We start from the raw sequence: 144179 nt of genomic DNA on the forward strand, positions 1-144179 counted from the left end.
GACCAGCCGTGGACCAGAACTACATCCAGCAAAACTTAGAGCAGCCTTTCTTTGGCTACAGCCAGCTGCTGCACTAGCCCAGAGTCTGGCAGAGGGCCATGCACTTAACCCAACCATCCCCTGACGTGCCCTGTTCTTTTTCCCTCACTATTTGGAGCTTTGCAGGGTGGCACAGAGCTGCCTATGCTGGCTTTGTGTCATTCAAGGCTTCCCCAGTATCAAGGGGAATAGTTGGCTGCCTTGTTTGGGCAGCTTTCTGGCTGCTCTTCCCTATACGAGCCCCACAGAGCAGCTGAAAGAGGGGCCAGGGATTCAGCCCTTCACCTATAACCTTGGGTCAGACAGAATCTTCAGATCTGGGTGCCTCAAGGCCAGGCACTTCAATCCATATTTAGACCCCTAAATACAAAGAACTAAACTAGAGAGGCGCTATTCACCAAAGGCTGGGCTGCTCTCCAAGGCCCCAGTCCTGGAAATGTTTATTGACTTGGTTATTACTTCCTGCACGAGTTCACTTCAGTACATGCGTTAGGGTCTGCAGGATCAGGAACACATTGTGGAAAAAGGTGGAGGAGAGAGTATCCGAAACATCTGGACATGACAAGTAGGGATCCAACGTAAATGTCACAGCTGGAGAAAGACAGAATGTACAGCATGAACTTGTCACTGGTAGGGAAGTTGATACTGGAAGACATGCTCTAGTTCCACCACAAGTTGTTGGGCTAGATGCGGGAATTGCTGGGGGACATGCTATGGCAAGTGTTACGTCAAAGGTCAGGCTGGATGATCATTATGATTCCTTCTGGCCTCAAAGCCTATGAGTCTTCCATAATAGCCCCTCCACCACTTTCAGCCACACATGGCGTGTATTAAGTGGAGAAAGAAGACATTCTGGAATGTTTTCATACTATTATAAGGTGTCTGGTGCATTTTAGAAATATCCATAAGGTAGCATGTTATATGTGCAAAAATGTTCTTGTTTCAAAGAACTTTTTAATAATGTAACAGCACGCAGTATTCTAATAGTATTAAGCAATCCAGGTGTATTTCTTTCTCTATTAATATATGCCTTAGGGTGGTTAAGGCCTCAATCTAGCAAAGCTTTTCAGCACATGTTTTACTTTGAATAAGAGTCTACTCCCGTGCTTACTCCAATGGGATTATCCATGTGCTTAAAGTAAAGTGTGTTCTTAAAACCTATGGTGGACAGAGGCCAAAAATGTCTACTACTGTTTGTGTCTCCTCATACAACTAAGACATGTATCAACCAAGAAAAAAGCACGCCCTGGGATGTGTTAAAGGCATGTTTTGTTTTTTTTAATCTTGCCAACGTTTTTTTTTTTAAAACAAAGTTTGTTTTGAATAGTTCCACAACCTTGGAGCAAGTCGTATTCAAATGATTATTTCCTTTCATTCATAAGTTACAATTTGCAAACTAATTTTTTCTTAAATGTTATAGTCATCTTCTGTCTTTGCACCTGAAACAGCCCATAGTTCCAGAACCATGAATGCAGCAGTGGATGTGTGAAGTGCTGACACAAGTCTTCGCTCCAGCTATATGAAAGCACCATTATAATTCATAATAATTATAGCCAGGATTCTCTTTCTTACCCTTCAATTCTGATTGATTTCCCCCCCCTACATCCTGAAAGAGGCTCCAGGGTTTAGCTGTTGCCCCAAACTTTATATTCCATCCCAAGTGAGCTACAAATAAAGATAGTTTAAAGATATCCTTTGATCCTCTGCCAAAACTTGTATAAATAGCAGTTCATAAAATAACATGTTCCTGCTGGTTTGTGAGAAGGGGAGGGAAAACAAACAATACAAATCTGTAAATGTTTGTTCTCTGGCTGTGACATGCCCATGAAAAGAAATCTAGAGATCACCGAACCTTCCTTTATAGCTTAAAAGCACAGATTTGCCAACTTGCGAAAGTTTGCCTGACAAGTTATTTAAAAGTAAAATGAAAAAAAAATTAAAGTTACTTGAAAGTTAATCAGGCTCATGAGTCTAGGGTGAGCATTAGAAAAGCTCCTGATGAAGATCTGAATTGACAGTATGCAGAGACCCCAGTTTCCTTAAAAAAAAAAAAGAAAAGAAAAAAAACCCCCACACACACAAGCTGTCAAAATGTCAGGCACATGCTACAGTCTAAAAGGTTACTAATAACTGCTCGCATTTCTAATGGAAAAAATATAAATTATGAAACTAGATGGTAAATTGTGCTCACATGAGGTGGAAAGGGGCCTGATCTGCAGTCAGAGCAAGTCTTCTTCTTGACTTCATGTGGCTTGGATCAGGCGCCAGAGTACAAGGAGCTCTGTGCAGCAATCATGCCCATGTGTAAGGCCTTGGCTACACTTACCCGCTAGTTCGGCGGCTGGCAATCGAACTTCTGGGTTCGACTTATCGCGTCTAGTCTGGACGCGATAAGTCGAACCCGGAAGTGCTCGCCGTCGACTGCGGTACTCCAGCTCGGCGAGAGGAGTACCGCGGAGTCGACGGGGGAGCCTGCCTGCCGAGTGTGGACCAAGGTAAGTTCGAACTAAGGTACTTCGAACTTCAGCTACGTTATTCACGTAGCTGAAGTTGCGTACCTTAGTTCGAATTAGGGGGGTAGTGTAGACCTGGCCTAAGGAACATTCCTGATTACTTACAGAAGTTTTCAGAGGATGCTTTAATAGACAAGGCATTGGATTAGGATTTAAGAGAGCTGGAGTCCATTCCTGACTCTGCTACAAACTTCTTGTGAGACCTTAGGCAAGTCACTTAATTTACCATGTGTAACATTTCCCCATCTGCAAATTAAGGATAATACTTCCCTTCTTCAATTAAATCCATTCATAATGAAGAGGTGCTTGGATACTATGGGGATGAGGACTTTATAAGTATATAGATAGATAAATGTTACAGAAGGATTGTAATGGCAAGGTAATTGAGACTAGATTGTGTTGACAGCCAAATGGTAGTGCAGAGTAAACAACTCCCTCTTTAGATGGCCCTTAATGCATCACATTCTCTTCAGTAGCAGCTATAGCCCCTTCATGTCTACCATTTATACAGAAATGTAAGAAAATAAACATGAAACAGTGTCCAAAGGTGAGCTCCAGAATGTCCTTAAGGAGCAAGTATATCTGTACATTTGCCCGCCCTACACCCAAAATACATGTGTTTGCATTGCATGGAATAACAGTTTGCGAGTCATTTTAATGGAGTCAGCAGCTAAGCGGTGACATTCTGCCATCCCCAGGGGATTTGCCACTTGCTATAGTGCACGTTATTGAATGACAAACTACAGGATTGCATAAAACATCTGAAGAATGTCACTGTCTAGGTTACTGTTCACCTGTGTTTCAGCTCACTCCTTCTGTTTGGAGTGCATGCTTTGGTGCAAACTGTACATAAGAAACCTACTTATACACAGGGACCGAGGGGCCTGAGGAACTGCAAACAGATATAATTTATATGGACGTAACATGAGAAATTGCACTGCAAACTTTCCCCGATAAATAATGGGCCTTTTAATGGGTTGTTGTATATCAAACTGTTGTGCTGAAGCATCTTGCGGAAAAATTCCTTACCGTGTCACCTTGGCTATGGACTTACAGCAGTAAAGGAAATACGGCCTGGTGCAATGTCATCTTAAATAATTAGGGACTGCAATTCCTTAAGTTGTAAGTTAATTCTCTCTCAAAATTTGATTTTCAATGGGGGAGAAAAAAACAGCTACAGAACTGGCTGAAAACTTTCAATGATCAAAATCTTGAAAAAACAAACAGCTCATTGTTCAAGATTCATTGGAATTCATTGCGTGGAAAGAAGACCAGGGCATCCACAGTGATCAATCCTGCAACTTTTGAGAGGGCTAAACATTTGCTGGGCTAGCTAGCACTTAAGTAACTGTCTTCTCAAGTCTAAATTAAATTCTGTTTTGAGATACTTGTTTTGTCTGACCCAAATTAATAGCCCAGTTTTAATTAGCTGTGTGGGTTCGAGTGCCAGAGAGAATGTAATGCTTGTGGACGTTGCTAGACGCACTGCAATGGAAATAGAGACCTGTCTTGCCATCAAACAACTACAGCATGGACAACAGCAATGTAAGCTTCCCCTCACTCAGTTGCCGGCCTGAGCTGGAAGGGCCATCTCTGCCGTGCTAATTCAGGCCTCTGCCTCTCTGCTAAAGCTGCCAGCAATGGCTATAAACTTGATTCTAGTGCCTGTAATGTGGACACAAAAAGGAATGAAAAGAAAAATTCAATATTAATCTCAGTCTAAATAATATTTAGAGTGCAGTTCTATTCTGCCCTATGTACTCTGAACAATGCAAGCAACTATGGAAACCGGCACCTCCTTTCTCTACAGAGCCACACCCTCTGCGTTCAGAGTCAGATCTCACTGCTATGGGGACGTTTTACTGCTCTTTACCCCTGCTCACCCTACAGAACCAAGAGAGCTATAGAAAAGGGAGCGGATTTTATTCCTTCTTTAGCATCATCTGTGCGGTGATCATTGCTTATCATGCTGACTGAATGTATTTTCTCACTGTTTCCTTGCGTCCCCCCCGGCTGTTGTCTCTATACGTAGATTGTGAGCTGTTTGGGGCAGGAGACATCTTTGGGTTCTGTGTTTGTACAGTGCCTCGCACAATGGGGAGAGACAAAGAGAGACACTATCACTGTCAGTTGGCTTCATTGAGTATGACAAGCCTACGGTTCTGATTTTTTTAAAATCTAGGAAGCGTTCTATGAGATGGCCAGATGTACAAACCCTCTGGGCCACTGTGACTGGTGCCTTTAAACACTTGACCTCAACTTCAAACATTTGCTCCTGGAGCATTTTAATATTTACACTGATGCTGTAGTGGGCAATCATCTTGTCAATCGGCCTCCTGCTTCCAGCTTGTCACTCTCGGAGCAGTCTTTGCTTCTGGATTATACGAGTGCAGTAGTCCTGCCACTGTATTCTTCGCACTAGTCATGTACAGGTTATCAAAACCCTCCTACACCCAGTCAGCTGGACCTGTGGGAGTTCCAAGCAAACACCAGGCCCCTACAGAACAAAACAAGGAAGAACCCAATCAGAAGAAAAAAGTCAAATATGAAAAAAATCTGATCTCTGCAGATTCACCTCAGCCCTACTCTGGCAATCCAGCTACTAAAAGATGGGATCCTTTTCCCCTCTTTACTATCTTCCCCTTCCACCAGACTTCTGTGTACTGGGCCCTACCATAGCCCACTACTCTATTGACACATAAACAGTGCGATCATTTGGAACTGCTGTTTACCTGGGCTCTGCTGTTCTAATTATGGGAATTCATAAAAAATTGAGAGCAGGCCAGTTCTGACCCATACTGTGAGTCAGAGGAGTTTCCACCAGTCTATAATGAAGGTGACCTATCTGACTTTTGCGTAGTCATTCACCTAATTGGCACTGATATAAAACATTTAAAATGAGAGACTTCTCCAATCCAAAGGAAAGTCTGCTCTGCCTCTATCGCTAAACTTCATTTCTATTTCTCTGTAAGGCTCATCATCTGTAATAGTAGGTCTCACACTGTGGTCTGCAGACACTGGTGATCCACTTGCTGGTGGGTCACCTGGTGTTGGTCCATCATCTTGTTTCCATCTGCTAAATCTCATTAAAGGACAGCTCAAAATATGTTAAATTCTGTCCTAGGGTTACTCATCCATGTAAGGAATTGTTCTAGTTTCCAGAAGGATGTTACATGGGAGGCGGGGCAGCCCGCGCAGTCTTGAATAAGAGGGAGGTGTCCACAAAGTCTACCTACTAAAATTTGGTTCATGTGCTGAAAAAGTTTGAGAACCCTGATCTGCAACAATAGGCAGGGAGCTTCACTAGCTTTTGAAACCTCAGGCCAGAACCTCAGCTGGTTTAAATGAGTATAGCTCTTTTAGAGTTTAGTGGAGCTATAGAGAGACAAGATGGCTGAGGTAATATCTTTGATTGAACCAACTTCTGTGGGTGAGGTCACATCTACATTTAAAATGCTGCATTGGCACAGCTGCACCGATGCAGCTGCGCCACTGTAGTCCTTTATTGAAGACGCTTTATGCCAATAGGAGAGAGCTCTCCTGTCGGTGTAGTTAATCCACCTACCTGAGAGGTGGTAACTACGTTGGCGGGAAAGTTTCTCCCCCCGACATACCGCTGTCTACACGGGGGCTTAGGTCAGTATACCTACATCATTCGGGGATGTGGATTTCTCATACCCCAGAGTGACACAGTGATACTGATATAGGTCTGTAATGTAGACCAGACCAGAGAGAGACAACAGAGATCTTCTTCGGGTCTGAGAAAGGTACTCCGAACATCACAACTAAATGCAAAGTGGAACAGATTGTTTAGCATAAGTAGTTAGAACATCTTGTAAGGGACCATTCAAGGTAGAGTGGCCCGTTAACACCAGTGCAGTCATAGGACAAAGAAGGGGGTTGGTGGATTATAGATTGTTGTAATAAGCCATAAATCCAGTGTCTCTGTTCAGTCCATGTTTTTTAGTGTCTAGCAGAGTTATGAATTTCAGCTTCCAGGACCATCTTTTGAAAGTGTTGTGCAGGTTTGTTACCTTCCAGACCTGAATAAAATCTCTGTGTGCCTCCAAAACTTGTCTATCTCACCAACAGAAGTTGGTCCAATAAAAGCTATTACCTCACTTACCTTGTCCTCTAATAGCCTGAGACTGACACAGCTACAACTACACTGCATACATCAATGGAGCTGTATCAATTTAACCAGATGACAATCTGGCCCTGCATTTCCTCCTATTATCGAAGACTATTTGGGTGGATTCTCTATTGCATCCCTTTCTGAGAAGAAGACTTTTACCCCAGGTGGATCAGAAAAAGGAACCAGTTAAATCTCTCTCTTTATGAACCTCATCATTGCAGTACTGGAGTGCCTTATGGAAAGCTAGTGTATGAATGCTATATAAAGCTACTCCCATCTCTATTAGATCTCTTGTGTAGCCGGGATACATAGCTGAGTCTTTATAGCATGGTATCAAACAAATATCTGAACTTAACCCTACCAAGGTGTCACTCTTTTCTATTTTAAGTGCTGTGTGACTATGGCCAGCATACTGTAACTGTTTTCCATGGTGATTTAACACTACAAGACCAAGGGCATCTGCCATGGCCATATGCTAAATACAGTGTGTAAGTCAGGGCCACTCCCCAGTGACTGACTGATTTGGGGGAGAAGTGCAGAAGGCAGGGATGAAGGTAGAGAACACAATTTAGGGAGAGAAAGAAGGAACAGACATATGGGGCTGCAGCAGGAGAGAAAGAAAAGAAGAAACAAATATAGAAAATAATGCAAGAAAAGATACACCGTGTTCAATTGCTGGAAAGGACAGAGAGGATATAGTAGAATAAGCCAGGAAAGAAAGAAGGTATGAAAAAAGCACAGGGAATATGGTCAGTTCTGCTATTAGAGTTGGCTGACAATATGTAGCAGTCAAATCCAGTGCAGAGTAGTTTTATTTCTTTAAATTTCAGGGGGCAGAGCCTTGGGTTGGGAGATGTCATGGGTATTTTTCATCTTAATCCTTGGCACTCTAAAGGTTAAGTGAATTTGTCAAGTTCTGTCCTAAACAGATTAGTGCCTCTGGCTTAGACACAGAAAGAAGTCCTGGCATCATCAGATTCTCTGTTGGTGGAACTTCCATTCCAAAGTCACCAAACCTGCCATACAAATATCAGATAGATCCTTATTCCAGAGACCAGCCAGCCTGCAAACTCATCAGCAATATATGCACAATTTAAAGGGTTGTCCTCTGATTATGCTTCAGAAACAAACTCTTTCCTTATACCAAGTTAGGGATTTTCAAGAATACCCTTAGCATTTTATTCCTTGCATCCATTCTTTACATAGTTATGAAACCATCAGAGTCTACCACTAATACTATTTCCTTGAAGAAAACTTTGTTATAGGGAAGTTAAGATGTGGAGACTGTATAACTAAGGGTTGTCTAATCCTTGGAAGGACGTTGCAGTTGGCCAAAAAAAAAAAATCCCAACCATTAAGAAGTCAGGAAATTCAGAGTAAAGGTTTCAAAACATGGAACTTATATTCACAGCAGTAAAGGAAAACAAATATATAATTTCATCTGATTTACCATGAAGTCCAATAAACAATATTTCTTTGGAGTTCATACATCCTTGATCATGCAAACTATATAGGCATTTATTTGTTAAAGCATGATTGATTAATTAGCAGGAGTAAGCCATCCCTTCATGTAAGGCATGGCAGACTCTCTCAAACTGAATTTGAGGAAGAGGACTATGGAAAGTCACTCATATTTTGGTCCAGACCAGGAGCAATGTTATAGGCTGAATCTGACTCCAAGACTAGCAAGTCACACCAACACCTCCAGAGCTGAGACAGCCTTTCTCACGTATATTTCAGAGATGGAGTTTTGTCTCTCAATAATTCACTGACACAGATGTCCCCAGTGCAGAATTTCTAACATTTGCAATATCACGCTGCACATCTTTGCCTCTCCAGGGGACTGCTTTCTTCTTTGCAATGAAATAAGCCAATCTCTATGGGAAAATTCCCAGCCTTAGGTTATATACCGCAGCTCTTTTTATAAAGATGCAACAGAGAAATAGAGAAGCAACTAATCCCAGCCTGTTTTTTTTTATTATTCAGACAAATGTTAATCACTAATCAGCATCCACCTTAAATCACCATGAACATCCTGACTAGCTTTCTTTCTCTGTTTCTCCAGGCAACCAGCCCAGCTGTTTCCCATTGGTACTAGCAAAATAAATCCCTAAGAGACAGATCCAACATTTCTGTCTCAGAAGAAAAACTTCCTGTATTACAGTCCTATAAAGCATCAATCAGCAATTGGCTATGTTCCTTTCTTCACCTATCTCAGTCTCAAGGCTCTGCATGATCTGCCTTCCCTCCAGCGGTTAATAACTTAATTGAAATATTGATCAAAATAAAAGCCATTCCCCAAAATTTGCACTATTACCACTAACCATAATGTAGTCATGTTTTCTTACGCACAGTGACAGCCTAAACCCAATGCAAATAAAGAATGCAATAAACATATTCAAAAATGGCACATCGCTGTTTCCATCATCTCGTGACAAGTGACTATAGGGCCAGATCCTCAGCTCGTGTAAACTGGCATAGATCCACTGACTTTAATGAAGCTACACCAGTTTACACCCACTGGGCATCCAGCTCATAATGTGTAAGTGACAAAAGAAACAATTATAAATCTGCAGCTTCATTTTCTTTACTTTTTATATTTGGCTGAGAGCCAAGGACTGCCCCAGATTTAGGTTCTGATGAATAAGCCCCTTGCTCTGAAAATCACAGTGGTTTATTAATCGGGCTTTCCAATGGAAAGTGAAGGAAGAGAGTTGCCCAGCTGTTTCACAGAGCTTCAAGGGCAGAAGCCTACAGACAGGGCCAGCTCTGGCTTTTTTGCCGCCCGAGGCAAAAAAGCCTCCCGCCGCCCTCCCCCCCCCCTTCAGAGCGTGGCAGGGGAGGGCACCGAGCCCGGCCGGGGCTCCGCTCTCCCCGGTGGCCAGAGCGCCGGGGGGAGGGTGGCGAGCCCGCCATGGCTCTGCTCTCCCCTGCGGCCAGAGCACCGGGGGGAGAGCGGAGAGCCCACTGTGGCTCAGCTCTCTCCGGCGGCCAGAGCGCCGTGGGGAGGGCGGCGAGCCCAGTCGTGGTCCCGCTCTCGGGCCGGAGCGCCGCGCCGCCCCCCTCCAGGTGCCGCCCCAAGCACATGCTTGGTGGGCTGGTGCCTGGAGCCGGCCCTGCCTACAGAGCAGCCGAACCCATCATGCTCAAAACCAAGGTATAGTGTGTTAAATCGATGTTATATTAATTTTTCACATCTGTGACCAAATGCTCAGAGAGAGAAGAGATTATTGACTGCAGAACTAGATAACACACCAACTATGTTTTGTTCGTGTCGATTTATTTTGAGAGTAAACAGGTCAGCACAGAGAGAGAGACTGAAGGATGATTGACATGCTGAAAGGTAAACAAAGATTTGCCTTGCACAGGAGGCTGCGGCTGTTTTAGATGCTCGAGGAGCATCTAGCAACGCTTTGTGTGCAGTGTCAGCTCCGGGTGAGAGGCTACAACTTAGTGAAATGGCAGCCTCTAAACTGGAATCCCATGGCAAAAAATAAATAAAAGAGCAGACCTGATATTCCTGACTGGGAGGAAGCAGCTGTTTTCTTTACACCCGGACTAGGAACAAAAGGGATGTGGAGGGGGAAGTCTCCGCAGTGTTTTTGACATTCTACTCAACAGCATATAAGCAGCCAGAGCGAACCCCGTGCGAGGTCTAAGCACTTATTAGGTGTCACTGAAGCAAGCGGTGTACTGGCCATCTGCCTAGGGTGAATGTCATCCTAGACAACAGGGCACTGAAACAATTTGTACAGTGGGGGTGCTGAGAGCCCCTGAACCAAGCTGTAAAACTAAATATGATTGAAACCTCTTCAAGCCAGGGGGTGCGGCAGCACCCCCAGCACCCCTAAATTCCAGCACCCATGCCAGACAATCAGCTGCAGGCTACATTAATGCACTGCTCTTTGTAGGTGAGGAGGTATCCATATTGCCTTATGGTCATTCCCTCAGGGCGCCATAGGATTTCTATTCAATACCATTCTACCACGAGGAACCTGGTTTCTATATTATTTCCTTAGTTTTAAGTTATTTCTTGACAAATCCTCCCAGGCTTGAAGCTAGTACTGGATCTTCCCTCCCTTCAGACACACTGAAATGTTTTCTCCACGTCTTTGCTTGGCCAGACTGCCCAGCCATTTTTACTATTATGTTTTTTGTGATTCATTCTTAAATGTGATGTACAAGGACAGGCAGAAAGAAATACAAATAGATGAATATGGACACTCATGCCATTCTGGATAGTAGTTCAAGATTTTACCAATAGTTTTTAGAGATATACATACCTCGATTTCATCCACTGAGTCTGAATATCCATACCAAACATGCTTTGCTTTTGAGTACTAAACCTGCTTTGCTTTAAAAAGAGGCTGTGGGTCTGAGTGGAAAAGGCACCGGACGGGGAGTTACGAGATTTGAGTTTTATCCCCTGTCTTGTCATGTGATCTTGGGCAAATCAGTGAGGCCTTGTCTTCACTGCAAGTCAACACACGGGAGTGACTGAACTCGAGTTAGCCCTGCTTGCCTGAGAGCAGCCACGCTGCCCAGTGACACGGGAGTTATGCAGAGTGATGGGATGAGCAGCGCACAGGGACTGCATTAGCTGTGATGAATTATTGTCACTCAAGTTGTTGCATCCCCCACAGCATTACTAGCTCAAGCATCAGCAGCACACTTCAGCAACCCCTCCCCCCGCCCAAAAAATATAATCCCCCCCCACACACAGGCCAGATGGCTCAAGCTTAAAGCCCCACTTAACTCAAGATTTTTTGGGGGAGGGTGTAATGGGGGGAGGAGTTGAGTTAGGGGTAACTCTCGAGCAAACTGTATGGGGAAGACACTCTTAGCCTCTCTGTACCTGTTTCTCCCTCCCATCTTTATTGCATCTATTTTGAGTAAGCTCTCCAGTGACGTGTTTTATAGTGCCTAGCACAAAGGGACCTGATCTCACTTGTGTGCTACTGCAAAGCAAATAAAGAATTAACTTGAATATTGAAATTGGGGGTTTCCTCCCCCACATTTTTCCATCATCTAACTCTATCTCAATAGCATTTAAAATAAAATGTTCAGTCTTTGGTGCAGGATGTTGAAAATACCTTAAAGTACAAACAACAAATATTTTGCTTTGCACAATTGAGAAAAATCTTTCCCATCCAGTAGCATGGATGTCATTTGGGTTATTTAATTTACAAGTTTGTTTATCAGAATCTAATAAAAGGTTTTTAAGCTAGCAGAGAAACAAATTAGTTAGATTTCTCAGTAATCACTCCTCTTAGCTGCAGGAAAAGAAAAACATGAGATGAAAGAGCCTTCACTCTGTTATTGAAGTTAGAAGGGTGTTGAAAATAGGCCAATGGTCCTCCTTGAAAAGCTAAGAAAGTCTCTAGGAGTCTAATTAGTAGAAAAATCATTGACTTTTCAGTCAGAAGAAATGCAAAAACAAGGGTCTATTCAAGATCACAAACGGGACAGAAGCAATTTTATACACATATTCCTCAGAGCATTCTGGATTATGCACAGTGCTTCAAGACTTTGCCAAGCTACATATTTTTGGCCTTCAGCGAGATAAATTATGAAACAGTGAAAATTATACTTTTTAACCTTAAGTAAAAAAAAATATCCAGTTCTCTTTTTAATAGTTACTTCACATGATACCTGAAAATTAGATTGTGTTCAGTCAGTGCAGAAGGATTCTGTAGGTGGAACCAATTGCTGAAAGGATATTTATATTTTTCAGCTGATGGTGGGTAATACCTAGATAGAGACTTTTTGGAAGTGCAAGAGGCAATATGGGGATTTTGTCTCAAAGCATGACACAGCAATAAAAACTGGCACTTACTAAGTCTTCTTGCTACATGGCATACAATGGATGCTTTATAACCAAGCTGGCTTTGTATGATTAAAACAAAGACACAGAAGCAGCATCATATAGAGTATCACACCCAGGACTGGGAGAACTCACAGGTTTTCACTTTGTCCAATAGCTCATCATAATATGACTTTGCACTTTTATAAAATTCCCAAATGTCAGCTGAGTTGGCTGTACACCCGTACTGTTATGTAGGTAAATAATATTGTCCCTGTTTCACAGATGGCAGAACAGAAGCTCAGAAAGTCTGGGGACCTGATTCTGCAAACCTTACCCACACCAAGTAGTACAATGGGGCTGCTTGTATGAGTACTATTCAGAGTGTAAAATCGGGTTGTAAGGGCCTTGTTAAAGGTCACAGAAGGAGTCAGTGTAAAAACCAGGATTAAAATCTACTTGAAGCATCCCCCAGTGTGTTGTGAAGTGACCCCCCCAGTGTGTTGTGTCTTTTGCTCTTTACATAACATTCATAATATAAAGGAACCACACGGGCACAGAGGGGTCCATATCGCTGTGCTAGGACAGGCCTAGCGATATGTACACACTGCTCCTCTGGCAGGGTTCTGGTGGCTTCTGAAATGTAGCAGACAGTGAGGGCCTCTAAAGGGGACACAAACTATTTAAAGGAACAGTACCCAATTAGTGCCGTGTCGAGTTCACAGTGTTCACCAGGCAAATCATTCAGTGTTTCTATCCATAAAATGGGGGCAATGAGGTTTAACTACCACATAGGGATGTCATGAAGTCTAACTACATGGGCAATGTGTAGGGTTACCATATCTCATAAATAAAAAAAGAGGACCCTCCACGGGCCATGGCCCCGCCCATTTCCCCACCCCTAGCCCCGCCCCAACTCCGCCCCTTCCCCCACCCTAACTCCGCCCCTCCTCCCTCCCACTCCCAGCCAGGGGGAAAGGGCTGCCCCAGTGCTACCAGCTTCACGGTTTGCCGGGCAGCCCCCAGACCCTGCGCCCCCAGCCGGCGCTTCCCCAGCGCAGCTGGAGCCTGGGAGGGGAAGCGCCCAGCCGGGGGCGCAGGGTCTGGAGGCTGCCCAGCAAACCGTGAAGCCGGTAGCGCTCAGGCTTTGGGCAGCCCCTATGCCTCCGGACCCTGTGCCCCCAGCCGGGCACTTCCCCTCCGGGGCTCTGGCGGCTCTGCGTAACTTACACTGTATAAGTTACACAGAGCCGAAGAGGAGCAGAGCCCCCGCAGCTGGAGGCTCTGCTCCTCTTAGGCTCTAAGAGCCGGGCTGCCCCAGCGCTACCGGCTTCGGGCAGCCCCCGTGCCTCCGGACCCTGCGCCGCCGGAGCCCGGGAGGGGAAGTGCCCGGCTGGGGGCGCAGGGTCCGGAGGCAAGGGGGCTGCCCGAAGCCGGTAGCTCTCAGGCAGCCCAGTTCTTAAACAGAGCCTCCAGCGGCTGCGGCTCTGTGTAACTGACACTGTGTCAGTTACACACAGCCCCGGCCGCTGGAGGCTTTTCTCCTCTTTGGCTCTGTGTAACTACACTGGGTCAGTTACACAGAGCCCCGGGGGCTGGAGGCTCCAGCCGCTGGAGGCTCTGTTTAAGAGGCGGGCTGCCCAAGCGCTACCGGCTTCGGGCAGCCCCCGTGCCTCCAGATCCTGCGCCCCCAGCCGGGCACTTCCCCTCCCGGGCTCCGGCGGCGCAGGGTCTGGAGGCACGGGGCTGCCCGAAGCTGGTAGCGCTTGGGCAGCCCGGCTCCTAAATAGAGCGGGGGCGGCTGGAGCCTCCAGCCGCGGGGGCTGTGTGTAACTGACACAGTGTCAGTTACACAGAGCCAGCCCCAGCCGCTGGAGGCTCTGTTTAAGAGCCGGGCTGCCCCAGAGCTACTGGCTTCGGGCAGCCCCGTGCCTCCAGACCCTGCGCTGCTGGAGCCCGGGAGGGGAAGTGCCCGGCTGGGGGCGCAGGGTCTGGAGGCAGGGGGGCTGCCCGAAGCCGGTAGCTCTGGGGCAGCCCGGCTCTTAAACAGAGCCTCCAGCGGCTGGGGCTGGCTCTGTGTAACTGACACTGTGTCAGTTACACACAGCCCCGGCGGCTGGAGGCTCCAGCCGCCCCCGCTCTATTTAGGAGCCGGGCTGCCCGAGCGCTACCAGCTTCGGGCAGCCCCGTGCCTGGAGACCCTGCGCCGCAGGAGCCCGGGAGGTGAAGTGCCCGGCTGGGGGCGCAGGATCTGGAGGCACGGGGGCTGCCCGAAGCCGGTAGCGCTCGGGCAGCCCGGCTCTTAAACAGAGCAGGGGAGGCTGGAGCCTCCAGCCGCTGGGGCTGTGTGTAACTGACACAGTGTCAGTTACACAGAGCCGCAGCCGCTGGAGGCTCTGTTTAAGAACCGGGCTGCCCAAGCGCTACCGGCTTCGGGCAGCCCCCCTGCCTCCAGACCCTGCGCCCCCAGCCGGGCACTTCCCCTCCCGGGCTCCAGCAGCGCAGGGTCTGGAGGCACGGGGCTGCCCGAAGCCGGTAGCGTTCAGGCAGCCCGGCTCTTAAACAGAGCCGCCATTTTCCCGGACATGTTCGGCTTTTTGGCAATTCCCCCCGGACGGGGGTTTGACTGCCGAAAAGCCGGACATGTCCGGGAAAAAGAGGACGTATGGTAACCCTATTGGCAATGTGGCATGTAAGCAGCTGCCATCTCTTCCTGCAAACCACTTCCAGGGCCAAGGCTTGTTTTCCTCCTAGAGATAGAGATTGCAAGCCACCTTGGGGTATGTCAACTCTACAATTAAACACCCGTGGCTGGCCCATGTCATCTGCCTCAGGCTCATTGTATGGCTCAGGCTGGAGTCCATGCTCTGGGACCTCGCGAGGCGGGAGGGTCCTAAAGGCCAGGGTCCAGCCCAAACATCTGCACTGCGATTTTACAGCCCCATAGTCTGAGCTCTGCGAGCCCAAGCCGGCCGACATGGGCCAGCCGCAGGTATTTAATTGGAGTGTAGACATCCCATTAGTGGCCCAACTTTCTGAAAGGGAGATGCTTATTGAGGCTTGTCTGATGTTAAGTGGGAAAAGGGGAATTGTGGGTCATTACGTCCCAGGAAGATGGGGCTATGGACAGGAGAGCAGGGAATGAAATAAGAGAAAGTGTCTCCCTGTCACTCAAAATGGCAACTTCCCTGCAAGATTGTTCCTTTAATGGATTACCTACAATGCTCACTTTAAAAAGCGAGGCCTTCCCATTGATGAAATGAATGTGGGGAAAAAAGACAGTGGAGTTCTTGCCCTCACCACTAGCAAGCGCTGTGCTGTTTCTCAGAGTCTCACGTCTGAATCCCTTCTGCAAACCTCAAGAATCATGAGGCTTATTCCCTTTGTTGATGTTTGACTTGTTTTTAAGGTCAATAAAAGGCAGTGAGCAAGAGCAAGAGAAGTCAGACTCTACAAAGGAGCCCGGCAAAAGGATTTGTGTGTGTTTGTTCTTGTTTCTTCCTGGAATGCCGCAATCCACAAGCCTCTGCCAATGTCCAGAAGCAAGCAACTAAATCGATTCCAACAGCCTAGAAAGTGAAATTACACCTGGATAAATTATTCAAATATTTGTTTCTATTTAAAGGGCTTTTATGGACTTTTCAGTTAAATAAAATATGAAAATGGCATGTTCAAGAGTGGTCATGGGGCACCCCTGGCAGAGCTGGAAGGGGGGGCTGGTTTTAGCAATTGCTCCATGGATATAATTATATAGGCTGAGGGTCCAATACTGCAGTCTTTCCTAAGGCAAAAGGGCAAGGGGTCTTTTGCCCAAGTAAAGATTGCAATGATGTAACTCCCATGTGTGAAAACTGCGGCATAATGCTAGCCAGGGATTTGGGGCTTCATTTCTTTTGAAATGCTTCAAATATTGATAAAGGTATCTCTGTGCAGCAAGATGAAAATGATTAGGGCACTTAAGGCAATTCCTGGAAAGTAAAGGGCAATCCTTTGCAGAGAGCTTGATATTTTTTCCGTTTTCCTCTATCCCTGTTGTTTCTAGAAATGAAGGCCATAATAGAACAGGATGCAGGAGAACAGGACACACGTTTCCCATAAGTTTGCTCAGTTCTTTTGGATGGCAGAGCTGGTTTAGAAATGGCAACGCTCAGCACTTGGAGTGAGGTTGTGAGTTGGACTGTGTGACCGCACAAAGGAGTGAGAACCTCCTCCCCCCACTCACACCCTTCTGTGCACTGTCTGGACCATGGGCTGGGCATGCAGGAGCAAGCAGAGCTACATGGCCACTTATACCCTCTCCAGAGAAGGTGGCCAGGAAGTAGGGTTGCCAACTTTCTAATTGCACAAAACCGAACACTCTAGCCCCGCCCCTTCCACTAGGCGCTCCCCCCCTCCATGGCTTGCTCTCCCCCACCCTCACTCACTTTTACTGGGCTGAGGCAGGGGGTGCGAGAGGGGGTGAGGGCTCTAACTGGGGGTGCGGGCTCTGGGGTGGGTCCAGAAATGAGGGATTCAGGGTGTGGGAGGGGGCTCCAGGCTGTGGCAGGGAGGTGAGGGCTCTGGGATGGGGGTGCGGGCTCTGGGATGTGGCCAGGGATGAAGGATTCAGAGTACAGGAGGAGGCTCCTGGTTTGGGGGGGTCTCAGAGCTGGGGCAGGGGATTGGGGCCCAGGGTTGGGGCATGGGCTTACCTCTGGCGGCTCTCGATCAGCAGAGCAGCAGGGTTGCTAAGGCAAGCTCCCTGCCTGTCCTGGCACTGCTGACCACGCTGCACTCTGGAAGTGGCCAGCAGCAGGTCCGGCTCCTAGGGGGAGGCTTTTGCCCATAACGTCTCTGGTGTAGGAATCTGCCTCACAACTTTTTAGGTAACAAATCTGAGGAACTGTCCCAGATTGATGTGTCAATGGAAGGGTTTGGAACAAATGGGTAAGTTAAACAATAAGAAATCATCAGACCCAGATGGTATTCACCCAAGAGTTCTGAAGGAACTCAAATACAAAATTGCCGAACTACTAAGTGTGGTATGTAACCTTTCACCTGAAGCAGCCTCTGTACCAGATGACTAGAGGATAGCTAAAATAATGCCTATTGTTAGAAAAAGCTCCAGCGGCAATCCTGGCATTTATTTTTTCCCTTTACTTCCTTGCCATGCTGTGTGGATACATCAAGTTGCCTCCTTTACAATTGGCTTTGACCCTCTTGCCTAATTAATCAGCTTTGTGACATCACAATCTGTCACTGTGAACAGGTTTGTGATGTCACAAACACTAGCTTTGCGAATAGAGGGGAAGGATGGTGGATAGGCTGCTAGCCTGGGACCCAGGAGACCTGAGTTCACTTCCTTGCCCTACCTCACATGTGCTGTGAAATTGTCAACAAGTCCCTCGGGGCCAGATCCTCAAAGGTGTGTAAGGACTTAACTCCTCGTCAATGCAACTGACTGCAATCAATGGGAGTGAGGTGCCTAAATACCGTGGAGGATCTGGGCCCTAGCCTCTCTGCGCTAAGTGTAAAATGCTGAGAACAACATTTCCCTACTTTACAGCAGCATTGTGAACATAACAGCATGAATGACTGTGAGGGCCTCGGATAGCTGACTACATGACTCGGGTCCCAAGAGAAGGGTAAAATGAGAACTTCTGTTTATACACAAATGTCCTGGAGCTAGGAACAGGCCTGAACAAATCCAAGACCTAGACAGCTTGGGAAGGGTCAGCTCTTGACTTTGGCCAGTTGTAGAGATGGGAATAGTGATAAACAAACTCTGGGTCTGATCCTCTCAAATCCAGATCCCAGCTCTGCGTAGGGCCATTCTTACCCAGGCAAAACCCCCACAGCTTTCGTGGGAGATTTGCTTGAGAGAGGATGGCAGGATTAGACCCTAGAGGGGTGAGACAGGACAGAGACTATGGTGCTGCAGTAGAAACACTCAGGCCAACAGTGTGAAAAGCAGATTGAAACAAGGCAACTCTGCCAAGAGCATGTGCTGTAATTCAAGTGTGCTAGCAATAAGGGAAGGAGAAAGGAGGACTACGCTGGGATGTTAGTGGTCAGTGGTGGTGGGCAATTACAAATGTCTGGGGAAGAAGACCTTGACGAGAAATCAATTCAACTGCTCTGGCAGGGAAGCTTTAGGAGGCACCCATCCTATACATACTGGCCGAAAGGTTAACATGCAATGGAAGGGGCAGGGAATGTGGCCAGGTAACTAAAATAGAAAGTGAAAATCCAGACAGTTCTGATGCCTCGGGAGGTTCAAGAACATAGCAAAATATCATAAAAAGAACAGGAGTACTTGTGGCATCTTAGAAAATAAGAAATTTATTTGAGCATAAGCAAATTAGATACCATTAACTCTGGCTTGAACAGAGACTGGGAATGGCTGAGTCATTACACTACTTGAATCTTTTCCCTTATATAACTATCCTTACACCTCTTGTCAACTGTCTGTAATTGACCATCTTGATCATCACTACAAAAGTTTTTTTCCTGCTGATAACAGGTCATCTTAATTAATTAGCCTCTTAGAGCTGGTATGGCATCTTCTCTGTATGTATATATATACACACTTATTATATGTTCCATTCTATGCATCTGATGAAGTGGGCTGTAGTCCATGAAAGCTTATGCGCAAATACATTTGTTAGTCTCTAAGGTGCCACAAGTACTCCTGTTCTTTTTACGGATACAGACTAACAATGCTGCTACTCTGACACCTGTCAAAAATATCATAATCACTATTGCTACTCTACAGCTTGAGTACTTTGACCGGTCAAGCCTAAAGCTAAACTGTTTGTTCTCTTTTGTGGAACAAGCAAGCAGATCCAATCAAGGGAAGGAGCATGGATGGGTTCCACACCTTAGTGATTTATCCTTATTGCACCACTCAGAGGTTAGAATAACTGTCTGGGAGCCAAAGAAAAATAACAGCATACCTATCTGTGCCTTTGCTGCAAGCATAATTAATCTATCTGCTTTTCTCGCAGCAGACAGCTAATTAAACCAGGCAGGAGGAGAGAAAAAGAGAGCACAAAATATGTATTTCAGAAGCTTGACGAACAGAGGAATGTATCACAAAAACTTGCAAATAACATCACTAAATTCATCATCACGCTGCTGTAGGCAGCTGTACTATTGTGTGCAGCCTCAATGTGCTGTTTTCTATCTGCCTATTTTCAGCATCCTTTGAATATCCCCCAGAGCCTACACTCATTCTGAACGCTCTTGAAGGAAATTAAGGAACGCCACCTGATTGGACCCTCCGGCCACACCCTCTGGAAATAGCTAGTGCTGGGTCAAAAATGACCAATCCAAGACACGATAAATGGAGCTGGAGTCTTCTTTCATTCTCCTTTTGACTCCTCTCTCTATTCCCTTGCCTTCCTGTTAAAAGGCTTTTTCAATTCTGCCAATCAGGCCAGAAAGTAACAGCATTTCACCATTAACTAAAATACTGTGCAATGCAAACAAGGCGCGCCTCGAGTCCAAATCCCAATGGAGCTCAGTGGTAGCTCTCCCAGACTGAGGCTTTGGCCCTAGGAGAGAGGTCTCCCATCAGCTTAATTCCTCCAGCTCCCACAAGCGGCAGTAGCTGTGTTGGCAGGAGATGCTCTCCCTCTGACATAGCGCTGTTCACACCAGTGCTTAAATTGGCAGAAGTTACGTTGCTCAGTGGGATGGCTAATTCACACCCCTGAGTGACGTAAATTATGTTGATTTGACTTAAGCTATAATGTAGCCAGACCCTTAAGCTACACAACACATTGAAGAACATAGCATGAGGCACAATATTGCATTGACTGTGGAGGGCATGGACAAGGTGACCTCACAGGTTTGGGTTGGTTTTTTTCCTTCCTGATGGTTGTGAGTTTCTTCCAATTCCTCAGGTAACTATATTGAGCCTGATCTAAAGTCAATAGGTTTGTTTCCACTGACTTCAATGGGCTTTGGAACAGGCACATTTGGGGCAACAGCGTCTAAAACCTGGCTGCACACAATGCCCAATATAAGGGCTCAAGCCAGCAAAGAATCAACTCGTGCTTACTTTTAAGAACATAAGTAATTCCACTGGGACTCTTACAATGACCCCCCAGGATGTTTGAGATTTTCAAAGGGCTGGAACTTCTCGCTGCAGATCTGAGCTTTAGCAGCCTTGCTTATCTGATAGATTCTCGTAAGTACAGTATCCAGCTTTTTCTGTTCCAAGCTCCGTGAACTTGTGAGCGAGAAATACGCCCATTAACTTGGTCAGGTATATCATGAGTTAAGGCATTTGGTTGAACAATGAATCGGCACTGAAGTTCATGAAGGTCTTTGGTTTCACTTTTGTCATCAGATTCATAGTCAATTAAAAAGCTGGACATAGAAAGTTTTATGGGAATGCTACAGTGATAAAAATGGGGAGGGAGGGACAGGAAGGAATTGATTTATGATGAAGCCATGGCAGTCGATCTGGAAGAGATAATTATTCTTCTATAACTGGCCAGGGAATGGAGGATCCATTATGTGGATGAATTGAAACAGCAGAGGCAATTTGTCAGTCTGACTTGTTTGAGTGAGTAACTTCAATTTCTAAGTGATTTTTCTTTCATTGTCACACAGGAATGTGTTTTACATTTCAAGCTCTTCTTATGCTGACCTGAATGTAAGAAAGGAGAAGGCAGGACTCACAGTGAGTAAAGGTAACAATATTTTCACAGTGGCGTCCATTGGTACAGCTAAACTACAGAGAAGACACATCAGAATTTCCAGGTTTCAGGGGATTTAGAATTTGGCTGGAAAAGATTCACTCTAGATGAAAATATGGTATTCAAAAGGCACAGCACAAGAGCAATATGTTTTGTCTTTTGAGTGCATTTGTTCATTTTTTTAAAAACATGAGTGCAAGAAAGTGTATGGGTTTCTAATGCTTTTTACCTTAAAAAGCTAAATCCACACGAGTATTTACTGTGCATTATTCTTAATAAGCATTCCAAAATAATGTTTTCAAAGTGAAATTGTGGGAGGGGGTGTTAGTGCACATTATAGAATGCAAAACTCTTCTACATTCTTTTAAAGAAGTTAGAGATTAAGGATGAGATTTTTCAAAAGCATCAAAAGGTAACAAAGTCCGTGGGACTTGTGCTCCTATGATCTCCCCCTGCAATACAGATATGGATGGAAGCAGGCAGGGTTCCTACCTACTCCAAAGAATGTACAAAATGTATGCATGTTTCTGGGGCCTGATTTTCAAAAGACCTTGGCATACTGGGCCCAGAAATGCCAGGTCCTAAGCACTTTTGAAAAATTGGCCCTTATTACACCTAGTTTCAAGCTAACCGAATACACCTCATCTAACCTCAGAGCAGTTTGTCAGTGACCAGAACATAGGTGGTCAGGCCTCATGGTTAGAGCAAGAACCAAGAATCAGAGCCTAGAATCAGGGTCAGAGGCTAGGTGTCAAAGCCAAAGAGCAGAGCCAAAGTTAAAAGATAGGAATCAGAGCCAAGGGGCAGGACCTGGTGACCTGGAGTGAGGTAGGGCTGGGAACAAGCAGACATAGGCACCATCTAGGGTGACCAGAGAGCAAGGGTGAAAAATCAGGACAGGGGGTGGGGGGTAATAGGCACCTATATGAGAAAAAGCCCCAAATATCGGGACTGGCCCTATAATATCGGGACATCTGGTCACCCTAGCACCATCACAGCTGCTGCTGGGTTCAAGAGCCAGTCAGTCTTCCAACTCTCCCAACCAATCAGGCAAGGTAGCCAATCAGGCAGCCTCCTACAGGCCACCTGCACTCAGTGCGTTGCCCAGAGAGTCACTGTTGCAGGCTCTGATTCTGACAGTGTTCAGGCACTGCATGTCAGGGTGATTCAGCAGGAAAGCCTTCCAGCCACATGCAGAGAATCCTAGAATCGGTTCCATACCCCTATTCGTTTTTGTTGCCCTTCTCTGTACCTTTTCCAATTCCAATGCATCTTTTTTGAGATGGGGAGATGAGAACTTAGTATTTAAGGTGTGGATATATCATGGTTTTATATAGTGGCATTACGATATTTTCTGTCTTATCATCTATCCCTTTCCTAATGGTTCCTAACATTCTGTTCGCTTTTTTGACCGCTGCTGCACAATGACTCCAAGATCTCTTTCTTGAGTGGTAATGGCTAAATTAGGCCCCATCTAATTTATGTATGGTTGGGATTATTTTTTCCAGTGTGCATTACTTTGCACGTATCAACAATGAACTATAAAAAAGGCCATGAGTGATGCCAATGCAAACCAAGCTGTTACTGAGGGGGGAGGGGGGCAACAAACCTTCTTTATTCCTCTGAGACACAATTAAAACCTTAAAACAAGATTTTTGAAGAGGACCATGTTACTGCTTTGTTTCATGTATGAAACTGAAAATGAACTATGAATTTCTAACATAAAGGGATCCTTTCATCCCATCTTAGCTACTTGATTCAAAGTTTAAGAATAATGAACTCTCGGGGCCTTGTTCTCCTTTCACACCAGCATAAACCAGCAACACTTCCACTGACAGCAGTGGGGTCACAGTGATGCAAAACCAATGAAAGAGGGAAGATAAATCAGGCCCTCATTTCTTAGTGGTACCTATCTTTGCAAGTTTGGGTTCGGCATGGTTAAACAGGCAAGCCAGCTTGGGCTTAGATGGCTGCAGGAGGAGTTATTGCTACATGCCCGGAGGGAATGCCCTCTCTTTCATAGAGAGGTGATTTATTTTTCATATCAGTTTGGACTCAGCCATTTCCCCTTTCCCCCTCCTCCCCACTCCTGAAACAAAGTCATGCAATGGAACAAAGCTATGTGAGATGACTTCTAAAGACTAAGCAGCTATCTCAGCATAGGATAAGAAATAAGATATTTGGAAATTAAAAGCCAGCTTTATGCTACAGGCTCCTTTCATTCTTCTATCGATAAATGTAAAAGAAAAATGTAGGAGCAAAGCTTGTAAAGATTCAGACAACCCATGAAAAATGGAAAGTGCCTTTTTCATCTGAAAGAGTTTCTTTTTGTCAGGTTAAATACACATTCATTTAATCTGTTTAACCAGATCAGCCCCAGTATAGTTAAGCAATGAAAACACCAAACCTAGGAGCTTAAGTCTGGAAGCCTTAAGACAATCTTCCTTTCCATTTGATAAGACCAAGGCATTCCATCTTGGCTTAAAATAATCATAATTATGTTTCTAAACAGTCAGGGACTGGAGAGTTTAAAATTCTGCAGAGGGAGATGAAGTTTCCTGTTCATTGCATGGGCTAATCTTTTTTATTAAGGGAAGTTAATGTGATATTGATTTGGGGGGCGGGGGATACTCTGCCTTATTGTGATAGAGAAAGGGGGAAAGGGTAGATAGCGACGGGGGATTAATTTTTTTATACATTCTCAGAACTCTCTTTGCGAAGCCTTTTCCATGACATTAAACATCTTCCACTTTACTACTCACCTCTACAAGGCTGTTTCTCTCCCTTTCTGAGCACATATGTAACTCAAAAGTAACGTTATTCCTTGCTACGAAGTGTTAGAGTTTAGTTAGCAGCTGTGATGGTATCAGCCAATATGTTGCTTTTTAATGACATCACTCATACATTATGAATGAGGAATTTGAAGAGCAGAAAAAAAAAGGCAGCGTGCATAATCGTTAACCGTTCAGCTGCTTGAAGAGCTTTGTCTAGAAAGTAATAAATCCTCCAACCTTCTTGTTTATAAGAACAAGTTGGCACTGCACCTGGCTTCTGATCAATGTAAGAAGGAATCACGGTCAAACCACAAATCACATTAATCGGTTTTCATGAGTTTAGAAGAAGTCTGGCCTTTAGAATCCAACAGCTTTCTTCCCCCTAAATAAAATTCACCTGTTTATTCCAAAACCTTCTCTCCCAGATAGCAATTTGACCGGTAAGCTGATGAGCATTTAGGTACATACAGCAGCTCAAACACGTACCGGTATATGTTGGCTCTTAGCAGCAGCAGTGTTCATCTCACCGCCACTTTTGGAGGAGCTAGCAGAGGCGAGCTTCTTGGGGCACTTGTTCTCTACTGTCATGGCCTTTGTATGAAAACACCCTAGAACAGCCTTAGTTGTAGATTTTGTGCCCTCCTTTGTGTCTGACATTTTCCTTCCTACTTTTGTCTCAGGAGCCCTGATATTTCAGTCCTGGTACCCTCAGGCTGAAGATGGGCCTGAACTATGAATTTTTTTAAAGTTCAGGAGTATTTGGGCCCTGGGTTTTCAGTGTGGGCCCAAACTACTTCAGTCAGGATAAGAAAAATAATGTTCTTGTGTTTGTTGGGGAACATGGTTTAATGAGTCTGAAAGTGGAAGTTGATAATTACATGCAGGTCTACATAAGGCACTGACAGCATCTTGGCACATGCCGATGCCATGGTCCCATCCCAACACCATGGCCCTGCTTCTCCTTAGAACAGCTGTAATTATGATCAGTGAGGAAGTTCACATCTCTTGGAGTTATTGTTTCCGGCTCTCAGCAGACTCAGACAGACCTCAGATATGCATAGGCCTCATTTTCAAGCTTGTCTTCGCATCGATAAAGAATGGAAACAAATTTTTTAAAAATGAAAACTGCGATTCTAATCTCATCAAGTGACTAAAGGACCTGGGGCCCCAGGCATGGATTTATAATTCCAATGCCTTAATCTAGCCCTGATTGCTTGATTAGATTTGGGGAAGACAGGGTTGTGAGGATTTTTATTAGGGTCATGTACTGACAACACTACTGAATGGCATGCTTACAGCAGATTGGATGTGATAATTGCACGTTGCAGCAACTACCACAGTTTGCAGATCTGTTTTTTGTTCTGCATTAGAATGAAACAAAACCATTCAAAAATGGAATGGTGTCAACATATCTATCTTCAGATCAAAACCTGAGCTTTCCAATTCAGGAAATGGGTGTGTGTACACAGTTTGTTTAGGGGGGCTGCAGGTTTGTATAATTTTTGGTGGTGCCCAGAATGGGTCCAAGTCCTGCCCCCCCACCCCAGCCTAAGGCTCTGGAAGGGAGTTTGGGTGCTGGGTATAGGCTCTGGGCTGGGGCCGGGGGTTGGGGTGAAGAAAGGGGTGCGGGCTCTGGGAGGGAGTTTGGGTGCGGGAGGGGGTTTGGGGTGAAGGCTCTGGAAGGGAGTTTGGATGCAGGAGGGGGTTCAGGCTATGGGAGGTAGTTTGGGTGTGCGCTCTGGGCTGGGGCAGGAGGTTGGGGTACAGGAGGGAGTGCTGGGGGTGGGCTCTGGGAGTGAGTTTGGGTGTGGGCTCTGGGCTGGGGCAGGAGGTTGGGGTACAGGAGGAGGTGCTGGGGGCAGGCTCTGGGAGGGAGTTTGAGTGCAGGCTCTGGGCTGGGGCAGGAGGTTGGGGTGTGAGAGGGATGAGGGGTGCAGCTCTTACCTCGGGCGGCTCCCGAAAGCAACCCGCACATGCCTCTGGCAGTGGCTCCTACGTGGGGGGGCGGGGGTCTCCACGCGCCGCTGCCCACAGGCACCGCCCCCAAAGCTCCCATTGGACACAGTTCCAATGGCAGATTCGGCGCCTGGGGTGGGGGCAGCGCGCAGAGACACACCTCCCCAAGGGCTACAGGGATGTACCAGCCGCTTCCAGGAGTGGCATGCCATGCAGAGCGAGGGCAGGCAGGAAGCCACTTTAGCCCCGCTGCACTGCCGCTGGTGGTGGCGGGGGGCCCCAGGTCCTTTTAAATCGCCCGGGGGTGGCAGGTGGGGCCGGGAGATGCTCCAGGGAGGTGTGCAGGGCCAGGGGAGAGACCCGGCACCGAACATTGGTGAAACCAGGCTCCTGTGCTCTGAATATCCCTGGAGCACAGGTACCACGGGCCCATACAACTCACCACCCCTAGGGGGCTGGGATGTAGAAGACCCAGGTTCAAGCCCTTAAGCTGTCTAATTCAAAGTGATCTGGGTTGAAAAATTGTTCTGAATCAGGTAGAGCCGGAACGTGACCCTAAGTCTCCCACCCCAGTGTCCTACCCACCCAGCTATAGATTGTGAGAAAGAACCATGTCTGTCTGCCTGTCTCTCTCTCTCTCCCCCTAGAGATTCGATGACATTTCATTTTGTCAGAAACGTTCTGAGCAGGTCTCTGCTTCTTCTGTGGATTTTTCTCCCCATAGGTTCAGTTGTGCTAAAAAGACACCAGCCTGCACAAGCAGTGATGGAGCTGCACTGTTCCAGGAGTGACTGTGGCACTCCCCAGTGGAAGGAGAGCATGCAAGGTGCATGATCCTCATTGAGGCCAGCCAATTCTGCTGCCCAATATAGGGAGAGAGGGGAAGGATTATGTTCTTGTCTTCTCCCGGCTGTTCCCGAGGAACCTCAGAGCGCAGGGACTGGGACTTTCACAGGGTAAGGTGATGCAAGGGCCTGGGACTTTCACAGGGTAAGGTGATGCCTGCACAGGGTCCAGACACAACCTATACCGCTTCTAAGCAGAAGCCCAAAGGACTGGAGACTCTTAGGGTATGTCTACACTACCCGCTAGATTGGAGGGTAGCGATCGATCTATGGGAAATTGATTTATCACGTGTAGTGTAGACATGATCAATCAATCCCCGATCACTCTCCCGTTGACTGCTGAACTCCAGCTTGGCGAGAGGCAGAAGCAAAGTCAACGGGGGAGCCGCGGCCATTGATCCCGCCATGAGGATGCGAAGTAAATAATTCTAAGTCGATCTAAGATACGTCGACTTCAGCTACGCTATTCTCGTAGCTGAAGTTGCGTATCTTAGATCGATACCCCCCAGTGTAGACCAGGCCTTAGTAAATTACCAGTGGATGGCCTCTTTCCTTGGGTGGCTTTGCTAGAATGTGGTAATTTACTTTGTAAAGGAAGGGGGGAGAATTTTCCTCATTTTTTTTTCTTAAAGGGAACAGGGTTTTTAATTGAATTTCTTCTTTGTGGCAGCTCAGGCAATTAATGTTTTCCTTAATAAATTATGAAAAAAATCCTTCCTTTCTATTAAATGATTTGTACAACTACAGTTTGCTTTTCATTCCATCATCCAGGCATATGTCTGTCCTCCCCTAACCTCAGCCTTTTGAACTGAGATTCAGGCATGTGGGGCACACAATACTCTCTCAGAGACACACTCATCTCATGACATTCAGCCAGGGGTGATGCAGTGGGAAGTGATGGTGAACCCAGAAAGAGGGAGATATGGGGCCTGCCTCATTAAGCGACTTCAAGGCTATTTCTTAAGTCCTTGATTCTGAATTCACTTTTGTCTAGATTCATCTAAATTAAATTTGGGAGTCAGAGGGTTAAATTCAGTGGCCTGTGTTATGCAGAAAGGGCAACTGGATGATCATAATGGTCCTTTCTGGTCTTATGAATCCATGAATCTATATGCATTGCTACATTAGATGTGTTTGTAAATAAATAGCACATATTTTAACTGGGAAAATATAATCAGATCTGCACATAGGTATATTATTTCCTCCCTTTAAATAATTTGCTCCATATGGCAGGCGGAATCCTGCAAGGGTTGGGGGGAGCGCAAGAGGGGGAGGAGAGCACTCAAGAGGAAAATCTCAGGCATTTCAATTTCCCATTGTAGGCAAGTATGTAGAGAGGTTCCAGTCTTCTCAAGGCAGCTGGTCTCTGAATGCACCTCAGGCAGTAGAAACTTGATCACTCCACTGCAGGGCTCCTTTTTTCGGGCAGGCAGCACTGTTAAAGACAAAGCATGGCAGAAACAAGATCCAAAGAAGAAACAAATTAGGGCAGCCTTGCTTCTGAGTATTGTACACACCTGCGAAGATTCTAGGGTTGTCATAGACTGCAACCTGCAAAAACATGAGGGCCTGCTCACAAAATGATGAGACAAAAGCCTCCCTGGCTGTTTAGGGGCAGCTGCATCTGTCACAGTCCTTTGCAGAGCACCCAGGAGCAATGGAGAACCCAGTGGCTCCTCTTTCATGTCCTCTGAATTGTTGTTTCTGCCAAGAATGCCGTCACGAGAGGGTTCCTGTTTGCCACCTTAACCCTTTCGTGATGTCATCATTTTCTGTTTAGTTCTTCTTCAGGCACCTCCAGAGATCTGATGCAGTGAAACTACTGTGATAGTCCCTCTTCCCCTTTCTTTTCCTGCTCCCTTACTCATCCCCTACTCCTGTCATTTCCCCCCCCCCCCCCACTTCCCTTATGCCCAATTAAAATGATAAAATCCAAAAACCAACTTACAAAGCTGGGCCAATTCAACAAACTCATCTTGTATGTATTATACCCCCCTCCATTGTATGCATTATACGCCCCTCCTGACTGAGGGCCCAGCTCTGTAGGCAGCAGTACACAAGTAAAGGTGGCAATACCAGGACCCCCCTAAAATAACCTTGCGACCGCCCTGCAACTGGCAGAGGCTCTGCCTTCAGAGCTGGGCTCCTGGCCAGCAGCTGTCGCTCTCCAGCTGCCCAGCTGTGAAGGCAGTGCCGCCACCTGCAGCAGCGCAGAAGTAAGGGTGGCAATACCACAACCCCCTACAATAATCTTGCAACCCCCTCACAACTCCTTTTTGGGTCAGGACCCCTAAAATTACAGCACCGTGAAATTTCAGATTTAAATAGCTGAAATCATGACAGTTACAATTTTTAAAATCCTATGACCGTCAAATTGACCAAAATGGACCACGAATTTGGTAGGTCCCTAATTATTATTACATTTAGGTGCCATAATAAGAACTTAGAGATCTAACTTTAGGCACCAATCCAATCCCTACCTCTCAGGAATACCAGAATACTTAATTCTTCTTTGCAAAATGTTTTGGGATCCCTGAATGAAAGAGCCACTGCAAGTACAAAATATAGTGTCACTACATTGAACATAATGTACATTACAACACTACTCAATGCATATATTTCCTTTACACTAACATATAGCATGTTTGTACTATAAGGATTAAATAACTTAATCACTGGTGTGACAAAGTTCCTCCTCTATCTTGGTGGGTCCTGCGCTTATTGGTGGATTTTCTTGCTTCAGAGATTCACCATGTGGGTTGGGGAACAGCCCAGAGACCTTCCCCTCTGGAAGAACCCACAGTCCAGGTCAATCGGGAAGTTTGGGGGGAACCCAGGCCCACCCTCTATTCCAGGTTCCAGCCCAGGCCCATGGCCTCCTACAAACACCTTCCTTATTCTCACCACAGGACCTTCCTCCTGGTGTCTGATAACACTTGTGCTCCTCAGTCCTCCAGCAGCACACCCTCTCACTCTTAACTCCTTACACCTCTTACTCCCAGCTCCTCACACTCACACCACAAACTGAAGTGAGCTCCTTTTAAAACCCAGGTGCCCTGATTAGCCTGCCTTAATTGATTCTAGCAGCTTCTTCTTAATTGGATCCAGGTGTCCTAATTAGCCTGCCTACCTTAACTGATTCTAGCAGGTTCCTGATTACCCTGGTACAGCCCCTTCTCTGGTCACTCAGGGAACAGAAAACTACTCATCCAGTGACCAGTATATTTGTCCTCTACCAGACTCCTGTACCCCACTGGTCTGGGTCTGTCACACTGGGAAAAAATATTCTGAAGCTTTAGTTTTTCTCATTACTAATGTGTATTTGGAACATTTTTCATAGCTATGGAACATTACAGTTACATCTAATTACACTTACTCTGACGTTTACTGGTGATATTATATTACATACTAATCTTCACAAGAAAAATAATATTTTGTCAGGTTTACAGAAGAGAATTCATGTTCTATTCTTTTCATAATTTTGAAAATGAAAATATAGTGTCTATTTTGTATGTGTATTTTTTAAACAGAGCTCTATTTTATCTTTTCGTATCAGAAGCAAGACAAGTAATGACTTCTGGGATTTTATTTCCAGTGCTGATTTTGTTTCCAGAGTTGGAGGATTATTGGCACAGATTCTCAGTCCCTGCTCCACAAGTGCAAAAAAATCTCTCATCTACTCCCAGTCTGTCCCCTAAAGGAGGTATGTTGGAGGTGAAATGAGGTGTGTCTGGAGCACAGCTGGCAAAACAGCTCTTAGTGGACCATATCTATTGATGTAAATTAGAGCAGCCCTGAAGCTGCTCTAAATTATGCTGGGGAGTGAACATCCCACACCTGCCCAAGGACAGGAGAGTAGAAGCTTGGTTTTAAATCATCTTTACTCTGCATCTCTACCTGCTAGCTGCATTATGCTCCGCACAGGACGAAAGGACCTGGGTTCAGTGCTGCTACTATTATTTTAATTTCTATAGTGCCCCCTGTCATGGCACATCCTATAGCTTTCTGTAAGCATAGATTATACATATACCTTTTTTATTACACTGATTATTTAAACAATATTATGTTATACTTGCTTCCTCACAGGTAACTTAATCATCCCTGGCCACTGATACTATTTACTGGAACTGTGTTATGATCAAATATTTATCAAAAATAATATATTAATAATTTTGTCCTTTTATACTGAGCACTCATCAGTGTGGCATATTGGATATTACTAGTCTGTAATGGTTATTTCCCAAAGTCTACACACTACAAAGTTATTATAAATCAAATCAATTAAATATGAGATTTGTTTCAATATGGTTGTGCAAATTCCATAGGTTTTACTTTATGTGGGTTGGAAAGTACAGATTCATAGCTTTTAAGTCCAGATGTGACAATTATGATCAGCTAAGCTGATTTTCTGCGTAACACGGGCCAAAGAATTTTACCCAATGATTCCTACACCAAGCCCATATCTTGTAGTTGAGCTAAACCATCTTTTAAAAAGATGTCGTGTCTTGATTTAAAGCCTTCAAGTGACTGTGAATCCACCATATCCACCACAGGTAAGTTAATAGTTAATCACCCCCACTGTTTAAAATGTGTGCCTTCTCTCTAGCCTGAATGTATCTAGCTTCTGCTTCCAGTCACGGGGTCTTGTTTATACCTTTGTCTGCTAGATGAAGGAACCCACTGCTGTCAGATATCTTCTCCCCAGGTAGGTACTTGTAGACCATGATTAAGTCATCATTGTTCAGAGGACCAACAGCAGGGCTATGCACCACCAAAGTCCCTTTTAAGACCTATAAGTTATACATGTACAAAATGATATACATCTCCAGCTTTTCAGTCTTTCTATAATAGTTCCTCACCTACAGGAAGTTACATGGAATGTTGATTTTTAAAATTGAGAAAAACCACTAAATTAACATTTCCTTTCTTCATCTGATCTGATTTAGAAATTATTTCTACCTCAGTCATGTAAAAGAATAGATCAGGGTTTTTTCTAAAGGGAGTTCAAAGTCAGGGTTTAACTATGAAGAAATGGGTTAAAATCAATAAGCTTCAACTTTAATTGATTTCCTGTAGGGAAGCATGAGCCCTATAATATCTGAATGCCATTAGGCAATGTCTCTTTGAAGTATTAAATTTATTATGAAAACCCTGAAGATATTCTCTTTTAAATCCACAGAAGCTTATGTGCTTACTGGATTATAGCTGTATATTAATATAACACCTCCATCTAATGGACTGCAGCAGCATTCTCATACCAGTATCATTATCTGAATCGCTCTTCACTTCTGCATGCACACACGCAAATGGTGCCTTTAAAACACCTACCTGGCATTATTCCCACTTAATTATCAGTTGATGGATTATTTTAATAGGACCTGGGAATCTCCTTTAAGGGCGCATGTCATGTAAAATAGCATCTCTTCATCCATTACTGTTTAACGCCCACCCAAGAACTGGGGTCTAACCATTAGATAGTTCTCAGTTTGGACTCTTTGTGAAGCTGATCTGGTTTTTGCCCGGTGGTGGGTTTTCCATTTTTGTGTCGTAAATACTGTCCCCAGGGAGATGAACATTCTGGTAACTCTACTTCAAGATCTTGGTTGCTTAAGGAGTGACCCAATGTAAGTACTTCCAGATCACCTCACCTGTAGGTAGTACACACAGTGCTCCATCTCTAACCCAGAATTGCCGTAGTATAAACTGATACGTCCAAGAAGCAGGGCAAAGGGAATTACTCACTGTCTGTCTGTTCGCTATTTTCTGCCACTGTACAAAGAGAGAAGCTTCTTATTTTATTACCCCAGGCTACACTTATTGATTCAACTCAAGGAGTGTAACTAGTCCAGAAAGCTGTATCATCTGAGTTCCTACAGAGTCTCTGTATGATCTGGTGTGGAAGTGTAATTGCAACTGTAATCACCACTGAGATGAGATCATAGCTACTGAGGGGAAGTGTGTATGTGCTGTGTGTCAGCTCTAGAATGCTACAGCGCAGGTGGGTTTAAGGAGAGGTCAGGCTTCAGAGAAGGATAGCAGGTGTGGAGTGGAAAGTAAGAGGGCTCTACTGCCAGCATCAAGGTTTAGACTGGGAGGAAGCAGAGTGCAGGAAATTGATCCTATCTGAATGTATTAGGCTACAGCTTTGTCTACACCAGTGGTTCTCAACTTATTACACATTGTGGGACGCATATGTAGCCCACAATGTGTTACCTGGGCCACAGGGGCCGGATGGCAGGGCAGCGGCAGCCCAGAACCTGACTGTGGACCCCTGCCGCACAGGGCTGCCTGCCCTGGACCCCATGGGGCATGCCGGCTGCGCTTACCCTGGCTGCCTGCCCCAAACGCCCACCGTGTGGCTGCCCTGGACCAGGGCCATCTGGGCAGCTGTCCCGGACACACGCCATGCGAGGAGGGCCGGCCGGCTGGTCTGGACCTTGGAGCTCATGGGGCAGGCCAACAGGCTGCCCCAGACCTGGACCCCAGAGCTCACAGGGTGTGCCAGCTGGCTGCCCCAGACCCCACCCCTAAATTAAAAATAAAAATAAATTAATGGAGATATCCTATCTCCTAGAACTGGAAGGGACCCCGAAAGGTCATTGAGTCCAGCCCCCTGCCTTCATTAGCAGGACCAAGTACTGATTTTGTCCCAGATCCCTAAGTGGCCCCCTCAAGGATTGAACTCACAACCCTGGGTTTAGCAGGCCAATGCTCAAAACACTGAGCTATCCCTCCCCCTGCTACACTGGTTGGCAGGGCAGCCTGGACCCCTCCGGTCCCCAACACTCCAGCCAGCCTTTAGCATACAGGTGAGCTGGGGGCCGCGCTAATTGGGCCATGGGTTGAGAACTGCTGGTCTAATGGAGCAGTAGTGCATCCTCTGTGTGTGTGTGTGTGTCGGGGGGGTGATTTCTAAAGCACACCAGGGAACTTTCAGGAAGCATGAGCAAGTCTTCATGGAACAATCTGTGCACAATATGTAAGCGTGCTTTAGAAATCACCCCCATAGTGCGCATTGCAGCACCGAGTAGACAAGCCCTAAGAAACAATTAAGGAGGGTAGGTCAGAAAGGTACCGATTCTCAGCAAGAGCGACTCAGCTTATCGGTGCTTCTCCAGAATGTCTGGACATGATCTGACCTAATACAAAGAAATAACAGATCTATAGTTTTAGATTTTCCTGCATCATATATGTACTAGATATACATATAATTCAGGTAACTGCAAACTTCCCTAAATTCAGTGTTCCAAGTCTGGTGGTTTTGCTATGGAGTTCCATGCAGAAGGAGAGCCAGATCTCCAGCGGGTGTAAAACAGCGTAGCTCCATTGAAGTCAGTGGAGCGATGCCAATTTACAGAAGCTGACAATCCAGCCTACCACTGATCAAACACGCATCATTTCAAATTTACTCCTAAAAAATAAAACTGCAGTATGACCAAATATTAGCTTAGGTTATGGCATTCCATGTCAATGATTGTCTTTACTTTTTTGAACAGGAAGCAATGGGATTTTTCTATTTATCCATGTTAAAAATTGTTTAGCAACATCATGATTCTATAATTTAAACCCTTAATTATATTGTAAACAAACCTGGGGATTGCTTTTTAATACTTTGTATTACTTGGACACCTTTAATCAGTCAGAGGTTTTAATGCTGTATCATAGCTAAAAAGTTTCTCAGGAAAAAACATCTTTACATTGTGTGATATGAGGGTGGCTATGTGAGGAAAGAAAACAAGTGTTGATGAAAGTCAAAAGTTTGATGAAAACTGTTGTCAAAAACACAAAATTCAGAAAATGTTGACCAGCTCTAATAACAAAAGGCTTCTTAATAGCGAGCAGGAGATAGGATAATGCAGGGGTAGGCAACCTGTGGCACGCGTGCCGAAGGCGGCACGCAAGCTGATTTTCAGTGACACTCACACTGCCCGGGGGTCCTGGCCACTGGTCTGGGGGGCTCTGCATTTTAATTGAATTTTAAATGAAGCTTCTTAAACATTTTAAAAACCTTATTTACTTTACATACAACAATAGTTTAGTTATATATTATAGACTTATAGAAAGAGACCTTCTAAAAACGTTAAAATGTATTACTGGCACGCGAAACTTTAAATGAGAGTGAATAAATGAAGACTCAGCGCACCACTTCTGAAAGGTTGCTGACCCCTGGGATAATGGTACACAGCTCAGTCCCTGCAAAAGAAATATGCAGGACAAAATATTTATTTTGAGAGACTCTGTGGTCTGCTAGAGAACAGAGCAGCATCTCTCTGATTCTTCAAGCAACTTATGATGCACTTAACTGAGGTTTCACTTGTTTTATCCTTAGCATTTTCTAAAAACTTTAGCTGTATATTTTCTTTTTTGTTAATTGAATCAGAACATCTCTAGCGATCTTCACCTTCAGCTCACATACAAGAACATTTACCAGTTATTAAGGATTTCTTGACTTTACTGTGCAGGGTGCTGCGTTCTGCAGTCATGCAAGAGTTCCAGGTATGATGTACTTGTGCTCTCAATGGATGACTGATTGTGGAACTGAGATGCCTGGACTCAGTAAAGCTGAGACCTCCTTGTTTTAGAGACATAATTGGCTCATGGACACAAGTCCATGAAAATAGAGGTGGTGGATACAGAAGGAAAGAAGTGGATGTGGAGACTTAGCTGGGAGAAAGTGCAAGCTTCCTCAATGGAGGTGAAACAGTTTTCTCTGTGCTTGGATTCTTTGGAAAGAGGGCAAATATCAATAGAATGCAAGAAAATAACATACTGATTTTGCCATTAAGTGTTATAATACATGCAATGTTGTCCCAGGAGAAGTCAGTGGTATTTCCTAAAAGACAAACATGCTGTTATATTCTAACCCAGTCCTGAAAGTGATGAACACACATCTAAAAGGTATTACTCTAGGCCTGAACAGGACCTGAAGGAAGGCTAACTATTAACTTCATATAGAACATAATTATTGGAAACAGACTTTGATTTCTGCTGGTGAGCCAGGCATAACTGAACACTGTTTAAGCAGTTGTGCATTTGCTTATATGCCAAAGGTATCATCATAGCACCTTCTTTAGTCACCCACCTTTGTTTTTCAGAGAATAAAGGAATCCTCTCTGCTTAGCAACTGCCTTAAAGTCAGAATAGCAGCCACGTGGCAGTGAAACAGGAACTTCTGTGTAACTGAGAGCAAGTTTGTAACACATGTAGCCAATGAGAAGCAATGCTGCCTTGCAATCTCTGCCATCTGTCAGACCTAGTTTTGCCGAGGCCTGTGTTAGCAGGGAGTGGCTGCTGCCACTTTTACCTGCTGCCTTGACCCATTGTGGCATCCTTCATCAGCTCAACATTAATGCTTGAGAATGTCACCATTCAATCTCCATCATACTGTGTCCCATGCACACCTTTTGTAAGTTGTTCTGTCAGCAATCCTTGATGGGACTTAGTTAGTTGTACGGGTTTTTGCCCTCATTGTATCTTGTGTAACCATTTACACCAGTTAGGATTGCCAGTGTAACCCTTCTGCCAGGTGGAGCCAGCAGCAACAAGGGCCGGGTTCAGTATCTAGGGGTTCCTTTTCAACAATACAACACAACCGGTGTAAGCCCCCACCCAGTGACCTGGGACAATTACACACCACCCTGGGGCGCCTCTAAGAGGCAATACTTCCCCTCTCGCAAGCACAGAATCTGAGTGTGGCAAAAAAACCTTTTAATAAAAGGAGGGAAGTAACTCAGCATTAATTTGGGAAAACACCGCAACTAGGGTTCATAAACTTAAACCATAAGCAAAAGACCAACCCCCAGGTAAGTTGGGCAGTGTCCTTTTCCCTAAGGTTCTTAATTCCAGCAACCCAGAAGTCCCTTTAACGTGCCCATCCCTTCTCTGCACTCCACTCACAGTTGCTGTCTTTGGCCAGTGCAGCCCCAGAATTCAGAAGTTCATCCGCAGAGTTCACCTCCCACCCTGTGTGGAAGTGGGGGAGAGGGGTAAGAAGGCACCTTACATGTTCTGCTGTTCGGGCACTTGCCTGTCGCCCCAATGGCCAATTGCCATGCCTCTCTGCAGGGCTCTGCTCTGGCCCTTTCCATCAGCCACCCTGCTGGCCGCATCTCTCCACCAGCCGCCCCGCTGGCCGCTTGCCACATGTCTCCACCAGCTGCCCTGCTAGCCACGCCTCTCCCAGCCGCCCCGCTGGCCGCTTGCCACATGTCTCCACCAGCTGCCCTGCTGGCCACGCCTCTCCACCAGCCACCCTGCTGGTCACTCACCAAGATGTCTTCAGGACCCCCCACTTAACACAGCTCTCAGTGAGTGGAGCCTCACTGCTGGTGCATACTGGGCAGTCTCTTGCAATAGAGACACTGTCCTAAAGTAGGTCTACTACTTAGACCTAGGAATCAGTGATAAGACTCACAGTTAAGTCTAAATTAACATTTTTATTATACTACAGGGGGATCAAAGTGTCTAGAACCCTTAACAGGAGCCACAACATCAGGTACAAGCACCTACCCCACTCTCTCTCAACTCATTGGGCTTTGGAACCCATGTCCCCTGTCTAGAGAGTGCCGTTCAGTTGAGGGTGAGTCCCTCCATTGGGGTATGCCACGTACAGTTCTGCTGCCCTCAGTTCACACAACAAGAATAACAACACTTTATTACTCCTGCCCCAATAACAAGGAGACTGGGGATCCAACACCAGCCACAAGTGATCATTTGGGCAAGCAATCCCATCATGCTGAGCACCTACGCAAGGTGGGTGTTTCCATGCAAACGAGATCAGCTCCTGAAGTCTTTTTCCACAGCTCACCACTAGATGTTAGGGGAGAGCTCATTCAGACTCTGCTTACACCAGTTTGGGTTGGATGTATTCTGGGAGGTTTCATCAAATGAGATAATCTTTAAGTAAAGATTAATCTTTAATTCCTGGAGACTCCAGGACATTCCTGGAGGTTAGCAACCCTAACACCAGTGCAAAGTGGCTGTAAAGTTCTGATGATGGAGCCTTTTACACCCATTTTCCCCTTGTAAAAATGGGTATGTCTACACTGCAATCAGAGGTGTGACTGCAGCAAATGTACCCGTACCTTGATTTAGCTAGCTTGAATAAATTACAATAGCAGTGAACGTGCAGCAACAAGGGAGGCATGTATGTAGTCTGCCTGGGAATGTATTTGAGTGGCTATCCCATGCTGCTGTGACTCCACTGTTATCATTATTTAAACTAGCCAGAACTAATCTAGCTCAAGTATGGCTACACATGCTGCAGTCACACCCCTGCTTGCAGTGTACTGTAGACCAACCCAGTGATTACACAAGGCGCAGGGCCACAGATAATTATACTATAGTAAAGTGGATATCAAGGGGTTAACTGGATTACTCAGAGTATTATGGGTTGGAGCCATGCTCTACCGCTGCTACTGCCGGTTACTTTGTGTTTCCCCCACTGTGTTCTGTAGAGGAATAAAGCAGCAAGTTCCTGGCCTGTCGTATTGTAAGCGTGTTCCTGACCACTTTACTACACATGTGCTATGCTCACATGTGCCATTTCATCTGTTACTGCTTTCTTGTCATCACCCACTTTAGGCCCAAACCCCTACCCCCAGATGTACCTATCCGTGGAATTCACTTTTTGGTGCTCTGATCCCTAAATGTTTTCTGTTCCCGGGGCCCTGAAGATGTTTATCAGCTGTCATTTTTCCTCTGAGCCAGCATTCCTCTTTTGATGCAATAAAGCAGTAATTGTACAGACTCTATGATGGTTGCTGTGCTTCACACTTTTTTTGACTCCTGCATCAGCTTTGCCATTAAGTAAAGTTTACCTGAGAGCTGAGCAGGGAAATAACCCCTAAAGACAAAACGGAGCGCACACAAAGCCAGCCCTTGCTGAGACCTGCAATTTTAGTAAAATTGGCGATATGTGAATTTATTTAGGTTTTTAAGTTAAAGTGAACTAGCAGGCAATTAACCATCTTCTGCAAGTGCCTCAAATCCCATCCTACCTCCAAGCAGTATAATGCAACATGGTCTTTATTTCACAGTCAGCACAGCTGTTTCACCCAGCACTGGGTAGGGCTGTACATCCGTGGGGGGGGGGGAGGTGTGGGCGTTTGAGTCTTAGCTTCATTGAAGATAATGGGTGTTTTGCCATTGTCTGCAATGGAGCCGGGATTTCACCTCAGATCTTTACTGCAGATGGCTGTAATTTAAGGGGTGATAAATAAGGGTGGGAGCACTTTGCAGCACTTTGCTGGGAGAAAACAGTCTTTTAAAACCTTTTAAAAATGAAAAGTAATGTACTCATCTGACTTCTACTGTTTATTTTTTCAGGCCACATTAAGATTTCAGGAGCAAGGCAGTTTAGCCTTTTTAAAACAGACTGAGTGCCTGTGAACACGTTTGAGGTGGGTGTTTGCTACTCACATTTTAGTAATTTCTAGTCCATCTCCTCTCTCTAGGCTTTCATTCCTGTGCTGCTTAGTAATCTCCTATTTTTAAAAAAATCTTTTCCTCCATAATTCTTCAAGGATATTTACTCAATGACTCTGGGATTAGCGTTTGTCAATCACAGCTGGAACGTGCTTCTAGAGCAGCTCTGCACAGATGTGGCTTGCTCAAGGACATTTGGGGCTTCTCAGCATTAGAAGCAAGGAAAGCAAATCTTCCTTTTAATTAGAGATGACCCCCCAAAGTGGAACCTTGTATTCTTTTCAATTTCATGAAATATGGTTTCAAATGACTGGAGCAGAGCTCACCCTCTTTCTCATTTGGTTCTGGAATGGATCCAAAAAAACAGAACTAGTCAAAACTATTTCATTGAAACCTTTTTCTTTCTTTTTTTTTTTTGATGAAAAAATGTCATTTCAATGTAATGAAAATTTTCACAAAAATCTATTTTCACCAATTTTTAAAATGTTCTTTTAATAAATGAAAATCAAAAATTTGTGGAATTTCAGTTTTTTCAAGAAAAACTCAAAAAATATGGTTGAAGAAAATGAAAGAACCATTTTAATTTTCATTGAACTCTTTTGCTGTGGAAAAAGTTTGCCAACCAGTTCTCCAGAGACCAACAGGGAGCTATTCTCTTGCTCTGATTCAGATATAGAACTCATGAGAACAGCTGATCCTGATACATTTCTTTCTCACAGCGGCTCTAATTTAGAGGACGTATCATCCATTGGTTAACACACTGGTTTAGGATTTAAGAGATCTGGGTTCAAATGCCTGCTCCACCACAGGCTTCCTCTGTGATCTTGGGCAAATCCCTTAGTGCCAGATTTGTAAAGCATTTACGTGTTTCTGTGACTTAGATGGCTAAGTTCTATTTTCAAAAGTGACTTGGGCTCCTAAGTGCCTAAGTCCGCTTGACACTTAAATACCTTTAAAAATCTGGGGCTTTGTGACTCTGCTCCCAAGTTCCCCATCTGATGAGGTTCAACAAGGACAAGTGCAGAGTCCTGCACTTAGGACGGAAGAATCCCATGCACTGCTACAGACTAGGGACCGAATGGCTAGGTAGCAGTTCTGCAGAAAAGGACCTAGGGGTCACAGTGGACGAGAAGCTGGATATGAATCAATAGTGTGCTCTTGTTGCCAAGAAGGCTAACGGCATTTTGGGCTGTATAAGTAGGGGCATTGCCAGCAGATCGAGGGACGTGATCGTTCCCCTTTATTCGGCATTGGTGAGGCCTCATCTGGAATACTGTGTCCAGTTTTGGGCCCCACACTACAAGAAGGATGTGGAAAAATTGGAAAGAGTCCAACAAAAATGATTAGGGGTCTGGAGCACATGACTTATGAGGAGAGGCTGAGGGAACTGGGATTGTTTAGTCTCCAGAAGAGAAGAATGAGGGGGGATTTGATAGCAGCCTTCAACTACCTGAAGGGGGGTTCCAAAGAGGATGGAGCTCGGCTGTTCTTAGTGGTGGCAGATGACAGAACAAGGAGCAATGGTCTCAAGTTGCAGTGGGGGAGGTCCAGGTTGGATATCAGGAAAAACTATTTCACTAGGAGGGTGGTGAAACACTGGAATGCGTTACCTAGGGAGGTGGTGGAGTCTCCTTCCTTGGAGGTTTTTAAGGCCCGGCTTGACAAAGCCCTGGCTGGGATGATTTAGCTGGGAATTGGTCCTGCTTTGAGCAGGGGGTTGGACTAGATGACCTCTTGAGGTCCCTTCCAACTCTGATATTCTATGATTCTATGATTCCCCATCTGTGAAATAGCACTGCTCTATCTCACACGGGTGTTGTGAGGATAAATAAAATAAAGATTGGGAGGGGCTCAGATACTATGGTAATGGTAAGATTGTGAGCGGCTCAAGTGAGTTTGCTCTAAGGCCAAGATTTCGTATGTAGTTATTTTAAAATGCCTTCATTTTTTGGGTACCCAATTTGATACTTGACCTTAAAGGTGCTTGGTTTTCAGAGGTTGGATGCTCAGAATATCTTGACCAATGCTCTGGATGCTGAACCCTCACCTCAATCATCTTCTTCTTGTCTCCTTTTGTCCAAACTAAAATGGTGGCCTGTAGCTCTGACATCTCCTTGGATGCCTAGCTGTCAGCTTAAGATCAACATGACAAAAATGGAGTTCTTTATCTCCCCCTCTCCCCAACTTCCCCGCTACCTCCGTTCTTGGTCTCTGTGGATCACTCCACCATCTTGCCCATCACTCAGGCCTGTCAACTGGATGTCACCTTGGGCCTCTCTCTAGGTCTTCCCATGTAGGTTATGTCTAAACCTGGATGTTTCTTCCTGCATAACATTTCTTAGACAGAGCTTTACCGATCATCCACACAACTAAAATTTTCATCCAGGCTGTCAGCTCACATCTCGAATAGTGCAACACCTTCCTCTCTTGACAAATGAATATGGCCCTGTTCTTAACCATTCAAAATGCTGCTGCAAAAATCATTTTCATAGCCCGTTGCTGTGACCATGTCACCCCTCTTTACATCCCCTGACTCACTCCCTTGTCTCTAGGGCATCAAACATTAGCTACTTGTCTGTACTTTCAAGGATCCTCTCAGTCTATCTCTGCCCTACCTATCACCTCTCATTCACCACCGAGCTGTCGACTCCCACCTTCAATTGGCCGATGATGCCTGCCTCCTTCGCCCACTTGGTAAATTTTCAAACAAGAACCTTCCTGCTTTCTCCCAAGGTGTCCCTCACACTTGGGAGGAGCTCTCTGCAAAGCTGCCTCATTCTCTTTCTTCAAAATCCTACTTTTCCATGATGCCTGCAAAAAAACTTCATATAGTCATAGAGTCTAGAGCCAGAAGAGACTATTAGATGTAGTCTGAACTGCATACCATAGGCCATTAAATGTCACCGTTATCCCTGTATTGACCCCAATAGTTTGCATTTGACTAAAGCATAACTTGTGTTTGGCTACACGCAGTGGTTCTCATGCTTTTTCTACTCACCCATTTTACACAGCAAGCCTCTGAGTGTGACCCACCCTTATAAATTAAAAATCCATTTTTTATATTTAACCCTATTTAAAGTAATATTTCTATGTCACAGCAAACTTACTAGCTAGCTGGGCGGTATGTACTTGCGACCCCTCATGTAAGAACCTTGTGACCCCCCCTCAGGGGTCGTGACCTCCAATTTGAGAACCCCTGATTACAGTATATTGCCCAGAAAGGCATCCAGTCTTGAGCTGAAGACATCAAGAAATGGAGAATCCACTAGTTCCCATTGGTATGCTGTGTGACCTGGTGTGCCTAGGGCAGCCCTCACTGGAAATGTCAAGGTCAGGACAGGCTGCAAAAAGGAGAGCAGATACTCCCAAGACTGGTTGTATTGTCCAGGACTGGGAATTCTTCTGAGGCAGTGTCTAGGGACACCCCTTTCTGCATAAATTTTGCATAGGGGGTGTGACACTGTATGGAATATGTGGGACACTTTATGATAGTGTTGATACCAATATTATAAAATTGCAAGGAATCTTGCCATGTGAGGTATTTGTGAAAATGTTATAATTTGCTAAGTATGGTAATCTTGTTTATATGTTTGTATCACCTCTGTATTGGAAGTTATAGATCTGTATGATATGTCTGTATTTCCAAACTTGTGCTGTTTCTGGGTGACACCCCCAGACAGATTGGCATCAGCACTGCCTAACCTGATCGATGGCCCATCAAGGGTCAACTGTACAATGAACTCACCGAAAGGAACCAGGGGTACATCTTATGACTCAGCAAGACATGTAGGGACATGGCTACGGACACAGAACTCTAAGGCTTTTTGATGCCATATGCTGTGAAGCTTGTGTTTGGGACACAGGAAGTGCAAGCCACATGGCAAAAGGAATATGAAGGGCAGTGGCATCATCTCCATTTTGTCTTCATTCCTGCTTCTTACCTCTGGAGTAATTTTTCTACAAACTGAAGCTCTGAACAAAGGACTTAATGACCCATCCAAGCTGTGGATGTTTTCCAGAGGTACTTTAAAGCCAGCAAATTTACCACTACTGCTAAGAACCTGATATATGGACTTTGAAGTCTCTGTATATAGCTGAGTGCTTTATCATTTAACAACTCTCATCTTGTTCTTTCTTTTTTCTTTATAATAACCCTTTAGTCTTAGACACTAAAGGAAAGCTGGCAGTGTGGTACTTTGGGTAAGAGCCAACCTAATATTGCCTGGCAATGTGGCAGGCCCTTTGGGGTTCTAAAGAACATTTTGTATAGTGAGCAGAATTTTTTAAATAACTTCTGACTGTACTGGACCTAGGTGCTCATTGGGAGCCAGAGAACTGGAATGCAATAAAGGGGACTCTGTGATTTCCTTTTTCAGCTTCTCGATAACCAGGGTGGGGGATCAGGAGCACCATTTGTGACTGGCTGGGGGAGTTTAACTTCAGTGTTACCCACCAGTCTTGGGAGTATCTGCTCTGGCATTTCCAGTGTGGCCTGCTAGGCACACCGGGTCACAGGTTGTTCTATGGAAGAATCACGCTAATAATTTACGCCTCGAAGGCAGTCTGTAGAAATCTTCAGTTAATGCCTAACGGATGGAAACCAAGCTGTCATTCTCCCTTCCCTTCTCTGCCCCCTTCCTTTCCTTTTTTTGTGGGGGAGGAGGGGTTGTCTTTTTTTATTGTTTTCTCTTTATTTGGGGGGTATCAATAAAATATAAATTGTAAAAAATTGTCCTTACTTCCAATTGGAATTTGTCTGACTGCAGCTTCGAGGCACTAGTCCTTGTTATGCCTTTCTCCCCTAGATTGAAGACCTCTTTAGTACCTGGTATTTTCTCCCCTGCAATCAAGTCAATTCTCAATCTTTTTGATAAGCTAAACAGACCGAGCTCTTTAAGTCTCTCTCTCTGTTAAGCATTTTCTCCAGCCCTTAGATCATTTTTGTGGCTCTTTTCTGCACCCTCTCCAATTTTTCAACAGCCTTTTAAAAATGTAGACACCAGAACTGTATGCAGTATTCCAGTGTCATATACAGAGGGAACATCACCTCCCTATTCCTACTAGCGACTCCCCTGCTTATACATCCAGGAATCGCATGAGCCTTTTTGACTACAGCATTGCATTGGGACCTCATGTTCCGAGTCATATGTCCACCATGACCCCGATTCCTTTTCAGACACTGCTTTCCAGGATACGTTTTCCACTAAACCAGGATGGGCTTTTGGCCGAACTTGTCACCTTCACAGTGGTTAGGCTGCTGATGTGCTAAGACCACTGCCTATCCTGTTGCCCAGTATTGCCTCATTGTGTCCTTGTATTTCCCCCCATCTGTATCTGTCTGCTATCTCTTGTTTTATACTTAGCTCATAAGCTTTTGGGGGCAGTGACCACTTTTTGTTCTATCTTTATTCAGTACTTAGCACATCTGGTCCCTGATTAGACTTACTAGGTGCTACGATAATACTACTAATAATAAACCTAACTTAGACTCAAACACTATCTGTTTGTCCCATGTTCTCTTGCCAAAGAAAAATGGACTGGATAAGAACTCTGTTTTGTTATTCACTAGAAGCCATGCTGGTAATGTGTTTGCATTTCTGTTTCCCTTTCCCTAAATAATGCATCTGAGCTTGTCATTATCAATGGCGTTGACTAGTGTAATTATTATATGCTAAGGTGTACTTGCCTTGTCAAAACAGATCCAATTTATTCTTTTATTAGTCTCAAAACTTTGGGTTTGATAACACATCAGGTACCACTTATTATTCAATTGGTGTGAATGGGATTAAAGAATTTAGAATGAAAGTGGTTTTTTTTTGTTTGTTTGTTATTTTATGCTTTTCCAGCATGTTCACTTAGTTCGCTTGTGGCTTTGAGCCTAAAATTGGATAAGTGAAAGATGGTAGATGGGACCCATCTGCCAGGAAATTGTGAGCATGTGAGCATCTGTTGCTAGCATTAGGATCAGTGGTATAGAGCATGTGCTGATTATTTCAGTCAAATCCATCGGAAGTACACAACCTGCCTAAGAATAAAAATTCAATCCAAATCAGCAAGTCATGATTCACACAAAGATTGAGAGGTACTGTTACTATACCCATCCTGGAACAGAGTGACATTTCCCACCACCTCAGCTAGAATCACCATCGAACAGGATATCAGGAAGACACAGACTTAACACCTGCAAAACAGCAGCTCTGTATCTGACATTGGTGCAACTAGCGGTTGGAATACTGTGTCCAGTTCTGATGTCCACAATTCAAAACAGATGTTGATAAATTGGAGAAGGGTCAGAGAAGAGTCATGAGAATAATTAAAGGATTGGAAAACATGCTTTATAGTGATAGACTCAAGGAGTTCAATTTATTTAGCTTAAGAGAAGGTTAAGGGGGGGACCTTGATTACAGTCCATAAGTACCTACATGGGGAACAAATATTTAATAATGGATTCTTCAATCTAGCAGAGAAAGGTACAACACAATCCAATGGCTGGAAGTTGAAGCTAGACAAACTGAGACTGGAAACAAGGTGTAAATTTTTAACAGTAACCTTGGAATAATTTACTAAGGGTGATGGTGGATTCTCCCTCACTGACAATTTTTAAATCAAGAGGTTTTTCTAAAAGATCTGCTCTAGGAATTATTTTGGAGAAGTTCTATGGCCTGTGTTATACACAGGAGGTCAGACTAGATGACCAGAATGGTCCCTTCTGGCCTTGGAATCTATGAATCCATATGGTGCAAAGGTGTACAAAGATTTGGGCTAGAAATGTTGGGGCGGGGGGAAGATCACCATGGGCAATGGCATCAGCACATCTGCTCAAACTACCCATGGCTGAATAGAAACCCTTTTTTCTTTCTTGGTGCATGCACACTGTAATCCTCCCAGATGTCACATCTACTCAAGCAAAGAAGTGAACATGTTCTTAAATACCATTCACAATTTGAGTCTGCCAAAGATTTAGTGGGTGGCAGGCACTATCTTGGGTAAAAAATGACCGACTGAGACCACTTTGACTCACATCACACCAACAGTTTGAGCTCTAGCTCTGTGGGCAAAAAACACACACATAGAAACTTTTTGGAGGGGGGGGGGGAGGGGGACATATCTCTACAAACCCTGGCTCAAAATGACCCCTAATTTGGGTCACTAACCCTACCCTGCACTCCCATGACGCATAGCAAATTTCAAGAATATCCATAAAAGCATGTGGATTTTAGAGCACTGAAAAATGTGATCCTTTAATCAGGAGGGATAGAGGGATGATGGAAGGAAAGGGCTCCTCTCCACACCCACCTGTAGCATAGGAGGCCCTGAAAGGTGTGAAGCGGTCCAGTCATCTCTGGCTACATGTACATGTGTGCCTATATGCAGTTACATGTGCGCTGTGGTGTGAGGACCTCACCTCTGAAGCACACCACTGAAGGAGAGTACACAGTAAGGAAACTAGCATGCATGAGGGGGTGGGAGTACATAGGCACCTCTGCTACCCGGTGGACTCAGTTGAGGAAGCCCCACAACAAGGAGTCTGAGGAGGACCCAGAGCCTCCACAGGAACCAGAATCTGAGGCTGGAAAGTTTTACCCCAGCCTGCCTCCCGCCCCTCCCTGGAAATATCCCCTCTTACTTCATGATACATGCCTGAAGCCGGCGCCCACCCTCTCCCCTTCCCTCTCCACCACCCCTCCATGACCCCTGAGCAACACACAGCTGTAAATCGGTGATTGTATTAAAATCCATTGAAACATTGTAATGGATGTAGTGGAAGCTGTAACAAAAATCACTAATGATCAATCACTGTGCCCCTGTGTCTGTGCATTTCTCTGCCACCACTTTGGTAGCAATAGTCCCTGGGCTGCATGGACCAGGAGGAAGGGAGCAGATTTGGAAAAGGGCCAGGTAGGGAAAGAACTGTTTTATGACATTTATGGTTGTTATCAAGTGTGAAAAATGGGGACAGGGGGTGGGGGAGTAATAGGAGCCTATATATAAAAAAAGCCCCAAATATCAGGACTGTCCCTATAAAAAAAAAAAAAAAAAATCGGGACATTTGGTCACCCTAATGGTTGTTCAAAGATCCCAAATCACCCTTTCCCCCCCATTCTGTCTTTCCTTCTTAGAAACATGAGTCATACAGAAGGGGGTGGTTGCTGGTTTGGGCGAGGGCCTGCCTAGGCCCAGGAAGGAAGGAACAATTTAGTTGTCTGAGGAATGTCAGAGCAGTCCATTCTCCCATCCCAGTCCCTGGCGTCTGGACTCTCCCTGCACTGCAGAAGCCAGGAGAAGCGGGGATGGGTGAAGGATCTGCTCTGGTGGTTGCAAATACAACTCCATGTGCCTTATCAGTGGAAAGTGACAGGCTTGCAGTGTTAATAGTTCAGGGAAGAAAATGCACTTGCAGTCAGACAGACTGTTTCCCTGCTCCTTTCAATGCTGTTCGCTGGAGTAGCTGGCTATGCAGAGGGGTTTTTAGGAGCTGGGTGAATGTTCATTGTGATTCTCTGTTCCTCTTCCCTGGGAATGCCGCCTGCTGGCTTAGAATGCAGTCAATTTCCTCCCAGATTGCCTCCCAGTCTTGTAAGCACAACTCAGCATATTTTTGGCATTAAGCTGATTGTTCAGGTTTAATGGCTAGGCAAATGTGCTTGGTCCACCTGTGTAACTCACCTGACTCCTCCATTCAGTAATGGGAAGAGCCGTGACCATGAGCAGAAACATCTCTTTGGCATCGGAGGGCAGTTCTCCTCCCCAGAGGACTGGAACGATACTGCTCTCTTCCTGTTATGTAGCCCAGATGATAGCCAGCCTTTAAAGAACAAACAGGTAACTGGTAACATTGCCCTTGAAAGGAACCAAACCCCACCCCAGCCAGCCCCTTTATGCACTGTAAACATTACAACATTTTAACAGGACTGCAGATCTCTTACCCTTATTACCCAGGTCTTTCCTTGTGGGCTGCAAAAGTTGTCTGAGAAGGAAGGATTCTTGAGACGCTGAAAAAAAAAGTATCAATATTGTGGCCTTTGTCAGTTATGTTACATGGAGGTTTGGTTGGGTTCCTTCAAAGAAGAAACGAAACATGGCTCCTTTTTCTTTGTCTCGGCAGGACATTCTGTGGCTGACAGGGAAACTATTCTGCAGGAGGGTAGGAGCAGCACCCCAGGGACAGCAGAGGCAGAAGGAAAGGACCCTGGAGGACCTGCTCAAGGAGCAGTTCAAGTTCCTTAGGGCAAGGGAGGATTGGGCTCCTCAGGCAGGATGAGGGACTCATGAACCGGCTCCTTGAAATGCAGTCATGCCACAGGGAATGGGAATATGCCCAGAGGGAGCAGGACCATGACCAGAAAAGACTGTGAAGAAGGAATGTGTGAAACCCTTCCAAAAACCTTACTGAACTGTTTTTCAAAAGTACTTTAACAGTGACTGAAATGATCTCCCTAGAGCATCCTTACACAGAGCTGTTTATATATACACCTCTACCCCGATATAACGCTGTCCTTGGGAGCCAAAAAATCTTACCTCATTATATTGAACTTGCTTTGATCCACCCGAGTGTGCAGCCCCGCCCCCCCGGAGCGCTGCTTTACCGTGTTATATCCAAATTAGTGTTTATATCGAGGTAGAGGTATATATATAAACTTTGCTCAATGCTGGCATGAAATTGCATATACCCCTCTGCCCCACAAAACCACAGCCCAAAGTGTGAGCCTTGTGGAGGGGCCCTCACACAATTGTCTGCTTTCAGTTAGTACGTTCATGTCAGCTGCCAGGGATCGAAACCCATGCAGGTATGGTGCAACACAACTGTGTAGCAATGGTCTATTGAGCTTTTCAAGCAGCACATAGTGCCTTCAGTCCAGTCCGAAGTCACCTTCTGGATCCCCACTGTTCCACGATGTGCAAGCACATAGCATCACAAATTTCCCTTGCCCACCAGGAACCAGGAGCAGTGTGCACATGGGTGGGACCCAGCTGGCTGTATAGGGTTGGCAAACCAGATCTGTCCAGTGCCCACTCACTCCTGAAGTAGTCCTCTTTAGACTCAGATATTTTGTGCAAAGCACAGCACGCCATGATTACATGAATCCTGCTGGCCACACTGACATCCACATGGGTCCGCAGGCATTTCCAGTGAGGTGCACTCACCACCAAACCGCAGCTACTGAGTCTGTAGTTGAATTCCCTTTTTCTTGGGTTGGCAATATCAGGGTACAACTTCATAAGCCATATTAGGAGTGGGTATCTGGGGGTTCCCCAAAATAACTTAACACAGAAACACCATAAAGTCCATTCTTCCTCCTTCAAGTACAACCCAATCTCTTGAGCACACTGGTATCATGAACCTTTCCTGGCCAACATTGGTGCTCATGAACTGACCTCTGTGGTCCACTAAGCCTTGGAGAACAAATGAATAGTAACTTATCCGCTATTGCACCATGGCACATTTGTCCCACGAACGGTAGCAGGAGCAGAACCATATCACCGTAAACTGGTGAACTGATTTTGGAGAAATAAGAACCCTCTCAAACCTTCCCTCAGCTCCTAAGCAGAACTGAATCCAAACCAAGCTAAAGCTTTGTTTAAGGAGCCCCTTCTTATTCATGCTCCACTTTCCATGCTCTTGCCCCACTGCAACCACCTCGCATGCTCTGTGATCCCCTCTGTTGTCTGACTCCCCTCTCCTTTACAGAATTGCTTTGAGGCGAGCAGAGACCTGGAGCCTGTTGGAATTCTAACAAACTCTGGGATAAGACAAGTTCAAAGCAAGAGAACTTTGCTTTGAGCAAACTTGACACATAAGACAAGAATGGCCATACTGAGTGGATGTTTTCAGAGAACTATCCCCAATGACTCAAATATCTCTTGCTTGAGTAGTAACAGCTAAATTAGACCCATCATTTTGTATGTATAGTTGGGATTATGTTTTCCAATATGCATTTCATCTGCCATTTTATTGCCCCGTCACCCAGTTTTGTGAGACCCAGAAGAGTACCCAGAAGTCACCTACTACAGGACAGGCCCAACAAAGAAAATAACAGAACGCCACTAGCCGTCACCTTCAGCCCCCAACTAAAACCTCTCCAGTGCATCATCAAAGATATACAGTCTATCTTGAAAGATGATCCCTCACTCTCACAGATCTTGGGAGACAGATCTTGCTTACAGACAGCCCCCCAACCTGAAGCAAATACTCACCAGCAACCACACACCATACAACAAAAATACTAACCTAGGAACCTATCCTTGCAACAAAGCCTGATGCCAACTCTGTCCACATATCTATTCAACTTACACCATCATAGGACTTAATCACATCAGCCACGCCATCAGGGGCTTGTTCACCTGCATATCTACCAATGTGATATATGCCATCATATGCCAGCAATGCCCCTCTGCCATGTACATTGGCCAAACCGGACAGTCTACGCAAAAGAATAAACGGACACAAATCTGACATCAGGAATCATAACATTCAAAAACCAGTAGGAGAACACTTCAACCTCTCTAATCACTCAAAGATGTTAAAGTGGCAATTTTGCAACAGAAAAGCTTCAAAAAACAGACTCCAACGAGAAGCTGCTGAACTTGAATTAATATGCAAACTAGATATCATTAACTTAGGTTTGAACAGAGACTGGGAATGGCTCGGTCATTGCACTAATTGAATCTATTTCCCCATGTTAAAATATCCTCACACCTTCGTGTCAACTGTCCGAAATGGGCCATCTTGATTATCACTTCAAAATTTTTCTCTCCTGCTGATAATAGCTCCTCTTAATTAGCCTCTCACAGTTGGTATGGCTACTTTCACCTTTTCATGTTCTCTGTATGTATAAATATCTTCTTACTGTATGTTCCATTCTATGCAACCGATGAAGTGGGCTGTAGCCCACGAAAGCTTATGCTCAAATAAATTTGTTAGTCTCTAAGGTGCCACAAGTACTCCTGTTCTTTTTGCTGATACAGACTAACACGGCTGCTACTCTGAAACCTTTCTAACTCGTCACACTCTGCTATGGACTTAACTATCGTGAGTCATTTTGTATCATCTGCAAACTTTACCACCTCACTCTTTACCCTTTTTTCTAGATCATTTATGAATGTTGAACAACACTGGTCCCAGTGCTAGTTCCCTGTCAAAACTGTCCTACCCCTTGTTTCCTGCCTTTTAACCAGTTACCAATCCATGAGAGGACCTTCCCTCTTAGCCCATGACTGCTTAGTTTGCTTAAGAGCCTTTGGCGAGGGACCTTGTCAAAGGCTTTCTGACAGTCCAATCTCCCCAGAAGCTGCACATGGTAGTTAAACAAGATGCATCCCTGAGGCATACCTCAGGTGAGAATTCTCGAGGTGAAGAGGCACATGCCCACCATGACTCCCTGAGTGAGGTCGGACAGGAACAGTGCAGTCCCTCTAACCCCTGCTATGCCTGTCTCTAATGTCGGAGAGCAGGATTCTCTGGTCAGCAGTATCAAATGTTGCAGAGAGATCCTGCCAGAAGTGAAAGGACTTCTGCAGTATTAAAAAAAGGCCCAGAGCTACCCAGGGCAATTGATATTGCATAGAGAGCTCCAGAGTGTCCCCATGACATGGAGGACGACTGTTCAGCTGGGCCAAACTTGTACAAGGAAGGGAGAACTCTTGGGATTTACATTACATTGAGTAAAAGGGAAGAACTTTGTTTCAATCACCCATATTACTCATTTCTCTTGTATTTCTCTCACCCAAGTTTCTCATGGCCTTATTTTGGGCATAGTCACGTTTCAAATACGTCTGACCTATGAGCCTGATTCTGATCTCAGTTACACCAGCATAAATCAGTAGTAACTCAAGTGAAAAACATGGACTCACCGTAGTGTAAAACTGGTGTGAGAACAGAATCAGACCCTGCCTTTCTTAAATGGAGCCTAGTTACACAAAGTTGAGCAAAAAACATTTTTAAAAGATATACAAATGTTTTCTTGAATCTGAAAATTTGTCCAAATCCAATATAGTTACCAAATTTCAGCTCAGTTCTAATTCAAAGAGATTGGACCAATGATTTATTTATTTACCTATTTATATTGTGGTAGCACCAGCAGGCCCCAATCAAGGCCCCATACAACTAGGCATTGTCCAAATGAGTAAAAAAAAAAAAAAAAAGTCCCTGTTCCTGAGAGCTCAAAGTATAGGACACTGGTTCTCAATGTTTTCCAAACTGGGTCTTCTCCCTCTCCAACCATCTCCTCATTTTGCTAGGTCCCCATTTAGCAATATGGGAAGCAGATAATCATGATTCCCTGACAAGTGTTTGCCGCTCCCTTAGGGAGTCACAGTCTAGGTTGAGAGCCCCATTTTAGGATTATGACAAAGATGGATCAGGATACAAACAGGCTCCAAGACAAGGTCACAACTAAACATGGGTGTATTTACGTCAGCTAGTAGACTCAGTGGACTAGCAACCATACTGAACTACTGGAGTTTCACAGATCACTCTACAAAGTTCACCATACTTTACCAAAACATTCAATAACTTATACTATAAAGCTTGCAAATCCAGACATGATAATCAGGGATGGATTCAAATGCTGTAGTCATCCTCCACCCCTTCTTGGACTGAGTTCTCCCACTTTTTAAGATTTCATCATGACAAAACAGCAACTTGCAAGTTCTCCAAAGGCAAACTCCCTAATTACTTAGGGCTTGTCTTCTACACGCACAGTGCTGCAGCGGTGCAGCCGCACCAGTGTAGCTGCACCGTTGTAGCACTTAGCTATCGCCTCTTGGGGATTTGAAGCACCTACGCCAGTGGAAGAAGCTATGTCAATGGGAGAAGCCCTCCCATCAACACAGCACAGCATAACTGGAGGTTATGTGGACATAACTACATCACTCAGGAGTGTGGATTTTCCACACCCCTGAGCGACATAGTTATACCAACATAAGTTGGGGTTGTAGACCAAGCCTTAGAGACATATCACTGGAATACATCATAGTATTTATTCTCTATAATACATAAATGTTACTTGTTTCCATGTACCCAACAACTGTGCTAAACTCCATAAAGCATCCTTTCTATTCATCCCATCACAGCTTGCTTCTACAGAATCATCATTCTTTTCAGTAGTTTAGTCAAGGATAAACCCATCTGACTGAGTTTACCAACTTCTCCTTTGAGGACTATGGAATTTAATTTAAGTTAATTCACTCTTTTTTTTTTTTTAACCACTACATTGATTCCTTTTAGATCCTTGATGAGACTTGTGATTGTCATAGAACACTGGGCCAAAGTCACTACTGGGGTAACTGAGGCTTACACCAGGGATGTTTAGACTCATTTTGACTATAAATAGCAGTCACACTTTGAAGGCTACATCTATTCAAAATAGGTATGGTGATCACTGGCTTCTCTCTCAGTTAATTGCAAGGATACACTCAAAATGAGCCACGGCACTGAATCAGTTTCCTTGTTAAATTTTTAAAATACCCATTTTTATATGCAGATTCACTCTGTTTCTGTTTGCTTTGAAATTAAGTAGGAGAAATTTCAAATCATTTGTGCTTCCTTTTGTCATGTTTAAATTTAGAGGAGCCAGCAGAGAAGTTCAGCAATGTGAAAAGCTGAATATCATGGGGCTTGACCATTCTCTATGCAGGAAAAAAAGTGTATAGGAGTTGGAAATCCAGTGATTTCCCATGAGTGGAATTTCCATCGAATTCTTCCATTACAGAATGGGAGAATGGGAAGAATGCTGTCTTCTACAAAACAAAATCGTAACTTTAGGTTACTTCCAGGAAGAACTACTTGTTATTCAGCTTCCAGATTAAAAAGCAATTGAATATTCTCCCCTGGCAACCCTGATAGAATATTTAACTGGTGACAAGGAATGAACTGTTTAGATCTATTCTGTGCAATCATCTAAGTCCCTGAACTGCAAAATATGATTCTGTATCATTGCAGAAAGTGAAATTCACTCCTAGAGACTGCCACCATTTTCAGCAACCTCTCGCCTGGAAAAAAAAATCACAAGGAATCTACTCCTTCCTCTCTTCCCAGCTCCTTGGGGGAGCTGCATTGCCATGGAGGGGAAGGGATCCAGAATTTAGGCTCTGATCTCTAGAAATCTTGATGGGATCTGCAGATTTCGGGGCAGAAATGTTTTTGCTCATTCTACATAGGTCAAATTCCCAATTCTGTATGGGAGTATTCGATGGAAATTCCACTCATGGGAAATCACTGGATTTCCAACTCCCATATACTTTTTTTCCTGCATAGAGAATGGTCAAGCCCCATGATATTCTGGTCCAATGTGCATAAGGTTAGAGAAATATTACAATTATAAATATAAAAAGTCTATCTAGATATTTCAAAGATGGATGAGCATTGTCACTGCAGGTACCACAAAGAGATTTTGAGGCATGAAGGAATGTAGATGTTCCAGGGACCCAATTTTAGTCCATGGAGGTAACTGAAGTGGACTCATAAGCACCTGGAATATAAAATGTGAAACATACTGAAATTAATTCATTGTATCCAGAGTTTATATTTGGCATTACAGAGAAATTAGATGTTTCATTTTAATCTTTATGAGCAGAGATGGGGAGAAAAATATTCACAGATCCATCACTTACTATGTCCTGTTGTGTAGAGGTTTTTTAGGGGGGAGGCAGGTTGGGGGGCAGTTATATTTTATAATTTCTAATTAAATCTGTAATGAAGCAACAATATTAGCAGCCATGAATAGGAATACCCAGGGGCCAAATCTGAAAGAAAAAAGGGTAATGGAAGCTCTACCCACAAACCAAGTCCCACCCACTTGAGTATCCAAAAGGAGATGGCCAAATGACACACCACTTACAGCAGATTTTGCTAATGTGATCTTCCCTTGTTTTTCTGTGCGATTTGATCAGCACTGAAATGGTTAATGTTGAAATTCATGCCACCATCATTAGGCTGCAGAGTCAACATCTGATTGAGGTGATGGTTAAGACATTTCAGATGTTTCAGGCTGTCTGCCAATTCAGATAGACATCACTGTATCAGTTAAACTCTGTTCACAACATGAAGGTTATCGTCCCAGCCATAAAGGCTACAGACACTTTTAAAAACGAAAGCTTTGTCATCTTGTGCTACAGAAACTCTCTCACAAAATTATACCAACTTGTGAAGCTGGTTCAATTTAACCCCAAGTTCTACCAATCTCTGGTAAGCATGAGGCACTGGGAGTCACAGAATTCTGTTTGAATGACAGACAGACGAGCAACTGAAAGGTTAGGTAAAGGATGTCACTGAAAAAGTCAGATGCTGCATCTGCATTGGGATGAGTTTGTGTTATGGTGATATTATAAACCAGGAAAAAAAACATCACTCAACATATCCTGATGCATTGATATTAGTATTACAATATTTCTTATCTTTTTGTTTGATACATGGCACTGGCATGGGTAGAAAATAATCTTGATACCCATGAGACGCTGATTTATGGGTGTGGTTTTTTTTTCTATACCAGCTGGGGCTCTATATTATGGAGTATTTGCTGTCAGTACTGACTTGCATTGTCCTCTAGAGCACATTTACTACAGGATGTAAAAACAATGTGGATGTACAAAATCTGTGTTAATTTCAATGTACTCACTGACTGATTGCTGCTCAAATTAAATTTGGGAGCCCAATAACTTCTCCATGGATTGGCTTATAACACAGACCGCAAGTACTTTTTGCAAGATAATGAAATTGTTTATCTGTAGGATATGTTCTCCTGGGTTGCAGAGTTCACACATGGAAAAGGCCTGAGTTTTATTGTTTCAGATCTGGAAGCAAGTTAGTATTATAACTGCTCTGTGGGAATCCCCCCTTTCCCCATTCCTACTGACAGCATAGTGTATTACAGTACAGTGTTGCCTCTCTCATGCTAGAACGTGTTGAAGTTCACTTTAATTTGTGCTTCTGAGACTGTTAGAAGACAACATGATATATTTGTTATCCCTAGTCGGTGCTTTAGTTTCTCTGTAAGCAGAATAAAAAGTCAGTGTATCCCACAGTGCTGAAACTGAGCTAGAGAGCAAAGGAGCTCAGGCTCTGATCCTTCCAGAGCCATGATCAGAACAGCTGTATATTCCTAACATACTCACCAGAAAGCACAGAGTATATGATTATTATTTACTTTATTATTAATTTTGTACTGAGGACCCAACCTGAATCAGGTCACATTTTATAATAAGAGAATCACAATAACAATGCAGTCATGCTGTGTTTTTGCTTTCCAACATGTCATTAGCATTCTTATAACTTGAAGATTAACTGCAGTATTAATATTATCTCCCCTTTGGTGTTCTTCTTACTACATATATTGTTAAATACATTGTATTTACACTGTAATTATTCTCAGTCATGTAGTAAACTTTCTTGTAGTTACTACTAGTTTATATAAACCAGGATCAAAAAGTGTAATTACAAATGTGATTGCAATGTAACTACACTGTAATTACAGTACTCTTGTGATAATACGAAGTGTGGCCTCTTTGTACTAGATGCTGTAAAGACACACAAGAAGGCACCATCCCTGTCCTCAAGAACTTACCATCTAATATAAGGTAAGATGCAACATCAGTGTAACAATAGGAGGGAAGAAATTGTTACTTAGGTTAGCAACCTGCATGTAACCTGAAGATTCTGATACATTTTACATATGGTCTTTTTGAATTATTTTAAAAATTCCTTTCCAACCACAGCTTCCTGGCATTCCTTACACTCTGGGTCTAATCAAAACAGCACAAAAAGTGAATCCGCACAACAAGCTGCTCCTCAACAATCTACAGCCCAAATAATTATTTCTGAATTAGGCCCCAATCCTGCAATCACTTACACACGAGCTTAACTTTCCTACCGTGAGTATTCCCATTGAAATCAGGGTAGTAAAGGTAAGCATGCGTGTAAATGTTTGCAGGATTGGGCCTAATTCAGCAAATAATTGAGGATAGGGGAGAAGTTCAATAAAAATGTGTCTGTTCATGGGAAATTTGCTCACCCTTAAAAGAGGCAAAATTTGTTGAATAAATTATGTTGTGAATTATTCATCCAGCTCTGGTTCACAGAGAATGAACATTTACATTCTTCAAGAAGCCTGTGGAACATCTTTAAACCACTGTGTTACTAATTTCTGTCATGCACCATTGCTGATTTGTACCTCTGTGTGTCCCTGTTCCTGGCCATATTCATTACAACATCTACCCATCATGCCAGGAGAGTGCTTCTTTTTGGAAGTACATTAAAGTTCATTGACATGGTTTAAAGGAATTGCCTGGCACTGAATTTTGATGCCAACATTGGTTTCACTGGGAGTGAAATGAGAAGTTTATGTCTACACACAGTGGCTCACCGACACTGTCAAGATTTATTAGTTCCCAGGCAGAAACTAAGGGATAGATTCACAAACGGAACTTAGGTACTACCACGCTCAGTGCCCTGCCACCAGATGGAATTCACAGCCCTAAAACTAGGTGCCAAGTCTTCCTATGCAACACTTGGGGAGAGTTAGGTGCCTAAGAAAAGAATTCACAAATGCCAGCAGACTGAGTGGGGAACTGCATAAGCTAACCAATAGGAAATGCAAGGAGAAGGGTGTGTCCTACCCCCTTGGAGGAAGTTCCAGTCATGATTCACAGATTTGAACCCACTCCTGAAGTTTGGTGCTTAAGCTACATCAGCCAAAAAGGTAGCAGTAATGCCACCCTCCTTGTGAATTTTAGCCCAGTGGTTTTAGCCTCTCAGCAAGGATGTGGAAGACCTGGGTTCAATTCCCCCCTCTGCCTGAGGTGGAGCAGGCATTTGAACTTGGGTCTCCCTCACAAGTGAGTGCCCTTAATCACCAGTATAGCAATTCATTCTCACTCACTCTCTGGTCCCATGACTATTGAAGTATTTATACACAGTGGAACAGTTTCAAGATAGACTGAGACAGACTTGACTCTGAATACGCTATAGCCCAGTAAGCACACCTACCGGATTGGGCCCCGAAGGCAAAATAGGCAGGGGAATGACTAGTTTGGGAAACCTTGGGTAAGGTGCTAGGCAGGGTCAGGCACCTTTGGGACATGAATGGCAGAAACGGAGACCTAGGGACTGTAGGCACCTACCGGGATATTGGGTGGCTGAGTGGGGATTCTGGGAATGCCAGTGGCACCTAAATGTCAGATTTAGGCACCTAAGCCCAATGTGCTTTTATAAATTAAACCACCTTTTTCTCTTCTTGGATTAATAGCAACCACAGGGTGTATTGTCCTTCTTAGCTCATTACATCCAAAGTCATAAGACCATGCCTGGAACACAAAATGTTCAAGCCAATAAAATATTTCCAGCCAATCTGACAAGCATTCTATGTAACATTGTTACAAGTATAACTGATACTGCCCAACTTTTCAAGACTTAATCATTAGGTGGTCCATCACAATGAGAGCACAAGTCATCTTATCTACATACAGGCAAGAGATAATCATCCCACACCCTGAAATATAGGTGTCAGATAGTGCATGCATAACCAGTGTTACAGATTTAGGGGATCAAACACATCCCTGAAGCAAGGCTACGAAAGTCAGAGATAAATTCAGTCCATGGAGTCAGGAAGTAAGTCAGTTTTCAACTATGATGTCTTACAAAATTAAATGAGTACAGGGTACTTGACTTCTTTGCTATGTCCCTAATCAGCAATAGATTTGATGAGCTCAAAGGATAAGGTACAGCTAGCCTGGTCTGGCACGTGGCTGTATTTTGGTGATCAGAAATATAAACCAGGTAAGGACGCAATTCAAATCCCATTGAAGTCAAGGGGAGCCTTTTTCTTTGGATTAGGGCTTAAAAAAGTGCCAGTGTTCAGTCTCACTGCTCATTAAGTCAGCATCAGGTGGACCGGGCAGCAGAGGAACAGAATGCACTCTCACTCGCTCTGTGGGTGAAATCCTGGCCAACCTGAAGCCAATGGGAGTTTTGCTGTTTCCTTCAACGAGGCCAGGACTTCACTGTATGTGGATCCTGGGATGGCACACACATGGTGAAGCTGCAGCTACCAGTACAATGTAAATTAGTTTCCCCAGGCCTCTGTAGAGTGCAATCCTCATTCTTCCAGTATTTTAGTTCCATGAAACATTAATGGGCTCATTGACTTCCAATTCAGCTGGTGTTTTGGGACTTAAATAATTCTGTGGTTGTTTAAAGCCAGATAAATCCATTGGGATTGGATCTGGGGCTATCTTGGCTAACAAGAAAATGACAGCAGTGTTTACTAATAACATTCTCTGTGCAATATCATCTATTTGCATTTGATAAGCAGGAAGAGGTAACAACTTTACATCAGATTTTAATCTAACAGTTTATGTAGAGTACAAAAGAAATTACTACTTTGCATTGGTCACTAAAACTACCCAGATAAACTGATCTCATACATCCAAGACTCCCATAATAAAGGTATTTATAATACCTTATGTTTTATCTCCATTACAGTTTGCTGTGATCTACCATTAAAAACATCCAAAGGAGGATTTTTACAATTCATAGTGTAATCGCCTTTCCTCACATTTTTGTGATACAGAAAGGGATAGTTTGCCTCCACTCTTTATCTATCCAAGGAATAAACATGAAAACACATCTGATAGAAAGGGAGAACCTAACGCAAGCAACAATTCTATGTAGTCTGACCACGTGGAGACAGTCAGCTGTGTGTGTGGGGGGGGGAATAGCTCAGTGGTTTGAGCATTGGCCTGCTAAACCCAGGGTTGTAAATTCAGTCTTTGAGGGGGCCACTTAGGGATCTGGGGCAAAATCAGTACTTGGTCCTGCTAGTGAAAGCAGGGGGCTGGACTCAATGACCTTCCAGTTCTAGGAGATAGGATATCTCCATATATTATTATATTTGCCATTGAATCAAAATTCACTTAGTGCAGGACACTTCCTTAGCAGCATTTTTATTATCTATTGTATTTGACCCTGAGGATGATGGGAGGATTAGATTTCCCCATCACTCTTTGCCTCCCCAGACACATCTGCCAGACCATGTCCATCACAAAAAAGGGATTATCACCCGGGATCTCAAACTCAGAGCTGGTACGGACACCCCCGGATGCCATTACCCATGCCTTTCCCACTATACTGGCCTTACTGGGATCCCTGGGCAGCGTAACAAGCACAACACCACAAGCCTCCCAGTCCAGCCAGGATGAGGTCAAGGCATTCCCCTTCACCCTCTGTACCAGGACCCTCCAAGCCCCCAGAAGAGGTGGTCAAGGAACTGGAGGAGGCTTCAGACCAGGAAGCTGCACCAGCAGCGAACTTCTCATCCTCTTCCCCGGATGAAGCCATCATGCCCCCACCTCCCACCATGGGGGATGATTTGAAACAATTTCAGGAGCTCTTTAAGAGAGAGTGGAAGATTCCTTGGACATTCCACTAGAGGAATTGCTTGAGTCCCAGCATAAGCTGCTGGATATACCACACACACACACACACACACACACACGCCAACTTCCTCCAAAATCGCCCTACCAATCAATGATGCCTTCTTGGACGCAGCCAAAACCATCTGGCAGACCCCAGCAACAGTCCCATCCACCTGCGAAAGGGTGGATGAAAAGTATTGTGTGACCTTTAAGGGAATAGAATTCCTTTTTTCACATCCCCACAATCAAACTTCCTGGTGGTGGAAGGAGTGAACGAATGGAGTAGACACCACCATTCAAGAACTACCCTGTGTGACAGGGACTGAAAGAAGCTAGACCTTTATGGTCATAAGGCCTAGTCATTGTCGACCCTACAATTTAGGATCACCAACTATGAGATGTTAATGGCTAAGTACAATTATACAAACTACTCAAAACTATCAGATTTTTTTGAGTTTCTGCCTGAAGGAAAGAAGGAACAGTTCAGGACGACCATCTCGGAGGGCCATCTTCTCACTCAAAGAGCCTTGCAACCCTCACTGAACTCAACAGACATGGTGACACGTCTATAGTCATCTGACGTGCATCCTTGTTCCATCTCTCTGGGTTTCCCAAAGAGGTATAATCAATGGTCGAGGATCTTCCATTTGAAGACCCCATGCTATTCACATCCAAAACTGATGAGTCCCTTCACACATTGAAGGACTCCAGACCGATGCTGAATGCCTTAGGCATATACATGCCTACGAATAAGAAAAAACAGCGCAAGTACTACTCAGTGCAAAGATTCCGGTCTGTGCCTTATACACAACCTCAGAGACAAAAGGACCCATAGAGACAGAAACAGAGACCCGCAAGACGACAACAGCCCCCGTCCCAGCCTTAGACATCCCAACAACTTAAAGTGAAGCACCCAAAGGGAAAACTATCTTCAAGAACCTCAGTTACTGCATAGGATGAGTAACCTTCTCTTCTGTGATTTTATGAAAACTTCCTCATAGAATCCTAGAGACCAGAGACAATAAGACCTGGGTGCTCCCCTAGACCAGTGTCTCTCAGATTGTTTTGCATCCTTCACTTGTGAAGGGGTGACCACAGGGTCACAGTCCATGGATCACAACACAAACAACAGCTATTTCTGTATGTTCAGACCCAGTGAGATTGAAGGAGGGACAGAAGGAGAAACACCCAGTGCTTAATGTGTAATGAAAGACATGCCAGGGCTCAAGCAATTTTTTTACGTTCACAACTGATGCAGCAAGCCGAGAAGTGCCAGGGTTATAAACCGCCAAGCCTAGAGGTGCCACGGCTCAGCCCTGACACAAATTATTCACTGGAAACACCCACTTTCCTGCTGCTACTGCTGCTCTGTCACCACTTGCTGCTCCTCTCCCCTCCTTGTCTGCACCAGGCTCAGTTCACTGGGGGAAGCACCACTTCAAAATACAGCACTGTACAGCTGGATGATATAGACAGGCACTTCCCTCAGAATGTTGTGTGGCATTGATGAGAGGAAGAGGAAGTAGTGCTATACTCAGCAACCCCCATCTACCACTCCCCCACCCAGTACCCAAAACCCAGCTGCAGTTTCATGTTGTGCACCCCTCCTCCTTTGAAACTGCAGTTTTGTAGCTGCAAGGGATTGTGGGATTTGGGGTTATGGCAAGAAACCACAGCTGTCCTTTTGGTGCTAGCTATAAGAAGGTTGAGAAGTATTGATCTGGTCTATCTTCCTGGCCGTGCTCAAATGTTCCTGACAGTATCTAGATGTCAGGAGCCAGGTGAAATGACTAATGTTTAAACCAGAACTCAGGAGAACTCGTCTGACCTACCACTCAACTGTGAGCTGTGATCTCTCCCCTTTTCCAAATGCTGAGGGAAGACTGTTTGCCTTGGTTTTGGATGGACTGTCGTGCTAATTTGAGGGAATTGTAATTGCTCGCCATGGTCTGAACTTATTTTTCTAAGCTTGCTCAGCCTATCTGGATGCTTCTATCTTTTGCATGTGGTGACTTGTTTCTCCTGCTTAATGGGAGTGGATGCTTTACATAGAATAAAAGGCCCCTTTTTTTGGTGAATTGTGCAGAGTATTCAAGATACATTTTGCCTGTAAGGAACTCTGGAATTAATGTGACCTGACAACAGAAAGTTTGGTTCGTCATGACTAGTTCCGGAAGATTTACAAATATGAATGCTACAATTTATGAGTAGTGCTGCTATAATATGGCTTTGGGAAAAAAAAGCACTGATTTATGCAGGAAACTCAATTTATATATTATCAAAGCAAGATCTTCTTAGGCTAGAAAAAGTTTGGTACCGCATACAACACTTTCCAGACCTAAGGCACTATTTCAATGACAAAGAAAGGAGTTACATAAGCACTCTGTAATTTCCCTGTAGAACTTTGTGTGGGCGGTAGGGCTGTGTGTTACGTGAGAGATGGGCTCACTGAATTATGCATTAGCATGGAAGTGTGTAGCCAGGAATATAGCCCAATATTTTCAAAGTTGGGTGCCGAGAGTTGGACCCTTAATTTCATATTTAGGCATCTAAATAAAAGTGGTCTGGTTTGTTTCCCCCCCCCCCCCCCCCCCCCGAGGTGCTGAGCTCCCACTATGTCAATTACATTCTGATTAAAATACAGAACTCTGTTGTATATTATACTTGTGATTGACTTTGGATAATAGAACCTTGGACCATGAACTTTCACCCCAAACTGAAATGAACCAGCTTTCCAGCCCTCCGACACTGCCTGTTTTCCACCAGTTGGAGAAAAGCTGAAATCTGTTAACAAAAACAATTTGCAAGATGTTTCTAACCTCCTGGAATCTAGGGAAGGCTGGACAGTTTTTGCAAAGGTCGATTCTTGTTAGACTTCAAGCCTAGTTTCTCAATCCTAAAGGAGCAGGAAAGTTTGGGCTCACTCATATACTTACTCCTAATAGAAGGGTTGATCCTGAGAGATGCTGAATGTCCTCAGTGCCTACTGCAGTCAGTGATCTCACAGGATCAGACTCCATTTGTGGTTCACCACTTATTGTTAGTGATGCTTGCCATGGAGAGGAGATTTACAGAAAATTGAATGCCCATCTTGGCAGGTAAAGAGCTTTTATGGTCACCTTTGATACAAGTATAATAAAAGCTCTAACACTACCATTTCCAAGCCCGCTTAGGCTCCTAAATTTACATTTATGGCCAGATTTTCAAGAGCACTTAGCAGCTCCCATGTGGGCACCTAAGTAGATAGCCAGATTTTCAGAGAGGCTGAAAACTTAATGGGAGCTTGGAGCTCAAACACTGAAAACTAGCCCACTTTTACTTAGGTGCCTAAAGGTGGATTTAAGAGCCTAACTTTAGGCATGCTGGGACTGAAAGTGCTGGGCTACCTATACCATCCTACAAGCAGCCCTTCAGCTAAATGACTGGTGTCCTACACTTCCTCTCAGTTTGTAATTAGAGTTCCAGCTACAGATCTGACTGCACCTCTCTGACATGCTAATCACTTCAGAATCCATATGCCAAGCTGCATTAAATCTTAACAGGGACTTGGTTTTTATGAAGATTGTCATAATTATATCCACAAGCTCTGAACTAAAAAAAAAAAACAACCCCAAACCCCATTCACAGCTCTCATCCTGGCAGGCAGCTTATCAGGAAAGAATATACCTCTGCCTGCCATGCATGTAACGCCCCAGTTGTATCTGTATACAGTTCTGTCATGTCATGTCAGACTCACGGGACCCCAGGACCTTCAGGGCTATCACTGCCCGCCCTTCCTCCCTGGACCGTGCTCCAACACATAACCAGCCTTTGATTTCTCCTCATTTCCTTGGAGTTTCTAAATCAACCTCAGAACTGCCCGTCCCTCTTGGATCTTCTCTCTGGTTCCTGATTGAGAATGCTCCAATTCAGGACAGCACGTAACTATGTGCATTAAGTCCAACCCCACAGCATGCACTATACGCACTGTTCTGAACAGAGACGCTTCCCTGAATTGGGATCTGTTTGCCCTCATCTGCAGGGATGCTTTCAGAGGGATCCCGCCTTTATGGCGCTGGACACTCTGGCCCTGATCCAGCAAAGTACTTCAGCGCGTGCTTATGAGTCATGTGCTAGAGTGCTCAGCACCTTACAGGACTGAGTCCAGACCTTGGATGTACAGAAGAAGGAATGATCCCCCTGAGATGACACATTCAAAATAAAGAGCTCAGTGCCTTTCTATCCTGCCCTAGTTTTCTGTTGTTCATTGCGTCCTCATTCCCTACCCTTGTATGATACTCCAGTGGAGCTTTCATCAGGAACAATGGCCTAGTTTCTCCCTCTATGTCTGTGCTGGTTTTTGCCACACTGCTGGCAGGAAGTGACCCTAATAGCTGGCCACACAGGGAGTACCACATTGAAGGGGTATCATCCGCTAACACAAAGACAGTATAGCAGCTCCAGCCCCGTGGCTCATGCAGGGGGTGACAAGAGGAAAAAGGGAGCTTGGCCAGGGGTTCCTTGTGCCCTGGAAATCCACACCTGCTGTTGCAGTATCATTTAGGACTAGGCACTGCGCAAACACAGGCAAACATAGTTAATGCTCCAAAGACCTCTGGCTCTTCTGCAGTACCTTCTACCTGATGGGCTCAAAATTGTATCTACGCTAAAGAGTTAAGCTCCTCAATGCCCTGGTGGAGGAAACCGTATTATTCACATTTTACAAAGGGGGAAACTGCAGCAGAGATAAAGAAATTTGAACATCATCACATAACAAATGTGCAGCAGAGCTGGGATTAGAAATGCCCTGATCTCCTAAGACCATGCCTTTACTACTAAGCCCTGGTTCTTCTTATCCTCAGAACTCTGGTTAGCAACAATAAATATTTTCTGATAGGGACAAATGAAACCACCGTTATAAAGACATGAAATATATAAAATAATTGGGATAATGTTGCCTTTGCGGCTTCAGCCTGATAGCAAACGGTATTCTCAGAGAGCGTAAAACAGTTTATTCCCATCCTCCCTGAGACAGCTCTCACAAAACAGAACCACTGATGGGTTTCAACTGCTTTGCCAAAGTGCCTAAGATGGAGGGCTTTTTATGAACTAGTGTCAAAATGATTTTAATCAGCCCATGGTGCTAAACAAGTTATTTATTGCTTCTTAATTTAAAGAGACAAAACTTCAATGATAATAATGTGAACGTCCATCACGGAGACACGTTTAGCCTATGATTACCACTCGCCCTCACAAAAGCCAAAATTTAATGCAAATGCATAAATATTTTTTTTTAAAAGTAACATACCAAGACAACAAACCTGAGTCAATGTAGAGAAGCATGTTCGGTAACCTACATATTGCTGCAGACCCAGTATGGAAATTAGCAACTTTTTTTGGTCCAACAGCCTACAACACTCTTGGGAATATATGAGCCAGTGCCTGCAGCAGCCAGTCTGATTCCTGGCAGATTAATCCTTGTTTAAAGTCTTCTGACTCCATGAAACCCTTTTAGTCAGTTTAGATATACACAACAATGGCAGGGAGTTGTGTTGTTATGGATCAGCTGTTCTCTGATAGACTGAAGTACTCATCATACAAGACCAGACAAAGCTGTGCAACTCCCGCTCCACCCCCGGCCCAGGGAATTTATGGAGAGACTGTACTCCTCTGATGCACACATTTTCCCCAAGCTCCCTTTGGGGTTGGAGTGGCTCTGCACAGCTCCCACTGCAGGGCTGTGCCTAGATGGAACAGTTTAGCCAATCTTTTGTTTTAGGTATTATCAATGTCACCATCTGCAGCCGGGGAGCCCTGAAATTAGGTATTGGTGGGTCAGTATACGAGAATGATCTGCATCTTCAAAAATGGGCAGTGGTTTTGGGTGCCCAGTTGAGATTCATAGATTCCAAGGCCAGAAGGAGCCATTGTGATCATCTTGTCTGACTTCCTGTATAACAGAGGCCATAAAACTCCCCATCCCCTCTAACTGAGATATCTTAATGGAGTCAGGCTTTCAGAAAGCACTAAGCGATTGTACTCTGTACCCAGGGCCCTTTCAAGATTCTTAAGTTAGGGCATCCCAATATTGGGGTGCCCAAGTAACTAATCACTTTGAAAATTTAGGCCATTGTGGATTTTCAAATGTGTAGTTTAAATGTAGACATGTGTATATTCTGAACTAGGTTTTAAAATACCTGGGCCAGGTATTTATACCTGATGCAATTGTTTGTGCAAATGAGGCAGTTATTCACCTTGTTACTCTCTTGCATGAGCAAATGTGTGTGCTCTTGCATTTTTGCGAGTGCACCCATTGCACCCTCTTTTGAAAACGTGTCCTCATGATTACAGATATACGTTCCATTTGTGGTAAAGGAGAGACCACCAGAAAATAGAGAATATCAACCCAGTGGCTAAAGAAAGCAATGCCCATCATGATAAGAAGTGATGTGCACTCCAGCAGTGAAGGAGATTTTCTATAATCATGCTCTTGTAAATAAGACACTACACTGAGTCTGGGGAGATCTGCATTCAATTCCTAGCTCTGCCACAGATCTCTTGTGTCACTTTGGACTGGTCACTTAATCTCCCTGTGCCTCAATTCCCCTTCTGTAAAGTGAGGTTATTAATACTTCTCTACCTCAAAGGAGTATTATAAGAATCAATTAATTAGTTCTCTGTAAGATGCTCACATACTATAGCAATGCGGGGACATTTAAATAGATAGAGATACACAATAAGCCTGGGCAACACACCCCAATTATTTCAGTGCCATATTGACTGGGGAACTGAACAAATATTCAAACCTCTCAGTGGATTTACAAGCAAAAAACTTCATTAAGTTGCAGTTAAGGGCACAGATCAGAGACCAAAGTGTTTAAAATCCTTACAAGAATGTTGTAGTTAACATGCCTAGCCTGATTAAATGCAGCAAGGAAGTACAGAGACCCAGATTAAGCCCCATGCCACAGAGGAAAGGGAATTTGTCATCAAAAGATGAGAGTTTGCAGTAGCATGAACGAAGTACTGGTAAATGTCTCAGGTGGGGAGAAATTTACAATAACTTGCATGTCACAGTGATGCCTACAAGTTATTTCAGTTCTTCTCCAGGATAGCTGGGAAACCACTATGACTTTACAGTATTTGTGCTGGAGGATCTTTCTGTCCCAAATGCAAAGCCCTCATTACATATGCTTAGTCACTGTGCAGAATGTTAATAGCTGAATACAGGAAGCCATTTCCAATGTATAACAACTTTATTGAACCTACTCACTTATGAACAATACTAAATACTCTTATGTGCCAGCAGATGTCATTCTATTAATTATCTGCATATATACATCTCTCTTTTATACTGCATTCCCCAGTACAGAATATGATGGCTTGACACTACTAAAGTATCAGAAGAGAGAAACAAAAGAACATAGCAAACATCTCTAGGCAAGAAGCTTTGGTTTGCGCACACACTTGTTGTGTACAATTTTAAAATCTTATCCCAAGGCATAACTGCTTCCTCCCCCTCAGGTGTGTCCTTCTTTAGGAATAATTCATGTCAAAGGTTTCTTAATACCCCACCAGCATTGTTTAATATCAAATTGGGACAAATTCAGATGTTGGACTAATTGTTCAGAATTAAGCTAGTAGTAAATGTTTAAAATGAAATATACGTGAGTTAAGAGGCAAGGTACTGTACATCTAGAGTCAGGCTTGGGTTATGGGGGGTTACAGGTATCGTTTGCAAGGATGAAAAGATACATACATATTGCATAACCTGCATAGACCCAGATTGGGGTGCAAGGGTTTTTAAAGTGTCAGTGGATAGGTGGGCTCGGGTACGCCACCCATGGAATGAATAAGGAGTCCAAGTCAGTATCGGTGTAGCGGATGAGTACATGGGTGGGGTTAGTCCCTTGGTCTGTTAGGGAAGGAAGTGGGTTATTTCCCTGGTCAGCGGTCTCGGTTACTCAATGTGGTATTGACGGTGTCCTGTGATGTGTTCCGTATAGATGTCTCTGGACCACCTGATGGTGTCGGACACCATGAGCTGTCTCATGAGCCGGGCGTAGCGTCGACCGACTCCGCACGCTCTCAGAACCGGCTCGTTGTGGGGGTCCCACGAGCCCAGGGCTCCCACGATCAGGGTGTGTATCTGGCCCTCATAGCCCTGGGCTCTCAAGGTCTCGGCCAGTGGGGTGTACTTCGACACCTTCCGTGCTCGGGTCTCGTGGAGGGCTGGTGACCGGTTTTCAAAAGGCACCGTGACGTCTACGATGAGGACCTTCTTCTTTTCTGCGTCCCTCACGATGATGTCGGGTCGCAATCTGCTGTCTGTCCTGGGGATGGTGGAGTCGAAGGTGATCTTCCCCAGGGACGGCGGGATGGCTTTCACCAGCTGGTTCTGGATGGCATTGTAACGGTGCCGCAAGTCTCCGGAGTGCTGTTTGCATCCACACAGGACGTGGGGCTGGGTCTCATTTGCATAGCCGCACTTCCTGCAGCACTTGTCCCGGTTGCCGTGACGGATGGCCCTGTTGAGGGGGATGCAGTTGAGTCGGGCCCTGTGGATGAACCGCCAGTCAACGAACCTGGTGCAGCTGCCCCCGGGAGGAAGTGGTTGCTGGTGTCCCACTTGCTGGACACCTCAAATACCTTGCCCTGGTCCAGCTTCCGCTTGAGATTCTCGGCATAGTGGCAGTGGATGGTGTCCTTCAGGGTCTTTTCCAGCATAGCTCTGGCAGTCGGGGTGACAATGGTGTGGTCCGGGGTCTTTTTACAGTGGCATCAAGATTCCTCAGCTGTACAAACACATAGTTAGAGGCAGGCCACACCCCAAACAGTTTACAGTTGAAATAGACAAGATAGATGCAGGGTGGTGGAAATTCAATATTCTTATCCCCATTTTACAGACGGGGTTTTAGGCACACAGAGATTAAATGACTTGTCAGAATTTGTGGCAGAAGCAAGAATTGAACCCCGATCTCTGTTTAAATGAAGAATGAAGGTCTTTCTAAAAGATAGGCTGCAAGTCAAACAGAATTTAAGAGCCTGAGGCAGAAAGTACAGGTGAAAGTCCTATGGCCTTTGTTATGCAAAAGATCAGACTAGAACCTAGCTGATCACAGTGCTCCCTTCTGGCCCTAAAAAAAAAAATCTATGAATCTCGGAAGCTCCTGGCAAATGGCTGAACCACAAGAGTGAGCTGTATGAATTACAGATTATTCCAGTTCACTGCCAATTTAAATTAAAAAGGGGGAGGGGTAATGGGGTCAAATTGGAAACCATTTTTGTTTAACTCAAAAAATAAAATAAAATAAAATAAATTGGGAGATGAGCTGAATGTTTTGTTTTGACAAAACTGAAAAGAGTTGTTTCGATTTCAACCACTTTAAAACATTTGTTAAAAAAAAAATTAAAGGAAATTTTGGAGTGATAAGCTGTTTTGACCACCAAATAATCAAAATGTTTCCTTTCAAAATGTCAAAACAAAACATTTTGATTTTTTAGGAAATTTTTTTGGACTGAAACAATTTGGCAAACCCCAGATGATTTCTCCAAGTGTTTCAGTGTTACTGAACGTGTCTTTTTCTAAACAAATAAATAAATCACCCAGCTCTACCACAAGACCAGCTTTCCTCTCTGGAAGCTGTACAACAAGCTGCATGCTGATCACTCAGAGCAGTATAAACTCCTCCCCTGCTGAAAGATTACGGCCTCCTCTCTCATTCTCATTTCAGTTTAAAAAGCAAACAGCCAGCAATAAAAACTGCCTTTTAAAAACACAAATCTGTAAATCTCCCCTCATCCTCCCTCCTCACTGGAGTCCAATTTCCTTCTCCTTTGTTTCTCCATTACTGAAGTGTGATATATTTCTCTTTAAGGGTGAGGAGGGAACAGGCTGTTTCAAACCAGGGATATTTAATGTGAGTCCTCATGCAGCTATCCTCATCTCCCCTCTCCTGTCACAGTTACAGAGAATATCTGCTGAGCAACAGAAGGCAGTGATCCAAGGAACAGTTTCCTAGGGTGAAATTGGTCAGAGACCTTAGCACATCACAAATAGCTGCAGTCTTTATTATCAAGGACCTGAAAAAGTGAAACAAATGAAAGAAACTCTAGAAGGAGCAAACATCCTAAATCTGAAATATTAAATCAGAAAGTCTTTGACAAGGTCCCACATCAAAGGCTCTTAAGCAAGGTAAGCAGTCCTGGGGTAAGAGAACTTTTCTCTTATGAATCAGTACTAGGTTAAAAGATAGGAAACAAAGGGTAGGAATAAATGGTCAGTTTTCAAAGTGAAGAGAGGTAAATAAATAGCACAGTCCCCCAACGATCGGTACTGGGACAAGTGCAGTTCAGCATATTATAAATGATCAGGAAAAGGGGTAAAACAGTGAGGTGGCAAAGTTTGCAGATGATACAAAATGACTCAAGATAGTTAAATTCAAAGCAAAGAGTTACAAAGGGATCTCACAAAACTGGGTGACTGAGCAAGAAAATGCCAGATGAAATTCAACGTTGATAAATGCAAAATAATGAACATGGGAAAATATACATACAAAATGATGGGGTCTAAATTAGCTTGTTACCACTTGAGAAAGATCTCAGAGTCATTGTGGATAGTTCTCTGAAAACATCAACTCAATGTGCAGCAGTCAAAAAACCGGATATTAAGAACCATTAAGAAAGGGATAGATAATAAGGCAGTAGATTTTATAATGCCACTATATAAATCCATTGTAATCCACACCTTGAATACTGTGTACAGTTCTAGTTGCCCGATCTCAATAAAGATATAGTAGTTGGAAAAAGTACAGAGCGGGGAACCAAAAAATGATGAGAGGTATGGAACAGCTTCCATATGAGGAGAGATTATAAAGACTGGGACTGTTTAGCTGAGAAAATAGATGACTAAGTGGGGATATGATAGAGGTCTATAAAATTGTGACTGGTGTGGAAAAAGTGATTAAGGAAGTGTTATTTACCTCTTCACATAACACAAGAACTGGGGGTCACCCAATGAAATGAATAGGCAGCAGCTTTAAAACATACATGAGGAAGTACTTCTTCACACAGTGCACATTCTCCCCTTTCAGCTCATTGCCAGGGGATGTTGTGAAGGCCAAAAGCATAACTGTGTTCAAGAAAGAATTACATAAGTTCATGGAGGATAGGTCCATCAATGGCTATTAGCCAAGACGGTCAAGGACAAAACCCCATGGTTTGGGTGTTCCTAAACCTCAGACTGCTAGAAGCTGGGACTGGATGACTGGGGATGGATCACTCGATAATTGCCCTGTTCTGTTCATTCCCTCTGAAGCATCTGGCACCTGCCACTGTCAAAAGACAGAAAACTGGGCTAGATGGATGCTTGGTCTGACCCAGTATGGCCGTTCCTATGTTCTTACGGTCCCAGTTCTGTTTCCACTGAAGTCAATGGCAAGACCCCTATTGACTTCAATGGGAGAAGGACTTGGTCCTTTGAGAGCACACAAATATCAAAGTAAGATCAGTTGTTTGGCTATGGCCCTAATCCTGAGAGGTTCTGAACACGTACACTTCCTACAAAAGGGTGTACAGCAGAAGCTTTTTAACTAAGATGCCTTGGTGGAAAACTTGTCCATAAAAACTATTAAAAGTCCTCAACAATCTAGGTTGTTATAAGGCCAGTTGCCATTGTAGTATAGGAGTGCTTTCAACATCACCTAAACAACACTCAGAAGTAGGTTAAATGAGAGTGTTATTTAGTTTGCAGATAAAATAATAGTTCAAAATGTTCAAAACACCACCAAGGAAAAGTTTATGCTTTGGCTGCAGATTCTATTTCAAGCAGTTCCAGAGATCTGTCACCACATCCTAGCAACAGATTGTAATGTCACTTTTTGTCACTAGGTGGCATGGTTGCAGATGTCCTTCCTAGTTCTGTCAATCTGAATGTTTGATTTTGAAGAAATCAAGTAATTTCCCAATCAGCTGTTAGTGATCTAGTATTTTTTTAGATGCCAAATGTAACACTAATAAAAGTAATTCTTTGCCTGTATCTCTGTGGATTATTAATATTAATATTTATTATGTGTATTGCAGTAGCAACTAGGAGTGCCAGTCATGAACGAGAACTCCATTGTGCAAGGTACAGTGCAAACATAGAACAATGCCCTGCCTGGGGTGATTTAGAATTATTCTTATCTGCTTAAAAGTTATACCCACATAATTCAAAAACCAGCAGACAGTGGGAATAATCTATCAAGCATGTCAACAATCTCAGCAGAGAGGCCAGGACCAAATGGGCACAGAAAGAACCTGTGACAAGACTGCCCCCACCTGGAGGACCCTCCTGCAGCAGGCCACAGCATGACAGATGTGCCTGCCTCAATCTCCCCTTCAGCAATTCCCAGAAAGACTCCATGAAGTCTTAACAAGTGTATAGATATTGCCCTTGCAGGGTTAAATTTATAACCTGAGAAAACCCTGAACACATAAACCATAATGAAAGTCCCACAGCCATAATCCAGAATTCCTCAGCACAGTCCATCTTCAAGTCCCAAAAGTCCTCCAAGTACCACCCAATGTTTCTCACCATGCCTCAGCCTCAGCCTTCAGACCTCAGGTGGCTCTCTAGCATCAGCTCTAGCCTTCAGCCCTCTCCAGCCATGGTTCTCTGCCTCAGGAAGGTCAACAGGCCAGCCCCTCCAATGGCTTTCTGACAATTTCTCCCTATTCCCCAGGAGGGCCTTCAGAGAGCTTTCTGCTCTCTGCATCTTTCCTCAGCAACCTCCTCCAGTCTCCTGAGCACTGGTAGCTCTTATCTGCTAATCACCTGACTGACCCACTTTGTTGTCAGGTTCTCCCTTTTATATGGCCCAGGTGATCACTTAAAACCCAATTAGGAGGCAGCTGACAAGTCACAGGTGGACAAGACCCCACTCACTCTTAAAGGGGCCTGTCACCCTGTGATGGACCCCTAGAGGTGGCCCCTCAGAGTCAGGATTGAGGCACATCGGTATAGCGAGTGAGGAGAAATATTGCACTGCTAATGCTGCACATTTATCCTATGGATGGATAGACAAATAAATAGAGGCCTGACAGACACCTTTCCCAAGCACTAATCTCACATATAGAAAATTATCAGGATGGAAGTTGGTTCACAGTCCTCTAAACCAATGGGTCAGGTCATGATGCCCGACGGAGACAAATCAATTCTCAGTCAATAGTTTCCTCCATACAACACTTATCCATCCTGCTTTTAAGTGGCACAAAGTATTTTGCATCAGCTCAACAGATTGGAATAGATTTCCACTAAACAAGAACTATTAGCTCCAATGAAAGCGACATTCCAGGGAAAAGCCAGAACAAAAGCTCAGCCCTATATGCATTTGAAAATATTGCAATTCTCTAAAAGTTGTGTTTATCAATAATAGGAAATAGATTTTAAATGAAGAGCTGACTTACCCCTCTAACAGTGCTCATTTTTTAAATGAAATCAATCCAAGGTGATGACTGTTGTTATCAGGAGGGAAAAAGCTTCACACGGGAAATATTTGATACAAGCTATCTTGGTGAGAGTGTTACTTGTACCATGATAGCAACTAGAGGCCTTAACCAAATCAGTTTCCTGTTGTGCTAGGTACTGTATAAACACATAGTAAGAGACAGGCCCTGCCACAAAGTGTTTACAACCTAAATGGATAAGTAGGAGCCTACCAAATTCATGGTCCATTTTGATCAATTTCACAGCCAGAGGGTTTTTAAATTGGTCAATTTCACATTTTCAGCTGTTTACATCTGAAATTTCACGGTGTTGTAACCGTGGGGGTCCCAATCCAAAAGGTACCCGGAAATGGATCCGATCTCCCCGCTTCCCTCCTCCTCTGCCCCCCAGAACTTCCAAGCAAGGGAAGGACAAGCCCTGTCCCTCCCCAGCCCAGCAGGGACTCTCAGCTAGGAGCTCCCAGGCTCGGGCACTTCCAGGAGCAGGAGAAGGTCGGACCCAGCTCCACAAGTCTCTTCCAGCTGCAGGAACCTCTGGTGCTGGAGCTTCCTGCAGCAGCGAGAGGCACTACTGTCTCCAAGGCGGGTCTGTTCTACCCCTGAGAGTGAGAACGGCCATGCAGAGGAAGGACAAGTCCTCTCCCTCCCCAGCCCAGCCGGGACTTGCAGCTAGAAGCCTCCTGACTGGGGCACTCCCAGCAGCAAAGGCGAGATCAGATTTCATGGGGAAGGGCTTATTTCACAATCTGTGACACATTTTTCACGGCCGTGAAATTGGTAGGGCCTTACAGATGAGAGACTAAAAGCAGGTATTGTCCCCATTTAGAGATAAGGAATTGGGGCACAGAAATTAACTGATTGGCCCAAGGTCTCAGGCATAGGCAGGAATTGAACTCATGTATCCTGAGTCACAGTCCAGCACCTCCAGCTTATCCTTGCTCCTCAGAGAAAGCATCCCTGTTCAAATATAAACAGCCTATTGCTGAGTTGTGCTGAGATGTCTCCTATCTGTTCAAATAGCCATCCTGCTAGAATCTTGTGTATCAAAATCTGAGTAGTTATATATCCCCCATCAGCATCATATCCAAGAATGAGCTTTTCAATAGCATTGTGCATTGTGTGTTTGCGCACAAAAGGGTGGCGCTGCAATCACCTGAAACAAGATGGCAGACATGTGCATGTGCAGTTCCATAATACTAAAGGCTTGAATTTTGCATAGCTCCCTCTGTCACTCAGAGATGAATATGGTATAGAAACATGACTAGCAAGGGGAGACCTTTGTTAGTTAAGTGCTGACTCTGCTCCCACCCAATGACGCTTCCCCACATTTCATATTATCAGTACAAGCAGTGTCATATGTGTGAGAAGAGTAAAATTGTCTAAAGAATGGAGCCATTGGAGTTTACTTGACAGACCAGTGTTGCCCAAAATGAACATTTATACCTCTGAAAATGACATGTACTGTAAGTAAGTCAAGCTGACCCAAGCAAGAAAAACAACAGAGTCGTGTGAGTCTTGTTCTCCCCACAATACACTTCTGAGGTAATCTTATAAAATAACAGTGTGCTGGCGGCTTGCCTTGCTAGTAGTATCATCTGTCTTGGCTTTTATGTATGAGTTGCCTAACAGCAGCCTAATTAGCATTCAGGATTCATTTTTGGTTTGTTTTTTTCTTTATAAAAGAAAGAATTTTGCATTTGTTAAAGGACTGACAGCTCTGAAGAGCCCTCTGTTTAGCCACAGAACAAGCAGAATATAAGAACTGGCAGTGTAAGGTTCCCCACCACAACCCAGCCCCCCAAATACCTCAGGTCTGGTCCATAGGAATATTTGGACCTGGGGAAATAAAAATCATCTGAACCCCACCTTTTTGGGCCTACCTGCCCTGCCAGTGTCACTGAGTTCTCCTCCACCTTTCACCTCTAGTTGACCCCCAGGTCAACAGGGATTGAAAGATGTCGCTAATGTTGTGTGACTGGCTCATTATTGGCTATTCATAGAGGCAGATCCTTGTATTTAGACAGATAGTAAATTCCTAGGGGCAAGGGCTTTTTGTTATGTTTTTGTACAGTACCGCATACAACAGGGCCCTGCTCACTGATTGGAGTGCACAGGTGCAACCAGTGTACAAATAGATGATGATATTCATATCCTGTGAGGTCCTCACTCAGGGTTTCTTGGTCGGGTAGTATTGCCTAGAATTATAGACTATTAGGGTTGGAAGAGACCTCAAGAGGTCATCTAGCCCAACCCCCTACTCAAGTGGTCAGGGCTAAGACCTGTGACCTGTAGGGGGGGCTGTTGGGATGGGAGCCGGGGCCCTCTCATTCCACCGGTCTCTGATCCAGGGCCCTTTGAGGGCTATTAGTGCTCTGACAGCTGAGGCTGCCCTCCGAGGGCCACTTCCTATCTTCTGCCCCATGATTGTCCCTAGGTCACCGTCTGGGTTAAGGCAGCGTGAAGGATACCTGCTCACCTTCTGGTGGTGGCATGCAACACGGTAGCTCTCTTCCTCCAGGACAACTGCTTCCTCACGTAGTTTGGCCAGTTCGGTCCAAGGGCTTTCCCTTGCTGGAGTAGTCCAAACCAAAAAATAAAGGGAATTACCAAAGTCCAGAGTTCTTATGAGGGGGAGAGGGGAATGCTTCCCTCTCAGGCTGACTCTATGGCAGATCCTCCCTTTCCTCAAGGAGGGACCTTTGGGCTATTCTGCCCTCCTCTGTTGGAACTGCAGGTTAGAGGTCTGCTCTCTTCCCTAGTCTGCCACCAAATAAGCTGTTCCACTGCTTTTTAACTCCTCCTCCAGTTGGAGCATTTCCTATAAGCACGGCGGGTGGGGCTGCTGGATCCAAAGTAGTTCCTTAGCACCTTGGTGCCAAGTATGGGGTCTGTACACTCCATCACATATCCCCAAATAGGATTATCTGAACCCCATGCCCTAGATTCACCTGCTGTCAGATTATCTTCCTTCAGACCCTCTGGAGGTAGAACATCCTGTGAGGGGAGCGGGACCTTCCTCCGTGGAGGGGAAAGCCAAGTGGTGCCATTGGGCACTATCTCCACTGTCAAGCAGTGGGGTAGGCTGCTGCAGTTCCTTGTCCTTTCCTCATGTCTCAAGGCTTCTTGCTGCTCAGTGTATGTTTACACTGCAATGTAAGCCCAGGGTTAGTGGCACTCAAGTCAGCTGACCCACATCATGGAACCCTGAGCTTGAGCGTCTACACTGTATTTTAACCCTACGTGAAGACTTTTCTAACCCATGCTTGAACCTAGGGCCCTTGTGTCCACACTGCAGTGCTCAGACCCAAGTCAAAGTAACCATATCCCAGAGTCCCTGCTATCCCTTCCTGCTGCCAAAATGTAGCCACTTTAGCCCAGGACCACGGTGCAGTGTAGGAAAACTTTACTGCCCACCCTGCACTTTACCAGGAAGCAACTCACTTTGCAAAAGGCTTAAATCGGTTCACTCTCTACTGAAACCCAGGAGGGTCTTTGATAGCATGTTTGCAGATCGGCAATCAGAAGAGAATGTGTGAACATTGACCTGAGCTGCTGCCATTCAACAAGGGGGAGTGGCTTCCCTTTTCCATAGAGTGGATTGCAAATTGTTGGGATAGAGAGGACTAAGGAAGTTGTTCCATGGAATTGTGGAATACTTCCGGCTGACTCCCAGGACCTGAGTCAAACAGGGATGCATCTACACTTCAAAGAAATAGAGCTCAGATCCTGGGTCCTGGCTTAACTTATCTCAGACACTCCAGTGCTGCAGGGTCCTGAGACTCTGGGTCCAAGCCCTGGGTTAGCACAATTGCAGTGTAGATGCAAAGGGGATCAGACTTGAGCCTTGGCTTAAGCATGGGTTTAAATTGCAGTGTAGACCTATCCTGACAGTGCAGTGCAGAGAAGTCAAGGCCAATGCCAGAGGAACTGAAAACAGCTCAGAGCCAGCTTCTCTTTCCTGACCCTGACTCAGGGATGCATGGGGAGATATTTGTGAGTTAAATAGGGCTCCAGTGGCCTGAGTGATATTCCAGATCTAGCTAGCTGAAAAGTGCTGATAATCAGAGAATTGAATATTCAATTTGCCTAGTGCTGGCGATTACCACTTCATAGGAATTGATGAGCTCAGTCTAGTTACTAAAATCATCATCACAGTGGGCACCAACTCGCAATCTTTTAGTTGCACTGCAGAGAAGCCAAGGATTTATTCAGCCTGAAGATTAAATTACCCTCTCACTCCTTGCTGTATAATAGATGCTTCCTCCAACTCATGGCTGCTGTGCAACCGTCAGGGTGGGAAGGTCGTACTATTGCTAGCTGTGTTTACGATTTTAAGTTCCCGTGCTGTAAGTCTTGCACCCTAGACCAATAGCTGAGGTTAAAACCAGCACTAAATGTACTTCATAACTGATTAATTAAAATAAAATAATGCACTAAAGAGTTTTGAAAAATGTTTGTTGGGAGATAAATGACAACATTTCTGAAAGTCTGAAAATGTATTGGGGGCCGTTATTTCATTTCTCTCCATTCAATATTTTTAAATTGACACAGTTATTTTTAAATTTGCAGGGGGGAGTGCAAATTTAAACTTTTGCCTATTTTTAATGGTATAATAATGTTTACTTGCATTATATTATTCAGCCTCTAGATTACTGATTTCTGATTAGAGTTCCTGACAGAGTACTCTCTCTCTGGTAAACAAATGAGACAAAGCTGAAACTCAAACTGTGTAGAAGGCTATTTGTTTTTATATCAGCAATTTTCTTTAATAAACTCTTCTTACTAAGACACACTGTGATTACCCATATGACAAATAGGAAAGCTGATGTTGTTTTTAAAAAAATGGCAACTTTTGGACTAGAGAATGGACCTGTTTCTGACAAACGTGTGTCCTGGAGCAAAGCTTTTAACAAAAGTGGACTTATTTTTTGATTTCATATTGAAGTGTGAAAATCTTTGAATGTGAATATTTTGTATAACACCAAGATGTAACACCACTGAGATGAGAATCTGGCAACTGGTCAGCATTCCCCATTAAGAGGACATCTGTGGTCACTGAAATATTCATGCAGCCAAAAGATAATGACTTTCATACTATCATTCCAACTCTTCAGAAGGTAGTCAAGAGTGATCAAAGGCAGGACAGGAAATCATCTATAGCATATGTTTCTGCTGAAGTCCTCTCTCCCATATGAATAATACTGTTGTGCAGCATGCTTTATCTGATGATGTTGTTAATTTAAATCAAACAAACATTACAGTTCTGAGAGTGCCAACAACACTGTTTAAAATGACTGCTGTATGATACTAGGCGCCCTTCATAATATGAACATTTTTCATATCAAGCATAATACCAGTGGGTACAACTAGCACATTAGAAAGAAGAGTAAATGTAAGCTAAATATCAGGATCAACTTCCCCAAACCGACATCCCTTAAGATGTGGAAGGATTATTTATTTTTGGTATCATATATTCATTTACAAAAGGGCCATCACTTTTAAGTAGGCAAGTCTCCCAGCAGAGGTTGTGGAAGCCTCATTGCCTAAGAGATTTAAATGAACTGGACAAAGCAGTGGAAAATTCACTACAGAGAATAATCTCTCCTGTGCAGGCAGGATGCCAAGGGCCAGATTTTTAAGGCAGTTAGGTGCCTATCAGGATTTTCAAGAGTTTCTAGGCACTTAACTACTATCGAAATCAATGAAAGTTAAGTGCCTAGAAACTCTTGAAAATTCCACCACATCTATGGGCATCTTTAGGTGCCTAAACACCTTTGAAAACCTGATCCTAAGTGATTTAGGGGCACACACATCATTTTCAAAAGTGATTTAGGTACTTCAGAGCATAATACCCATTGGTTTTCTGTGAGTCTTAGGTCTTGCAACACTGAGTGGAATAATGCCCATATGCCTTTAGAAACCTGGCCCTAAATCATCCAGATTTAGTTTCTTTGACTGCTTTTTTGGCTTAGTTGACCACTGCTCCAGGAATAAACAAAGGTAGCATTAAACATTGCTTTCATAGGAGTCCTACTGTAATGCTAGCCATTTTGTTTAAAGTTCAGAATGGCTCTATAGACATTTATAAACCTGAAAGATGCTCTGACCGCAGATAATCATTTCATGGTAGCTCAAATTTCAGATTGAAGGGTGCAGTCCCATGCCCATAGAAGTCAATAGGAATCTTCTCTTGCTTTTAGTAGGGCTTTGGATCAGGCCCTAATCTCTTGACCGAGCTCCTTTAAGCGTGCTGTTGATAGTTAATAATTGTGTTTTGGTATTTAGTTAAAGCCACGGGTTTTCAGCCATTAGACATGAAAGGGTGTTATCCGGTAATAACATCAGCATAATATTGGGATGATAATTTTTCAGACAGGCGTATTCAAATTAATGTAACAGGAGCATGTAAAATAGACAGCCATACAAGTGGCCTTTAATTGGACATGTGCTACGCAGGCCAAGGCACTTGGGGCTTTCTGTGGAATCCAAACATCAAGTGTGTTGGTGCTTTTTTAAAGCTCAAATACACAATAGAAAATGAGGCCTGGATTATCCGATATCTTTCTTCTCTCCATGACTTCCCAGTGTTTTCCCTCAGGGCTATGCTGTTCTGTATGATTATGACATTCCAGAATCAGTGGCATAATGATAATATGACTAAGAAACATGGAGATCCCATGCTATAGTTAATCCCTGCTGAGAGAACACTGAACGCTTCAGATAAAAAAGAGTCAGTGCCACTAAGACACATTTTGCTGCTAAGAATTACCTCCTAGAGATCAGGGCCATTTTGCAGACCTTTTTAATTTCCCTGGAAAATGCCGCTTGCACCCCTAATTAATAGCGTAATATGCCGTGGGGTCCTGTTTTCAGGGTAATTCGTTTTGCACACAAAAAAGCGAATACACCACACTTTGTAGGTATATTGAGCATCTTTCAGCCAGTCCATTAGGTGGGGCTGTGTACATGGGGAAAGATGCTGGGGATGTTTAATCAGTGCTTATTATTTTTAGTTTAAGGCTTTTAAAATAAAGAATCTGAATGTTTCTTTCATTTCACTCACAGTGAGATTGGGTGAAAGTTCTTGCATCACTAAACAGGTGACTTGTCTTCAAAATCTTTTACGGAAACTATATTGAGGGCACTCATGATCAGTTTAAAGAGGAGTTTTTAAGCTTTCTTTTCTCCTTTTAGCATATGATGGAATGTACATGAGTTCAAGGCAAACATACAGACACATGTTTGTGTGGCAATATCAAAGGGCACATGGAAACAATCCTTTATCTTATGAGATGATTAACCACATGTTCACAGCTGGAATACAGTTTGTGAGATATGTGCAGTTCATTGGTACTCAACACAGGGGCAAAGCCCTATGTAATCTTTCTACCAACTGTGTTCACAAGTGAGAGCACATGGCCCAGGAAACAGAGCACGGCATGAATGCACTATCATGTTAACAGTGCATACATGATTGTGTGGCAATAGGCCACGCCATTTTTGTTTTTCATTTGTAATAGGGCAAGACAATACGATGGGCAAAATTATTGTTCTGTTTCTGCACCCTATTCTAATATGCACATCTGCATTGCTTTCAGTCACTATAAGAGTGATACAAGAGAGAAAGCTGTATATATAAACATGAACGCACTAAACTAAAATTAAAACTGAATGACGGGAACAACTTCCCTGCTATTTCACTTCTGTTCATTAGGGGGCAGCATGATTCCCAACTCAGGCATTCTCCCCAAAATGCTATACTATCAAAAGTATGCCATCACTTAATTATTTTCCTCTGTTAGTGAGACAAGGTGGGTGAAGTAATATCTTTTACTGGACCAACTTCTATTGGAAAGACAGACAAGCTTCCAAGCTACACAGAGCTCCTCTCTCTCACCAAACAGAAGTTGGTCCAATAAAAGCTATTATCTCATCCTCCTTGTCTTTCTCCGGGTTAGGCAGATGACTCAGGGAAATAGGAAAGTACATCAAACTGTGCACCTATGAATGGGGAGCACCACTGGAGTATGGAAAAGAAAGGGAAACTGTAGGCCCGCCTACTCTGTACAGTTAGAAACCAATGCAAATGAAAATGTTTGCAGCCTCTGGATGCACTAGTTCATGTAAGGGCTGTCTCCAGCTCCCTCATTAAATTACAAGTCTGGTGGGTGAGTTTTTGGAGCAGGAAAAAAAGTCTGCAGCCATTGGCCTACATTTCTTCTCCCTAGCTGAGCTCAGCTTCTGAGCTGCCATGCATGGAGAGAGATCTCAGACATGTAGCCTCTTTGCAATGTTTCCCTGGTTAACAGACATCTTGTCAACTGGGCGAAGCGCTTGTCTCCAACGTTATGAGCAGCTGGCTTCTTGGAGGGCTTTTATTACCCATTTTGGAGGGGGAAATGAACGTCTGTGGGTGCACACCCTCAGAGGCTCATGAAGCCTTCATGGGGGAGTAGCCACAGAAGAGCTTTTAGAATCAAGCCCATTAATGCAATCTAACTGGCCATTTATTCCTGGAAATACCTGATTTGTGCATGAACAATTAGGCATGGGTGGAAAAAAGATTCCTTAAAGCCCAGGTGATCCCCCGCTGCCATATCAGCCCCTTAACGGTCATTGGCAACCAGTGAAAATGTTGAGGAGCCTCTGGACTGCTCTACATTACACAAAGGAACCAGCTTAGCATACAGCTGTCCCAGGATCCGCAAACAAAGATCCTCCTGAACTGCACTGTGCACTCCCTGGACATAGCTGGGGATCTGGGCCAAGATTCGATTTTTCAATTACAGCAAAGAGAAGTTAAATACTGTAAAACTATAACATTTTATGCCATGAATTTAATGGTAACAAGAAAGAGCTGCCAACAAAGCCTATTATAATGAATGCAAGTAAGTTGTTGTAGACTCAACTCGCCAACGGATAATTCATGCCTGTCCAAAAATGCCCCAAATACCGCAATGTATTAATCCGACTGCTGTCTAGTCACATATATTTGCATTCATTTCTCAGTTCTTAATTAGTTATTGAATTATATTATCAAAGGAACTAGCCCACAGGTAATTTTAATGTGTTATTTGCAGAGAAAATATGACATCCCTATAAACATTAGAATAGGAATATGATGAGCCCACTGTTTGGCACATCTGACCCCAAATACTACCTCAAACCATCAGACAGAGCATCCTTTGATGTATGATGACATCATGAGTCTGTGTCAACCTGCAATTCCCATATCCACCACCGTCTTGTGATATACAAACATACAGAATTTGCATACATTTGCATTATTACAAGTACAGATAATCGAAAGCACATACAACATAACTTGAAAATGGAAAGGTAACACAAACCCCAAGGCAGGACACTAACTGCATGCATTAGTGGGGTAGCCTAAAAGCATTTAATAGGTGCCATATGCAATATATACATTTGAATAAAATACTAATACATAATGCTGTGATGCTAGCAGACAAGGTGCCAGCTCTTGCCAAGGCTTTAGGCCTCAGCGGAGCACTGACAAATTCAATCTGTTTCACCTTTGTGGTTAAGATGGGTATTGAACTTATCACGTGTTTAGACTTGATGAAATGCTTGTACGTTGCGGCATGCATTAATCTCACTTATAAAATGACACGCTATAAGATAATATTGAAGTTTTTGCTTTATGACTATAAAAAAATATTTGCTCTGGAATGGTGAACCCAGTCAGGAGGAAGCATCTCCTAACCACTAAGAAGGCCGATCAAAACTAAATGGGCCACGGTGGGACATCACAATACAAAGACTTTGTTAACTGCCCCTTCACACCCATGAAGAGGCAACGTGCAAGAGGTTGTCCCATCAGCTTGCATTCTGAAAGAAGGAAATAAAAATAGCCAACAAGAACATTTTTCATCTCTTGTTAGCTGTTTGGACTCTTACTGGGCTGGTGTTATGAAAGAGAAGCAGAGATCCCCAGGGTCAATCTGGGTTAGCCCTAAAAGACATTCGGAGCTGACAGATTACTACAACTCTGTCACCTTTTAAAACCAGAGATTGTAACTCATTTGTGCATATATGTTTGTCTGCTTTAACATTACAATAACCCTCATTTCTTTTTCCAAATTAATACATCTTTAGTTAATTACAGGATTGGTTATAAACAAGGCTACGATTCTGTCATGGAGGTTACAGATTCCATAACTTTCTGGAACCTCCATGACTTCTTCTGGGGCAGGGCTGGAGCAGTGGCCAGCCCCAGGCCCAACAGAACAGCTGACTGGCGGCCAGCCCCAGACCTGCCGGTTGGATCAGCCTTCCGTGGGGCTGGATGAGCAGTAGTGAGCCCCTGCCACAGGAGAGCAGCAAGGCTGGTGCAGATGCAAACCCCATCAGTATTATTTTCTCCCCCCGCCACCCCCAGGATATTTTTAGTAAAAGTCAGGGACAGGTCGAAGGCCTCCATGGATTTTTATTTACTGCCCATGACCGGTCAGTGACTTATTAAAAATACCATGACGGAATTGTAGCCTTAGCTAAAAGTGTTGTCTTTCATTCATAACCTATCATTTAAATCATTAACTCTTCTGTACCAAATGACTGGAGGATAGCTAATGTGACGCCAATTTTTAAAAAGGGCTCCAGAGGTGATCCCAGCAATTACAGGTCAGTGAGCCTGACTTCATTACCGGGTAAACTGGTTGAAACTGTAATAAAGAACAGAATTGTCAGACACATAGATGAACATCCTTTGTTCCAATTTTAAGACATCTTTTTTGAGAGGGGGTGACCAGAACTGCATGCAGTATTCAAGATGTGTGCATACCAAGGATTTATTTAGTGGCATTATGATATTTACTTTCTTATTATCCATTCTGTTAGCTTTTTTGACTGCCACTGCACATAGAGCAGATGTTTTCAGAGAACTATCCACAATGACTCCAAGATCTCATTCTTGAGTGGTAATAGCCACTTTAGCTCAGTGGTTTGCGCATTGGCCTTCTAAACCCAGCATTCTAAGTTCAATCCTTAAGGGGACCAGTTGGGGATTAGTCCTGCTTTGAGCAGGGGGTTGGACTAGATGACCTCCTGAAGTCCCGTCCAACCCTGATATTCTAGATCCCATTATTTTGTATATACAGTTGGGATTATGTTTCCAGTGTGCATTACTTTACATTTATTAACATTAAATTTCGTCTGCCATTTTCTTGCTCAGTCACCCAGTTTTGTGAGATCCCTTTGTAACTCTTTGCAGCATAGGCACTGACTTCTACTGGCATCGGTGGGTGCTCGACCTCCCTCTGCCCCCGGCTCCACCCCCATTCCAACTTCTGCCCCAAAGTCCCTGCTCCCTCATTGCTCCTATTCCGACTCCTTCCCCAAATCCCCGCCCCAGCCCCACCTCTTCCCTGCCTCCTCCCCTGAGCATGCCATGTTCTCATTCCTCCCCCTTCCCGGAGCTTGCTACAGCTGTTTGGCGGAGGCAAGTGCTGGGAGGTAGGCGGAGAAGCGGGGACGCGGCCCATTCAGAGGAGGAGGTGAGGTGGGGCTGGGCAGGGAGCTTGGCTGATGGTGGGTGCAAAGCACACACTAATTTTTCCCCATGGCTGCTCCAGCCCCGGAGTACCCACGGGGTCGGTGCCTATGCTTTTCAGTCTGCTTTGGACTTAACTATCCCAAGTAATTTTGTATCGTGTGCAAATTTTGCCACCTCAGTATATACTCCATTTTTCAGATCATTTATGACTAAGTTGCACTGCACTGGTCCCAATACTGACCCCTGGGGGACACCACTATTTACCTCTGTCCATTCTGAAAACTGACCATTTATTCCTACACTTTCTTTCCTGTCTTTTAACCACTTACTGATCCATGAAAAGACCTACCCTCTTAGCCCACGGCTGCTTACTTTGCATATAATGTTGCTACATACATTTTACCACAATATTATTAACCAGAAAGTTATTAGTTTTCCAATGATACCTCACAAGGCACACTTTGTACAATGGTTATGACAATGATGTGTAGGGTGTGAATACAGTAGGGTTGCCAACTTTCTAATCACACAAAATTGAACATCCCTGCCCTGCCCACTGCTCCGCCCCTTCTCCAAGGCCCAGCCCATGCCCTGTCCCTTTTCCGAGGCCCCGCCCATACTCGCTCCTTCCCCCCTCTCTCCGTTGCTCACTCTTCCCCACCCTCACTCACTTTCACCAGGCAAGGGGTTGGGATGCTTGAGAGGATATAGGTTCTGGGCTGGAGGTGCAGACTCTGAGGTGGGGCCCAGGATGAGGGGCTTGGGGTGCAGGAGAGGACTCCGGGCTGGGCTAGGGGGTTGGTGTGTGGGGTCCTGGCGGCACTTACCACAGCTCCAAGGAAGCAGCTGGCAGGTCCCTGCTGCTTCTAGGTGCATGGGCAGCCAGGCAGCTCTGCACAGTGCACCCTGTCTTCGCGCCCACAGGTACCACCCCCCGCAGCTCCCATTGGTCTTGGTTCCTGGCCAATGGGAGCTGCAGAGCCGGTACTTGGGGCGAGGGCAGCGCGCAGAGCTTCCCTGGCTGCCCCAGCACCTAGGAGCTGCAGGGACCTGGCGGCTGCTTCCAGGAACTGCATGGAGTCAGGGCAGGTAGGGAGGCTGCCTTAGCCCCAAGCACCTGCTGCGCTGCTGACCGGACTTTTAACAGCCAGGTCGGCAGTGCTGCCCAGAGCCGAAAAGGTTCCTTTTCAACCAGGTGTTCTGGTCAAAAACTGGACGTCTGGCAACCCTGGAATACAGGGGCGCATTCAGGCACAGAAAGGAAAAAGATTTAAATAAATAAATCTCATATGAACAGTTCCGCGACAGAGCCAGGCCAACTTACACCATGCTCGGGATCTGGAGCACATTGTTTAGCTGCTAGACCTGACCATAACTAGCCCCAGTAACCACCTGAGATTATTATACCTTCAGCCTCTCTTCTCCCTGCTTCCCAGCACTGTTTGTGGCTCTCACTAGTTGCGTCAGGCCTTGAATTTAGACGGTAAGGTACCAGTTCAGGAAAACATGAGTTACGCACATGCTTAAATTTAAGGAGGTGGTTACATCTCATTGGCCTAAGTAGGCCTTTAAGCATGTGTTTAGATGCAGTTCTGAAGGGGCTGGACTTAAGCACATGGTTACATGCTCTCTTAAATTGGGACCAAAGTTCTTCAGGGCAGGAGCTGTGCCCTTCTTTGCTTGTGAAGTGCCTAATACAGTTTTGGTGCAATAAAGTACTAAATTTTTCACACTGGGTCCCTGATCGAGACCTCTAGATGCTACTGCAATACAAATTCTAATAAGAAATACATTCAGATTACTTTGAATTCTGTATGGTACAGACAAAAGTCAGTATGAATAAGATGTATCTTTTTTAGTATATCATATAGTTAATGACTATATTGTTTTATTGTACTTTTAATAAAAAGTTCTACAGGTTATTTTTTATGTTTAGTTATATGAAGTATTTTTTTTTACTGTGCATAGTTTATGACTATATTTTTATTACATATTACATAAAACTTGTAAATGAGTAATTTGCTTTCCAGCTACTTATAGTCTTGTCAAACTCTTTAATTTTATCAGGAATTTAATTCTACCCAGGGTGACTATCTGGGAGATTTTAAATACTCTGAAAGAGGCAAGGATACGGTCTGCATTAATTGTGGTATCCTGCACCTCCCTGCTGTCAAGTTTATCTATGTGAGAATACAGCAGATACGGAGTAGGATGCACCAGCTGCAGCAGGTTTCAAAGGGCCAAAATACAGTCAGTTAATGAGCCTCAGTTTGGCAAATCACTATTTACTGCTGAGTTCTGTGACTACTGACATTGAACAGGGGTGAGCATAATAAAAGGTGCAAAGGTGATGGGGAAGGTCACTGAGGTTCAGTCTAGTGCCCAATGAAACCAATAAGAAAATTCAGGACTGGGAGTGTGTTGGGGTCACCCTACAAGTAGTAACTAAGGTTGGGGGAAACCAGAGTGTGACCAGTGTGTTGCTGACAGGCGGATAGGGTCAAAGTTGTTGGACCAGGGCTGTAAGTTGGACCAGGGCTATAACTGTACACAGATACGCAGAATGTGGCCTGCACGCTGTTTGGCTGTTTGTGAGTGACCACGGGTGGGAGGTACAACAGCAAAGCATTGTGAGGCACCCCAGGTTGCAGGGCAGGTGGTGACAACCACTCACTGGTCTGGATTTCACCCCAGAATGTGACAGTCATATCCTTCAGTATTTGCAAGGAAGTATGAGGTGCTGGTGCCAGGCACAGAAACAGGTGTTATTAGGAGAAGAAAAGGGGGATGTTGAAGGAATTCTCACACACACACACACACACACAAATTTACTGTTGATTATGAAGGCTGTACAGCCAGATAGGCTCCAATACAGAAATGTAAAGAAAGCAATAGACATATTTTAAAAGCTCTTAGGGAAGAAGGAAAAATACTTTAGCACTGGAAAGAAACTAAATTTTGAACCTTTATTTATGAAAGGATCCTGGGGGAGGATACAAACCTGTTAGCTGGACCTTCTGAAATGGGGAAAAAAACAAATGTTTATGAGAATAAACATCACATAGGGAGATTGACAATGGCATGAAATCACCTAAGGAAGATCATGACTAGCTAACCTATAATTAGACTATGTAATAGATTATAAATTGAGTGGTTAGAAGGAGGGGATGGTATAATGGGATAGCCTAATTTTGCCAATTAGTCTTTGACTACTAGCAGTAAATATGCCCAATGGCTTGTGATGGGATGTTAGATGGGGTGGGATCTGAGTTACTACAGAGAATTCTTTCCTGGGTATCTGGCTGGTGAGTCTTGCCCACATGCTCAGGGTTTAGCGGATGGCCATATTTGGGGTCGGGAAGGAATTTTCCTCCAGGGCAGATTGGCAGAAGCCCTGGGGGTTTTACGCCTTCCTCTGCAGCGTGGGGCACGGGTCACTTGCTAGAAGATTCTCTGCACCTTGAAGTCTTTAAACCATGATTTGAGGACTTCAATGACTCAGACACAGGTTTGATACAGGAGTGCGTGGGTGAGATTCTGTGGCCTGCACTGTGCAGGCAGGGCCGGTGCAAGGAAGTTTCACGCCCTAGGCGAAACTTCCACCTTGCGCCCCCCGCCCCCCCCCAGCCCTGCGGCAGCTCCCCGCCCCCCCCCCCCCGCCCTGAGGTGCCCCCCCGTGGCTGCTCCGCCCCCCCGGGGAGCCATGCGGCAGCTCCCCACCCCAGCTCATCTCTGCTCCACCTCGTCCCCGAGCACGCCGCCCCCGCTCTAATTCTCCTCCCCTCCCAGGCTTGCAGCGCCAAACAGCTGATTGGTGCCACAAGCCTGGGAGGCGGGAGAAGTGGAGCAGCGACGACGTGCTCGGGGAGGGGGCATAGCAGAGGTGAGCTGGGGTGGGAAGCCCTGCGGCAACTCCCCCCCTCCGCCCTGAGGCACCCCCGCGGCAGCTCCCCACCCTCCCGGCCTGGGGAGCCGTGCAGCAGCTCCCCACCCCAGCTCACCTCTGCTCCGCCTCCTCCCTGAGCACATCGCCCCCGCTCTAATTCTTCTCCCCTCCCAGGCTTGCGGCGCCAAACAGCTGATTGGCGCCGCAAGCCTGGGAGGCGGGAGAAGTGGAGCGGCGACCGTGTGCTCGGGGCGGGGGGGGGGGCATAGGAATGCTGTAAAAAAAATTATTGTGGGCACTGCTTTTTGGTGCCCCTAAATCTTGGCGTCCTAGGCAACTGCCTAGTTTGCCTAAATGGTAGCACTGGCCCTGTGTGCAGGAGGCCAGACTAGATGATCATAATGGTCCCTTCTGACCTTAAAGTCTATGAATAGGGCTTAAGGTGAAAGAAGAAACCTTAGTTTCCTGATTGGTTTGAAAGGCAGCCAGATGCTGGTCTAATGGAGGTCATACAAGTAAGCAGATAAATAAGAAATCTTGGTGGGATCTTGACAAGGCCACTAGCTGAAACATATATTTTTGGCCCAAATGGAGGACACTTTGTCCTGAGCTACTATTGATTAATCACATCACACAGCTCAAGTTTCAGATAGCCAGTATCAAATGCTCACAGTGAACTGTGCACAATCAATCCATAGAGTGGTAAAAACTGAACCTAAGACATGCTGAGAACATTCAAAAATGAATAAATTAAAGGAAATTGTGATCTGCTTGAAGCCATTTCTGCATGCAGAGAAAGAGGTTAAATTTGTCAAGTAAATTCTTTTGGAAAAATTGTTCACTTGGGTCTAATTATTATTCTCTAAAGAAAGCAGCATGAAGAAAATTGGAAATGACCAGACATTTTGCTGGGGTTCAGAAAACAACAACAACGCTGTTTGTAAATATTATATATTCCTATGGCACATGAAAAGCAAGTAAGAGAATAAGACCTTTAGATGTTAATGATGTGTTTCGGTAATATGCTATCTACACGTTAGCAATCCTCCCAGCAACATGCAAATAATACCCAACAATTTAAGACAAGAGATGAAATTTCACTTTTTAAAATGAACTTTAAAAAAAAAAAGAGAAAATGGTGCTTCCTTATAAAACAGGAGTTAAGGAGAAATATAAATTGTGCTGTAATTGTTCAGGGAGGAAAAGACATTTTAAAAATGGATTTATATCCATAAATCCCCAAATGCTCCATACAAAGACTCCACACATTTATATGGATTTGCACGCTGCCTTCTTATTCTTTCTAGGACTATTCCATTTTATTCTTAGCTATTCCAGCTGTGTTGCAATATTTGCCTGTAGACTCTAAGAATAAACTACATATAGCTGAGCTTTTTGACTCCTCTCTCCCTTCCACTCTTTAATTAAGTGAGGCGGGTGCTGAAAGACTCCTAGCATGGAAATTCTGTTCAGAGGTTAATAGTGTGTTACTGCAGCCAGAGACTAGAAACTTGGCCCTTCCAAGGCACGTATGCCCAGGAATAATAAACTGAAGGCAGAGTCTGGAAAGGTGAAGTATATTGAAATAGGGAGTATCCCATTCAATAGTTTGTGAGCCCTCTACTGGTGATTATAGTGCCCTGTGTTTTAGAAGCCACCAGAAACTAGCCGGAGCAGCAGTCTGTATGTAGCCAGGCCTTGCAAGTTTGTGTATAGATTGTAAACAGGGCTTTGGAGCTGTGCTCCAGCTCTGGGCAAAAACCTGCAGCTCCACTGCTCCGGAGCTGCTCCGCGCTCCAGCTCCAGGCTCTGCTCCAAAGCCCTGATTGTAAACATAGTTATTTGGGACCCACCTGTGCCTGTTTGGTTTCTTCATATGATTTTTGTTGTGTAAAGAGTAAAAAGCACAAGAGAAGGGAAGCAGATGACAGACAATCAAAGGAACCAAAGGGAAAGATGTCCAATTCCCACTGAAGCTCAATGGGAGTTGCGTGCCTAATTCAGCCCCTTTTGCAAATCCCAGCCTAACTGATTTACACCAGCTGAAACAAAATGACATCCTGATGCAGGTTGGGACCTGTGGGTTTGTTTAGAATTCAAATTCTGCTAATGAAGCAGCTGATTTAATAGGAGTAATTTGCATAACTGTCCTTCCCACTATGACACCCTCCAATTGTATCCCAGCCTCTCCATGATAACCAGTCCCCATCTCCTCAACTTCCCCTGTTTCTGCCCCTTCCCCTACTTCCACCTTTGATTGCCCACACCAAATATCTTTGGTCTCTCTCAGGACAGCTGTCAGAAATCAAGGCAAGGCTGGTCAGGCCTACGGGTCAGAGCAGTGGTGGTCAGGCCTGGGGAAAATCAGTGCCTAGGGTCAGAGCCGGAATCAGGAGTAATGATCAGAGTTGGAACAAGGCAAGAGTAGGGCTCAGAGCTAGGTTGGAGCCAGATCAAGTCTGGAGCAGGACTAGGGACAAGATCAGAGTAAGAGCAGGGCTGGAGCAGTCTGAGGCCCGTGGAGGCTTTCACCTCTATGAGGAAGAGATGAGTTCCAAGCCATGAAGCGACACTGAGCAGACTAAGTCTCCCTGGAGAAACAGCAACTCAGATACCTATTCTGGAGAGTCACCAGACCAGCTCCTGGCTTGTGGATTGGCTGGAGTCCAACAGGGATGACTATCACCTCACACCAGCCACTTTCATGAGTTCTACAGCCACTGCCAATTCTGACACACCATATGTAGAGTACCAGGGCTCGGGAGCACTGGCTGGCACAGATGAACAGGTCCCACAATTTAGGCTGTCACTTGGCTACCATCTAAAGCTAAGCCTGACCAAGCCAATGCAAACACAAAAATGCCCTTGTGACTAGGCGTAAGAGATGAAATTAAGATACTTATTATTTTGTTTGCTCATCCAGTCCCATACTTGTGCCGCTCAGCATTGACTCTGGGGTAATTTGTAACAAACTAGGAAGATTAGAACCTCCAATCTCTACAAGTTTAAAGAAGGATTGTGAACAAATATTGTGGGGTAAAACTGCTAACACAACTTGAGTGGTCTATCTTACATTGTCTAGCTAGTCTTCTGATTTCCTGTGCTCAGTGTGCTAAGCAAGACAATGCTACCCTTAAGCTATAGCACAAAAGTTCAATGAGATCATCATATTAGCATTACTGAGCTAGTGATGCATGCGGCACATAATACAGCTCTTATTTCCTATTTGTCTGTAACATGAATCAAAAATATTAATATTGTATTGTCCTGGGTTGACAGTGAATGACTAGAACACAAGAAGGGATGCTAACTGGCTTTCACACTGGAGTTTCATATCTTATTCAGCATTGGATTGAATGGCAGAAAGAATTTACAGGGCTCTGAAGTCAGCTAAAATTTACACTGTTACTGATAGTATAGCACATAAACACTGCTCTAGTTGGACTGACTTTGCATTGCACTCTTAGGTTGGGATTCTTAAAGGCATGTACCTAACGGAGTTATACATCCATATTGAATTTATTCAGGCTTCTTTGAAAATCCCAGACCTGAGCAATGATGAGCACAGGTGTGAGGTCTAATCAAATCTGACACTGGCTTTCATCTGCTCATTGTTGAAGGTGACCTTGTCTTCATTCTTATGTGATGTCGAAAAACCCACATGCGATTCATATTTAAAACTACTAGCAAAGATGTACCAACAAATGTTAGCTTGTGAAGAATTGTCAGACTAACCCAAAAACACAGTCAGTCTTTCATGACCCTGGACATTTTTGTTGGCTATTTTTTGTTCCAGAGACTTGAAATTCAGAAGGTTCTTTGTGCAACATCAAAATATGAGGGTCTGATTCAAAGCTTCCTCATGACTTTAATGGGCTTTGGACCAGGTCACATGAGGACAGTATCACCAAGTAGCAGCAGATGTCAGGGCCTTACAGGTCAGCTTCCCATTAGAGATGAAAACAGTGACACATAACCTGGAAATATTTTTAGTGCAACTATATACACCAGTCCTTGTTCATGGATGGTAACAAACAGCATGCAGGCAATCTCCTCTTTCAGGAATCTGAGCCAAAAACACCAATAGCCATTTCCAGGGAGCAATTCTGCCTCAAAAATTCATTCTAGTTAGAGACACGAAGGCAGAGAACAAACTCCCGGGCTGCTTGCCACAGCTCCCTCAAAAAGAAACTAAATCACAAAACTATGAACACAGAATATCTTCAAAAACTGAACACTTGCTCTCACCTTAAGAAAATTAATTGTAAGATTAGGTATCACAATGCCATGTGGTGGCTCCCAGCATTACAGTATCAGGGTCATTTAATGAGAAGTGAGAGGTGGCTTCATTTGACCACTGCACTCACACATAGGCTCTAGTTAGCATACCTGATAAATAAGCTTATGTAGGCCAAGTGCCAACCACACCTAAAAGAAACCCAAAATTGGTCCAAAACATTAAAAAATATCAAAAGGACAATTTTTTGAAACAAAAATTTGCATTTTCCGATCAGATCTACAGCTCCCATTGATTTATATCATTGCGTTCTTGCACTTGCAGCACCTGACACAAACCCCCTGCACCAGAGTCAATGGGGTGGGGAAAACATAGGACCAGACTGCCAACTCTGTGGCCTCTACAGCAGGGATTCCCAACCATTTTGGTGGCACAACCCCATTTTAATTAATTATTTCTTCCTGGGACCCAAGACAGCATGGAGGATGTCATTTTGAAAAGCAAAATGGCAGCCTCTGCACAGTGTGACTTCGTACATATGGTGCATGCAAGGTCATGCTGTGTGGAAAGTATCATTTTGTAGAGCAAAATGGTATCCTCCAAGCATTGTGACCTCTGTACATGCTAGGTACATGCTAGGTCTTGCTGTGCGGAGCAAAACGGCGTCCTCCACAAACTAGGGGTCGTCGTGACCACATTTGCCGATGGTCGCAATGCACAGTTTGGGAACTGTTGCTCTAGAGGGTTTCAGCCAGTCTTTGTTCCCTTGCTATTCCATGAGGGAGCGGACTAGAGTCAAGAATCTGCCATAGTTTTTCATTAAATGGCCTACCCTATTTACTTTCCATGAAATAGTTTCAGTAGTAGAGTTACTGCACACCTTTAACATGAATTCATGCGATAGTGACCTTCTGCGGATGACCTTAGCCCAGAGTCTCTGCTGCTTTTTGGTTATCTGTTCCTAGTTTGTAAGGAGTCAAGCTGGGGGGGGGGGGGAGGGTGGAGAGGATTTCTCTGAAGTCCTCAGAATTATCTAATGGCTTCATTGATCATGTTGCTAGGAAGGACAGGCCCCTGTGCAGCAACGGAGTGCCCCTGACAGTTGCCACATTTCCTTAAATGAGACTGAATAGCCATGGAACTGTGCATGCGACAATGCTGGGAGGGAAGTCTTCCCAATAGTCTATTTGAATGAGAGTAAAAAGATCATTAACCTGTTCTGTAGAGTGTGCATCATGGGCTTGGCTCCTTATCATAACCCTCCAAACCAGTTCATAAATAATCTTCAGCCAAGCCACATGCTGCCTGCCCAGTTTCCTTACCTTTCTTAAATAAGATGGTCAAACATGACTTTGTTGACACAATATGGATTTCGATTAGTGTTGAAAGAGATTAAAGTCTATTTCTCTTATCTTTGGTGTTCACTGGGTGCTCAAGTTCCCAATATATTTGGTGCCTGCTCTGTCTGCTGAATTAAATGGTCTGAAAGAGATCTTTACATCTGCATGGCATTTGCAACAGGAACAGAAAGAGACAAGTTTTCCTACTCAGCCTCTGTGGTTTCTCTTTTCCCATCAATGCAAACCCACCAAATCTGAAGTTTAAAAATGCATCCAGTGACTTGCTCTGCTGCCTACAGCACAAACCCAAACTGTTAAAGCAAACAGGCAATTATTCCTCGGCACTAACAACACAAGGCAGATTAGAAGAATTAAATGCACAAAATTCAAGTTCTTTTATGATTATGCACCCTTAATCTTCAGAAGATAGTTAATTACATTTTAAGCAGTATAAGAGCCCTAACATATTCATATGTTAATAAAAATACTCACCAGGGGTTTAAAACTAGCATGTATTTACAGGTATGACTAATGGCATTTTTTAGTAATACTGTGAAAAATATGCCTGTAAGTTAGCATCTTCACTCAGGAAACTGCTGGGAGTTTCTAATTTACCTTCTAATGACTATCCTAATCATTCTGCTACCATGCTGCGATAGCTAAATGCACATGGATTGCAATGGTGGTGTGCACCTTCTGTAGCTAAAGGTTTGTCATCTGTAACATTTGTCAGATCAGTGTTTGAAGCCAGACTGGCGGAATCAGGGATTTTCAAAAGGGCCCCATCATATAGTGAATGAGGGAATGGAACATGGATGCTGGGAAGGCTGGTATTGCAAGCAACTGCAGTTTAAGGGAAATAGTTTTTAGGACCATCGGTACAACTTGACGTGGCATGGTTTAAGGCCAGTTCCAGTCAAGTAGTAATAATGCCTAGCTCTTATATTGCATCTTTTCATCAACAGACCTCAAAGTGCTGTACAACGGAGAACAGTATCATTATCCCCATTTTACAGATGGGGAAACTGAGGCACAGAGCAGTGACATGACTTGGCCAAGGTCACTCTCAGTAACTAGAATCTGCTTAACATAGGCAAGAAATGCTGGTCTTTGATTTAGCGTATTTGTGACTATCATAGTTGAAAAGGGTGTCTGTTGATGGTCAGAGAAGTAAAAGTTGTGGCTTATTTTCCTGGAAAATTCGTTAGCACTTAGCAAAGCCCTGTATCTCCCACCTGCACAATTTTTAGGGGGAGGAAGGGTTTGGAATCTGTACTCGAACAACCCAGAACTTTCAGCAATTAGAAATCCAGGCCTGAAGCTGAATTTTCATACTCCGTTCCCTCTCTGCTTTTCCACCCACGGCAGTCCCAGTTTAAGCACAGGCTTTTTTATGGGCTTTGAATTGTGTCACTTCTGGGAAAATATTTGGCATACTGAAGTGGAAAACATGAATCTGTGCCTTCCAAGTTCTGTATTATGCTACCGGGACTGGAATTAGGCTTGTTTTACCCACTGGATGGTATGAGAATGAAGCAAGATGAACACTCAAGTGTAAGGAATTAAGTACCATGGCGAAAAGGGAGGGGGAGGTCTACTGAGTATAGCTGAGGGAATGGAGCGAGGGACCACATGCTTTATCCCTATCTCCTATTGGGTTTAATCTGTTTAGTACACCTAACATCATGTTAACTTACTGCACTGGGGGCACTCAGGACTATCAGAGAAGTTTTAAGCTGAGTTTTGGTAATTCTTTACTATTTGGTCCTTTTTCCTAGTGGATTTTCCAGGCTTTACCTCCTCTTGCACACACTGTCAATCAGAAAGGCCCCCGAGGCATAAAAGATAATTTGGAGAAGGGGGAGGGAGCTAATCTTTTGAAATATGTAGCCCAATTAGTAGTATTCCTCATCCCTGGCTTTGTGGCAAGGTTGACTCATCACCCTTGATCACCCACCGCCTATCTATTCCTCCTCTAATGCTTCTCTTGTTTTGATCTCCCAGAAAAAAAGATCGTTGACGGCTTATCTGTTTCTACAGCTAAAATGATACATGCCCACTGCATTTTGTGGATGGATCCATTACGGACACTGAAATGGCATCACAGCCACATTCGCTCATCTGCCCTTATTTACTTCCAGCACATAATATTCAGTCCACAGGCGAACATGGTGCTTAAGTCAGCACAACATTCATCACTTTGATATCGGGCCACACAATGCACACAGCCACTAATCAACTGGAACAGTCTGGACTTGAAAATTTACAGAGCTCCAAATCTCCCTTCAAGCGCTGTACAAATCTCCCTCTGGCTGACTCTTGGAGAGGAGCCAGGGCATGGTCACCCGCCAAGAGTGAAGAGAACAAGCGCCAGTAGCTAGGAGAATCCCAGTGTTACGGTAATTTCCTTTGAGATGAATAGCGGTGTATACTTCATCCCCAAAGCCCATCAGTGCTACTGCTGCATTAGCAAGAGATGCTTTCCCACCCACCCCGATGTTTCCACAGCATTCCTAGTCCCTGCCGGCCTGAAAGCCAAAAGACTTGAGTCTTGAACTCAGATCTCCTGGTGCTACAAATAGATTTCCAGGTCTACACTGATGCTTTATTGCAAATTACAACAAAAGCTACCTTGTAGACTGCTCATAGGTCTTGCTATTTGCATTGAATAATGAGAGGAAATGACAAGCTAACCAAACAACGTGTAATATTGGGGAAAAGTCGTCCCAGGTGTAGCAGCAGTGATTGCCAATGGTGTTACCACCACAATGGACTCTCTGGCCACTTTAATCTCATGTTTGAAGCCAGGATGTGCAAGATTTTGCTATTATAATTAGCGTGGCAGCACCCAGAGAGGCCAGTCTCATTGTGCTAGCCACTTTACAAACACCTGTCAGAGCTGGTCCCTGCCCTGAAGAGTTTGCACTCTAAGATGAGAGGCAGCAGGTGGGTATGGCCACAGATGGGGCAAGCACAAGGTAAAAAGGAGACCATTACAATCATGATATGGATTATGATTTTGGTTTCTGTCCAGATGGAGAGTGGAAGTGAAGCTTGGTGGGATGGCCAAACCACTAGTCCGACTTTGACTAATGGTAGCTGTAGGCTGCGGTAGCAACCTATAGCCTTGATATTCTGCACACAAAGCACACCCAATCCACCAACAGGATGCTGTCCTTGATTCTGTATCTGTGGGCCCATTTGACTCCAGCACTAGTAGGCTGCAGCAAAGTTCGCATTCTCTCCTTCCTTCCACCTTCTCCAGTTGTCTGCTTGGGAAGGTGCATTCAAGCTGTAGCCCTTGGTGATGTAAGTGGCCTGCACAGTCCATGAGTGAGTAATTCACAGGCATTGCTGAACAACAGGCAAGAGCACACAGCTGCCAAATGCATAAGCCAGCTGGCTAGCTTTGTGCTGGTGCCGTCAGTGTCATCATGGGCAGGCTGGTAGTGGTCAGAATACCAGGAGCTAGAGTAGAACACGCAGTGGACTGCAGAATTGCATTTTGATGGCAGTGGTGATGACGACAAGGCCTGATCAGCTTACATGAGTTAATTCAATGCCCCTAACACACAAAGTTGGTCTCCCGCTCCTTCTGCCTCCCTGAAAAGCATTGTAGTTGTAGTGTCCTGGCTCCATTGTCAAATATCAAGCCAAGTTCTCCCCTGATCTGCAGGTTTCAATGTCCATCTCCTCCGGTCTGTAGCAGCAGCCAGCTTTAATATAATCACATCTTATCTCAGGAAGAGAGGGACAAATGCCCTCCCTCACTCTCATCTCTCTTGCCCCCGTAGGGACTCACAAAAAGCCCTGAGGGGGTTTGGAGCAGGGGTACAGAGTGTTGTCCATACATGGAAGTCAGGTTACTTGGTCACAGGTGGAAAGGGAGCTGGATGGAGCACTAACTCTAGGGCTAGTCTTGACTGAGAACTAGGAGCCACATGTTAGTGAGTGGGGAGCATGAATATTGCTCAGTGATGAGACTGTGCTGTCTCATATCGCTGTCTCTTACTCATCCAGCTGGGACTGCTTTCAGTCTGCATCTGGGAAATGTCACAGCGTCTGGCTTCAAATCAACATCAATAAGCCGCCTCAGCCAGGAAGCAGAAAACTACAGTGTAATCCCAAAGCAGAGCAAAAGTGTCAGGCTGACTGAAAACAAACAGAGCCATTGAGAACACTGGAGGTAGCGAGTAGTTGGGTGGTGGGTGAAGGAATCTGGAATGAAATAGTCAGCAGGTGCAGAAGCAGGACTCACCCTGATCGCTTTCCTAGAGCCAAATCTGTTCTGAGTAGCTGCTTCCCCCTTGTCTCACATTGTTCTGAATATTTATGTTCTTCTTTTGATGCCCCTTCTAACAAAAGGCTTTGTTATGTGAAGACGTGCCATCAGTTAGGCTTGTAGTTGTCTTGTATCTACCACATAAAACAAAATAATTTATTATCTGCATCTGGAGGTGGCTGGCTGTATATATCAGATCCAGCTGCAGACATGGGAAGTGGCTGTTAGGCTCATCCTCTGATCCCAATTAACACAAATGGTGCTTATGGAACTGAAATCCCATCAGGACAATAGGCACATATACTTTATTAAATCAAGCTAGAAAATGTCTAGCACTAGATCTAGTCACAAATATTGTTCAGAAAACATTGTTTGTATTACTGCAGTCACTACAGCTCCAAGCCAAGATCAGGGACCCATTGTGCCTGACGCTGTACAAACGTATGTTAGGTGAGACAGGCCTTGTCCTGAAGAGCTTATGATCTAGATAAAGGGTGGGAGAAAGGAAGTGTTATCCCCATTATATAAATGGAAAATTGAGACAGTTAGAGGCAGTGACTTTCCAAACCATGGCAAATCTGCAGTAAAGCCATGATTTGAACCCACATCTCCTGATAGCAAGTGAGTTTACCACAAGAGGGTCCAGGGTATCAACTCTTTGTGAGTGTGGGTGTGTGTGGTCTTGCTGGGAATAGCAATGGACAAAACTGCAAGTGGGCTTGGTTTTGAAAAAACTTTGCTTGTCAGATTTCGGTTTTTGCAAAACAAAGCCCAGAGGTGACTGGGATTTGGTTTGCATTTATTAGAGTCCCCAGTGTTTGGGACAGGATATTGGATAAATGGTTCCGCTTTATCCGATCTATAGTTCAAAAGAACGGGGAGAAACTGGAGTCGTTTTGTTTTCCATAGCCATCTGAGTTAGGGTTTTGATCTGCAAACCTAAACCCAAACCAGGGATGATTTGATTGGAACAACTGGAGTTCAGGGGGTTTCACTTTCATTGTTTGGATTTTGAACCATGTCTGGTTGAGAATAATGTAATTAGCAATCCAGCTAATAGGAGTCATTTTCTTTCTATTCTGTCCATACATTTATTCATGATCTTTAAACTGAGAGTTCACAAAACCAAGACAGTAGTTGATACATGGAAGATCCTTTGGTTAAATCACAGGCAATCAGGAGGTGTGGGTTAAATTCCTGGCATAGACTTGCCATGACCTTAGACAAGTCACTTAATCTTCAAAACCACCACAAGGCAACCACATCAATATTGTATTTATTTTTAATGTGCACATCAATGTCTAGGTTGCATGAACGAACAGCTGCACAAACCATATATACTGCATCTGGATGATATCAGATGTGCCGAGATCCAATGTATACTATTGTCATTTTCAAATCTGCTCATCGCTTGAGACAAATCTCCATTTCCCACTCCCCCACCATAAAAAGCCTTTCCTTAGCACAAGCCCCACTGGCCCCCCATCATCATCACCATCATCTTGGAATCCAAATAAATGGCAATTCGTTTCTTTAAACGAATGAGACTGTTATCTAAGCCGACTCATCATATACAGAACTTTTTACCTGGCAGTGCTCTTGAGGCCTACAGGAATAATTTTTATACATACAAACACATCATGTAAGACAAGAGGTCCCCAGTGCTCTTCCTGTGATTGGCATTCATAATTCCCTAAGGCTAACATTTTCAGAAGCAACTGTGATGTTGGGTGGCAATTAGGAGATATCCTAAAGGGGCCCAATTTTCAGAGGGTGGCTTTTCAGCAGCTTCTGAAAATCATGCCCTTTAAGGCATCTCAAGCTGGACACCCAGAAAGTCCCAAGTCACTTGTGAAAATTCTTAGCCTTTGCATTCAGATATGGAGGAGGCTGGCAGGGTATAAGAACCTGAACAGAATATAAAGAAAATGTAAGTGTGCTACATTTTCCTTTTATTTTCTCTCTTTTTACTTTCCTCTATTATGTGTACAGTACCTATGTTCTCCCCCACTCAGAATCCTTCTAAACTCATATGAATTTTAAAACTGGAGAGGATTCTCCAAAGAAGCAATTCAGCCACAGTTTTTTCCCCAAGTCTAGTAATTTATTGATTCAGGTAACAGTTTGTGCTGAATAGATAAACAGTTGGCTTTCTTATTAAGCGGTTTTCATTACATTCAACCTAACTGCAGGAATATTGATCTTTGACAGCTTCAAATTATTAAAGGTGGGTGTTAAATATCTCTAACCTCAACTTCTCTCCATTTTGGAGTTTCTCAAACATTTCTGGTTTGAAGGTTGGTAAGGAGTTAGGGAGAGTCGCCTTCTTTTCTGTGGGTGGTGGATCTTTTGATCTTTCGTTTCTCTCTCAAAAACAGAACCCTAAACTTCCACGCTTTTTTTTTTTTTTAAGTGTGAGTGAAATCCTCTGATATATCCTCCATCAGGCCTGCAAATACTATTTGTATACTTTTTATCATGTCATTTCCCTCTCTACATGCCAATAAACATGGAGGCTGTGTGGTTGCCTAGTAGAAGGAACAACAGTGTGTGTCAATACACTTTACGACAGCTGGCAGGGAAGCCATACAGGCTTTTTAAAGATAGTAAATAAAAGGTGGTGGTCGCAGACAGTTGTGGTTGAGGAAAATTTCTCAAGGTCATGGATGCTAAATGTGGGACTAAAGGGCTGGCTCACATGCAGAGTGGGAAGGCAGGGGAAGAACAAAACAAAAATTAGCTCAATTTTGATTTAGAGATGAATTTGTTTACATGATGGTCACGCCCTTTCATTCGGTTGATGATTGAGTTTTACTGGCAATAGTGTTTGCAGAAAGTGACTAAAAATATTCCGAAAGAGTGAATTTTAAATTCACATTCTCAAGTATTTATGTCAGCAGTGCTTTTATAGCCATGCTATTAGAGAACAGAAACAATACCATGTGACTTATCTGGCCAATCAAAACTAAGCAACGTAGCTCAAATTCTAAATATTTGCAAGCAGGCCAAAAAAATAGCATGCAAGGATGTTGTCATCTGCTCATGGGTAGCTTGTGAAAAGAAAGAGCCCTAATTTGAATAAATTATTGATTGCAAATTATTTGCTCAGTTCTGCTTGACAATGTAAAAGAAACCTGCTCTGGTTTATCTCAGGCTATACCATAAAAATTAATGGCACATTGTTCTGTATATGTCAGGACAGAATTTGTCCCACGTTTCTAATTCAAGAACTAACAAGGGAGTCAACTCAACTCAAGGACATCACAGGCCAAATGTGTCTTACGTGGCAGACAGTTTGCAAACTTTGCAAATGAAGGAGTGGCATCATTTTGTCTTGTTTTGGATGAAGCTGGTTACCATGTCTCTTCATTCATAGACAATGCCATTGTGCAATGGGCAGTGACCACAGCCAAAAACTGATGCCACTCCAGCAATTGATCAGCACATCTGGTTTAGTCTGATTTGACTGAAGTGGACCCCACATGCCCTGCTGACCCCAATCAGATGAAGTTTGTACATTTGCAGCTTGATTATCATTACGGGCCTAATTCTGCCCCTCTTTGTAGTACCTTTCTCTGAGAGTAGTCCTATTGATTTCCTTACTCTCTGAGTAACGCACTACACAGCAGGACTAAGGGTGGTAGGAACTGAGACTTAAGATTTTTTACATTTAGGAACAGAGACAATTCTTGCCAGAGATAAGATGTCCCTTGTCACTACTCTTTTTTTTGGCCCGTAAACCATAGGCACATATCACTGATGTTAACAGTTACTTGAAGTCTCCAGGGCTACTGGAAAGGGAAAGATTTCTCTCTCTTCTCCATTTCTTGGGCTGTGTAGTACGAAGGACTTTTACACCAAACTGATTTATTCCCTCTATGTTTATTTCAGGCTTAGAGTGCACAAGACTGACTGATCTTGCTAATACTTCTGATGTAATATTTATTACCTATATTAAATGAAAGGTTGTTTTAGCCCATAGATCCCAGGAGGTATACCCGTTCTGTGTTATTTCTTCTCTGGTTGATTGCCAAACTCAGGTAGATGGAGGAGATAGCTAACCAAAGACCTGGTCAGTGCTTACTACCCAGTAAACACTACTCTTGGCAGTGTTTGCAGGATTGGGCCTTGTATTCTCCTCACTATTTTGAAGAAACAAGCACTCTTTTTGAGCTTCCCTATTTCTTACTGAGTGAACTAGCCTCAGGGAAGATCATGAGGCAGATCACTATTATTCGGGGCAGCCTTTTTCTTTTCAGAGCAGGAAAGGGGAGAGAGACCACAGCTGCTGCTGCCCTTATACAACAACTAATAGTCAAGTAGTTTCCTTCCGGGTTGCAACCCAAACACTCAGTCCCCAAGTGGTGCACTTTCTTCCTAAGCAATACTTGTCTCCCGGGCCAGATGCTGGGAATTCCCACATATGTATCACTCTAACTATTTCAAAGGGTTTGAATACCAAGATATGCAGCGGCAGACAAAAAAAAGTTAACAGAAGGTTAAGAACCATTAGGAAAGGGATAGATAATGAGAGAAAAATATCATAATGCTACTATATAAATCCATGGTACGCCCACACCTGGAATGCTGCATGCAGTTCTGGTTGCCTCGTCTCAAAACAAGATATTTTGGAATTGGAGAAGGTACAGAGAATGGCAACAAAAATGATTAAGGGTATGGAACAGCTTCCATATGAGGAGAGGTTAAAAAGACAGACATTTCAGCTTGGAAAAGAGACAACTAAGAGAGGATATGATAGAGGTCTATAAACTCGTGACTGGTGTGGAGAAAGTGAATAAGGAAGTGTTATTGCCTCCTTCACATAACACAAGAACCAGTGGTCACCCAATGAAATTAAATGGTCAACAAGTTTCAAACAAACAAAAGGAAATACTTCTTCACACAATGCAAAGTCAACCTGTGGAACTCATTGCTAGCGGATTTTGTGAAGGCCAAAACTATAACAGGGTTCAAAAAAGAAAGAACTAGGAAAGTTCATGGAGGATAGGTCCATCAGTAGCTTAGCCAAGATAGTCAGGGATGCAACCCCATATTCTGGGTGTCTCTAGAATCAAACTGGACACCTAGAAACTGGAACTGGATGAGGGGAAGGATCACTCAATGATTCCGTGTTCTGTTCATTCCTTCAGAAGCACCTGGCATTGGCCACTGTTGGAAGACCGGATACTGGACTAGATTGACCATTGGTCTGACCCAGTATGGCCATTCTTATATTCTTAATATCATAGCTTTCTTCCCACACAACAGCGTATAGATGTTGGCTCTGGGACAGTCTATGTGTCATACAAACTTTATAAACAAAGATGGTTACAGTTGTGAAGAAACCTGGATTTCTGGGGATAAAAAAAACACAAGTGTTAACAAAAACAACAAGGAGTACTTGTGGCACCTTCGCTTGGCTGAGCAGGTTTAGCATCAGATAGGCCAGGTGGTGATATTCCACTTATAACTTCATTTCCTTGTTCTCGGATCCCGTGTGTTTGATATCAGTAAGTCAAGTGATACTCCAAACAGGTCCGACCATTAATTTTCAGGAATATATGAAGAGAACTAAGTACAAGCTGTACTTCTCTCCTGTTGACAAATGCCCCAGCTTGAACTTTCCAGCCTGTTAGTCCAAGCTATGCCGGCATTAATCAAACTAATGATATCTGGTTATCTGGAGAAATCAATATTATATGGCAAAAATAGAATCCTGCAATTAATGGTGCACTGTGCAATATCAGTATCCCTGAGTCCTTTGTGGACGTAATATAAATTACCTCTCTTTTTGTCAGTTCTCTGGAGAGGGAAATAGGATAATAAGGGCTATTGAAACCTTGTAGTCCTTCAAGGAGACGATAACTTTGTGGTTAGCATTATTAGGGTATGTGTACAATATTAGGATACCCACAGAATCCAATGACAGCCACAAATGCTAAGAGTTAAAGTATATGTGAAGAACAAGGTTTTTGTCTTTACTTCTAGAATAAGCACTAGAACAAAAATGGATTAGATGTCAAAGTGAAGCCAGGACTCACTATAGATTTTTGGAGACACACAGTTATTTGTATAAGGGGGTTGGGGGGAAGAATATCTATAAACAAATTCTCTCCAGGTTCCATTAAAACAAGAACAAAAAGAAAACCCTCTGTCTCATTAGTGTCCTCAGCATGGGGTTGTTTACTTTAGTTCTTAAGCCTTACAATAGCAATAAGAATAATTCACTAGCAAACAAAGAAAAAAAAATCTTGTCTCTTTTCATGCTCTTAGGGCTTGTGTACATGGCTGCAGCAGTGCACAGTAGATGGGTGTGCATTCTAAAGTGCACAGCTGGCCTGTGTAGACCTTGCTGGTGTGCACTAAAAGTTTCTTAGTGCATGTTAACATAGTGCTGTTTCCCCGAGTGCATTGCTGAGACCTATGTTGCGAGGATTGGGTTCATGAATGGAGTACTAATTTAGCCCTGTGATGTATTTTATATATAAAGGACTGTTTGATGCAAGAGTATTCCTTTATCCCCTGCACACACTTCTTCAAAAACAGAACATGCCATGTAGATCACAGCTAGATTAACAAAGATTTTTTAAAAATGTACATCTGAGAGCACCGAATCATGCAAGCCTCTGCGCTCAACTTCCACTTAAGTGAAGACAAGGACACTCAGAATCCCTACACTGTCCTCAACAGAGCCTATGGACCCTGAATTAGTGTCTAGATTCCCACTTCACCAGGGAGTCAGTGTTACTGGTAACACACACACACACACACACACACACAAGCAACACAACATAAACTTCACTTTGAGTTTCGTCCCCATGCTTGGTTGCTCCTAGGATCTCTCTCCAGCACCTGCCTCACTCTAACCTCACAAGATACTCTCATTGCCTTAGTTAACGCCAATTGGAGCCACTTGCTGGCATGACTCAGCAGAAATCATCATGATCTTAATAAACCAGAGCATCGAGTGACTCAACATAGCTGCAATCCTATAACATGTGTTAAGAGTCTGCCACCTTCTTACAGGCTCAAGGCTAGGGTTGCATGACAAGGACACCCATATGCACTTTCCACTGTTGTTGTGACAAGCATTAAGCAAGAATCGGATTGCATCTGGGGGAAGTTTATTCACACAGATCAGGAAGATCTAGCAGACCGAGTCTGTTACGTGTTTGGCAGAGGCATATTAAAGGAGAAAAAAAGAGAGAATTCTGCAAAGCAGAACTGTCCTGACATTCTCCGTTTCCCAAGTTTGTGGTGTGTATTAGTCTCCTTCTTGTGCAGAAATATATTTTTAATATTTTAAAGTGTCAGCGGCACTGAATATAGCAATTACATCATTGCCTCGCACCTGGAGCTTGACAGCTTTTGACAAAATGGAAAAACCTGAAGGGACTGTAGTGACTTAGGCAGGTTTATTTTTCTCTTGCATACAAATAGTTTCAATAAACAACAGGAGAGGGAAAAGAAGCTAGAAAGAAAGATAAGTTAACTACGAGGAGACAGCATCAATAACAGTGACATTTAATATCATTCCTTTTCTTTTAACAGAGCGAGCTCAGGTTCCTATGGGGCATTTTATCTTAGGCTATGGACCAAATCCTCAGCAGATATAAACTAGTGTACCTCTCCTGGAGGCAATGGAGCTACACTGAATTACACCAGCTGAGCATCTGGCCCTACATAGGCTACATGTCCCCGTAGTTCTAGACACAGCTGTATTTTTCTGAAACAACTAAAGCATTTATACACAACAAACAACTTCATTAGACTGATTTATTGTTGAACTAGGAGCAGCTTGGTTGGGGTGGTTTTTTTTTTTTTTTTTTTTTTTAAATAACCTCATTAGATTCATAGATTTCAAGGCCAGAAGGGACCATTTTGATCATCTAGTCTGACCTCCTATAAAACAGGCTCCAGAACGTCCCCAAAATAATACTTAATGCCCATCTTTTAGGAAAAACATCCAAACTTGATTTAAAAATTGTCAGTGATGGAGAATCCACCCATGACCCTTGGTAAATTGTTGCAATGGGTAATTACTCTTACATTAAAAACTTGTGTCTTATTGCCAGTCTAAATGTGTCTAGCTTCAACTTCCAGCCATTGGTTTGAGCATTGGCCTGCTAAACACAGGGTTGTGAGTTCAATCCTGGGATATCTCCATTAATTTATTTATTTATTATTTATTGAGCCATATTAAAAATGCATACTGTTTGCTTGTGCCTAATTTACCAAGCAATCCAGATCAAGCTGTATTAGTGTATTAGAAGTCCCCCATGATCACTCAGCGTTTTTTTCCCCCCTATACATTATAAATAAATGTGTAAGCAGACAGTCATCCTGTTCCTTAGTGTGATCTGGTGGTCTGTAGCAGACACAAACTAATACCCCATATTGAGCTTTATCTGTTATGACATGAATGCTTATGGATCAAAGATCAGTTTCCTCCAGGTTGTCACTCTGAAACAAGTAATGCCATTTTTGACAGAGTGCCACTCCCCATCCTCTTTTGCCCACTCAGTCCTCCCTAAATAGGTTAGTTTTAACATTCCAACTGTGAGAATCATCCCATTAGGTTTCAGTAAAACCACATACATTGAATTCATGCTCTCAAGTGAGCAAGTCCAATTCCTCAAGTTTATAACCCAGGCTCCTTGTGTTGATGTCTAGACAATTAAGGAATTTCTTCTCTTCATATTCTTTGGTTCCTTGATTCATTTTGTTCTCAACATCTTGATTCTGTGCTAAATGAGCACTCATCTTCCCTCTTTTTACCCTCCCCTTTTGTTATTAGTTTAACAGCCTCCTGACTACTCTGGCCTACTCTTTCCTGAGGTGATTGGTTCCCCTTCTGAGGTGAAGGCCATCCAAACTATATAGCCCCCTCCCTCCATTTAGGATTTTGGATGGAAAGGCCAACAAGATAATCTAGACTGAAACAAGTACAGGCCTTTTCAACCACTGAGTCCAAGGAAATTAAAAGTCAGTCTAAGGAGATCTACACATATAAGTAAGAGGAAGAGATGGTCTTTGATTAAAGCCCTGGAGTGGAACTCAGGAGATCTGTGTTCAATCTCTCACTCCACTACAGAATTCCTGTATTACCTTAGGCAAGATTTTCCCTACTTTCTTACTGCTTTCCAATTTTTTTTCCCGTTGGAAAAGAGAAAAGTGGATTCCAGTGAGGAAAGAAAGGGGGATTGGGAGAGAAGGGGTGGGAAGCCCCAAAAGTGAAAAATGAAAATCCAAAATGCATTTTGTTTCCAAAAATTGAAAATTAAACAGCATTTTTATTTTGTTTTGAAACTAAGTGAAAAGTCTGGTTTCAAAATGTTATTTCAAAATAAAACACAATGAACATTTGTGTCAATCTGCATAGAAATTTCCCTTGGAAAACCAAGAAGTTTTGACTGGAAAATTTGAAATGGGTTCCTGCATCTTAGAAATAGACCGTGACTGTGATTCAGGAGCCAATTATATAAATCTCCCATGCAAGATCTGAGTCCCAACTCTGTGGCCTAGCCCCCTCCTTAGTCTAGTTCCCCTCATCATCATCATACAGTGGCATTTCCTCTAGCAATGAGAAGCTGATGGAAGACCTCTCGGTGTTCTCAAAGGGACAGTAAGGAGAAGAGGCAGTTGCAAAGCTTGCCACTTATCGGTGGCTATTTGCAAAATGAGAACTTAGGCAAAGATGAGGGTTTGGAGGAAATGGAGGGCAAACGCTGTTTCGGGTGTTTGTTTTTCTTGTTTTTCCCTGAGACTTTTACTGCCCAACACCAGTTCACTCTTTTCCGTTCCAGTCACCTGTGCCCCATTAGCAACAAAGTCATCCTGCAGGGAGCAAAGAGTCTCAAATGCTCCCAGGGACATTCGTTGTTTCCACTTCTGCATTTGGAAACTGCCTAAAAACCATCTCCTCCTCCTCTGCAGGCTTGAGATGGTGGAGCAGGAGGTCAAGCTTGGAACCTGATCATCCCTTCTAGGTGGACAGTCATCACAACCTACACATTATCCCTGTCATCTTGTGACACATGGCCTGGGATTTAAACAGGCCTGAGGGGGTCTTTGTGAATGAACATGTCTTGACCATCAACAGGGCTCCCTCCAGGGAGATTTCCATTCTCCAGAGTGGCCTGTGGAGGCTCAACAGATTCGAGGTTGAATACGACAGTGCTGTCATCCTCTCACAGCATCCATTTTGTGGACTCCATGGAGGAAGGCAGATTATTGTCATTGGGGCACCCTGACTCCCCTCTTGGGCAGACTGTTGGAAGGGGATATAGGAGGTACAATGAGAGGATAAAAAACCTCTCACTCCACACGGACTAGGACGATGTGATTGTATTTTCAGAATCCATTCTGCAGCCAAACGGTGGTAACCTAATCAGAAAGGCTAAAAGAAGCTCTTTTCTCCTGCTCTGTGCCCACACCACCCCTATTAAAAAGTTCAGTCCAAATCATTGCATCTTTAGAGTGTGAAAGAAAATTGTGTCCTCAGAGACTTGAAGGCTAAAATATACATCAAAGACTATATCACAAGGCCCCAGGAAAAGGGAAAATAGTGGCGCCTCATTGATATACATTATATTAAGTGTGGTTGGTATGAATCATTTTGCTATGGTTTGGCATGAATCACTGAGTTCATCTTTGCCTTTTGCTGCTTATTATGACTTGAAGGAGAAATGCTGTCTTTAATGTGGGGAGTCAGGGGAAAAAAAAGTTTCTGAAACAGTAATCAGTTTAGAACCAAAAATAGACATTGTAAACGCATTCCTAATGCTAACATATACTTCACTTTAGTCAGAACATCCTCTTTTAGTGAAGGAGGGGGTGTCGTATTAAAAAAAATTAATACAAATTAGACAAAGTTATTTGCAAATAAATTTGCCAATTGGCCAGCAAAACCATTAGAGGGCCAAATCCTGAGCAGGTGTGAATTGATTTATTGCCACTGAAGTCAGGGGGCGTAAAAAATGAGCATTAACCCTGGAACGATTCATAAATTTGAAGGTCAAAAGGGACCACTGTAATCATCTAGTGTGACTCCCTGCATAAGAATTTTCACCTAGTAATTCCTGCAGTAAACAGAGGTTAAATCACCTGTGATTAAACTAGAATATATTATTTATAGAGAGACATAGCCTTGGTTTAAAGATTTCAGTTGTATGCCAGTTTATTGGAACATAAGGAACACAAATTTACACAACAAACCATGTCAGCAAAAAGTGTTTCCATAAATCATGGATTGTTCTTTACTATAAATGAATGTATCTGTCTATATTATAAAAATTCCAAATGATAAAAATTATGTCTGTCTTAGAGTAGAGAACTACCACACTCAGTGCATGTAACACAGCCACCTGTAAGCCCAGCTGTTCTATTTGAATGCCAATTTAGAAATGACTGCTCCCAGGAAGGATGGCAACATTGAATACATTTACAAGGCATATTTTCTTTAATCGGCCAGTCTACTACAGACACAATTTTTAAAGGTATTTAGGTGTTGCAATTTTTAAAGGTATTCAGCATTGCAATTCCTAACTGATTTAAGGGTCACAACACTGTTAGTGACTGCCTTGATCATCTGCTGCTGCTCTCAGATGCCTATGGATAAATTATTGCATGCAAACACCTCCAATAACTGCTTTTGTAAATGCAGTAAACAGAGTGGTTAAAAATTATACACTCAGCGAGCATCCAGCAGAGTAACCTCTTAAGAGTGGAAATAGGTTTTAACCAAACAGGATGGAGTCTAATGAAAGATCAATGTCTATTGTGGGTGCATTAGCCCGCACCTGGGGGAGCTGAAAAGGAGAATCTCCTATATGAGCCGAGTCCCAGAGAGAGGAAAGACACATTGCCAAGAGAACGATCAGCGAGAACGAGAAGTGCACTTGGTTTTTGGTCAGCAGTGCTGTTAGAGTGAAGGAAGGTTACACTAAGCTCCAAGAGGAAATATTTGCTTGTCTATTCCAATCTTATATTGATTTACTTTTCTGATTTTAATATTCACCCATTCTTCAAGTTCTTGAACTCATGCACAGACATATCAGCTAACGAAACCCCAGTAAAAGTCACTCCCTCACCATCGTGCCTACTCACGCCAAGCCCAGAGCAAAACAGAGAATCCTGAAAAGTGCCATGAACTACAATAGTCTCAAGCTTTGACAGACGAGCAGTGCAGATGAATTCCAGAGTCAAGAGCCCTCCACAGTCAACACCCTGCCACCAGCCTCAAAACATGCAGAGCCAGAGACTGTGCTTGCAACCTATCTCAATAATACAGAGACTATCAGTCGCTTGCAGGGCCAGCTCCGGCTTTTTCGCCGCCCCAAGCCGCAAGAGAAAATGATTGAGCTACCGCTGAAGTGCCGCCGAGGAAGACAGGGAGCGAAGGACCCACCACCGAATTGCTGCAGAAAGCTTAAGCGGACCGAGCTGCCGCCGAAGTGCCGATGACGACCCGGACGTGCCACCCCAACAACGGCTGGATGTGCCGCCCCTTTCGATTGGCCGCCCCAATCACCTGCTTTCTTCACTGGTTCCTGGAGCCGGCCCTGATCTCTTGGGTAACTCAGACCCAAGTAATACAGGGCTTTATAAATCAGTCTTTTATTGTACCTAAAATTGAATCATCAACTCCATTAAGTATGCAGGCCGATGCAATTTGCAGTAGGGGCCTGATCCAAAGCTCATTCAAGTCAATGGAAAGATTCCCAATGGCTTAAATGGGCTTTGGTTCAGGTTCTAGCTGAGACTTCCCGTTTGTGAGCTGTATTGGAGCGAAGGTCATGACGTAGTTTCATGCTCAGCACACCAGACAAACAATGCCTTTGTTGCCATTCCCTGCAGTAGTTAATAGACTGGATGAAGAACAGAAAACTGACTTGTGAATTTGAGTCACTGCTAGCTACGGATCTTAGTAATCATTGTCCTCACCTATCTGTATGACACACATTTTTGTCAGTGCAAGCTGTCCCTGACTGCTGGCATTCACAAAGACATGTGCCCATCTCCAGAGTTTCTTCTGTTAAAAAGTGTTTCAGTTATTCAACCAGGCCACTCAAAAGCTGCAGCTTGTCTAGAGCGCAGCTCTCCATCTTCTGAGCCAGGTGCCCTCTGAATGATTATTATGCCTGTGTTCAACATTCTGCACTGGTTGCCAGCCGACTCTCGGAGCTAGTCAGAGCTCTAAAAAGCCTAGGGCTCTGCTGCCTCGGAGTCTGCTTCTCAGCCTTCTGCACTCATCTCAAATGCTTGTGCTCTGTCCCAAGAGTGAGACGCGAGGGAGCGAGGAGGCAGAGTGATCTTGGTAACAGAGCCTTCACTTCTGGAGCTTGTTCCAACTGGAAATATATCTAATCCTGAGCCTGGCCAAATTCAGAGAGCTGTAAAATGTACTTCTATGTTCCAGCTTTTTCAAGATCCATTACTCCCATCACTTAGGCTGAAATTTTCAAAGGCACTGTGATAAATGGTGGTGGGGGGGAGGAAATAGCTTCCTTTTATGTACACCCAGCCAGCCTGCTAGCTATAAAATCCCTCTTGGTAGCTGTTCTCTACTTGCTTTACCTGTAAAGGGTTAAAAAAAGCCCATAGGTTAACAGAAGGGAGTGGGCACCTGACCAAAAAAGCCAATGGGAGGGCTAGAACTTTTTAAAATTAGGAGGAAAAAAAAAACCTTTCCCTTTGTCTGTCTGTTGTTCTCTGGAGAGAGGAGACGCAGAGCAGGAACAGGCCTGAATTATGCTGTAAGCCGCTTTAAGACAGGTATGAAAAACCATTAGATCATACCTAGAGATTGCTTATCTAAAATCCCAGATATGTAAGTAAGTCAGGGAAGGTCTAGGAAGATGCGATTAAGGTTATTTCTTATTGGCTTGTGGACTCCTCTGTGCTAACCCCAGGTGCTTTTGTTTTGCTTGTAACCTTTAAGTTGAACCTCAAGAGAGCAATCTTGATGCTTACTTTTTGTAATTGTTTTTTTTAATCTAGCAAAAAGTCTAAGTTCCAGATGTAGTTTCTTTCTTTTTGTTTAATAAAATTTACCTTTAAGAACAGGATTGGATTTTTGTATCCCTAAGAGGTTTGTGCATGTTGATTAATTAGCTGGTGGCAACAGCTGATTTCCTTTGTTTTTCTCTCAGCTCTTCCCCCGGGGGAAACGGGGTGGGAGGGGGAAGAGAGAAGTGCTTGAGGGTACCCTATGGGAAGGAATTCCCAAGTGCACCTTTCTGGGTTCGCAAAAGACGGGGGTGCATTTGGGTGGTGGCAGCATCTACCCATCCAAGGTCAGAGAGAAGCTGTAACCTTGGGAGTTTAATACAAGCCTGGAGTGGCCAGTATTAATTTTTAGAATCCTTGCAGGCCCCCACCTTCTGCACTCGACGTGCCAGAGTGGGGAAATCAGCCTTGACAGGCTCCTACAGAATTTGGCCATTAATTTTAATCTAGTTTACGGAAAGGATTTAGGTCCTCAGCCAAAGTCAAAGGGAGTCCTTCTATTGAATTCAGTGGGCTTTGGAGTAGGCTCTTATTCTTCTCTTTCCCTTAATGTTGCAGTACTGTAGGAGTCATTAGCTATCTGTTAAGAGGGAAATGTTTTTGCCTATGACCTAAACCCCTCTAAAGTGCTCCTAGGCTCTGCAGTGATGGGTGCTATGTAAACAGTCATAATAAATACATCATAAATTGTGGAGAGCTTTATTCGTTTCAAGTGCTCTGCTTGTGGGGTTATCTTTGTATTCTGATCATCTATCTGGGTACTTGCATGATGCTCAGCACCGTCGTATCTGAGTGGTTCTGGCTGGGTGAGTGGTAAAAGAATCTATCATTACCTGGATTACATTATCATGTGTCCTGTATAGGCATGTTCAATGAGGTGTCGATAATGCTGCACTCGCCTCCACAACCCACTCACTACATTAAATACATATTAGATTTTGCAGGAAGAAAACCCTATTCTCAAACCAGGGACCTCCCTGAGCACAGGTATCCTCCCACTCATCTTGGTTTTACAGCCAGTGTCCTCCAAGGATGTTGGGATTCTGTTAAAGGCCAGACTGCGTCCAGGAAGTACCAGCCTGTATTTGGGGCTCTTTCTCAGGTACTTTCATGGCCCCCATCCCCACAGTAAGTGAACACCTCATAATCTTGAATATATTTTTCTTCACAACATCCCTCTGAGGCAGGGCAGTGCTATTAGCTCCATTTTACAGCTAGGGAACTGAGACCCAGAGATACCAAGTGACTTGCCCAAGGTCGTATAGGATGTCCGTGGCAGAGCGGGAGATTGAGAACTGGCTGGGGAGAAGGGAGGGTGAAAGCCACAGTCCTAACTCCTCTGCCACTCTTAGGGAGACAGACCCTAGAAGGAAACAGTCTTTGCACTTAGGGCAGTGTCAGGACTGCAGCACACCTTGTGTGGCATGTAAACCTCCTTTCAGTTCTCCCCACCCATTCATCCAGGGCTCAGGCACAGGCTGGCACTAAACTGATAACCCCAAGTTTGCTGGTTTAAAAGCTGCCTTCAGCTGTATAGCACTGATACCTTTCCGGTAACACTACCTCAGATAGCAGTCATGGCATCAACTGACCTAATTTTGCTTTCTTCCTTACTGGATATTCATGTTACCAGTTTAGGCCCACATCTTGCAATTGGCTCTGTGTGGGTGGACTCCTGTGTCCATGCTAGGCCCCAAGGGGACTCCAGTGGAAACCCATACAGACACAGAGGTCCACCTACCTGGGACAGGTTGCAGGACTGGGGCTTTACATCTCCAACCCCCATCCTCATACACTCTAAGCACACATTCAAGATTAGACTGTGTGCATGGCCCCTCCCAGCCCAACTCACGCTCAGGTCGTATGTTCAAGACAAACAAAAATTCAGTTTGCCTTCAATCAAGTTGCTAATATATATTTCATACAAATAATGATGGAGGGTCAAATCCTGCCTTCCTGGTGTACCAAGAACTCCCCCGGACATCACTGGGAAGTTTGTCTGCCATAGGGATGAAGGCACCAGCCTATGAAATGCACAGGAACAAAATAAATCAAGATCTAAAGATTAAAATTAAATAATTTTAGCCTCCTATAAACTACTTTAGAAATAAATGTGATGCAATGTGTACTGTTTGAGATAACGTCATCCAGGCAAACCTTCATAGATCTTAAGCTATATTGATTTGTTCATCCATAAAAGCTCTTATTAGTCAGGCATAATAAAAGGGACTTTGTATGCATGACCACACTTGCCAATGTCAATGTAGCTATATGACTGTACCCTCCAAAAAAATAAATTGTAAGTCAGATTTTAGTTCAAAAGAATAGAAATCTGTGACATCAAGGATTAAAAATCAAAGTCTTTTGACCCAGACTAACTTTCTTTGCTCAGTCACCCGTACATAACTTACTCTAAATCAATTCCTTTGGATGTCCCTTTGTATGTTTTTCATGACTAATTGAATTAGCAATTGATTTGTAGAACGTGACTTACTTAAGGATAAAGACATACTGAACTATCCACAAAAGATTCAGATAACACCAAACCATAGATCCTGCTGCTAACACTTGGATAGCACAGATCAGACATTTTCACCCACAATATAGACGATCATTCGTAACAGTGTAGGTGTTTGCATATGTGTGTGTCTCTCTCTCTCTCTCACACACACACACACACACAGTGGTATAAAAGAGTTTTATTGGCATGTGTTTGAGATAACTGCATTATTCATGACTTCAGAAGCACTGAGGATTTTGAAGGGGGAAGGTTACACAGTCAGGGAGGCTTGGGAGCAGTATGAAAATAGACATGGAGGGTTTTGTGGGAGCACAAAGGCGAACTAAATTAACAGACAAGTTCATGAGCAAAGAAGTCAGGGTACTAGGGATGTGTTGTAGGTAGAGGTGGAGCTATGCAGGTTCTTCATAGAACATTCCAATGCCTCTTCCTATTCTTTGAGGGTCTGAAGCCAATTCCCATGTGTGGAAGTCACCAGATATTTCACTACTGAATTACTTCTACACACACTAGTGGGGTGCACTCACCTCCTGTCAGTGGCCCCCAGTGAGTGCATGTACCTGCACACACTCTCTCTCGGTTTGTGGTGGATCTTTGGTGACTCTGAGTCTGTCACGCACAGTCTGTAGGTGATATCAAAACAAACCCCTTCCAGGATATAAGTCCAACAGGGGGCCTGTCACAGTGCCCTCTGTAAGGTCCCTTATCTGCAGCCCCATCTCTGGGCTCACTCCTTAGTCAGTCCAGCAGGGCCTATCGCAGTACCCTGTTTTGAACCATCTCTCAGCCCTTTCTGGACTCCCTCGAATTGTCCCTGCTGTTCAAGCAGTCCTGGCCCTGGTGTGGGGCCACATCTGCTGGGATCCTCCCCTGAAGACTTTCCACCTCTCTGGGCCTTTCTGGCCCCAGCACTTCAGCTCGGCCACTAAGAGCGTTCCCCTTCTGGGGTATATCAGAGTCCAGACCTCTTTCCCAGTGGCTGCTGTGCAGGACCCAGGCCCACCGTCTACTCCAAGTCCCAGCCCAGGGACCCTATAGATAGCAGCCGTCCATCACATCCCTTTAAATAAACTTAACTTGCAGCTACAGTTCCCTGGGCCACTTCCCCATGGCTTAGGGCTGCCAACTTTCTACTTGCAGCAAACCAAACACCCTTGCCCCACCCCCTGCCCTGCCCCACCCCTTCTCCAAGGCCATCCCACCTGCTCACTCCATCCCCCCCCCCCCCGCCCAATCACTCACTCTCCACCACCCTCATCACTTTCACCAGGCTGCGGCAGGGGGTTGGGGTGCGAGGGGGGTGAGGGCTCCAGCTGTGGGGCCAGAGATGAGGGATTTGGAGTGCAGGAGGGGGCTCCGGGCTGGGGATTAGGGTATGGGAGGGGGTGAGAGCCCCGGCTGGGGTTGTGGGCTCTGGGGTGGGGCTGGAGATGAAGGGTTTGGGGTGCAGGAGAGGGCTCCAGACTGGGGTAGGAGTACAGGAGGGTGTACAGGCTCTGCCCTGGGGGTGTGGCCAATAATGAGGGGTTCAGGAAGGGGTTCTGGGCTGGGGCATGGTTGCAGGGGGGTGAGGGCTCCAGCTGAGGGTGCAGCTCTGGGGTGGGGCCAGCGTTTGGGGTGCAGGAGGGGCTCAGGGGGTTGGGGCACAGGAGGGGGTGCAGGCTCCAGGTGGCACTTACCCCAGGCAGCTCCTGGGAAGCAGCAACATCTCTCTCCAACTCCTAGAGCCACGTGGTCATGCCTCTGCCTGTGCGCTGCCCGTGCCTGCAGGCACCGCCCCCTCAGCTCCCATTGGCCACAGTTCCTGAACTCAGGGAACTGCTGAGCTGGCGCTGGAAGCGGGAGCAGCACACAGAACCCCCAGAGCCGTCCTTCCTCCTAGGACCCAAAGGCAGATGCCAGCAGCTTTCTGGGAGTTGCACAGAGCTGGGTAGGGAGCCTGCCTGTGCTGCCAACCAGACTGACTGGAGCTGCCAGGGTCCCTTTTCAACCAGGCATTCCAGTTAAAAACTGAACACCTGGCAACCCTACTGTGGCTCCAACACATTCTTCACTCTTACCTCAGAGCCTTGTCCTGGTTGAGTCCCAGCAGCCAGCCTAGAACTCCTTCGCATTCCCCTTGGCCTCTGCCAGCACTGCGCTGTCTGGGTCCTGTAGCTCCCTCAGCCAGCGAGGCACAACATCCACTCTTCTCCAGCTCTAGCAAGGAACTGAACTTACTCTGGCCCTGTAGCTCTTCTTATAATGGCCTGCTGGGCTCTGATTGGCGGTGTTCCACACTGCCAATCTAGGCAGCTTGGAGGACTCTCTACACTGCCCTTTTCTGGGGCAGGGTGCGGCAGGGCCATGAGGCCTGTAGCGGGGAGCCTCCAGACCTAGTCAACCCCATCTCACACACACACACACACACACACACACACACTTCATAATTCCTCTTAGTCTAAATGTGCAGGGAAATAGCAGCATGTACTGTAATATATTAATGATTTTGTGGTTTAAACCTTCAGGGACATTTTACTTCTGAACAAAGAATGTAGGGAGCCATCTTTCTCCCATTAAAGTCAATGGCAACACTTCCAACTTCAGCAAGCGCAGACTCAGGGCCCTATTTATCAGCTGACTCTCATGATGCTGAAGAAGTTGACACAACACAACATAGGATGTAAAAGCTTTTACAAGAGCCCAGGTGCTGCCAGTGGGGAATGGAAGGTAGTGGCAGGGAAGAGCCGACCTCTTCTCAATTGTTTGCTATTTAAGATGTGGTTCCAGGAAGAGAGCTCACCATTTCCTTTACCGGAGATGGTTTTTGCAGTGAAAAATGAGCAATGTTGTGAATTATTATAGATTTGCCCTGGCTGGAAAGTCACCTTTCCTCTTCCCAAAAAGGTATCCCCATTTTGATAGCTAAGCAGCAGCTTTTCATGAGAAAATATTTTTTAAGCCTCTCAAAAGTCTCTTTCATTTTTGCCAAAAAGTCCAGGCTGATGCCATGTTTCTTGTTCTCCAGTGGTGAGAATCTTTCACACAGCAACAGTTACATGGAGGGGAGAGTGAATTTTATCATTCATGTCAGCTTGCTAGAGGGGGAACATACGGTATAGGGACTTAATTCTCCCCTCCCTCTCTGGTGCACCAATTTAACCCCAATGTGCAATGTAATGCTTCAACTGATATCATCTAATCCAAGGTTAAACTGTGGATATTTCCATATGATCGTGGAATGTTTCCAAGTCAGCATTCCTCCATTTCAAACAATTAAACACAGCTGGGGAGCAGCTGTAATTTTTAATTTGTAACAAGTGTGGGGTCAAATTGTGAGGTCCTAACTCAGGGCTGGCTCCTACTCCCATTGAAATAATTGCAAAATGCCCATTGCCATCAATAGCTCAATCAGTGGATTAGGCTCTTGGTTTTTTAATTGGTCCTTTTGCAGGCAGGGACCATTAAGTACCTCAGGCTTTGGCCCGCTGGACATTAAATCTATGTAAATTTATAGTAGGTACCTTACTACAACAAGACCTACCCTTAGAAGAAACCTCTACCACTGAAGCAGTGAAAGGTTATCCATGTAAGTAGAAAGAGACATTATCAGTCTGTTTACTATTTACTGCATCAATTACATTCTATGTTTGTACAGGACCTAGCACAATGGGGTCCTGGTCTGTGACTGGGGTGCCTAGGTACTACAGTAATACAAATAAATAAATAACTGATGTCTCCCTGCTGTGAGGCACCTGACACTTTCGTTTCAGTTCAAATGCAGAATGTTACACTGTACGTCAATATGCTCCTCCCCCTTTATGGGGACCTGCTATTTGTTCTTTCTTGGTGTTGTTTTCCTTACTCTGAAATAAATACATTTTTCTCTTCGTGTATGGCAAGGCAATAGTTTCTAATCATTCTTCCAGCATTATTTATACTGTTGGTGTACTGAAAATGGAGTATAGGATTTCAGCTCAACTCCCATGGTCTATTGTCAGCTACCCTCACTAAAACCAGGGAGGATGTGATTTTAGAGTTCACTGATAATCCAGAGGCAAGACCTCATCACTGCTCTTACTGGGATTTTTTTTTTTTTTAAATTGACATCTTCCTGGTATGGTCTCAGTAGAAAGGAAAATCCAATTTTAGGTTTGATCCCTTTGAGAGAACTAGTTAAATGACATCCCTTGTATTTGCATAAGAGAGATGAAAGCCAACAGAATATCAGTCACTTAAATTGTCTAATCCTGGGCCAAATTCAGATCTAACGGAGCAGGTCCAATTGCATTGACATCAGTGGACTTGCACACACTTACATGAGATCGAAATTTGTCTCTCTCCTCCTGGGGTAACACATTTGCATTTCTTTATTAACAACCTGGAATGAGGCAGAGATGAGAAAAGTGGATCCGATGAAACAAAATCAGAATTTATCTGAGGCTCAGAAAAGTTCTAGACACTTTTTAAATTTTGTGATTTACATGGTTGTGTTTCTCCCCACTGCTTGCTTTTTGTCTAGGAAACACTGAACTACTACATGCAGGGCTTTTTCCTCATCGTATTTCTTACACAGCCCAAACTAGAAAATATTAGGTATGAGAGCCCCCATTTTGGCACAATTTCCACACCAAAAAAGGATCTCAGTTCACATCTTTGCTATAGGCAACACAAACACCAGTCCACTATAATGTCTTTCTATTAGCTGGCGCAGACATAATCTGAAAAACACTAACTCTTAAGACTTGAGGTATTTTACATATTCAGAATGGCCATTTCTGTGGGTTGGGCAGGAGGGGCTGAGAGGTTAGTTGGGACTTCGGTAGGTAGAATGTAATTACACACCTTGGAAAGTAGTGAGGACACTGGGATGCCACGAGAGTTTTAATGGCTACAGTGGGTTAGGAACTTTGTTTTTACATCCCATCCCAAATATAGCACCACAAGGAATAAAGGCTGTTTAATCCTGACTCAGAAGGAAGATTGCCACCTAGTGGACAATACAACCAAGTGCTTCAGGAAGTGTATTTCAGAGGTCTCCTGTCCCAGTGCTAACTTGGCCTAGGATGACCAGATAGCAAGTGTAAAAAATCAGGACAGGGGATGGGGGGGTAATAGGTGCCTATATAAGAAAAAGCCCCCAAAATCGGGACTGTCCCTATAAAATCAAGACATCTGGTCACCCTAACTTGGCCCAACTTTGCTTAGTAGATCTATCCGGATCACAGCAAAAGGCAGCTTTGTTAAAGGTCAAGAGAGTGAAAGATGTAGTGATCTGGTTGGATCCAGAGAAGTGGGAGTGCTGACCTAAGTAGCAGAGCCTTGTTCAGATGTTCACCATTTTGCCAAGAAATTTGTCCACGGCACTTATTGTATTCATAGCGCCAAATTTCTGAGCTTTTCCTTTTTTAATGGCTACAGTGGGTCCGGAGCTTTGTTTTTATATCCCATCCCAAATATAGCACCACAAGGAATAAAGGCTGTTTAATCCTTTGGTTGTTGCAGTTAAGACTAGTATGAGAACTGTGTAGCAATAATTCATGCCGATTTATATTGGAACTCAATCTTCCCTTTCATGCCTAATACACATTATGGGCCAAATTCACACATGCAGAATTTAGTTCAAAGTGTCAATTAATACCTGTCAAGTGTTCCTTGCTTCAGAATGTAGACTCAGATTTTCAGACAGGTGCATGCCAAAATGTGCTTGAAATATTGGGCCTAACTAGAATTAGTTGGGAAAAAAAATCATAATGAGATTTTGAAAACAGCTTGATCGCTGGAGGTCAAGAGAGGAGGTTATATTTGACTGCTTAGCACTAAGCCAGGAGTTTCTTGAATGCTACAAAAGGCATCACTTTTAAAAAACGGCTTCCCAATGAGCAGCAGCAAAGAGATTAATATGCATTCAACACATGCTTCCTAGGAAGAGTGCCAGAATGGGGCAGTTCTAGTGGTGGTGCTGTGAGATAATTAAGGCCCAACATTGTGCCCTTATTCCATACCAACGTTAGGAGCGATAGCTGACAAGAAAATTCAGGGAGAGCAGCTGCTCTTTTCATTGTGGTACAATAACTATCTCTTTACGGGAAGGGATGTGGGGGAGGGATACAGCACAAGTAACAGCACCTGCCTTCGTAAGTGACACAGTACGACGAATCCTCACTGCCTGTCACATTCATTGTGATGAAGCTACTTTTGATAAAAGTATTTGTCCTTGGACTAAAATAAATCAGATTTTAAGCACTGTGTTTATCTCACTATAATTCAGGACAGAAGGTGAACACACTATGAAGAGGTGTATTCTGGGAGAGTCACATACATTTTGTACTGTTACTATATTTATGGTCTTGGGATCTTTTCCTCAAAAAAAGCAGCCTGTTGATGTTGTTCACTACTGAAAGTGAAGTTCAAATGCCATCTTTTACATGTTACCAGGATGCCCTATGTTTGACATTAGCAGAAGATAAACAATAAATAATACATGTGCTGATTGGTTTTAACCTGTGATGCAGTTAGGTCTTTGGCTGCTGCCATAGGCCCTGATTCAGTAAAGCACCGAAGCATGTGCTGAATTTTGCACACAAGTAGCCCCATGGACTTCATTGGGACTATTCACATGCTTAACGTTAGGCATGTTTTAAGTGCAATGCTGAATTAGATTCATAATATTGGAAGTGTGCTTCGACTAGATCCTGATAAATAAAAGTAACCTGAAAATGTGCAGTATAATTGTACATATTAAATATATTGAAAAAAAATGCAAAGATACAAGGGGAAATTTTCAAAGGAATGTACAAGGAGTTCACCTGCAATGATGTGCATTCCTCCACTGTGCTTGCAAAATCCAACAGTTGTACATGGAGACAGGGCCTGGTATGTGCAAAACAGGGTGCAGACACAGTCGTCTGTGTGCTCAGGTGGCTAGCTTTGTGGGTACTATGGCTGCAGGTAGATCCACCTGTTGGACTCTTTTGAATATGGGGATCACACAATCTACTGAAGTCCACACATACACCAGTGAAACACAAAGACTGTATTGAAAGCAAAAAGGTTGTGCAACACTTCTAGCCTCTCAGACACATTGGTTATGGGGGTAAGGGATAGGACTAAGAGTCTGAAACTTATATTAGTCTGAGAGGGGTTCTGTGCTGCAAAACAGGTACACATTCTATTTATACCCTTGAAAACGACTAAGGGCATAACATGAATGTTTTGGGGCTTTCTATTGCAGAATATATATACACACACAGACCTGCCTTATCAATTTAACTAGTGATCACTGTATTATATTAGCCACATTCTCTTCTCACATACTCTGTGCAACTCCACTGACTTTACTGAAGTTGTGCTGGTATAACTGAGAAGAAAACTTGGTCAAGTGGGTTTGCAGTTGTGTCACTGAAGAAAATTTGGACTCATGTGGACAAATTAATGGGTTAAATTCACCTCTGCTGTTACTCCTTTAACAGTCCAGGAGTGACTCTGGCTTATCATCACAGTGAAAGCTACTGAAAACCTCCCTATATTCTGCATGGAAAAACAGAATGCGTCATCCACGATCCTAGAAAATCCTGTTAATCTTTAACACCTCCTAAGAGACACCTGTCCTCTGTCTTTGTTGCTCACGTTACTAATGGAAACAGAATGCTCTAATGTTGTTTGTGTAATTTTCAGTCCTATGTAGGTGTTGCACTGAAAAATTCTACCGTTAAAAGATAGTCTCTTGTAAATGTATTTATGTCAATGACACAGAGGACTTGAGCATTTTGAGTGAGTGGGCCAGTCAATAGCACAGAAGCAGGTGTGCATCATGATTCTTCTCTGTTGGGGGCTGAAGGACAAAGCCCTTCATGACTGTCACAATTAACAAATGAAGTCAGGATATTTGGGTTCCCATTTCCTGGCGCTTTCCCTTCTTGGATCAAGCTTGTACCCTCTGCCAGAGTTTTATCTTGGGTTCTAGTGTGCACTCACTAAAGAGAGAGGAGCACTACCCATGAGGAGAATATCACACTCTCTCCATTCCATGCCTGGCTTGCTCCAAAGCATACACATAGGGAAAGGTGGGACCAGCCTCCTATCCTCACCACCCTTAACCTTTTCTGACAGCTAAGGTCTACCTGGCGGCTCAGAGGAAGCCAGGAGTGGGCTTGCCATCCAGGGCTGTCTGGAAAATAAGAATTCAATTTTACCAAAAAAAAAAAAAAGAAAACCCAAAATTTGAAAATTTGTTTTCATTCCGCCTCAGGACAACACAAAAAGCTTTTTAATAATTGTGAAAAACCAAAGAGAGGCACAAGAATAGCTGACCAGCCTGCTGGTTAGGGCACTTACCTGGGATGTAGGAAACCCAGGTTGAAGATCCTGCTCTGCTTGATTCTCTCTCTGGCCCAACTAATATTTAGTTATTTGTACAAAGTGGAACAGCTCTAACAGGAGATATTGAGAGAGACCCGTTCTAGAGGCTGGTGATTAAGGAACTTGCCAAACATGTCGGAGACCCAGATTCTAGCAGGGACCTAAACCTGGGTCTCCTACATCCCAGGCATGTGCTGTAACCACTGGGCTATTGGCTTGTTTGAGGTAGAGCTCTCTCTCCTTTAGATCAGAGATTTCACCCTGGATCTGAGACACCTTCAACAAAAGTTTCATCAAAATTGACACATTTCTGTGAAAAGTTTTGGTTTCAATGAATTAGTATTTTCCAGTGGAAGAGCCTTTCATAGAAAAATTCCCAGCCATCTCAACTGCCAACAGAATTCTGCCCAGCCACTGAGCAGATGGCCAGGAATGGGGGGAGCCTTACCCTCTTCACCAATGCAGGGATCAGCCAGAATACGGCCTCAATTGATTTATTCTGCATTTATCCTCAGCTTTTCTGGTATTTCACTTGTTCCCTATTTGTTCTCCAAAGTTCAGGTAGTTTCTCTGCCAAGTTTTTAAGAACCCTGCCATTTGGCTGGGCTGGTCAATGTTATTCCACCTGCCTCAGTTTACTTTATACATCAGTGACTCCTCTGAGTCTAGAAATACATATTGTGGGGGAGTTAATCTGAAAATATGGTGTTCCCATGGTAAATTTACTAAAGGACTGAGAGGCAGTTGATCTGGGAATGATGCACCATACTGCAGGGCAACTACACTCTAGGGTTAGCGCCACTGTATAAACCTTACCAAAGTGTCAATGACAACACAATTCTGTCTTGTAGGCGTGTGTGGCCCTCCCTTTGCTGTCAATCTCCAAGGGAGGCCACACCTCCTTGCTGTCACGCCCCTGTAAGGACAGTCAAAGATAATGGGGAAGAGCCTGAAGAGGGGGAGTACTGCCACCCGGGGTGGAGTGTCAGGGGTAGGGGGACGCAGGTCAGCCCAGGGCCCTAACAGTGGCAGAGTAGTCTGCTTCTGGATCAGTGGGGAATCCCACGGCAACATGATGACCATGTTTTGGATGCCCCTGCAGCCTGACTACAGTCAGCTATCCCTGGGCTTCTTCTTCCCCTCCCCTCAGGATGTACCTGAACCCCGGGCTCGTCCTCAGTCTCCTCGGGGTATACTGCCAGTGGTAATCCCAGCAGCTCTTCAGCGTTGGTTGGCTTTGGTAGCTTGGGTGAGTCCTCAGGGTAACTGAAGTCTTCTGTGGCCTCCTCCCTCAGCAGTGGGGAGAACATGTCCATCTCCTTTGGCAGCTGCCTCCCTACTGAGCCAAAGGGCCTGCCTTTTATACTCCCAGTTCCTGTCCTGCCCCTCTGCTTCCGGAGTGGTAAGCATGGTCTTCCTGGTTCTGCCCACAAGGGGGCATTTGGCTCTCCCTCACTGTCAGTCTCTGAGGGAGGCCATGCCTCTTTGCTATACGTCTATTCCTTAGTCTTCAACTGTATCTTTTCTTTAGACTATAAAGATCTAAGGGACAGAGCTACTGTCTTTTTATATAATAAAGGATTTTTGTAAAGTGCCATGTGAAATTAGTGTTATATAAAAACACCTTATTTTATAAAAATAATCATAATAAAAACCCAATAATAAGTGTGATCTGTCAGTATATTTATTCTTACATCAGCCCATGGCTCAAGGTATACTAGATCTCGGGTGTTAATACTATACGATGACTGATAGTGTACCACAGGCCGATCCTTACATTGTATACATGGCTGCATTGCCGCAAACTCTTCCAAAAATGAATTCAGTATAAATAACTGAGCATATAACATTAAGAGTGTCTTCTCCTCTGGATGTGGTGCATTAAAAGTTTTAAGAGAAAGTTGTGTTTTATGTTTTCATTACAGCCTGCATGAGGCTGGGGAATTGTTTAGCATTTTTGTTTTAACACCATTCTGCAAGACAGGATGCGTTTTCTGTGAAAAGTGCTGTTCACAAATGGTAAAACTATGTTCACTGACTGCTGAGAGTTTGAATTTGAATTTGGTTATTCTTTGACTCAGACCTCGTTGCTGAATTAGCATAGAGTGCATCTATTAGTTTTCATTATTGTTGCAAAGTTTCAATCAATGGCTTTCCTAGCAGAAGTGAAAGCAACGAGAACTGGGAACAAGAACTTAGGGTGGGTCAGTACAATGACGTGTGTCCACATCATTCTAGAAGAGAACCATTTGCTTGATTTCTAGTGTGCCTTTTGCTTTCCCACACTCACATTGCAATGCCATCTTCCTGTTCTACCATTAAATTTTCTTTTACTTATAAAACTCTAGTTTCCTGTAAAAAATAATAATAATTAAAAAAAAACTCAATCACACCCACAGCTTCCATTAGCACTAACAGGAGTTGCACATTTAACCACCCACCCACACCCCTGATGACAGAAGAATAAACTACTTTGGATATGCCTGTAAAGATTCCCTCACTGTTTACAAACAAGTTACAGTTGCACATTGGTCCCAGCTTTTCAAGCTGAGCATTTTACAAATAATGTTGATTTGTGCTTTGATTTGCATTCAGCAAATTCACTTGATGGTTTTTACTACAAAGCTGTGGGGGAGGGGGGATTTCAATCTGGATAATAAGTTTAATAAAATAATGTTTCTTTGCATAATGGAGTATTAGGAGGTGATACAGGAGTTCCTTTGGGGTAAATGGTTTTAAAGATTTTGGCAAGTCACAGGCACTTTGGCTACTGCTCAAATACACTTGAGTGCTATTGCAACATATAGCTCCATAGACAATGGCAAAACTTCTGTTGACTTCAATAGGGCCAGGATTTCACCCTATGTAAAGTTCTTTTCAGCAGTGAATATTATTATAGCAATGTATTTATTCAGTGTTATGCATGATGGGTTGCTAATTGTTTTCTCCCCAGTGCCCCTCAGAAGAGTATTGACATTTCTAAGAGTATTCATCATTCATTTAAATTGTTACATGTCCTGGTATAGTTATTTCTCTTTAAATGGACAATGGTTTTTCCCTGATATGATTCTTCATCATTACTGGCTAGGCAAATAGTTATTTTATGGGGCAGAGGGGTTGTCCTCTGTTCCCACTGGCTTCAAATGAGTCAGTCCCTCCCTAGTCATTAGGGACAGTTTCCCCTATTTCACAATGGTGTCTTTTAATAAACCCACCTAGGAAAAAAACAAACAGCAACATGTTTGTTTAGTGCCAGTGCTCTGATATTGCTTTGAATGAGATGATGTGCAAGATGACATAAATAAAGGTACCTCATGGCTAATTAAATTTCACTTTTAATTTTGGTATGGTTTGCAGACAGCTTGGATTATGTTTTATATTTAATATTTAATTTGGCAACTATCTGCTTCAATTTACTCTCAAATGAAAGCAAATTAGGATTCTATTTTTATTCAGTTCTGGTTAAACCTCTTCATTCCCCCAATATCACACACAGTCCTACCCCAAGTAGGTTGTGCTATACTTTCCTATGTACTTCTGGCTCCTGATGTACCTCTGAATTGACAGGGAGCCAGCATTCCTTGGACAACATAGATTAAATGGAAAAGCCTTCAGTTGATGGACAAATAATTACAAACTACCCAAGAGACACCACATTTTAGAAAACAGCTGATCTACATGGTTATAAAAGATCATATTTGAAATAACTTTGTAACTGCCTCTTTTCTGTACCGTTACTCAGACTATAAAGTAGTTTACAGTACATGCATGTCATGTAATCTCATTATTTGTGTTACAGGAATACCTAGAAATCTCAACCATCAGGGTCCTTTATGCTAGGCACTGTACAAACCCAGAGTAAGAGAAAATTCCTGTCCCAAAGATCATACAGTCTAAATAGACAAGCCAGCAAGTGGATGAGACAAAGAGGTAGGAAGGAAAGTGGGAAGAGAAAGATGGGGTAACAAAAATAATATGCTTTAGCACTGATCAGCTGGGTGCACAATTCTTAGCCAATCAGTAGCAGTAATCACAGCTCACAGCCTTCCTAACGATTACACTGGTCTACAATTTTTGAGAAGTCATCTGCTTCAGAGATAAAATGTGCTATTTATTATGTATTTTGATGTGCTGAATTCAAATATGACAAATAAAACAACTGATTGGCTACTGTTTCTAAGATATTTAAGTTTTTACATTTTATGTCTATGTATATTGTGTAGATAGTAGAGTTTTAATCATAAATTGTAAACCTAGGTCTTTTCATGTGTTTATGGTTGCTTTACATGATAATATTTCACCTGTCCTGTTTATGTAACACTTTAAAAATCAGCAAAAGGGTTATATAAATAAAATGTATTATGAAACAAAAGGCAAAAAACTATTATGTACATAGTTTAGTCCTATTCAGTATCTACTCGGCGCTTCTTGGCTTGTCTCTTGTATTCATTAAATGGAGCATCTCTTGTCACCGTCCAGCAATAGTCTGCAAGCATTGATGGGCTCCATTTGCCCTGATAGCGTTTCTCCATTGTTGCAATGTCCTGGTGAAATCGCTTGCCGTGCTCGTCGCTCACTGCTCTGCAGTTCGGTGGAAAAAAATCTAGATGAGAGTGCAAAAAATGTATCTTTAGTGACATGTTGCAACCAAGGCTTTTGTATGCCTGGAGGAGGTTTTCTAGCAACAACCTGTAGTTGTCTGCCTTGTTGTTTCCGAGAAAATTTATTGCCACTAACTGGAAGGCTTTCCATGCCGTCTTTTCCTTGCCATGCAGTGCATGGTCAAATGCATCATCTCGAAGAAGTTCACGAATCTGAGGACCAACAAAGACACCTTATTTTATCTTATCTTCACTTAACCTTGGAAATTTTCCACGGAGGTATTTGAAAGCTGCTTGTGTTTTGTCAATGGCCTTGACAAAGTTCTTCATCAGACCCAGCTTGATGTGTAAGGGTGGTAACAAAATCTTCCTTGATTCAACAAGTGGTGGATGCTGAACACTTTTCCTCCCAGGCTCCAATGACTGTTGGAGTGGCCAATCTTCCTTGATGTAGTGGGAATCTCTTGCATGACTATCCCATTCGCAGAGAAAACAGCAGTACTTTGTGTATCCAGTCTGCAGACCAAGCAAGAGAGCAACAACCTTCAAATCGCCACAAAGCTGCCACTGATGTTGGTCATAGTTTATGCACCTCAAAAGTTGTTTCATGTTGTCATAGGTTTCCTTCATATGGACTGCATGACCAACTGGAATTGATGGCAAAACATTGCCATTATGCAGTAAAACAGCTTTAAGACTCGTCTTCGATGAATCAATGAACAGTCTCCACTCATCTGGATCGTGAATGATGTTGAGGGCTGCCATCACACCATCGATGTTGTTGCAGGCTACAAGATCACCTTCCGTGAAGAAGAATGGGACAAGATCCTTTTGACGGTCACGGAACATGGAAACCCTAACATCACCTGCCAGGAGATTCCACTGCTGTAGTCTGGAGCCCAACAGCTCTGCCTTACTCTTGGGTAGTTCCAAATCCCTGACAAGGTCATTCAGTTCACCTTGTGTTATGAGGTGTGGTTCAGAGGAGGAGGATGGGAGAAAATGTGGGTCCTGTGACATTGATGGTTCAGGACCAGAAGTTTCATCCTCTTCCTTGTCTGACTCAAGTGAGAATGATTCTGGTGCATCAGGAACCGGCAGTTCTTCTCCGTGGGGTACTGGGCGTATAGCTGATGGAATGTTTGGATAATGCACATTCCACTTTTTCTTCTTTGACACACCTTTCCCAACTGGCGGCACCATGCAGAAGTAACAATTGCTGGTATGATCTGTTGGCTCTCTCCAAATCATTGGCACTGCAAAAGACATAGATTTCCTTTTCCTGTTCAACCACTGGCGAAGATTTGTTGCACAAGTGTTGCAGCATATGTGTGGGGCCCACCTCTTGTCCTGATCTCCAATTTTGCAGCCAAAATAAAGGTGATAGGCTTTCTTAACCATAGTGGTTATACTGTGCTTTTGTGATGCAAAAGTCACTTCACCACAAACATAGCAGAAGTTATCTGCACTGTTCACACAAGTACGAGGCATCTCTGCTCACTTCGGCTAAACAGAAATGTGTCCCTTTGCAAAATCGAACACTGACAAATAAGAGAGCATGACACTGTATGATTTCTAGAGCTGATATAGGGCAATTTGTTCAGCAGAGTGATGTAAGCTTCGTTATGATTGCATCATCCATGACTTCTAGGAATAACATGATGCAATTCATATCATGTATGATGCAATACCAGCTTCAGATTTCATCATTCATTGTTTTGCCTAAAAAGCAAGTACTGTCCAAACCCAGTCATAGATTTATTCATAGATCCAGTAAAAAATGTATTTTAGTCATTTCTGGTTTAAATTAAGATCCCTTCCCTTTATAACTCACTTATCCTCCGCCATTCCCAAGTCAAGGGTCGTATGTACTGACCCAATAGCATATCTTGAAAACTAGAGCCAATCAACAATTTTAAGCATCATTTTCATTCTCAGTGTCCCAGAATTAGTAAAGTTTGACTACATTTATTTCAGAAGCATTTTGGCTGTAGAGCAGTGTTATCAGTAGGCAGTTTTCTGTATTTGTTATGGCAGAGATGAGTGTTGAGGAGGGACTTTATGGAAGATGCAATGGGCACTTTATAGATTTTGACTGGGAGCTCTTCCCAGACATCAGGGGTAGTATGGGAGAAAGCAAAAAGGTCCCTTGGGGAGAACTGGGCAACTGAGGCAGGCATCCTTGGCTGAGTGAATGGGGAGTTGGCCTGACAATGAGATGAAGTATAGATAAGAGGTGCAGGGATACACTGTGGAGGACTTTGAAGGTTAGTCTGAAATCACACTTTGTGTACATGCAAATTAAGAATGTACACAGGCAGTTTCAACTTTTCAGCTGCTAACATGCCTGTTAGTCTAAAACTTTGGGCATTTTCCCTCATGGTTACAATGGTATGTTAGAGAAGGGATCGTTAATTGGAAAGTGATGTATTCTATGGGCATTTCTGGACTTCATTCTCTTTTCCTGCCACCTGTAGCTGTTGCTGGTGCATCTAGGGAGGTGAAGATTTTGCTGGGATCTAGAAGCTAAAACACACACACACTCACACACACAAGCTGTCATGAGAACAGTTAAATTTGCCCTAATTTGTGAGGATAGACAATAATTAGATGGTCCAAGAGTCCTGGCCTGAGCATACACGAGGACTAAGCTGGAAAAGTACAGATGTTTCCGATATAGACAAACCTATAACTTTATATAACTTGTCATTTGATTTGTGCTGATTTCCTTCTCTTAGCAATACCTGGTTTGAGGCAGCAAGAGCTCATGCATCACAAATGCACAGACCTCTACCAGATCATTCTCTGTACCAGCAGACTGGCAAAATTAGCTAACGTGACACTGATTTTTTTTTAAAAGGCTCCAGAGGCAACCCTGGGAATTATAGGCCGGTAAGCCTAACTTCAATACTAGACAAATTGTTTGAAACTAGACTAAAGAACAGAATTATCAAACACAGAGAAGAGTCAACATGTTTTTTGTAAAGGGAAATCATGCCTCAATCTATTAGAATTATTTTGGGGAGGGGAGGGGGCAGGGTCAAACAAACATGTGAACAAGGTGATAAGTGGAAATATTGCACTTGGACTTTCAGAAAACCTTTTGACAAGGTCACCAAAGTCTCTTAAGCAAAGTAAGGAGTCATGATTTACAGAGGAAAGTCCTCTCATGAATCAATGCCTGGTTCAAAGACAGGAAACAAAGGGTAGGAGAAATGGTCAGTTTTCACAGTGGAGGGAGGTAAATAGTGAGGTCCCGCAAGGACAGTATATTCATAAATGATCTGAAAAAGGGGGTAAAGAGTGAGATGGCAAAGTTTGCAGACGATACAAAATTACTCAAGGTAGTTAAGTCCAAAGCAAAGAGTTACAAAGGAGTCTCACAAATCTGGGTGACAGGCAAAAAATTGGCAGATGAAATTCAATGTTGATAAATGCAAAGTAATGCAATTGGAAAACATAATCCTAGCTATACATACAAAATGATGGGGTCTAAATTAGCTGTTACCATTCAAGAAAGAGAGTGGAGTCATCATGGATAGTTCTCTGAAAATGTCTGCTAAATGTGCAGCAGAAGTCAGAAAAGCGAACCATGTTAGGAACCATTAGTAAAGGGATAGATAATAAGACAAAGTATCATAAAGCCACTATATAAATCCATGGTACAACCACACCTTGAATACTGCATGCAGTACTGGTCGCCCCATCTGAAAAACAGATATATTAGAATTGGAAAAGGTACAGAAAAGGGCAACAAAAAAATGACAAGGGATATGGAACAGCTTCCACATGAGGAGAGATTTAAAAGACTGGGACTGTTCTGCTTGGTAAAGAGATGACTAAGGCCTTGGCTACACTTACCCGGTAGTTTGGCGGCGAGCGATCGAACTTCTGGGTTCGACTTATCGCGTCTAGTCTGGACGCGATAAGTCGAACCCGGAAGTGCTCGCCGTCGACTGCGGTACTCCAGCTCGGCGAGAGGAGTACCGCGGAGTCGACGGGGGAGCCTGCCTGCCGAGTGTGGACCAAGGTAAGTTCGAACTAAGGTACTTCGAACTTCAGCTACATTATTCACGTAGCTGAAGTTGTGTACCTTAGTTCGAATTAGGGGGGTAGTGTAGACCTGGCCTAAGGGGGGAATATGACAGAGATTATCATAAAGGATGTGGAGAAAGTGAACAAGGGTCACCCAACGACATTAACAGACACAGGGCCGGCTCCAACTTTTTTGCTGCCCCAAGCAGCAAAGAAAAAAAAAAGAAAAGAAAAGAAAAACGCAATTGAGCTGCCGCCGAAGAGGAAGAGATGGAGTGAAGGACCCACCGCCGAATTGCCGCCGAAGACTAAAGCACAGCACTTGAGCTGCCGCCGAAGACCCGGACGTGCCGCCCCAATAATGGACAGAGTGCCGCCTCTTTCTATTGGCCGCCCCAGGCACCTGCTTCCTTCACTGGCCTGGATCCAGCCCTGAACAGACAGCAGCTGTAAAACCAACATGTGGAAGTACTTCACACAACACACAGTCAATCTGTCAAACTCACTGCCAAGAGATGTTGTGAAGGCCAAAAGTATAACTGGGTTCAAAAAAGAATTAGGTATGTTCATGGAGGATAGGCCCATTAATGGCTATTTGCCAACATGGTCAGGGACACAACCCCATGCTCTGTTTCCCTAACCTCTGACCGCTAAAAACTGAAACTGGATGACAGCGAATGGATCACTCGATAAACTGCGCTGTTCTTTTCACTCCCTCTGTAAAATTTAGGACCAGCCACTATCAGAAGACTGGATAATGGGCTAGATGGACCATTGTTCTGACCCAGTATGGCAGTTCTTCTGTTCCTATGGCCTGACTGCTTAGCCCAAAATTTTAAACAGCAACACACATTCTCAACAAATCTCTTGGTCTTTCCAAAGCATTTGAGTTGGTTTTCTGCCCAGCTCCACAGCTGGGATATTGCTAGGCTTTGCAGCAAAGGCAAACAGAAAAGGCTGACGGTTGTTTCAGGGCATCAGAAATCAAGCAACAGAAGCAGAAAAAGCTCCTCTTCCTGCCAACTTCTTCAGGGCCAAATCAGACTATTTATCAACACTGCCAGTGAGCAGGTGTTGTGGGAGTAGTAAAATGCCCAACTTTCTGTGGCTTTCCAAACATCACAAAGTTCAGTGATCCTGAATTAACCAAATCATTTTGGATTCTCTCTAGACAGCACTATTTAAATTCTAATAGACTGAGCCTGTGTGCAGTTAATGCAGACCCACAGAGCAATCCGTAACCATAAAGCACACCAGTACGACTACAACCGTTTACTTCCATTGTCTGACTGGTGAGGTTTATCTTCTCAATTCCATTGATCTGCATGTTAATCGCCTGTGACTGAGGCCATGTTCAGTTGTAGCTGTACCTCCCCTCTGAACAATGGGCAGGTCAAACATCTGCTCCGGGCAGCTGAACCGTATTCCCATGATTGTTTGTGGCCACACACTAAACTAAGTTAAGTTTCCAATTGTCTCCCTGCTGCAGGAACATTGCTAATGCAGTTAGCTAAGAGCTCCGGCACATGGGAATAGACTAACGTTGGTTCACACTGATCTGCTGGCTCAATGTCACACAAATATTTGCAAAACAGAATTGTCACCCAGATGTAGAAATAAGATTTGACACAAACAGCTTGTTACAGCGGTATCATTTGGGGAAAATTTGAGGGAGAGCAGTCAGGATGGATGAGAAAAATAAGAACCCCCTTTTCTTTGTGTAAGGGGACTGTTGCCCCCTTACTAACACTCAGTGGGGGTGTTTTGGTTGGCTACCTCCCAGCACTAAAAGAATGGGGAGAGGCCAATGCTCCAGGTCAGCCTTAGCCTCTGAGCCTGATTGACAGGGCAGGCAGGCTAATCAGGGAGTCAGGAGGCCAAGCAGGTCCCGTCTTCCATGTGAGCTGGAATTGCCTGGGTCAGACAGAGCGGGGCCGAGCTAAGGAGAAAGCAGGGGCCCGAGCTGGGCTGGGGAGCAGAGCCGGGCCAGATCCAGAGGGGCCAGAAAAGCAGCCCAGGAAGCAGTCAGAGTTGGGAGCAGAGTCACAGAAGCAGCCCGGGGGGAGCAGAGCCTGTGCTGGGAGCAGAGCTCCAGCCACAGAGCCACGTGTGGTGAGCAGCTGGGCCCAGCGAAGGGGGGACCTTGGGCAAAGGGCCCAGCGCAGAAAGACGCCCCCAGCCAAGGGTCCTTGCAGGCCAGACTGGGAGGGGGATCTTAACCCGGCAGGGGGCTGATGCCTGGAAGAAGGGTCCCACTACCCAAAGTCTGGAGGTGTGTGGCCACCACCAGAGCAAGTGTCCAACCCGCAGCATCCCTGCAGCACAGCCAGGGCCTGCGAAGGAGACCAGGGACCTACAAGGAACAGACTGTGAACTGCCCTGACGTTCCAGAGACACTGGTTGTGATGTTCCCTGCCACAGAGCGGGGTGATGTGTTTTCCTTTAACCTTTCCCATTTTTCCTTATTCTTTTTTAAAATTAATTGTTAATTAAACAATTTGTATTTCTTTAAATTGTATGAAATGATCAGTGTGTCAGGGAGGTGCCCAGTGCAGAGAGAGTACCCCGGAGTGGGGACACCCTAGTCCCTGTCCTAGGTGACCACAGCAGGGTTGGGGGTTGAGCCCCCCAAGAATCGTGGGCCCAGCCTTGGTGGGGTTACAAGGACTCTGCCAGACAGGAGAGTGGAAGGGGAGTCCTCGAGGGCAGGGAGGCCTCTGGGTAAAGGAAATGGGAGCAAGGACTTGGATCCTTTCGCTAGTCCACTTCACCGGGGTAGTGCAGAAGGCAGGAAAGTTCCCCACAATAGCGGGACCATTCCCCCACTTACACTTGGAATATTGCTTGGGTTTTAAAGCTTTCCAGTTTATATTCTTTTCTCCATTACCAAACTAAAGTTTCTTCCTCGCACCTCCACAAAAGCAGAGACCCTAGAGAACCATTGTGAATACCAGGGTGAATTTCAGAGATATGACTTCTTGCAGCAGAAAACACATCAAATGCAAATTGCTTATGACAGAGTTGCCACTGGAATATTGGGCTCTACAATCCCTCTTTAGTATTGCCCCTGTTCTCCAACCCCTGCCTGATTTAATTGCCCCTCCCTTTGGCATTGCTCTGATCTTCCCATTGTTCTTACAGAACTCACTTCTCTTGTTTCCCCAGCACTCCTGAGACTGTTTGTTTTCCTCTTTCTGCCTACTTACAATAGTGCTAATGCACCCCAGGAGGGGCTGAGTGCTGCTTCCCCTAGGAGGGCCAGGAATAAAGCCTTCCAGCATATGTTAACACTGCTTTGAGTGGGGAGGACATGGATAGACTATAGACAAGCTGAAGAGTTTTGGCAATGCCAGCAGAGTTGCAGACAATCATGCTGTGTTACCAGCTCCTATGATTTTATAGCCAGTGACGCAGTATCTAGTATTTTTTCTTAAAGCCCCAGATCCTGGAGTCAAGTGATTACATGATAATCTGTTTTCATTAAAAAAATAGAAATAAAATTCTAGCCCTCATGTTTGTGGAGAAAAGCTTGAAAATGTGATCTGAGTGTAACCTAAAGGCTCAAAAACCTGAAGGCAAATGATAAACAATATATATTTTAAAATCTCATGATTTTTTGGGAACTGGCTCATGACTGTTGAATGCCTGGTGTTGGCAATACTGAATCAGGAAGTGTAAAATTAACATAGATGAACAGTATTAGCATAACCCTTCTGTCAGGCATTATTGGTAGCAAAAAGGGCCAGGGTCAGTTATTTAGGGGTAAATTAATAAAGCAACAATATCTATTAGGTAAAACTGCCAGCATCAGGGTGTCTTGGCAATAGTCATAACTTCCAACGCATTCTAGCACTAACCACTTCTCTCCTCCTCACTGCTCCCCACTCACAGTATGTTGTCCACAGTTGACAGGAGTTCAAAATATAGCCAAGTCAATCTCCAGCCCCTCAGGAAGTGTTTCCTAGTCTGCTCCAAGGCCCTACTGCCTGTCTCAGCTGAAATGACTACAGCTTCAATACTGAGTAGGGAGAGCTTCCTCAGAAACCCCCAGCCAAGATGCTCCTCTCTGGCTTCAGCCAAAGCTGCCTCAGCCTTCAATTTAGTGTGGTAACAGAGTCAGCACCTGCCTCTTGTGAGCACCCCCTTCTGGTCAGGTGTAAGTCTGCTGTTTCTTAGTTCTTGGAATAGGGTGGCACCCACTTCTCACGAGCATACCCTCCGCCAGCTGATGGTTTCTTCGGCGGGTATTCAATGACTCGGCCCTCCAGCCGAGTCACAACACTATCTGTAAGTGGAACAAACAGAACAAACAAATCCCTTCCAGGATATACAGTCTTTACCTGCCACCAAGGCTTCCTCCCTGGAGACACGGGCCTCTATACCAGACCAACTGGCTAGGTTCTGGGCTCAGTCCTTGCTTGGTCCCCACAGCCAGCCAGGAGCTCCTTTTTAGCTCCCCTGGCCTTTGGCAGCCCTCTCTGAGCTCAGCATTGCCTGCACTGAGCAGTCTACGGCTCTGCTGCTCTTCCAGCCAGCCAGGAACCCAGCCCCCTCTTTTCCAGCTCCAGGCAGCATCTTACTGTTCTGGCTCTGCTACCTCTTTTGATATGGCTCTCCTGGTTCCTGATTGGCTGCTCCAGAAGCCCTTCTGATTAGCTATTTCCTCTGCAGCCATGCCACACCACCTAGAGGACTTCTCCTCTGCTCTTTTCTGGGGCGGGGTGAGGCCATGACAGGAGGTAACTCTCTAGGCAGCTCGCAGATACAGAATTATACCTTCAACGTGAGGGTGTCCCTTTAACCTAGAAAAGTCCAAATACCTGGGTGAGGTTCAATGCATTAGAGAAGTATTTTCCAAATAGATGAAGTAACAGAACTAATGTCTTTATGAAACAAATGTTCCATGTAAGGGGCTCAAGGCTGCATTTAAGTGACTAAACAAACCATTTTGCATGTGTGCAAAAGCACAGTAACTGAATACATGTGATAGGTAGTGATGCTCACCTGTGTGTAGCTAGCAGATGGGTGGACCCTTAAGTACATAGGTTTTGTACCTGAACCCTTTCTGGAAGACTTGTGAAGCTTGGTAACAGGAAAGGTGAGGTTTATTCCCTTCGCTGTTTCTTAGAGCTCACATTCTTCCTTTCTTTCTCCTCTTGCATCTCCGCCTCCCCTGGTGTACCCTTGGAATTGTAGTTCCTGGACTCAAAGCTATAGGAACCACTTGGGAACAAACTTACAAACACAAACTGGGGTAGCTATGTGGACCTGGCTAGATATAACAATAGGTCCATGGTCACAGCTGGTGGAAGATCATTGCTGTCCACATAAATTGAAGCTGTGCATTGTGTTTACCATTATTTGTTAGCAGTAGCACTAGGGAAATGTGAGCTCATTTTGACTAATCTGAAACCCACTCCAACTCTAGGTTTCAAATTAGGCAATTTTCCTAATTATTTTAATAACATTTGTAGCTATGCAAGCTAAGATCACAAATAAAGTTGATTAAATTTCATATTTCAGGGTGAAAGCTAATCACCTCTGATGTTCAGGGAAGATTTTTTTCCCCTTTATGCACAGCATTGTACAAGGTGTTACACACATTCAGCTTTGATGCTTTTGTCTGTTTACCTTCTTCTGTAGCTTCAGGTCCTGGCCAAAGTCAGCAGGCCAGATTGGATGGACTGGTCGATTGATTTAGAAATGCATTTCCTACATTGTTTTGCTTTGAGTAGTTTCCCAGGCCCATCATGACAAATGCCCTGTCTGTTCATTAATCCATGTTATGAAATAGCTTTAGATCAACAGCCACTAAGGGAGGTTTCCAACTGTGAATTAGTTAGCCACACCTCGGGCCGACGAGAGGGTGGGGGAAGCCGGTACAAATTACCAGGGCCCGGCGGTCCGGAAGGGGGCCTGAGGCCCGGCTTCCCTGGCCTCTCCCCTCCTCGTTGGCCCTGTTTAGCTGGTCCGCCCTTGCTGGGGGGCCCGAAAAAATTTTTTCACCAGGGCCCGAACCCATTCTCGGCAGCCCGGGCCACACCCATACCTGTATTGCCCAATAACGACTGATGGATTTCCTTATTCTATTGTACATGTTCTATTAGAAAATCTCAGCACCACATTCAAGGCAACACAATCTTGTAGTTGGTAGGCAACAGCTTGACTTCCAGGGTCTGCAGTGGTTAGTAGAGATAATCAATATTTTTCAAACTAAATCTTTTTAAAGGGAAAAATTCCTTTTTTTGTAACAATTGTTTTTCCATGCAAATATTATGCTTTTTAATTTTATGTTTATTGAAAACAATCAAAACAGTTAGACATTTTTGTTTACTAAAAATGAGTTTTTGTATGCAAAAATTTCAGTAGCCATTTCAATACTGTTTTTGGCAGTTCTTTATATTTTAATAAAAACGTTGCAAATTTTAAAAGAAACAATAAAAGCAGTCAGTTTCAAAGATTTTAACTTTTTGAAATTATGCCTGAAACAGAGTTTTTCAGTTTTGACCACTTCTGCCATTTACTGTATTCAGTTTAAAAAACAATTGAATATTAAGAATACATTTAATATAAAAATAGCTTGGCGAATTTGATTTCTGTTAAGATTATCACTACATATTGATCTTGCATAATGTATCAATTTATTTTATATTCAAATAGAAGGTAAAACATAATAAAATAATCATGATAATAATTTCTTCCATGCCTCATAGGGTGTGGTGAGGATAAATTTATTAATATTTGAACAGTGCTTTGGAAAGGTAAAGTACTACCTAAGTGCAAAGCATTATTAATATATTTGTTAATGTTTAAAGATTCAGTTGATATGGATGCAGTCTCCATAATTATATATGCAGTGGATATGTTTATTAATCATTAATATTTGTATCTCTTAAAAGCCCCAATAATGATTGCAGGCCCATTGTGCCAGGCACTATACAAACAAAGATGAAGAGACAGTCCCAGCTTTGGAGATCTTATGCCTTATGGGACAAACCTGGGCCCATTAAATTAATGAGAGCTTCCCTCCCAGAATCTAGTCCTATATGCAACAGACAGATGTAAATACGGGTTAGACACACAGAATATTTAACTATGCTGTAGACTTTATAAGCATCAGGAAATACGTATTGAATAATAGGTTTGCATACAATTTTCATGCAATAAAATATGTTTAATTAAATATGTATTAAATTCTTATGCAGCTATGCAAGCTACATAATGGACAGTAATTTAAAGGGGGAGCAAAAAAATCTTACCGGACAAAGCCTGTATTATTTACTTTGAAGGCCTATTATTGAGCTAAGCTTCCCTCCTAATCACCCTTTGTTTCTCACTCTAATCTAATTGCCTTCTATATTAGTCCTTATGCTTGCAAGTTTCTTCTTCTCCTTGGGTCTGATTCAGTTTCCACTGATTCCATTAGACATAGGATTGAGCCTACCCAACTCACTCCCTTCCTGAAACCCTCCTGGGGCTGTTTTGTGTGAAGGAAGGATCACAGGATTGGATATAAGGAAAGGCAATTCTAATACAAAAATTCTGAGCCAGTGCAGATGGGTACAACTTACAAACACTCATAGAATCATAGTGTGAGAAGGGACCGCTAGGATCATCTAGTCTAATGTCACTTCTGGAACTGACCACGCCAGGGGCAGGTAGGGAAGGCTGGGGGAGGCGGTGCCTCCCCAAACAGTGGCCCCACCCACACTCCACCCCTCCCCACCCCAGGGCCCCGCTTTGGCAGCGCCGCCCACCTTCCCGGGGCTGGGAAGGCTGCGGCGGCAGTGCCGTGTGCTCTCCCTCCTGGCGCGCTCTCCCTCGGGTGGAAGGGGCGGGGCTGAAGATAATGTCCCCCAGCCAGCGGTTCACCCACCACCCATGCGGCACTGGCCAATAGCGTCAGCCCACGGGGCCCCCCAAATCACAGGGCCTAGAGTGCTCACCCCGATTCGCCGTCCCTTAGGGACGGCTCTGGCCTAGATGCAGGATTTGTTGTGTCTAAACCATCCAACCATACCGAACACACTTATAAAAATGAACAAACACTAGTTCTTTCTAGCAGTGAAGATCCCAACATTGCAATATCGGTACTGTGAGATTGTTATGGGCTATTATTTGAGACTAGATAAAGGGAGCATGTCACCCTTACAAATCTATTCTCAAATAATGGACCTCACACCTTCATTGGATTTGGTCCAGTGCCTCCAGAAGCAAGAGGCAGCATGCAAAGTTTTCAGCCGGCAGGATTTTCAGAAAAGTTAACTGTAAAAAATTTCTTTTGTAAAAGGTGGTAACAAGTGTTTTAAAAATAATAGGGTGTGCTGAATCCATATGTGGTCGTTACCAAGCTGCATGTGGTGTACAAAGAGAACAAAGCAACGCATGGAAATCACTAAATCTTTATTTGCTGTTCGTTTAGGATTAACATACGTTAGTTGGATCTTAATGAGCTGTAGGATGTAATAAAAGTGATCACATAATACTCTCAACTTTTTTAGAAACCTATTGAATGTCAGTTAGTTGCACGAGGTACTAAAAATATTTTAATGTTATACAACCGTGAAAGAGCATGTTTACATGGCTTTTAGAACTTGAACAGTAGAACCTGGAAACAAAAGTATAGAAATGGATTTAATTAGCAGAAATACAACACAATGTGAAAGCATGTTTTTAAAACAAGTAAAGTACAAACTGACAAACTCACTGTAAGAATGTGACTGATCAGCTTTGACAATATGCTCTTTGAGTTCTTGATCACGTGCGGTTATAAAGACCAAGAGCTGTGGAAGAAGCAGGCACCACAGTGCTTGAAATGACAGTTTGTGAGCCCATGTTACCCTGGCATATGACTTGCCATTCAGAGCTTGTTCTGTTGAGTTTGGTCCAAGAATTCCATTTTCAATCCAGGCATCTGCTGTCTCTGAAGCCTGTGTGTGCGGGCCTATACATTTCTGAAAGTTCATTGGGTATCCTGGAGTCCTTCTAATCATGGAATAAGCCACTCCCTGTACTCTGGTATTAGTTCCATCCGTTTACAGTACAGAGTTTCACCAACAGTTAGAACAACATGCTGCTGCCCAAGCACTGATGACACATTTGCATACCTATTGAGTATGCCTAGGTCATGGGCAGGGTCTTGAGAGATTGGCAAGTTTCCTTTGATAGTTATTTCTGGTTCTGTTGTCATGTACAATGGCTGAAATGTGTCCACCATAAGGTGGGCTCTAATTTTGATGTGTAATGACAAAGGCCGTATCAGAAGCTCTTCTCTGCACTGTAGCTTTGCAGTTGTCTTCAAATTCAAAGTATCACTGTTTGCAAACTCAGTCATTGAATACAGGTCTGTCGCATCTTACGTGCATTTAACATGCGCGATTACAACTTTACGCGGTCGGCAAAACCAAAAAGAACAACAAAAAAAGAGAAAAATTACAATTTTAATACTATACCTGTAGTGCGGGCGATTTCGCCTGCCATTGAACTCAATGGAATTTTTGCTTTACGTGCTAACCGCAGAACGGAACCCCCATGTAAGATGAGACAGACCTGTACTGTCTTAGCTTTACCGTTTCTTACGTTGGCTGGTATGATTGTGTTGATTGCATCAGGAACATTGCGTGTGCTGTTGGTTGATGGCTTTAGAGCAGGGGTTGGCAACGTTCTGCACGCGGCTCGCCAGGGTAAGCACCCTGGCGGACCGGGCCAGTTTTATTTACCTGCTGACGTGGCAGGTTCGGCCAATCGCGGCCCCCACTGGCCGCGGTTCGCCGTCCCGGGCCAATGGGGGCGGTGAGAAGCAGCGTGGGCGAGCAATGTGCTGGCCGTGGCTTCTCGCTGCCCCCATTGGCCCGGGACAGCGAACCGCGGCCAGTGGGGGCCACGATCGGCCGAACCTGCCACGTCAGCAGGTAAATAAAACTGGCCCGGCCCGCCAGAGTGCTTACCCTGGCGAGCCGCGTGCCGAACGTTGCCGACCCCTGCTTTAGAGCATTCAGCATCAGATCAGGGCAGATCCTCTTTGCCAAGCAGTGACTTGAGTTGCATGGAATGTATTTGTGCCATCCAGAGAAACATGTCATTATTGTTGGCTGCATAGTGAACAAACATCCTGGGAACCAGGTTGGGACAAATAACAGCACCATTCTCAGCATTCATTGTCTGTAGGGTTGTGTCCACCTTTAGGATTCCTTTGTAGCTAATGCAGTTGCCAGCCTTGTGGAAAAGCTGAACGAGTTGTTTTGACCTTGTTGCCTGATTGAGGGTGCACCCAAGATCAATTTGCTTTGTGGTCCATTTCTTTCCACCACTCGCACCATATACTATATCTATGCACCTTACATTTCACTGATCCTTGTTTCTCAGTGTCGCCCTCAAGAAGAGATTGTCCAGGCTATCTGAAATGCAAGCAGCTGCATCATCCTCACTGACACTGAAACCTTTGTGGCCAGGATGTGAGAAAGTATCTCCCTGAATTTTCAGTGCAACGTGTACCAGTGACAGAAATACATCTTCTTGGGGAATGGTAAATGGGGATGGCTGTCAGCTTGGCAAGAATCCATTGCCTGTGAGATGGGTACATATTTATATTTGGCTGGAACTAAGAGTGTTTGTCTCTTAGCAGGAGACCGATGAGGCAATGAAATGAACTGAAATAAATCCCCAATATGAGCTTGGAGTTTTCCTTGAATGATGATCTACAACGGATGTAGGAGTGTGGAATTTCAATTCCAGTTTCCTTTGTCAGATTGCAGTAACGATGCCACACCTCAGATAGCTCCAAAACATGGCCTTGATTGGCTGCATGCTAAAACTCATTTTGAAGCCAAAGCATTGCTGTGCCAGTAATAATTTTGGTGCCCTCACTCTTTTTCATCACAACGGGATGTAACAAATCAGGTAGTACTTGCCCTCAGCAGTTATGAGATCATTTACATCTGCTAAACGAATACTCATTTTGTGGTCAGATATAGCTGCTACATTATCTGTTCCCTCATCTTAAATATAGTTACAGAAATGAGTCTGCTTAGAGCAGACTTCTTGACAAAACACGCAGCATCTCCAGTCCACGGGTTTCACAGAACTGGACAGTCTTGTATTATGGACACCAGTGTCTTTATTGGGATGACCACAGCTCCCCACCCATGATAAATCAGGGGCCAATGCTCTTGTCTTCTGTAACCTCTATATTTTGCCTTTGTCAGTGTATTGGGTGTAGCAATTTTTGGGCCACGTGACTGATACTGTTTATTCTAAATTAAAGATGGACTCAATTCTGTCAAGGGCCTCTCTGTATTTGACATATTGCAATTTCTTTCTAATGGCTGGTGTCTTCCTTATTCTATGCAATTCTTGTTCACCT

General features: G+C 44.0%; 1 long non-coding RNA gene across 2 annotated transcripts; it reads right to left on the reverse strand.

Moving 5' to 3' along the window:
• Positions 1-2131: 2131 nt before the first annotated feature.
• LOC122172276 (uncharacterized) lies at positions 2132-118040 on the reverse strand. 2 transcript variants are annotated; one of them, XR_006172417.2, is made up of 5 exons: positions 117902-118040; positions 48106-48171; positions 47846-47984; positions 4849-5049; positions 2132-4217 (listed from the first exon to the last, which is right to left on the reverse strand). It is a non-coding gene; the product is annotated as an uncharacterized LOC122172276 (long non-coding RNA). The 2 variants fall into 2 exon arrangements; XR_010600793.1 differs by lacking the exons at positions 2132-4217; positions 4849-5049 and adding an exon at positions 24794-28187.
• Positions 118041-144179: the final 26139 nt, after the last annotated feature.

Source organism: Chrysemys picta, chromosome 4 (assembly GCF_011386835.1).
Source record: "Chrysemys picta bellii isolate R12L10 chromosome 4, ASM1138683v2, whole genome shotgun sequence".
In the NCBI taxonomy this organism is placed as follows: domain Eukaryota; kingdom Metazoa; phylum Chordata; order Testudines; family Emydidae; genus Chrysemys; species Chrysemys picta.